Source organism: Mixophyes fleayi, chromosome 4 (assembly GCF_038048845.1).
Source record: "Mixophyes fleayi isolate aMixFle1 chromosome 4, aMixFle1.hap1, whole genome shotgun sequence".
NCBI classification, from domain to species: Eukaryota; Metazoa; Chordata; class Amphibia; order Anura; family Limnodynastidae; genus Mixophyes; species Mixophyes fleayi.
Window position 1 is genome coordinate 194,654,645 of NC_134405.1, and position 128,080 is coordinate 194,782,724.

Genomic DNA, 128,080 nt, shown 5'->3' on the forward strand with positions numbered 1-128,080 from the left:
TAAAATACTCAGTGCTGCTGTATTTTGATTATATGATTGGTTATAAGCTGTTCTGCTCCCACCCACTTCAAAACTGGTTATATGAAAGAGCACTTCTGCCTTACAGCATTGGGGTCATGAGTTCAATTCCCGACCATGGCCTTATCTGTAAGGAGCTTTGCGTGGGTTTCCTCCGGGTGCTCCGGTTTCTTCCCACACTCCAAAAACATACTGGTAGGTTAATTGGCTGCTAACAAATTGACCCTAGTCTGTCTGCCTGCCTGTCTGTCTCTGGCTGTGTGTGTGTGTTAGGAAATTTAAACTGTAAGCTCCAATGGGGCAGGGACTGATGTGAGTGAGCTCTCTGTACTGCGCTGCGGAATGAGTGGTGCTATATAAATAAATGGTGATGATGATGATGAGTAGAACTGAAGATTGAAAACAAAAAGGTGTTCATGCCCTAGCCAAATGCAACTATGTAAAATGTGCTTTAAGCTCCATAAAAAAAAGTCAGACAAAGTGTGGATGCTTTTTTTTAGTCTGTATCTGTAAAACAGGCGTTCACTGTATTAGCACAGATAGATAGATTTATGTTAGTGTTTAATTAACGATACCCTGCAGAACAATGCCAAGTACTCGCAATTGATTGTAATTAAGTAAAAACAAACACACATGGCTGGTTAAAATGTAATTGACCCTAGTAAGTTATAATTATTAATACATTTTCATTTTTGGGTTTAGTTCCAGACAGTGGGTATAACGTGCACCATGTTGAAGTATTCATGTATATAAATAACTTACCCCCTAATGTAAACTATAAGGATATTAGAAGTGACCAAGGAGTTGCGACTATGTAACAGTATGAAGCTGAGAGAGAGCCTACTTTGTTTCAGCATGGTAGGAAGCATCAAATATATATGCTAGTCTGGTCCCCAGGTTGTATTTTTATTCTACAGCCATGGCAATGGTATTTGTTGAGCCTTCGTTGAGGGGACCTTAGTAAAGCTCTGGAGTGTATATTGGCACTATGTAAATGTTAATAATAAATTGTGACAAGCTTATAGATTCTTTGCTATGATTGCATATATTGGTTATAAAAAAAAACCAAACATTTGTGTACAGTTCTGGTGGAGTCATTAAGCAAATATTAGAATGTACACCAGAAATAATAGGTACCAACAATACTTTTGAGGTGCTATAGCTGTATGTATCCTAGAATGAATCCAACGTGGGTATATAGGAATCTATCTTTATATTCATGACCACCGATGTTGTGCAAAGGCTGTTTTAAGATAGTGGTACTCTTTCAGGTCATTCTCATGCTTGATGTCAGTAATAGACTGATCATCTTTATGGGTACTGAATACTGGGGCAATTAGAGTGCACACAATGCTTTTAATAGTTCTTCCCAGCTGTCTCAAACAAGCACATTCATAGGGTACTTGGTTAAGAGCATGGATAGGACACAACTCTCTCCTGTTTGTATGTAGATTTCCTATTTTAGCTCACTTGTCATGTCTCTCCTAATGAGTGTTTCCACTTTTTTTCTATTTTTTCTATGTACTATAGCGTTTTGAGTACAATTTTTGACAGGGAAATTTGCTTTTGATCCGTAAAACCCAGACTGCTCCTAGCTCTCCCCAGGCAAGAGTGAGACTATTGGAGGAGGATGTGCTATAAACATGGCAGAGCTTCTGAAGATGATAATTGTTGGGCTCTGCTAGACAGTTCTACAATATTGAAGTGGGTGGCCGACTACTGCAAGTACAACTATATCTAAGTCTGTGGGATGATGGATGCAGAGGGGTAGATCCATATAGAGAAATCCATGTGGGAATGGATACCCACGATTACCCTAACCATGTGTGCATGTGCTTCACTGATAAGAAATGTAAGAAGCCCTTTTTTCTCATAGTAGTCATGTGTTGCCTCTCAGTGCTTGACTGACCCCTTTGTTACCCAAAAGGGTTAATTGGCATGTCATATACAGATAATGGGGTGGGGGTGGTTCATGATGAGAACAAAAGCTATCTGGTGGTCATTTAATGTAGATCATATTTATATATACCCACCCTCTTCTGACACTGATTGAAGGTTATATTATATAAAATACCCCTCAAAAATCTTAAGAGTAATTGTATGTAAAAAAAAATACAACAAAAAAACAAACAAACTCCTGTAAATGAACATATACAATCTCAACCTACTTGGCCCCAATATGGACATATGAATTTATGAGCATATAGGAAAGAGATAGGTAACGCAGAATTAAAAGTGAGCCGTTTGCCAATGATCTCGTCATTTAAAAAAAAAACATGCTGCTTGGTTACCATTGAATTGCAAACAACAGGTTACACTTCTTGATTAGCACAGAACTCATGCCATTTAATATGCAGACATTTCAGGGCCAAGGATCTCCATACATGGTCATGGGCTACACTGTACAAACACCAGAAAGCAGAGCTACAGATTGTAGACAAAAGGGTGTATACATATATGTAAACTAAGGTTTTAATCGTATGAGATCTTTGCCTGAATACAGTGCTGGACAAAGATGTCCCTATTAGAGACTCATTTCATATCTAGAATATTGAGTTATGCAAGCGTTATATGTATTGTTTGCGTTGTTTGTCCTAATTGCATATTAGATACCATGCAAGACTCATTTTAGTGATTTTTATTTGTTGTAACTGCAGGGTTGTTCATCCTTTGTCTTAAATAATCCTGAATACCTGTATTTGAGAATACATTACTGTTTGATGCAATTAAGCTATTCTGCTGTATATTCATACATAAGTATTGCATTTGAAGTGTGTTATTAGAGGAAGTAGGTAGTCTAGGTTTCAGCAGAAGTGACACGAGTATCCATCATACACTACCATTCTATACTTTCAGCATTAAGGGACTGTAAGTGCTAGTGGTGGATATGCAAGACATTAGTAAGAAATACAATAGAGACTAGAACAAAGGTACATTTATAACCCCCTTTGTCATTGATCACATTTCTTCTTACATTGTGGAATAAAAAATAATTTATTCTGGAATTCTTACCTATGATCAACTCAAAATACTCTGTATTGTCATATAATAAAATAAACTCAAGTTTTTTTCAGAATTATAAATAAGAGACCTACTAACTGATTACATAAGTATTCACCACTTTTCCCAAGATACACCCAAATAAACCCTGGTACATTCACTTATCTTCAGAGGTCAAATAGTGTGTAGAAATAGACCAGTCTCTGAAAAGTCACAGTTAGCAATAAACTAAGAGCATCATCCCGAGGAACATAGAACAATCATCATCATTTATTTATATAGCGCCACTGATCCTGCAGCGCTTTACAGAGAACTCATTCATATCAGTCCCTGCCCCATTATAGCTTACAGTCTAAATTCCCTAACATACACAGACAGAGAGACGATGGTCAATTTTGAAAGCAGCCAATTAACCTACTACTAGCGATTGAATTATGCCAAGATGGATTTATGGAAGATTGGGTTCAGAAGATGGCAGAATCAGAGCAAGAAACAGGGTATTTGGCTGGAATTGTTCAGGATGCCAGGGCCCCTTAATGAATGCATTAGGAAAGCTTAGGCAACATCCAATGACCGTCTAACCCTGAGTAAAAATGCAATTAAAAACATAGTCAGACGCATTTGAGTTTGACATGCAATTTCTTGCGCGTTTTGTATGATTAAACAGTTGCCATTGGGTAGAAATCCTAAATAGGTTTGTGTTTGAATGTCATGTAAATACTGCTATACTATTATTACAAATATATTAATATTTACACCTGCTTTAAGTAAACAGTAGGCAGTTGCATATTAAACAAATATGCTTTTTAATTATAAATATGTAAATATTCAAAAATCACATGTGATATTGATGCAGATTATATTACACCCACAGCCCAATTCTTCTGTTTCCTGGAAGTGACAGAAAGGAAGCATCATATTCATCTTAGACTGTTGGTCCCGTCAGAGCTTTCCAACAGTAAGTTTGATGGTATAGTGTGCGTGACATATTTGCATTTTTAAAGTGCCAATTTGGCTACACCACACAAGTTGAGTTATACAAGTCAATGTTAGAGAAACTCACAAACCAACATATCTGTAGATTCAAAGCAAATAAGTCATGTGGTAAAAGTCTTCTGCTCATAGCGGAGAAAGCCATTTTCAAGAGCGGCGTATTAAGCAAACACACTGTATCTGCACAATGAGCATTGAGATAACCTCTTGGTCTGGACAAAATGAGTGTATCGCTGTATATCTATATTCCAACATTAGTCACTAAACTCTTCCTCGTCACTGAAATATGCACTTTTCTTTATTCTAGGACGCCTCGAGTCACCTGATGTAGAGGCTTCTCCTGAAGCTTGTCTGAATTTGTTTTTTTCGTCTTCCATTCTTGCTTGCTACAATCAAGAGAAATAGAAAATCAGTATGCAAGTAATTATTTTCTGTGAACCTATAAATAAAATTATTAAACAATATATCTGAAATACGTGTCATACTTTTATTCAGTTGCCATATTTAAAATCCTTCTTCTCCACCTTACATCTCTCTGACATTGGAAAAGACTGAGCAATAGTCTTGCAATCTCCTAGGTAACATATGCTCCATACTGATTGAGTACTTCACACACACACAAAATATAAACAGTAATGTTTAACAAATAATTTACCATTTCTTTGCCCAATAGCAGCATCCTTGTAGCTAGTATCTAAAGATTTTGGAATTTGACTTGGTGGTTTGTGACAGGGTGAAAGAAAGAATTACCCAAAATGTTTATATTTTAGACAGACGCATTCAATAGCCACAGTAAGAAGGCATTTTTCTTTTGTGGTTCACAAATGTAAAGTTGAATGTGTGCATTGACTTGTCCTTTAACATTGACCCAGATCCACTATGACATGAAGTAGTGGAACACACTATCAAAACCAGAGTTTATAATTACATTAAACCCCTCAGGTGGAGCAGGTATAGATGTGTAGAAGGCTGTTTCCAAGCCTGATCCAGAGGGAGAGAGGTGGGCCATGCATGTATATTTTATTTCGCTATTGGACAACAATAAAGCAATTGTGATTTTATTTTTTATTTTTATTTTTTTAACAGCAGTACAGAGTCCATTTCTGTCTCTGGAATATAATGAGTTGGATCAGGCTCGGCAAAAGAGAAACATTTAATTTCTATCAGCAAGTGGGCAACAATAAGGCAATTGTCACATGCTCATCCACCTTTCATTTAAGCAGAGTAACTGGCTACTGCTATATCTCTCGGAACTAATGTTATTCTTATATTGGTTAATGCTATCCTGCCATTATCCCCCTGCCTAACAGTTTATCGTATCAAACTACATATGCCCTTCCACAGGGGCGGGCTGGCCCGGGGGGCAGGAGGGAAGCGCCCCCCCCCCCGGGCCGCTCAGTCAGACCGCTATTAGGGCCGGGGGTAGGCCGGCCGGCCGCCCCCCGGGTGCAATATAGCACATTTTCACCGGCGTCAGCGCACAGGCGGCCGCATCACATGACAGGAGATGCGGCCGCGTCATCAATGACGCGGCCGCATCCCATTTCATGCAATGCGGCCGCCTGTGTGCCCCCCGGGCTTTCCTCTCCCAGCCCGCTCCTGCCCTTCCAGGTTTTTCCTACCCCTTCACATTAGGCATTCAATAGAATCAGAGACTATCTTTTGATGAGTGGGAGGGCAGAGGTGTGTAATGAAGACTTGAACAGGACTCTTCCACCTCTTAAATTGATAATATAGTATTAATCAAGACTTTGAAGCAACGTTTCAATCTTTCAGTATTGGTAATTGCAGTTGAATCTGCAATCCACAAATGTAAATGCAGGTTCATTTTGCAGGTGCAGTTCCAACCATTGGGGTGTAATTAGATGCATCTGTGCAGATTTAAATGCTCTGCAATTTTGCACTCATAACTAGAGATGTTCACTGATCCCCGTGTTTTGGTTTTGGATCTGGATTAAGTTTGTTTTCTGGTTTTGGCAAAACCGCCCTTGTTTTGGTTCTGGATCAATTTTTTTTCAAAAGATTGCTAAAATCACTTAATTTTCTCTTTTTTTGTTCCTACAAGAATTATTAACCTAAATAGCACTAATTTCCAGGCATTTATAGTCCATTTTGACCACCTCACATGTCACAATATTATTTTCATACACTTTCAGACAAAAATTGCAGCAAGCTCTCTGGATGCTAAGCAACAGAGCAACGACACACACTCACGGCAGTTCATAGCACATCTAGAAAACACTGCCACACAGACAGCAGTGGCAGAAAAGAAAAGTGGTGCAGGATGGAATTGTCCTTGGGCCCTCCCACCCACTCCTAAAAAGGACATGCACACTTTAACAAACCAAGCACTTCAGCGATAAGGAGTGCCACCTTTGTGGCTGAAGTACTTGGTTTGTTTGGGCCCCACAAAACAAGATAACACTGCGCTTAAGGAAACTAAGCTAATAGTGCCGTTAATGAACTCTACTGTGGCAAGATGTTGTCGTCATCAACCTCACCCTCATCAGTGTGTACATCATCCTCACACATTCATTTAATTCATCCCGCTGGAATCAACCATTACAGAAGTCTCTACTGTGATGTAATTGGTAGTAAAGAACATCATCTTTTCCACATTTTTAGGAAGTAGCCTCCTAAGCTGATCGCCGACAAGGTTCCCGCTGTGCTGAAAACTCTTTCCGAGCACACACTGGAGGGTAGGCAACTTAGGTATTGCAAAGCGAGTTGGTAAATGGGTCTCCAAATTTACTCTTTTCCTCCCAGTATGTAAAGGGACTTTCTGACATGTCTATTTCTATGCTGTCATTAAAAATAATCCTCCACCATCCTTTGGATGTTGATAGTAGGATTAGGTGGAGGTACGGCAGAGCTGTCACAGTTTTAGGTTAGTTTGAGTCATCTGCATCATCCCCGAGTCTCTTGGGAAAGCCAAGTTTTTTCCTAGCAGTAGTTGACTGAGAAATTAAATGAGGAGATGCCATCCTGTCACATAACACTTGAGCTGTCATCTTGCTTACGAGGAGCTCATTGCATCTCTTGAGATCTGTGTCAGTTGGAAAGAAAGAAAAGACATAGCTCTTAAACCTAGGCTCCAGCACAGTCGCCAAAATGTAGTGATCCGATTTCAAGATTTTGATAACTCTTGGACATACTTAGTGTAATTGCTTTGTGTCTCCTCCCATTTCCTCAAGCTGCTTTTCCAAAAGTCCAAGCTAGTAGTGTCTGAACTCACTTCACAAGTGACTACTTCGAATGGTTTCAGTACCTTGCACAACACGGAAAGTATTCTCCACTGCGCTTGAGTAAGATACATTCCCCCTCCTTTCCCAATGCCATGACTTGTGGAGTAAGTGTGGATGGCTTTTCTCTGTTCCTCCATCCTCAGAAGCATATACAGGGTGGAATTCTACCTTGTTACCACCTCTTGCTTCAGTTGGTGGCAGGGAAAATTAAATTGTTCTTGTAGCTGCTGCAATCTCCTACATACTGTTGCTGAATGCCGGAAATGTCCAGATATTTTACAGGCCACAGACAGCATCTCCCTGACATTTTTCAAAAAGCTCTGCACCACCAAGTTTATTGTGTGAGCAAAACAGGGAATGTAATTGAATTCACCCAGCTGTAATGCTCTCACAATATTGGTGACGTTACCAGAAATGACATATCCTGAGGAGAGTTCAAGCTAGATAAGCCATGTTTCAATGACATCCCTTAGTTTTTGTAACAGATTGTCAGCTGTATGCCTCTTAGTGAAGCCGCTGATACAGAGTAGCCTGCCCCTGAAAAATGTGACGTAGTTGGGTACATGCTGCTGCTGTTTCTGCTGGTGAAGGCGAATCACCACCCCAGTGGGTAGCCACAGTAATATAATCTTTAGTTTGCCCAGTTCCGCTTGTCTACATATCTGTGGTTAAGTGTACAGTGGGTAGAATGGCATTTTGTAGCCCAATAATTACATTTCTAGGAACCTTCTTGTACAGGTGAGGAATAGCTTTTCTAGTAAAATGGTGTTGTGATGGAATCTGGTAACTGGGACACAAGACTTCAATTAACTGTCTAAAACCAGCTGCATTAATAGTGGATATTGGACTCAAATCTGATACTAGCATAGTCGCCATGGCATCTGTGATCCACTTTGCGACTGGGCGACAGCTTTCAAACTTGCTTCCTCTAGCAAAGGATTGTTTAACAGTCAATTGTCAATTGTTGTAAACTACTAGTAGTCTTCTTCTTGGTCTGCTTCTGGGATGAAGAGCCACCCCCAGCAGCAGCAGTGGGACTAATTCTTCTGAGGAATCCTGGATAGTGGAGGAGTCATCTAGCCTTAGCAATTTGGATGCAGGACGAACTCCGATCGGTACTGAGGATATTAATGAGGAAGGTGTTATGGGTGTAGATTGCAGGTGCCGGGATCTAGCTAAAAGAAAGGACCTAGCTGATGCTGGACTTTTTGTTGTTATTTTTTTAGCATAAGTTTCAGATTTTCCCAAGAGCTTGCCATGAACTTGCTTCAAATGGCGTAACATGGATGAGGTTTCTAGATGGTTAAGAAGGTCCCTACCTCTACTGACTGTGGCTTTACAAACGCTACAAATGGCTAGACTACTGCTATGTGTGGAATTATTTTTATCCAAATCCTAAGTGGTGGATTTTTTGGTCTTATGCCCAGGCATGAAAATGGCCTTCTTATCACATACAAGAACTGCTTCCACTGGTGCAGGATTTATACAAACAACGTCATCAGCACTATCCTCATTAGCGCCGTCGTCATCTACACACATATCCCCCTCATCCTGTTGCAATTCCAAAGTGTCATCCTCAATTTGTTTATCACCGACTTCACTTGGGCTGCTCATCCACACATCTGCAGAAATGCTGAAAGGAGGCTTTTTTTATGAGTATCAGAAAAGTCAGACTTGCACATAGCACTCGTGGATATACTCTCCCCAAGGATTTGTGTCATTTCCGAATATGAATATACAGTTTCTTCCAATGCCTTGTTTTCTTCGAGCTTGGATTTTAACGTAAAAGTATTTGGGCACCACTTTTTGAGTCAGAATGACTAGGTCTTGCATCGTTAAGACTGACCTTACAAGATGCCTCAGTGACAGTTACAGAACTAGCACTCAGAGAAAGGCATGTTGGCAATTTTATTTTTTCATGCAGTTAACTTTGCCTTGATTACAGGTGTTTTTTTCTTTACCAAGGTAAAAGGTGTTTTTTTACATTTTTCTTTCCCCGACTTAAAAACACTATGCACTTTTACATAGGCTTTAGCAGATGATGTAGAGGAATTACTATCATCAGGACTGGTGCCAGCAGCTGCTTGGTGCTCCTGGCCTTCTGTGGACTGATGTGAATCCATTTTGATGACACAGTACAATGTGACTGGAGGCTTTTAAGAACACTGCCAGCCCTATTACTTCTCTTTCAGCACTGAACACAGCCATCTCTCCTATTTCTGGGCAAGCTATGGCACAGTAGAATGTAACTGGAGACTTTGAAGAACACTGTCAACCCTTCTCTTTAAGTTACATTAATGAAGCTGCCCAACTGCACATGAGACTGACCAAAAACCCTGCTACCCCTTCTGTGTCTCTCTGTGAAATGGCATCAGATCTCCGTGGAAGTTAGTACTTATAGAATCCAAGATTCGCGAGATCCGATGACGCAACAATGACGTTTTGCCTCAGTTACGGTATCGAGGTTCGGGTGGGCTCGGTTTTCGGGAAACAGAGCCAGAGCATCTCTACTCATAGCTGCAAGTTTATTTACAGAGATTAGGCAGCCATGAGTGGTTCACGATGGAACCTTCTATTCTCTTCCACTGTCATCCTCAGCTATAAACAAATGTTAAAAGTGAAGTGGCTTAACCTACAATTGTAAAAAAAAAAAAAAAAAAACACAACATTGAGTATCGCCTTTAATAAAGTTCCAAGCTGACTGTAGGAAGTACTAGAGCCAAAAGGGAGTTTTAAAGGTGTCAAAACATACTAAGCTCTCTGTAAAAGGTAGTAAAGCATAGTAGAAAGTCTCTGACTTATGCCAGTTGATACCGCTGCAGAGAGCTCATGAAAAAGAGTACTGCGGTGGTGTTGTTAAAATTTCACAGCAGTGGTTTACTTATTTGGAAACACAGATCCAGATTAGTTGATAAAGATAGGGTTCACTCACTGAAGGCCTACCAGATGATTCTATCTAAACAGACTTGGTTCTCAATAAGAAGTAAAAGGTAGTGTAACTTCTGTACCAGGTCTGATCAGCTGATGGAAATATTATCATAAGTTCACTGTATGATTGTCTCCCCTCCCATTGTTAACTACGCAACAGAGAAACACACAGCAGAAATATTTTTATGCCACTTGGTAAGCACAGTATAGGTTAACAAATCTCCGGACAAGACTAGTCTTCTGGTCTACTTTTCCACCTCCCCCGACACCAAAACTAAAGGATTTCCATAATGCAGGGATGTATATCACCGGGCATTGCTCAATGGTGGCCACCAGGTCAGGCTGATCTACACGCCACCAGTGCCAAAGTGAAGGGAGAGGGGAGACACAGATGGGATACTGCATAGTTTGCGACTTCTGAAAAGGGCTAAACTGATCTCAGGAGCTATTTCAGGCAAGTGAGAAAGCAAAGAAATGCTTCCTTTTGGAAAAGCATATATGAACGGATATTAGGCAGGAGACACAAAGCCTATTCCAGGATATGTCAAGCCACCCCCAAGCGGAGTTGTACGATGGTATAATTTGGAGGCACAGAATTAGGCCGAAATATTTTCATTACAGAACATGTATCGCTTAGGTAAAAGTACAACTTGGCACTGTACACATCCTAGAGGGGGTATAACAAAAGAATGTTCTATTATAGCTTATACTATCTCAGTTTACTAATAAGCATTCATTGCAGCTGTGGTGAATTCAGAGAACACCATTTGGGAACTCTAATGAGGGATTTCAATTCTGCCGCGATTAATGCAGCGCCAAATCTATTACCATTAATACGGTAATTTTAATCCTGATTTTTGCCTGCGGCTCCCTGAGCTGCAAGCAAAAACTAGCATTAAGATTACCATATTAACGGTAATAATGCGCACTACTACTGTAATGTCGGTAACAATGCACAAGCGGTGTTACTTTTTACAGTAACGCGGCCAATTGAATTCCCCCCTAAATCTGTTTTCAAATTCTAAGCGAGGTTGGCTTGAATGGTGAAATTAAAGACACTTCTGGACACTTTCAGGGGTCACTAATGTGTCTATATTTAACTTGATCAAAAATCAAAGCTTGCAGCAGGTGAATCCATATAAAAGGGTTAAGCCAGTGATGTTTCAGAAAAAACACAAAGCATTTAGCACTCTAAAACCACAGCAGGCTGGCATTTTATGAAATTAGTTCTTTAGTAAAAAATGGGTTTATGTGCCAATAGGCACTTCACATGTATGTCACAGTGAGCATAACCAATGTGTCATGCTTTATTGAGCATTTAGTCCTTCATCAGTGCCATTCTGCAATGGGGGTGGTGTGGGGTATATAATTAAACATTACTTTTTCAGAAATCTACCATGGAAAGTGAGTGTGTGACTTAACAGCGCATTACATCGACACACACAGGGGATATTTCACATTTCCTCTAAATAGAACACCTTGTGTCTACTAGTTTAAACATTATAAAATAGCTTTCCTACCATAGTCACATTTTAGAATACCAAAGGCTTCACGACCTAAAAAGCAGCCCAGACAGCTGCAATGGGTCCACTGGTAAAAGTAGGCCAAGAATTCTGACACTCTGAAGACACTCTTCATTACAGTAGGGGAGCAAGATGCTTTCTGCATTAAAAGCAGTACAACCAAGTCACAAAGGTTCACTAACAGCAAAGCTGTGGAGTACAGTACAGGCTTGCTCTGATTCGTCTGCTGTTACTATGCTTTCCTCAGATACAGAGCAGAGCCCAGCAGAAGTATGAAATCAATACTAGAGGAGGATCAAAGTAGTTCTCCAGACTCCTAAGAACCAACAGGAGGAGAGCACCATTAATATGCTACAGCAGCAAAAGGACCAAAATATAGCTTTTTTTTCCTTCATAATTTACATTTATTCCATCTAGAACACTTCTCTGCTTCTTCTGAATTATTAATGTTACATAAAACTGTCTAATATATAGGTCTAAATGGACAAACTTCTTATTGGCTCTCAATGGTGTTTGTTTAAAACCTAAATGTATAATGTATTATGTGTTTTATGATGTGTGTAGCTGTGTATCCTAAGCTGAACTTGTGTTTGAAGTTCTGCTTTGATACATGCGCAAATTTACATTTGATTTCTGTAGTAGATCATAAAAACAAACTGCATAGTTTTTTTCTGTAAATTCTTATGTTATATATAATCCATATATAATTGATAATAAAATGATTTGCAAATTATTTTTACCTCTTCTGCTGCATTTTGGTAAATAATCAGCATATATTAAAATTTGTCCTAAAGCCTGGTTATGACCTAGAGAGTTCACCTGTCATGTATCAGTGTAAAAAAACTATAGTAGTAGGTAGAGGTCTGGTAACACCTACATACCCCATTTACTATAACTGAATTTGGCAGGCAGTGTTTTTTACATTAATGTTGTAGTTCTTTGCACTAAAAGATTATAGTTGTGCAGAGAAGTGGATACATTTCATAAACTTTTTTCAACAATAAGGCTTAGCACACGTTAATATTGACAGCAGATGTTCCCAAAAACGTTAACAATTGGGCCTGTAAACACACATACACAAATAATTGCTTCAATTTGCATCAATTTCATCCTTGCCTGCGTTACCTTCTTACATGATATGATGGAGTTTATGTTAGTGCTCAATAAATTTGCACACTATGCTTTTAAAAACACGGCTTGAATGTTCTATTAGAAGAGAAGAAATGCACTTATGTACCAAGTTGTTAACCGACCTTACCCTCATTTCTTTTTTTTTTACAGTATAACCAGAAAAGGAAAACCATAACATAATATCAGACATCGTAAAACGAATTACTAGTTAACAACATACACATAACCTAAAGAAATAAAGTAAACACCCTGGGATGCATTGTAATATCTTTTGCCGAAAACGTTCATCTTACAGTATGGACTTGAGAAATTGTCTCTGGTCATTAGTACTCTAACAGTGGAAAAAATATGGGGGATCAGAACACCCCAAATCGAATAAGACACAAAAAGACAGCAAAACAGCTTTTCACCCTCTGTATTTAATTACTGTTACCCTTGTTGTAGTTTAAAAATTCTCTAAAAAAAATTATGGAGTTTAAACAAAGAGAACAAGGTACAAGATTTTCCCTATGATTTCAACAGGCATTTGATGTCCATATGCACAAGCCCAAAAGCAGCACAAACATGAATAAAAGCGCTATCATTTGGAGGATATGAATTTAAAAAAAAAATTTGAGGTGAACTTCATTAAGCACCCATGTTAGGCTGCTTAAAAAGGTGGGAAGGTTTGTATTTAGTTTTCTTTTTTTCTTAAAAAACAAACACTGAAAACACCATCCACTGTTCACATTAAACAGTCTGTTTAAAGGGAAGGATTTAAAGCTTTAGTGACAGAGCTAAGGTTTGGTGGTGCCCTGTGAAACAATTTGCTACGGGGCCTAGCTTGTTCCGGTTACATCCCTTTATCATTACAGTAATTCAAAATGTGTACCTGAAAAGCTATAGCTTGGCTAAGGCTGTCAAGAGCAGGGTCTTCTCCTTCATCTTCACTCTGTTCCTCTTCAGGACTGAAAGACAGGACATCATCACCATTTATTTATATAGCATCACTAATTCTGCAGTGCTGTACAGAGAAGTCACCCACATCAATCCCTGCCCCACTGGAGCTTACAGTCTAAATTCCCTAACATACACACACACAGACACAGACTAGGGTCAATTTGATAGCAGCCAATTAACCTACCAGTATGTTTTGGAGTGTGGGAGGAAACCGGAGCACCCGGAGGAAACCCACGCAAACACGGGGAGAACATACAAACTCCACGCAGATAAGGTCATGTTTATATGAAAATATCCCACACTCTGACAAACAGTAAAAAAATAAAGAGACAAACAAAACAGAGGTTTTCAATACTTACACTTCTTCCAATTCAACCATTTTCTTCCTTTTCTTTTTTTCTTTCTTTTGTGGAGGTTCACGATCTCCCAGCATATTTTTGGGACAAGCATAACTCAAGTGACCCGTATCCTTGAGTGCAAAAAAAGAAAAGAAAACCAGAATGTCTGAATAATCATTTACAGCTAATTCACAACTACAAATACACTAACTCAATTAATCAATGAAACAATATAGTATGAATTTTTAGAAGTCTTCTATAAGAGTTACAATTCTAGTGCAACTTATCTGGTCAGTAATCACTGACTGACCAACTGTGTATTTCTCATCACATTTACCATTGTTAAGATCTAGGCTTTTTGTCTCCAATAGCCTTGCCACCCATGATATCGCTTTCACACTGAATTTAGATACTTAAATTAAAGTGTACAAATATAAAATATAAGGTAGCTGACTGTTTAGAGAAGATCAGTCACATATCTAATATATATATAAGCCTAGCAGCGTGTGTTAGTCTGTGTGTGGGAAAAAAACAAAACAAAGCTGCAGCGCCACCTGCTGGGCGGAGTTATACACTGACCTACTAAATTCTTAGCATTATCTATAATATAAATGTCTAGTGGCGTGTGTTAGTCTGTGTGTGTGTGTGTGTGTGTGTGTAAAAAATGAAACCAAGCTGCAGTGCCACCTGCTGGGCGGAGTTATACACTGACCTACTAAATTCTTAGGGCTAGATTTACTAAGCTGCGGGTTTGAAAAAGTGGGGATGTTGCTTATAGCAACCAATTAGATTCTAGCTGTCATTTTGTAGAAGGTACTAAATAAATGATAGCTAAAATCTGATTGGTTGCCATAGGCAACATCCCCACTTTTTCAAACCCGCAGCTTAGTAAATCTAGCCCTTAGTGTGTGTGGAAAAAAAAATTCGGAAAGGGCTGAAATTTGGTATACTAAGATGTTTTTAATTTGTTAATTTAATTTGTTAATTGTTAAAAGTGTTTATAAAGATTTAAAAAATATATATATATATTTCTTGAAGGAGAAGTGACAGTTGGCAGTGGTTGGTGGTTGCCGGGGGTGACAGTGGGGAGTGGTTGGTGGTTGAGGCCTGGGCTAGGCCCAAATGCATGACAAGAACCTTTTTAACACCTTAAGTAGCTTTATTTGACTAGAATGCATGAGTATCATGCACGGGTTAACTTGTATTTGAATAAACTGCTAATAATTGAGAAACAGCACAATACTACAGGGAGTGTTTTGTCTGTGATGCAACATGCAACAGTTAAGCGACAGAAGAGTATGAAATGGGTGCATCAAAGATCAAAACAGTTTAACACACTGCCCACCTTGAACATTACATCAAAATTGTAAAATGCACACGCAAACTAAAGTCTATATCTAGGTGGACTAATAAAAACAATTCATCAGTGTACTGGAGACAAAGTTACTACATGTCATATTAAAATTAAAGATTTGTTTCCAAAAGGAGTTTTTATATTACAATTTTGATATAAAAAACACCATAAACTACTACTTCTCAACTTAGTTCATTTTAGGGCTGGTCAAATACAGTTGCCTTGCTATGGCAAAAGACTTAATGGCTGGCATTTAACTTTCCAATCCCCAAACTCAAGTTGGCTGCTAGACCCTAAAATAAGACTTAAAAACCTGTTTCTGCTGAGCGATGATTGGCAATGACTGCTTGGCCATAGAAGATGAAAGATGACCAGAGCTGAGTGCAACTAACACAGATGAGCACTGATTGGCCATCATTTAATTTGACCTGGAAAGGCCTTGCATCCATTGGTAAATGACATGAATTTACTAGGTTTTTACGCCAGTACAACACATGTAAACGGCTATCAGAACGTAACCCACTGTTTCCAAAGGCCCCATAACCTCTCATTAATAGAATTTGGGTGCACAGCATTTATGTTTTTTCCAAACGCTGCTTGCAACATTCACTTGGAAAATCCTATGTGACATCCAATGACCCTCAAAATGTACATGCACAGAGCTGAATGTCTACTTTAACAAGAACATTATAATGAATTATTGTACATGTTTTTATTCGTTACTATTTAATTGGTAGAACAGGGATATGTTAACATCCGAGTGATGCTTTCTACATTTTATTTAGTAACTCAAAAATACATTTAGTAATTTGACTAGAGATCAGCACAGTGCTATAATTGTGCATTGAGGATATATTCATTCTTTTTTTGAGCCCATTAATTATTTTGGTAAAACAAAGTCATAGCATGCTTTATTTAAGATTTAAAAAGAATAAAAGTTAAAAGTAGACCGTTTACAAATACGAGCAGCCTTTGATTTAATTAATTTCTCCATTTTAGGAAAATGTTCAGTACAGGAATACATGATTACATTTTGTGTTTTTCCCCACATATGAAATATCAGTATACAGTTCTATATAGCACTGCATAACCAGTGTTTATTTCTTGTCAAGCTGAACGTGGAGCTAAACCCAAAAATTAAAAACTATTCTAAAATTCTGATTAAGAGTCATCCATTTAAATATGTGAAAGCGATATATGCCTCTTATAAGGATTACCATCAATTCTACAGTCTCATCTTATGCTCACTGGGCTGTCATGAAGCCTCTCAAAACGGGTGGTATTGTGCTTTATATATTCATGTAAAGAAAATTCTATGGCAAAACAGAACTGCAAGTAGTGTCTGATTATCATAAAGAGATAAGTAAAAAGGTCATTTAGTTTGAAATCTGTGACAACGGATGTAGGACATACTAGCACCAAAATGTTCATTACTAGATGCTGCAGCAAGACAAATAAATAATTGTACAACAAATCAAAGCATATTATCAGGCTTAGTTTCATATTTTTGATACAAATACCAATGATGTGTAACCAGATCGTGCTATCACATGTGAATACTGCTCTATGAACAGAACATAATTTTTGCTGGCTCCATGTGTAGCATTACATAATTTTGTTCTGTATTTTTATATAAACAAAAAACATGGGCACTCTCCAAACACAATTAATGCTAACCTAACTACTTTTCTATATTAAGAACAAGGAATGTTAGTTCCACGTATAGCAATATATGGTAAGCTGATCAACTCACACCAAAGTTGTTCCCTTCTGGTTAGTTTGAACATGGAGAGTGCAATGTAATATAATAAAATATATATATTTATTACACACACAGACATACAGCAGACAGGGATTAGTAAAAGCAAAGTAAAACTGTTGATGATTTGTTTAACTCACCCCACATTCAAAACATTTGGACTTGTCAGTGTAATTACGCCTCCGAATGAATTCTGCTGCTCTGCCATTGTCTACAGCAATACTCGCTTTTATTAATCTGCCAAATAGCTACAAGACAAGAATACATTTACATTGCAGTTCTCTTTTCAATTATTATAGCATTACAGGAAAGAGAAAGATGTTCTGCATGAAACATACTTGCTTGTTGTTTAATGCTCGAACACAATTCTGTGCAGGTTCCTTATCTAGGTATAACACAAATGCAACTCCTTTACTTCTACGCAACTCTTTGTCCTTTAAAATAGTAACTCTAAAAGAAAACAAAAGAAAAATTAATTTGTAACAGCCCAGACATTAATACAATATATTTTCATGCAAGTAGCTTTAACATATCATTTACTACTTCTCCAGATTGTTTTTTTTAGCCATTCTAGAGAAATTATTACATATGAAAAGTATTCATACCCCTTGTTCATTACTATCTTGTTACAATGACACCTGTCAAGGGGTAGTATTTAACAGGCAGCAAGTGAACAGTCAGTTCTTGAAGTTGATGTGTTGGAAGCCGGTCACATACTATGTGGTACATAGATGAAGAGAACGTCCTTCCTTTCTTTTTAGACATATGGGGCTTGACTGATTAAGGAACATAAAAGCAGATACCTGGCATACTGTGCGTTAAATTGCGCTGCGCATGCCCAGGAAAGGACTATACGCCAGTGAACGCAAGTACATCCAACTCATCCTTGAATGCAAAGGACACTACAGCCTACAATTTCATGGGGGGAAAATGGGAGGGAAGAGGCATGTACACCTAGTGAATGTACAGAAGGACGAGCCAAGGATGAGTGCACACAGCAGCATTGATTCCAGCTTTGGGCATCTCTCAGATCTGTGAATTTCGGCCGTATCATTGTGAACAGCAACAGGCTTGAGTAAAAGTAATGACTGTCACGTATGCATGCAAGAATTTCTGTTTGCAATTAAGAGCAACTATAAAAATGAATTTTATGTACATTAGACATTAATAATATTATATATGTATTTCATGGGGAGGGAATGCAACAAAAAAAATATTTTTTAAAGTGTTTATAAATAATAATGACTATACTTTTTATTTTCTCCTGTGTGATCTGCTGGAACTTTATACGCCACAGAAGTATTGTTCGTATCTTACAGTGTTTGTCTCCATACAGAAAGTGCCGTATATGCAGAGCGTACCTACACTCGTATTCAATAAAAGATATTTCTTCAGATCACCTTTGTAGTGTGCCTTAATGAATCAGGCCCATGCTGTGCGCAAAACATTGATGATCATGAAAATGTATTCAAAATTCAGATACTTACTTGACTACTTTTCCATATTTAGAAAAAATCTGAAATATTAAAACAAAAAAAAAAAAAGAGATAAGAAATTTGGCTTCAAACCATACATTGTGCTTCCTAGTGAGGTGAAGGCAATATACATACCCTGTGCAGATCATTGTTGGTCAGCGAGAATGGCAGGTTAGACACATACACAGTACTCTTACTTGGTGCAAGACCACCACTCATTGTCTCCATAAAGAAAAAAAATAGATTAAGAAAATAAAAAATGTAAGTAAGGGCCACATTATGTAATGTTCATTCCTAAAAGGTTTTAATCACACATCTCCACTGGCTTGTGAGCTCTTGCCACTCAAGGGCGAGCATAACAGATTTTTTTAGACGTAATTTAGAAACAAAAATACTAAAAAACATTTTAACCAAAAGTTATATCCACCCTAAAATTAGTATAATTTATTGGCCTGTATATGCCCACCTACAATTTATACTAAATAGACATTTATTTATTTTTTGCAGATACTTCCTTCAGTGCTTTTAGGTCAGTCATGGAGAACAGGAGGACCACTGAGCATTCACTTGCATTCAACTCCTTCCAGCTTTATTGTCAAACTTGTTTGTTATAGCTTGTAACACTTGTCTTAAATCCCTGCTGATATGTTATCATAGGGTCATTCCACATCACATCAACACAGGGTTTCAAACTGACCATTTGAGATTGTAATGAAATTTGGTATAATAAATGTCATGCGTGTAAAGAAAACCCCAAAATCATAGCCTGATATCTGAGCTGGTTTTGAATTTATACGACTTTAAATTTGCACTTAACGAAAAATTGTAACTTTTTTTTAAAAAATTGCATTTGGAGGTCACCTGATTGCGCTAGAGTATGTAGTATGCTTCAATAAAAATTAGAAGTTTTCAAAATCAAAATTTTTCTCAAAAAGCATTATTTTTACATTTTTGAAAAAAAATCTCAAAAATTGGTCATACTGTTAATAAATTCCCAAAGTTTTATTTTGGGATCATCTGTTACAGAAGCTTTCACTTTGGACTGTTTCTTAAAATAATGAAAATAAGAACTTTCTAGGCCTATTCATTACTTTTAACTTATCTCCTTAAACAATCCCTTTGATGTATATTATGTAAAATGACGCAGTGTGTTAATACTGAAATATTAAAAACATCTGTAATAATTTTCTGTCTTTCACATATTATATTATAAGAAAGGTTACTACAGAGCACTACCATTTGGTGCTGCAGCTCTGGATGGATGGTGCTACTTGATGGGTTGGAACTGGCTGAAAACTTCATTTGTTTTTAGCATATCCACCATTTTCAGAAAGGGTGTATATTCGAGCTGTTGGGAGTTAATGAATTCACCTTACAAAGAACATCTACCATAATAATCCATAACACCTCCGGCTTCCTTGGGTATGAAAAAGATGGTGATAGACCAGCTCGATGGAGGAATGTCAACTTTCACTTGATCAATGTTTTCATATTTCTACAGAAAAAATGCAAGTCACCATTTGTTGTCATATACAGCATTTAAATACCCTCTGATGTCAGCAAGTGGTAGCTGATACTACAATATCTTAAGGAACTGAACAATGACCCTCTTTTCGAAGTGTCCCAAGTTGTTTTCTACAGCTGGCAAAAGCTTTTGACATTTCAGAAAAAAAAATTACAAATCCATTCTGAAACAGTACTCAACCCCTTCTTATTAGAAGTATGATTATCCTTTTTAAATGGGTTGAAATAATAAGTTACAGTCACATTCCTCCATATTTATTCTTCTTTACTTCTCTAAACCAATTTAAACACCAACCACTGCTCTAAACACCACAGCAGGCTTGGACTGGGCTGTCAGTGATTCGGGGAAATAATTCCCATGAGAATCTGCTGAGGGGTGAGTGGAGCACGTGATGAGCTCTGATTGGAGGAGCCCACACATGCTCCTCTGACCCGTGGAGATCACCAGCAGCTGATGGGCTGTGCCTTGTCTTCTCTGCCTGGCCGGGTGACTGAGGCTTCTTCTTGAGAGTGCAGTGTTGATCCCAGTCTGCTGGGTCTCTCCATCCCAGCACCCCTTCTCCAAGTTGCTGTTCCTCTCAACACACATTCTCCCAATCTGATACTCCACTGTAATTAAACACTTTGCTTTTTCAAATGTGACATAAATGGTCCAGGGTCAGGTAAGGTTTGGGTGGGAGTAACTTAGTGACTAAGGGGCTTTCCTTCACTAATTAAAGCCCACCCAAACCTAACTTGTTCCTGTAAACGGTGGGCCTATTCAACACAATTGAAGTGTCTTTCCACATAGAGTATCTTTCCACTTAAGTTTGCATGCCTGCGCAGAAGTGGGAGCAGGCGCTGGCTGTAAAATATCCTCCCCAAACACACCCGAAGAGGAATTTGCATTGCGCTAATGAAGTGAACTGGAAAAAATACTGTTTTGTTGATTTTCTCAGATGTGTAGTGTCTCAATAAACACAGTTTTCACAAATCACTCAAAAATGAAAGCTCCTGTAGCAGATGATCCCAAAATAAAACTTTGGAAATTATTAACAACAGTATGACCAATTTTTTTTATATGTTTATCAAATAATTTAAAATATGACTATTTGAGAAAATCTAAATTTTGATTTTGAAAATGTTAGTTTTAATTTTTATTGAAGCAATGCTGTGTTATATGGCCCATAACAAGAGGTTTAAAATGAGACCTTGCCCAACTATCTAGCTCAACCAGATGAGCTACAAATGCAATTTTAAAAAATGGTAACAAGTTTTTTGTTCAAAAATTGCAGCTTTAGGTGTATAACTTCAAAACCAGTGCACATATCAGCCTAAGATTTGGGGGGTTTCTTTATGCCCATTGTAGCATTTTTTATACCAAATTTAATTAAAATTGGAGAATGTAAATTAGAATTTTATCAAAATTTGTGTTGATTTGACGTGGAATGAACTGATATGATTAAGTTAACTTGTTATTGAGATTAGGGTAAAGTGCAGCCCTTTTAAACTTTAGAGGGCTGGACTCTCACTGCTTTAGCTACTTATTTATATTATCTGGCAGAGGTGTATATTTCATTGAACCATCAGAATCTGGACAACACCATTCATTGATTTGTTAATAGAGTGCACACCTCTAATTAACCAGTAATCCAGACAACAAAAATGTAGATGTTCTTAAAAGCCATGCACACCTGTAGTGTATTAAAATGTAAGACTCATAGTCTGAGGGACTGAACTCCGGTTATCAAATCTGCATTTAAATTACCCTACAAACAATGTATACAATACTAAACTAAGATAATTTACAATTGTATTAAAAGAATGATCACTGTGTTACACTTATCTGTATACATGCAAAATAACTAGTTAATAAAAATAATGTATTTTTAACATAGAATTTGTTTTAGACTTAAATGGCTTTTCATTTAAAATACTAATTGCTTTCTATAAAATAACTACTAACAACATTCATAAACCTGTACATACATTTTTCAGAAGATTCCCAGAATTAATGTAAAGTTATTTTTGTGTGGCAAGGTTTGTTTCTTATACACAGCAGACTGCCTGTGTTTAAGACCACTGCAGGACACAGATAGCGCTTATGTACTATCATTACATATCACATATTTTCTACACTCCACATAATTACAAAAAATAAGTCTATTAGATATATGTACTCAGGCTGCAAGAATTCAAGCCACATTATCTACTGAAAAACAAAGAATCAAACATACAACACATCAAAATATAGCATTATCAAATCCCATACCATTCTGCAAGATGGGATGAGGAGGTGGGCTTAAATATGTCTACAAATTAACATATTTACTTGGGGTAATCTCTCTTAATCAGTAACAAACGACATACAGTGTGGTGGACCAAATTATGTATAACCACTCAGGTTATATCCATATTTTATTTATTCTCAATCACAGTGTTTTGCATTAGCCAGTGATTGAACAAGCTAATGGCTGTGCCCCCTCCCCTCCATCTTGCATATAAATTAAAACATTTTAACCTTGTGATAAGTCCTCTTTATTATCGATGTACTTGTTTTGTTTTGAAACATGTACTTAAATATGTGCTTTGTCAGGTAGTGCTACTTGTAAACACAGCCAAAAGTGTTATGAAAGTGCTAAAGAAACATCACAGGTTATTGTGATTATTTAAGGAGCCACAAACTAGACATACAGAGATTACATTTTCCTTTTATCATCATCATCATCATCATCATCAGCAGTTTATATAGCATCACTAATTCCGCACATTCGGATGTAATTACAGTAAGGTATAACAGCCTGCAAAGAGGACATAACAGTCATACTGGCAATAGTAAAACATGGACTAGTCAAACAACTAAAATGTACCATACCACACAAGCTATACGAGTATAAGGTGCAGTATTTAGAATACATGGACACAACGCTGCTGTATTATGGCTATGTGAGTGGGGGGGGGGAGGGTATAGTAAACTACATAGAGAACATTAATATACCGATCACTGGGCTGAGCTTCCAACCACCTCATACACGATCTTCGCTGCCCAGTGTAATGACTATAAGAGGAAAAGAGACCAGTAGCTGTCAGTTGATGCGATGCACACACAACATCCGGGGGAAGAATGGGGCAGACACACCAACACTCTCAGCCTCATCTCCAGTACACCGACAACTTCCGTGCAGCCTCGTACTGGTCACGCCGTACTATGACGTCATCACGCTACAGGAACACACACGGGTCATACTTCCTCCAAACTCACATTTTTCTTCATAGCATACTTCCAGCAAACCCACACTCTTTAATAAATATTTAGTTCATAATTAGTGCAACCCCACAAATATACAACTAACTTTATTCTGCAACTTCTTTAGTAATATAAATATATATGTGGGGTAATAATAAATAGCTTCCATGTGAGTGTTCTTGTAACTATTTTTCTTTTAACGTTGTGTTTATTTGTTAACAAGAGTGTGTGTTCAGAAAGTAGACGTAGATGTCAGTGACATCTTACAGCATGTAAATACATGGAGGCACTGTGGAAAATCTGTAGCGAGACCAGTAAGAACAAGAGGTTCTCCACCTTTTAGGATAAAGTGACTGAAGACATCACAGTTTCCACCTGAAACGGCAAAATTGCTCCACTCATATGGTACTCAGGAATTTAATAATGATTTCCATGCCTGTGTGATCAGAAAGGGATTGGGGTTCCAGTAACTAAATTGTGGTCATGGAAACCCTATGTCTGTTATTATATTGCTACACTGCTCTAGCAAAACAGTTCTGTAGCCTTACACGCTACATCATCATCCTACCTTTGGTTTAGAAACTGAAAAAGAATGTTGGCATTTCATATTCTATAGCAGAAAATGGAGATAATGGGGCACTTATGAAAATTGTGCACAGGTAAAAGTTACTGTACCCCATAACAATCAAGCAGATATTTGCTTTCATTCTCTGTTTCCCTTGACTCCCTATATATAGTTATGATTCTTGTGTGACAGTCCCATTTTTGTACCCAAAAAGGATGTGGCCTATCAGAATGGCCCATGGCTTACTGAAAACAGGATCAAGGCTGGGAGGTTCAGGGAGTGATTGGTTGAAAAATGGCTGTAACTTGGGGGCGTCAGTGATATGTTACTAAGGGTTATAGCACCTTTTTAAGGTCCGTTTCACTAAGGTCAAAAATACTTAAGTACTTTTTTTCATAATTCTTCTACTCCGACTTGTTCATGGTTTCAGATCATTAGAATGTTTACAGAAAAAGGATATATTATGTAGACTTTCAAATGTTTTTCGATTTTAGAATGTAGAACCCAGATCTCTAATGGCAACACAATGCAGAACACAGGTCTCTGTAGGCTCTACAGCAGTGGTGGGAAACCTGATATATTTCAAGGGTTACACATTGTCCTTAATTTCAGGAACGCCCACATCTCATTCCAAAATGTCTCAATGTGCCCCAAAATTCCAACACTTTCCACTCAGACACCCACAAGCTACCAGAGCTCACATGTACATCACAATTTCACACACTCCACTCATACCTCCCAACATGCCATTCAGATCTCCCCACATTCCCCTTATATGCCCATAAGACCTTTCCACATGCCTCTTCAGTGGCGGATCCAGGGGGGGGGGGCGATCGGGGCAATCGTTCCCCCTAGCAGGGGCTTGCTGCCGGCGGCTGCACACTATGTGCAGGTCCGCTCGGCAGTGACAATGTGCTGCCCAGTTGCTCTGATTGTGTTTTAAACACAATCAGAGCAGGCAGGCAGCACATTGTCACTGCCGAGCGGACCTGCACATACTGTGCAGCCGCCGGCAGCCTTAAAAGGCAGAAAGGGGGTGGGGCCTAAATCCCCCCCCCCTAAATCGCCCGGGGTAGAAAATCTTTCTAGATCCGCCCCTGTGACTCTTACATACCCATAAGATCTCGCCACATGCACCATCCATACCCATCAGACTGCCTCCACATGCCTCTAATACCTACTAAGGGGCAGGCTGGGCATCTGCCCTCCGGGCCAGTCCCATAGTGGGCTATTTTGGGCTGGGTCACCTGTATTGTTTTCCTAATAGGCTGCTGAGCCGAGTCTTGCCCCCGGCTAAAATTTGCCAGCCCTCCCCTGTACCTACTCCACTTACTTTTAAAGACGGAGCCTGTAGAGGAAGAAGGGAGAGCACAGTGCACCTCCTTTGGCGTGTTGCTTGACCTCCCTGCATTGTACAAAGGAGGCCACTTGTCAGAAAAGTCACTGCTCCGGTTTAGTCTCATTCTCTGCACCAAAGCAGAGAGGAAGTAAGAGTGCGAGCTAACAGCTGGGAACCCAGGTGAAGGCATAGCGGGCTGCCTGTTGCCCTCTGCTTTCCAGTGTAGATCCCAAGGTATTTAGCTACTTTCAATGCAGACCCTCAAGCTTCCAGCACTCTAGGTTGTGAGTTATAAAATGTTCTGTTCTCAAAGTTTCTACTTATTCTGTGCTGAATTTGTACTGTTAAGAATCCATTAATAAAGGATCCATTAATAAATGAATTCAATTAAGATTAGAGGGAAAAATTGTTGCTTCCAGCCTATGAGGAACATGACCATACAGACACTTTTCCCCACCATAATCGCCACCTCCTGACCATAAAGGCACAGTGACAGCAAGTTGGAAGTTTGGGAGCAGAGCATTTTGTACTGGATGTAAGGTGTAAGATTTGCAGTTCTAGAGCACTGGAATAAAATATAGTTGACTAAAAGAAAATATTACAGTTTCTAACTTTATTTTAAAAGGCCAAAACAATTTATGATGTGAGTTTTGAGGAAGTATGACCCGTGTGTGTTCCTGTAGCGTGATGACGTCATAGCGCGGCGTGACCAGTACGAGGCTGCACGGAAGTTGTCGGTGTAGTGGAGAAGAGGCTGTGAGTGTTGGTGTGTCTGCTTCATTCTTCCTCCGGATGCTGTGTGTGCACCGCATCAACTGACAGCTACTGGTCTCTTCACCTGTCATAGCCATTACACTGGGCAGCGGAGATCGTGTATGAGGTGGTGGGAAGCTCAGCCCAGTGATCGGTATATTAATGTTCTCTATATAGCTCACTGTACTCTCCAGATCTGCATATAGCGTCCCCTGATGGCTCACACACTGCAGTAACATGCATGCTCCATTTTGTTTTAGATAGTACATTGACAAATAACAAGCTCGCTGTGCCTGGTTGTCATCCTTCCCTGCCAATGTCCCTGGTTCCAATTACAGCGCGTCATGTTTGTAAACAGCAGTGTTACCTCACATAGCCTTAATACAGCAGCGTTGTGTCCATGCATTCTTCCAAATACTGCACCTTATACTCCTATAGCTTGTCTGGAATGGTACATTTTTGTTATTTGACTACTCTTTGTTTTACTATATTTACTATTTCTAGTATGACTGTTATGTTATCTTTGTAGCACCCTCATGACACTGTTGATATTGTTTCCCAAAAGTGTATGAGATTGACCTTTTGAATAAAGCGTGCACAACTAAAACTAAAATGCACTGTTAAATGCACAATTAGACACATTGGGTCTTGTGACCCCTCTCAATAAATTTATTGAGTACTGCCATCATTTTAATGTTACTACTTTGTACATATCTTTCATTTCCTACTTTACATAGTTATAACAATAAGTAAATAGCCGTAAAATATTTACATAGAAGTAAATGATTATTGAAAAACCAAACAATGGATTGCTGATGTTGAGTCGCTTGGGTTAAGAAATTCCTGATTGTAGCATTACCTGACAAAGTACACACTTAAGAACACTGATAATAAAGATGACTTGTAATGTGGTTGATATGTTTTTATTGAGGGGGGTGGGGGTCGCCATTGGCTTGTTTGTTTAATCACTGGCTGATACAAAACACTAGTTTTTGTGATCCATTCATTCAGCCCACTCCCCAGACTAATTTGCCATTTTCATATTTGGTAGAACTTGCCACAGATACAAGTGTTTGATGGGTATACCATCCGACTTTGATCATAATGTATGTGACTAGATTGTGTTCATCCCTGTAGATTATTTAGATGCTATGAGGATAATAAAACACTTAAAATGCAATTTTGTTGTAAATTATAGTTTCTGTGGCAGATTAATATTTAATTCATGTTTGCTTTTTTTTTTTTAGTAAGAAGTCGAGTTTGAATGCAGGTCATTTCTAGTGAATAACAACATATTGGAGGAATAAGAGTAAGTTTTAACATACTTAACTAAATGTCACTTTGTATGTGACTGACTTCTGAGCAGTAAAATAAATTATTACTGTTTTCAATGGTGCCTGTAATCAGCTTCTCGGTTTGAGAATTAACACACATTTTTTATTTATACTTAAGATGCTGTACCTCTCCACAATCTAGTTCCTTAAAATTGATAGCTTAGTATATTAAAGAGCATGTAAACCTACTAGGCTTACATGTAAATATGTATTTGTATATGTCTGTGGTACTATTTGAGAGATCTAGCAGAAGTTCTGATAATACTGTAATATGGTGTGTTGTGTGCTTCTTTCTTTCTTTTATTACTATTCATTGTGGGAGGTATTCCTGCATTCTGAATACATATATTTATAACATTTTTGTTTTCTGTTATTAAGTGGAGTACAGGAAAGATGAGATGTGGAGTGATGGTAGATATGAATATGAGAGACTTCCTAGACATCGCCTGCCACCACGTGAAATTCCTCCTGAGGTAACTAATTATATTTCCCTGCTATTCAGGTAACTCAAACATGTCCTATAATACTCTATCTATAATATATGTTGTACTGGAGTGTTATTTATGAACAAAGCTGTTCATATATGTTCACAATCTAGAGCCCTTAAAAAATAACTGTCATACAATATGTTCTTTTAAATCAGGGAAACTGAAGGAAACAAGAAATACTTTGAGGATCACATTTCACTCACAGGCCACCAATTTCCCAGGCTTCCAAAAGCCTTTAAACATATTCTGCATTAAATGGTAACTCTGAGCAATAAAACTGAACCTCGCAATGCAAAATTCAAAATTGTAGACTTACAGTTTATGACCATTCTCTTCACTAGCACCTGTAATCAAGAAATATTTATAAAGGAAGTACAGATAGGGCAAACCAGGTCCTTTCTCTCAACTTTTCTCAGACAACCCCAGCTATTGCTTCTTGTATTCCCAATTCTCCTTGAGATAATGGAGAGGGGAGCTCAGGGTTAAAAAATGACCCCAAATGCATGGAGTTGCTCATATTTTGTCATTAGCTGCTGAATTGCTTAAAAGAACATGTATAGTTATTAAACATATTTGGAGTGTTTCATGCCCCATTCGTGGGAATAAATGTAATTTAAAAATGGTATGAACAGCAGTAGTAGTATTTTAACTTATGTTTAGATATAATGCTCCTTGTGCTACATTTAGAAGTGCTTAATTTGACTGAAGTATTCTGACCATGTACTTATACAGTAGACCTATAGCTCCTGGAGTACATGCAAAAACAAGCTTTTTTTACCGTGTAGTATTGTTTATTTCTTATAGTTTTAGGAGGGAGATTGTGCTTTAAGCTAATTTTCCTTATATGTGTCAAGGGGGAATATCACAGAGTAGTAAATGTAATTAGAAGGCCGGAAGATGAAGGGTGTCATCGTTATGAGGATTACAGTGATCCAGATTTCAGAGACTATGAAGAAGCTCATGGCTATGAAAGACGAACTGGACCATGTAGAGCGGTATGTATTTAGAACGTAGCACAGGTTTTAGGTTTAAAGGATGTTACATTTAAAATGCAAACTGCTTTAAGTTGTGATTGTGGGGAAGGCTTTGTTTTTTTACACACAGCAGATTTACTATTTTTAAGTCCATTGTAGAACACAGCCTCCGAGTCTGAAATGGATGGTAACGAAGCTTGCACTAAGATGAATAGCAAATGTGTATATATAACAAACAAGATCTCAAGGTCTAGAAACTTTTACATATATTTGAATGTTGTCTGCAATTATCTTATATGTAGGTTTTCATAGCAAAGCTGGATTGCTCACATTCATTGGTTTGTGTTACAATTAACTGCTAAGGTCAGGAGGAAATCCTGGTGATCACATTTCAGTTTACTTCAAGAGAGAGGGGCGTTTTGTCTAGAAAAGCCCAGATTATATCTCCTACAACACCCATAGCATTAAAGCATGTGTTTGCATGATTCAACATAGTCTTAAACAATTTAAAACAATTGAAACATTACATAAAGCTAAAAAGTTAAGAAAAAGAACAAAAACAGATCAACAAACACTTACACATAAATTGTGTTATGGCACACATAAGCAGACAAAGGGGTAAATGTATCAATCTCCGGTTTCTTCAAGTCGCGGGAGTTCGGCGAGATGACAGCTAAAATTTAAAGCGGCGTTGCCTTGTAAAAGACAAGTTTCCCTTTACAAGGCAGCGCCGCTTTAAATTTTAGCTGTCATCTCGCCGAACTCCCGCGACTTGAAGAAACCGGACATTGATACATTTACCCCCAAACCGCCAATACAGTACAAATATCATTATATTTTTTTTGCAGTTTTGGTGAAGGGGAGACAGAACCTCATGGGTATCATTGATTCCTTTGAAAATGAATTAGCATTAATGTGTAAGAAAGAGAGTAGAACTTGCTCTACTTTTGTTCTAAATATTTAGGCTGATGCAGAGTTGTTGGCAAAATCGGCGCAAATTACTATTTAAAAAAACAAAAACGCCAAAAATAAAGTATTTCCACCCTTATACAGAGCTGTACGCATCTCTAGATGCATCCACATTGGTCATCGATATTTCCAATCATCAATGTGTATTTGCACCTGCACTATAGCAGGTGCAAAAGACATGCCTCCTATCAGGCGTATATATGCATTTTTCTGCAGGTCTGCATGAGACTCATTTGCATAAACACATTTATACTGTACTCGGTGTACGTTAGCATGCCCCTTCTCTTCCCTCTCCCGCCTCTCCCATCTGCCGGAGAGGATAAGTGCTAGAATCAAACAGGTCTGCATATGTGTGCGCCTACTTTCTGGGCATGTGCAGACAATTTTCACGCAATATACCCTATGCAAACTGGTGTACACCCCACTCTCCATCAGCCCTATTGTTTACATACAAATTTGGATTCCTGTGACGTTCCAGGGCTTTTCCGGTAGTTGTGCTCCAATATAATAGCTGTCACAACTTCTAAACATTGCATGAAAATTACATGAATGTAAGAAATAGAATATAGCGCACCAGAAAAAATAACCAAAAAAGATTAAGAAGGGAACAGCGTAACAGAATCTATCTAATAATTTGTTCTGGATCTTTCTGCTTTTTTTGGTCTGTATTACATACATAATTGGGTACATTTGTGAATGTGTGCACAGACAAACAGTGCCAAAAAAGAAGCTGCTAAAGCTAGTCAGCATTTATAAAAAGTGTGCTGTTGTTTATTTTAGTAACCTGCATCATGCTCCTGTTCTAAGCCAGGTCTTACTTGGCATAGGAGAATCACCAATTACTTTGTTTGTTCTTGCAATTGATACTTCCCTTTATATAAATATTGTCCCACTGATAACCCTCGCCTGAATATTTCTGTGCAGCCTGTGACGCTCTAGGGGTCAAAGGATTTTAAGCAATTAACAAGTAAAATGAACCTGTGCATTGCTTTATACTTCATTTTTGTCCACTTTACCATAGGAAGATCCAAGATATAGATGGCCAAGAGGTGAGCCCTACATGAGTCGTCCGCCTGATTTCGGGTAACTTTTTATTTTTATTATTTGTGCTTTTGTTACTTTTTTCTGTATTTTCTAATTGTATCAGTAAACTTATCTTGCAAGATGTATTCATTACTTGCTTAATAGAACTTGCATAGATTACCAGTACTTCAAGATGAACATCATTTCAAAAGAAATTCTTAAAGTGGTGCATAGTTTTATTTTTTACATAAAGGAAATAAGTATATTTTGAAAATGGTTAAAGAAGCACTTATCGAAAATATCACGCTGAACAGATTTAATAATGGTTGTTTATTATTATTATTATTATTATTATTATTATTATTAGTTGGTTTCCAATTTAAAAATCTTTATTAAACAGCTACTCTTATCAATAATGGTATTTTGGCAGTGGTCTCTCACCTTGGACCCCCATAATTATCACTATTTAGCATTGCTCCAACACTTCACAGAGCAGAGGATCTGTGCCAATCACCTTCAGTGGCTCTAAATGAAAGCCTTACAGCTGCTATGCAGATCTCTTCTGATATAATGAGATCCAGGCAGGATCAAAGGCAGATGTCCCTGTTATGAGAGTCAGAACCTGTCTAAGAACAGTGAATGATATTGGTTCCAGGGGAATTTCCTGTGCCAAAGTACTAGTATTGGTGAGGGAAGTTGTATAGTAAAATTGATTGTTAAATTGGAAAACTTGCAAAAAACGCTTTGTTATTAATATGTCTTAAAGGCTATAAATTAATGTGCTGAATAATATGTATGACATAACTGCTTATCAATATATAGCCAGCATACTCTTTCACTTATCAGCAGCAAGTTGCCATATTAGAATGGAGTGTTTCTTTAACACAGGACGCAGAGAATTGTTGACATCTTTGCAGACTTGCTTTGCAGAATTGTATTGTGTGGATTGGGTAACTAGTGCTAGGTACACATACTGGAGAATTTTCCGACCAATCTATTATCTACAACGATTGTACCTATGACTGAAGGTCCGATCAGTCGGGCGATGCATGTACACACTATTTACCTTCAGATCTGTGCTCTTCATCTAGTCCTCTAGTCGTTTAGCGAATGACAGCACAATAGTCACTCATTCATTCATTCAATCGTTCCCATCAGACTGATAAAACCACCTTGTTATAGCTATCCACATGTCCTTACGAATTTTGTTACTCTAAAACGAAATATTCAGTCTCAGAACGGACAAACACACTATTCCATCTACAGCACTCTCTACATTTAGTCACCAAGACATGTTCATTGCTGGCATCGGCTGAAAAGACCATGACTCTGTAAACTCTATGGAGCTTGTGAACATGAGTGCATATGTACTGCAGGATCAGAAGGTGATTGGAAGGAGATTATTAAACAGTATGACAAACCAAGTAAAACGACAATCGCCACTTTGGAACGATTATCGTTCATCGTGTGATTATACACACAAACGCAATATGTGGCCGAGCGGTCGTTTATCTTATGATTGGCTCTATAGTTATCTGAAAAACCTCCAATGTGGTACCTAGCCTTACGCTCAGTCGGGTCAATGATGTCAACCTTATCTTTTTACTGGCCTCGGATTCCATTCGGACATTGTCTTAAACATGTGATAAGAGATTCAGCTGTTGGTAATGGAGTGGGGAGAAAATAGTTAACTTTTTTTTTTTTTAACAGAACTGTAGTGGAAAGTCTGGTTAACCCTTATTAGCGTATAACTGTATTTTTGGTTTTTTTCCTTTCTAATTGTGGAAAATATAAAAGAGGATTTATGTTTAAAAATATTCTTGTTACATGATTATCTAGTTTCTAGGATAGTGCTAGGATGTCATCTTGTCATCATTTTTAAGGTGGGTATTTCTCTCAAAACACATTATTTTAGGAGCATCACCAAGTGACAAAGGGTTTGTGAGACATTATATACATACATTTCATTTTTTGAAAATTCACCTAATAATGTGTGATCAATGCTGATTGGGTGTCATGGGCTATACATGATTTAATAATTAGAAATATGACTATGCATTTCTGTTGTATGACCTTTTATTTCAGTTAATTCACCTTTCTTGTTGCATTCAGCTTAAGCTATCCAGATAGTGGGCCAAGGGTCCTTCACATTGTGTGTGTGTGTGTAATCTTGTCATTCCATGGATGTTGGCAGTATATATGGTTGGTTAGCATCGAGACCCTCCATTCGCATGCAGCTATCACTCCCTTAATCATTTTAGGGGCTGTGCCTGGTTTGTTCGCTGAGTTGACAAACCTTAGAGCAGTGTTGGCTAACCTGTGACACTCCAGGTGTTGTGAAATTACAACTCCCAGCATACCCTTCCAGCAATAAAGCTGCAATATATTGGCAAAGCATGCTGGGACTTGTAGTTTCACAACACCTGGAGTGTCACAGGTTAGCCAACACTGCCTTAGAGCGACATTTATCTGCATCTACATTTGCAGGGTTACACTACAATTAAACCCAAAAAAGTAAGTTATATTATGTGGTCCTCCTATCTAGGCAAGTTTTATTTTCTCTGCTTCACTTAATCATTCCACTATATAACTCTGTCCAAAATAGTGTGCTTTTATACACAATACATTGTTCTATAGAATCTATACAGCTCTATACGGTCAAATAAAACGCAAGTAGAAGATTTATAGTGAGCGTGACATATACAGTCATGGCCAAAAGTTTTGAGATTGACACATATTATTTTTCACAAAGTCAGCTGCCTCAGTTTTTATGATGGTAATTTGCATATATTCCAGACTGTCATGAAGAGTGATCAGATGAATTGCAATTAATTACAAAGTCCCTCTTTGCCATGACAATGAACTTTCTCCCAAAACCATTTCCACTGCATTTCAGCCCTGCCACAAAAAGGCCAGCAGACATCAGGTCAGGGATTTTCTCGTTAACACAGGTTGGCGTGTTGACAAGGACAAGGCTAGAGATCACTCTGTCGTGCTGATTGAGTTAGAATAACAGACTGGAAGCTTTAAAATGAGGGTGGTGCTAGAAATCATTGTTCTTCCTCTGTTAACCATGGTTAACTGCAAGGAAACACGTGCAGTCATCATTGCTTTGCACAAAAAGGGCTTCACAGGCAAGGGATATTGCTGCTAATAAGAATGCACCTAAATCAACCATTTATCGGATACTCAATAACTTCAAGGAGAGAGGTTCAATAGTTGTGAAGAAGGCTTCAGAACGCCCAAAAATGTCCAGCAAGCCCCAGGGCCGTCTCCGAAAGTTTATTCAACTGCGGGATCGTGGCACCAACATTGCAGAGCTTGCTCAGGAATGGCAGCAGGCAGGTGTGAGGACATCTGTACGCACAGTGAGGTCAAGACTTTAGGAGGATGCCCTGGTGTCAAGAAGGCTAGCAAAAAAGTCACTTCTCTCCAGGAAAAACATCAGGGACAGACTGATATTCTGTAAAATGTACAGGGATTGAACTGCTGAGGACTGGGGTAAAGTCATTTTCTCTGATGAATCCCCAAGATCCTCCAAGAACAACTTCTCCCAACCATTCAAGAACGGTTTGGTGACGAACAATGCCTTTTACGGGATGATGGAGCACCTTGCCATAAGGAAAAAGTGATGACTAAGTGGCTCTGGGTTCAAAACATTGAAATTTTAGTTCCATGGGCAGAAAACTTCCCAGACCTTAATCCCATTGAGAATTTGTGGTCAATCCTCAAGCGGCGGGTGGATAAACAAAAACCCACAAATTCTGACAAACTCCAAGCATTGATTAGGCAAAAATGGGCGGCAATCGGTCAGTATGTGGCCTAGAAATTGATTGACAGCATGCCTGGGTGAATTGCAGAGGTCTTCAAAAGTCAGCACTGCAAATATTGTATAAACTTAATGTAATTGTCAATAAAATCCTTTGACACTTATGAAATGCTTGTAATATTACTTCAGTATACCATAGCAACATCTGACAAAAAGGTCTAAAACACTGAAGCAGCAAACTTTGTGAAAACCAATACTTGTGTCATTCTTAAAGCTTTTGGTCATGACTGTATAGGAATTGATACACTTTTGTGTGTTTAGAATATGCCTGCTGGTAATGGAGGGTGACTTTATAAAGGAGGTGGGTATAAGAGGAAGCAGTATATTACATAGTAATATGCATTCCTGTATGTAATTCTGTGTGCCAGTCTAACTTGTAGGATTACCTAATACTAGGAGGATTCAAGGGAGTAACATAGACAATACAGGGATACATTGACTCAAATGGTATGAGGACCCTGCCTACCAGAGTTTACTAGTCTTGATAGGAAACATGGGAATGTTTTTGATAAGGTCCATGTACATATGAACATATAGTTGTCTAAATAAGGCTGAGTGGTTCAGCGACATGGTAGACCTTTGTCTAAGCCCTCTAGACTGAATTTTGGTATGAATTGTACAATAATTAACGGTTGCAGACTTGGCTTTTCAAACATCTTCCATAATGGAATGTATGCTCCCCCATCATCAAAATCTTGTGGTCGTATGATGTTTTGTGGGTTTTTTTTGTTGTTTTTTTTTCTTTTAAAACAATAGTTTACATGTAGCTTAGGTGATTACAAACCATTGTAGCAAACTTGTGCACTGTCCCAGACTGATCCAATATAGAGAAATGCCTTTCTCCATATAAACAAAACAATTCAGCTGACCCCTCCCCTGTCATAACCCCAATGTTTTATATATGTATTTTCACTCTTAGGCGCAGTACACAGGAGCTATTACAAAATTTTTCATGAGACCCACAAATGCCTGGTTATGTCCCTTTGTACACCTGTCAGTTATTTGAGTTGGCAAATGTATTAATTTCCTCCTTGGTAACATGGAAGCAGGAACCATATCTGCAGTTCCAACCATTTGTTTTACAATATCAGAATAGTAAAAAGCCTTAAAGCTGATTACAAACTTATTTATTGTTGAATTTTATTTGCAAAGTGAGTTGTACCTAAATAAAAAGTGTGATTTGGTTGTGTTGCTATAAAACACTGTGTCTTATTTGCACCAGTTTTCCCAAATTCCCTTGTTAATAATATGTAGGCTCAGAGATGGTCATGTAGTGAAATTTCTAGAAAATAAATTTCTTAAACTTTTGCATATATAACCTAGAAAAGACAAGCAAATGGGGGCGCTTCCATGGTGCATTATAAAAAATAAACCAAAATTGAAAAGATAGCATATAACATATCGCACGTCTGTTAAAAGATAGTCAGCAAGGGTTCAGACAAGGATCATCGCCTGTGAGTTTGGCTCAGACGAGAGAAGCGATCATAGCCTTATCTTTTAAATTTCGGTATGTGTGTCTATTTTTATATGAATAAATTTTGCTTTTTGTAATACACCATGGAAGCGCCCCGTTTGTCTTTTCTAGTACTTTGATTTGTCCCGTGGAGTTTGGGATTTTAAAGGGGGATACTACATGCACTCGAGTCTGCTGGTGCCTAAACTACTCTGTGAGAGCAGTTTGGAAGCAAGTACTCAGCTTAGGCTATTGGAATGTTTGGAACACTTGCACCTGATAGTTGGTGTTAGACCTTGGACCTCATACCTGTGCGCATTGTATAATCAATTATATTATATTTTGCATATATATATTTAGATTTTAGTAGCCATCTGTGTGTTTGTGTTTAGTAGTACTTTTAGTGTGTCATCAAAATTCTGTCCTAATAGCAGATCTTCACAGTGACTTGCTTTTGTCACTTTGTATTGCTGCATGGATACATTGCAAGACTTAAGCCATTTTGTAAAGTCTAAAGCACTGTAAGGGGATATTATTTAAAACAAATTATTTGTATGAAGTAAACTGCAAACTGATACAGACTTGGCCATCATGGAAAGGAAAGCCTTTCCCTGTTTTTATTGTTGATCACAAGTGAACATAGTGACCTGCTTTGTCTGGGTCTTATGTATGTGTGTATTTGTACTTGGGATATAGTCATCTATTGTAACGTGACAACCTAAATTTAAAATCATTACCTGTTTTATTTATAGATTCCCTATTTAGCGTTAGTCTTGTTTCAATAAATTGCTTTAAACAGGGCTTTGTTATACTTTTTAAATTTTGTTCAGTGTTCGAATGCTTTGTCCTAAATTTAAGGCAACATCATGAAGGTAGTCCCTACTGAATTAAATTCCAAATTATGCCCATTTACTGCTTAATCTTTTCACAATTGTCACCACTGTAGTTTTGGTAGGATGCTTTTGAAAATCAACTTCATTTCTCTAATGTACAGCTTAGATTATTGTTATCTAAAATATTGGGGACCTCTAGTGGACATTTAAGACAATGTTTTTCTGCTATTAGAAATCCAGCCACCTCTACAGTCTGCTCCCATTTTTTCGTGTGCAGCAACTATAATGTACGCAAGGGTAAGTGTTTAGAGGATATAGTAGTACAATCAACTGGACAAAGCCACTAATTGCCACAACAGAAGATATGTTGATCTATTATTGGATGCACTTAACATCTACTCTGCTTCATTGAATTTTGTTACATGACGAAAAAGTAGAGATATTAATCCTAATCAATGAGTATAAAGCTTATTTATATCGCATGAAAAAGTCATGTTACAAAGATAAAATCAGTTAAAGCCAAGGAGCTTTGCAGCATAAATATGAGTGAATCATCCATAACTATACTCTATGAAAGAGGTAAAAGTTGACACTCTTATCCAACAAATGTAAAATGTACCTGGGTATACAGTACATAAATATATGCATCTGATTTTATATTCTATAATAATGATAATCAGCAAGTTAAGTAAATAATGTACATATATAAAAAGATGTCATGAAAGATGAGTGTTAAATAAAAAAATGTTTATTACCTTGTGGATATGTTTTAAAATGGTAGTATCTATTACTCCATAGGTTCAGGCAATATAACAATGGATGCTTAATTGTTAAATGGTGTAGTAGTGAGAGAAATTCCAAAGCAATTTGAATAAAAATCCTAATAATTTTTTATTTTTTCTTATGTATTACTTACTTGCAAGACTACTTCATTCTAAATGGGTGTTTAAAACACTGGCAAATTTTTTATTTCCAAAGGGCATAGTGTAAAGGGACATCTCTTTATAGTTTTGTAGACAGATTTATAAAATATTGATGCTAGTTGTGTCCTGTTTAGTATGTATTTTTAATAATTCGCAAGATTTACTTTGGCTTATCATAGCTGTTCATCTGTAGAGATATTCAATTCTATTAAGAATGTTCAATACAATGTTGTAAGGGAGAAACGCGTTACTTAAAGCCATCACTGCTAAGGATGAGTAGGTCTGTCTTTTGAACACAGAGGGTTCAAGGAAATGTTCACGTGATCACCAGACAATAACACCCTACCCTACAGAAAACATTAAGGAGTCCAGAATTGGGGGGGGGGGGGGCAGGTTTTGTTACGCCCAGATCCTCCTCCTTGGCAACTAGAGAGTTGGGGTGGAGGGGGGGCACTCATTTGAAAGAGGGAAGTCTCTCTTCCTTCAAGCGAGGTGCCCCTTTACTTATTATTTGGTGATCACCAATTGCACAAAAGAAAGTTATTTCAATTAATAAACTTTTTGTCAATTTTTGGTATTTTTGTCTTATTGTGACGAGGACTAAGCACTCTAGTGGAATTTTCAGAAAATACAAAGTCATCTGAAAAAAACCAAGGTATAATTTGTATGGGTACATAAAGAGATTAGCAACATTGATGTTGATATGTAACAAGCAAAAATAGGCTGAGTGTAGAAGTAGTTAAACATTATTATGGTTCTTTTTTTTTTTTTTATCAAATTGCAGTTTTTCCCCAGCTACATCACTTGTTAGTCTGCTAGATCAGTGGAATTATTTTTTGCCCCCAAGCTTGGCCCGATCACTTCTGTCATCAGAATCCATTTCATTCTTCCTTTACCAACATTATTGGTAATGATTTTATCAGTTGTATCATTTTGAGAGGATCACCGTTGTGTGGACTGCAATAAAGTCCCTCGGTCAAAGCCTAAGTGAGCTGATAGTAAATGTGAACACTAGTTTTATCCACAGACCTGCTCTCATAATCAAAAACATGATTGCCTGTTTTCATATTTTAAAAACTTAAACTGTTCTAAGAGGGGAAAAAATGAGGATGGTAGGGTCATAAAATGACGTCTCTGTTAGGAGCCGCGGCGGCCCGCCGGCACTGCCACGACTCACTTCCGCCTCCTTTTGGCGTACCGACCATCTCCATGGCGACCGGGACGTCACTTCCGGAATTCGGGCCGACCGTTGCCAGGGCAACGTCTGGACGCTGAAGTTAGTGCTACCACGCCCGGCAATCTGGAACAGCCGGGTGCGCGTGTCATAGCCCACTAACAGCTAGGGGATTAATTAGTGGCTGCCTGGGGAGGTTTTCAGTGCAAGCCCTGATTGGCCAGTATCAGTACTGATGTCAGGAACGGCTTCGCCTCCCTGTCGGTTATAGCGTTCAGTTCCCAGCCTGCTCCTGTGCTGTGTTTGTGAAAGCCTTTTTGATTGACTACTGTGTATGACCCCTGCCTGTACCTTGGAACTTGCCTGTTTGCCTGTGACCCTGACCCTTTGGCCTGTACCTTGGACTCCGCTCTGTTGCCTGTAACCTTGACTTTTGACGTGTTATCTGACCATTCTGCTTGCTAGTGACCTTTGACCTTGGCTTACGTCTGACCATCCGCTGCCATCTACTGTCTCCTGGCCTGCCGCTATGGTTCTATTACAAACTTGCACTACGTCTGGAGTTAATCCTGGGGTCATCTGAGTGTCGGTGAGCGTATAAAGCTCTATGGGAAAGGCGGCTGCTAAAGGTGAAGACCTCCACCAACTAGTTCTGTAAGTTTGTGAATAGACCGTCAGCTTAACAGTCTCTCAGTTGTGCCAATTATATCCAACTTAGACTGCAAATGAAACAATTTTTCTGCCCACTCCAAATCCATTAAAAATGGGTTGAAACAGAATGGAGAGGATGTCAAACCATGTCAATTTCTGACGCTCATTGGCTCATCCATGGCATCGGGAACAAGGGCATGTTTTGTGGGCGTCGCATTTCCTGCCATGTGGCCTAGGGAATGAACCACTATGTGTTTCCCATGATTTGTGGCCAGACCAGGCAGTTTTGGGGCAACTTTTTCTTGCTATACATAGACTTTTTCCATAGATAATTCTGGATTAACAAAATGGCTTGTTCAAGTACTGCCCTCTTCCCCAATAACTTTCTTTGGTGTTAGTCATCTTACAATGTAATGAAGTAAAGGAAAACTATAGAGGCAGTCCTTTGTCTGTAGAAGGAAAACTTGATAAATGGTATTAAACTTGTATTGCTCTGTTGTGTTACAATTAAATAGCATAAATACAACCTTTACCTCAGTCTTCTGTTTTTGTTGTTGTTTGTTTTGCAAATGTACATAAGTGTGCTTGTGTATGACTTATAGCAAGATTCTTTGTGTATTACCATACAAATGCATATTGTGCATAGTGCATTGATTTGTCTATTGCTGCATCAAAGTTTTAGCATTGTTACTTTTATTAAAGGGTTTTTATCTGAGTGCAATTTGAAATCCTTTTTATTAATTTTTGCTCTCTGTTTTCAGAAATGAAAACTTAAGAAATCGTAAGCAAAAAATAAGAATCCAGCAGAGGGCAGGAGCATGCTAAAAATAAATATTGGCTTCTTTATGAGCAATTCAGTCATTTTATTTCAAAACAATTAATTTAACATGTGGTTGAAATACTATTACCCTGTTATAAAATCCTTGGTGCGACTTGCTAATAAACCAGATATTATCATTCTGAATCTTCAGTTTTTAATTTAATTTGTTTTTTTATTTCTGTTCATTTATTTAATTTCATTCAATTTTTTAAAAAATATATTTCAATGCATTGGTTCAAGCATAGTCCTGGCTACGGCACAGACCTGTTCGGATTCAGCCCGACAATGCCACATCAGTGGCATAAATCGATCATCGAGGAGGATTCAGAAGTTTCCTTGCCATGAAAGAGGCTGTCTGGATCATGAAATGGACGGAACAGCTGGTTCCAGCCATCTCGGTGCTCTTCCTACTGGGGGTGAGCAATTGGGAAGCTGACTATGAGTCTGCATGCAATTCACCCAGGAGAGTGGTCCCTACGCCCGGAAGTGTTCGCTCAGATTGTGCACAGGTGCGGTCAGCCGGAGGTCGACATGATGTCCACCTTGTGGTTCAGCCAAGAGGGCAAGTATTATGCCAGGACAAGGGATCCTCGGGTGTCTCTAGTGGACAGCATGATGGTTCCCTGAAAATACAGGTTGGTGTACATATTCTCTCCAATCCTGATGTTTCCCTGGGTGTTTGTAAGAGGCAAGGCAAAAAGAAGGTCCCAGTGATTCTTGTAGCTCTACAATATTTGAGAAGGTCATGGTATGCAGTTCTTCTCACCGTGACAGTAGATACACCTTAGAGACTTTGTCTCAGCTTTGATCCTCTAAGGCAAGGTCCAGTTTTTTCATCAGGACCTGACACGGCTGGCTTTGGTGGCCTGGCGGTTGAAGCCTTGATTCTTAGACAAAAAGGCCTCTCAGACAAGGTCATCCAGGCAATGATCAAAGGCAGATGTAGTAATTACTATCGTATCTGGAAGACCTACTTTGGTTGGTGTGAGACGCAAGGAGTACTCACTTCTTCCTTTCGTTTTGGCTAGTGTTTAGATGTTCCTCCAGGATGGTCTGGACAAGGGCTTGCAATTAATGTAACTTAAGGTTCAGGTTTCTGCATTGTCAATTTACTTCCAGAGACAGCTGGCTCTGATGCAAGAAGCCGACACAATTTTCTTTAGGGGGTTCTCCATGTTCAGCCACCTTTTTTGTTCCTACAGTGGCGCCAAACTTGGTTCTCACTGTATTGCAGAAGTTGCCCTTTGAACCATTGGAGTCTGTTTCATTGAAGCTTCTCACGTGGAAGGTTTCCTTTCTACTGGCAATTTCCTCAGCCAGGCATGTTTCGGAGCTGGCAGCTCTGTCTTATGGGTCACCTCTTGTCATTTTTCACTCTGAACAGAAAAGACGGCTTGGTCTGCAAAAATGCATGGCCAGAGTGGTCTCTAACTTTCATAAAAACCAGGATATTGTTATTCCTGCATTACCTCAGGATTTACAATCCAGCAGTCCTTATTCTCTTCTGCCCTTGGATGTGGTCAGAGCCTTGCGGAACTATGTTGATCGTACGGCTTCAGTACAAAAGAGAGGCAGAGGTTCGGAAACGTGGCTGGGCGGCTACTAAGCAAATGATAGCCAGATAGCTTACAGCGACTATTTGTAAGTCTTATATCTCCGCAAGTTCTCCTTTTCGTGGCGACCTTACCGCTCACTTCACCTGGTCGGTGAGCAGTTGAGTCAAACGGCTACCTGGTCTTTCATCCACACGTTTACCAGATTCTACCGTTTTAACGTCTCTGCTTACAAAGACACTAGTTTTGGTCGTAAAGTTATATGCGTGGCTCAGTCTAAGCGTACCCATCCATAGAGGCAGCTTTGGAACGTCCCCATGGTGAGAAGTGTCTCTCTGTTTCTCTTGGTTGGGGGACACTGTGCTCCCATCCCCTTTTTTTTTTTTTTTTTTTTTTTTTTTTTTTTTTTCTGACTGTTCTGTTGAATGTGGCTTCGCCCTCTTTTGAGGCTTTGTAAGTTAAATAACTGAGGCTTCCATCCAGGGGGGCATAGAGGGGAGCAGGCTAGAAAAGTCTTTTTAGTGCTTTACTCCCACACAGCACCTTCTATACTGCTGAGCAATGTCCCCCAAGAAAAACAGATTTTTATGGCAAGTACAAAAATTTCATTCTATCAAATGGTAAAAAAAAAAAAAAATTGACTGCAAGTGGTTGGTTTCTTTTCTTTAAGCATATTCTTTTACTGATTAGGTGGAGTTTGTGAGTTAAAGGGGTTTTCCAATTTTGTTTGGTCATTTTTTTTTTAATTTATTTTTAATTATTTTTTTTTTACATATCTTCCTGAAACTTTGCTTAAAAGTTGCTTCTTGCTCTGCTTTTTTACCAAAGCCTTAATGTCATTTTAGTCAGTGTGGTTTATTTCCAAGCACTTGGATACAGTACATAACGGCTGTGTGGATCCAGAGCCGAGCTGTGTCATATTCAAGACCTTTGAAAATAGGTAAAACGGGAGTAGACCTTATGGAAAAACCTAAGGACACCAGAAAGATAAGGCAATATATGGAGTAAAAGTGGTTGGAGGGAATGTTTAAACCAATAAATTTAAAGTCGTAAGATGGTGAGAACCCTGTGTGTGGCTATTTTAACATGTTTTGTTGGGCATCATTTAAAAGGGGCACATTTATTCTCTAGTTGTCCTTCCTGGGGTGGCAGCAAGTACGTTTACAGTCACATCAATCAAAACTTGTTACTCTGTCATAAATATATAACTAATACAATCAGCTTGCTAAATTCTGTATGATCCCAGGCCCAATCGGTTTTAAAGCTGTATTAGTGTGCTAATAAGTGTGCCACAAGGTTGCCTTTCTAAAGGTATAAACTATTATCTTGTACTAAAAACATCTTGCTACATAGAGGCAGGTGTTGCATAATGTAGTTCTCTAAAGCATAAACAATTATAGAAAATATAGTAGTGAGAAAACCCCCATTACGTTTGTCTTTGTTTGTTTAAAATATCCTTACAAATTCCTGTGGATTATGTTTCTTCATAATCAATTTTTTTTTCTCATAATTGGGACTGCGCTAACAGGTTGAAACATAGGCATTGTTTGACATATAGAATGATTTCTAAAGAGTTGCTTAATTAATTATTTTTACAGTTTGTCCCTTCGGCATCATACCCTACTGGCGATAAAGTTCTTAACACTAGTATAACACATGTGTTGAGTTTTTACTTGCATTCTAGTGCGTTGGATATGCGTCTTGCTCTAGCCATGTGCTTGGCTTATTGGGGAAACCTACAATGACCTGAAAGTACTAGTTAGGTCACTGGCTTTTTACCTGCGTTTTTCACAGTAGTAAAAATGCATAGCAAATACATTTGCTATGAATTTTTACTGTCCGTTTTAGATCTCGCTGTTGGTTTCCAGAAAAACGTATTTAAAAACTGCCAGTGGGTACGAGGCCTTAGACATGTGTTTGAGCTGTATCTTCCCTGTGTGAGACTGTGATATACATTCTCTTGGATTGGGAGTTTAGCATACATACTTTGCACTGCATTGTGTTTCCTCCCTTGAAAGCTATTACAATAGAAGCAGTGGTGGTATTCACAAAATTGGAGAGAATATGCCAACCTCTACAGAACGAACTATAACAATATTTGCCATATTCGCATGACATTTTCTGTGAGGAGGGGTTCAATGAAATGCATTGTGTTTCAGTGCTGAAATGTATATTTTGTTTGGATAATCGGCATGAAGAAACATATTTTGATAACCTGAGTTTGGCCTTGTGCTGCTTCTGGAATTTGCTTTCATCGCTATGTAAATTGATCTGACTTAGTGCAAGACCTTGACAATGAGAATTTTATAGATGGTGTTAAAAGCAATGACAGTAAGTCTGTGCTGTGCAGCAATTCCTCTGGTAATTTTCATAGGAGCCCAGGCATTATATGCTTTTAAAGACTATTCTTCTAAAGTTTGATGAAATGGCTTTTAGCCTTTAAAGGATCAGTAACTCCCAAAAGTCAAACATTGTATTTTGCTCACCGTTAAATAGGACTGCCACTATAAAAGTCTCGGGAATTGTTACTAATGGAGACTTCTTGTCTGATTCTGTAAAAATCTGAGCACAAGAAGGAAGGATCAGAAGCACTGACTAGCAATGTTAGCTGTTTTTGGTTGGATGGCCACATTCTTTCAGACACTAGCCAGCTGTCATTTCTAAGTAGTTGCATCCCTCCATCCTGTGGTCATAAGTGACCTGCAGCAGTCCACGGTGGTAGGCAGTACTAGAACGCTTCTCCCCATGGGAGGGATTACTACTAATGTTGGGTATTATTGTAATAACCTTCAGTGCATGGGTCGTTGGACAATAAGTGGGACACCATGCCATTTATACTGGGTGAGCATGATCATCTCTTTACAATCATATTGTGTGCTATAACTAACCATTTATTGTGTATTAATGTTTATTTTATGCAACTTCATAGTCAATATATTTTTAACAATAGTATAATTTGTAGTCTGTAGTAAAGGAATTTTAAACTCTTATATTAAAATTTCACCATGAGTAATGCAGCTAATGCACTTACATGATTTGGATGAAAGAGTCTGAGAAAAATGGAATACCCTAGAGGTAATGTACAGCACTGAAAGTGTTAATATAAGAGATTATTATGAAGTTGTGTGTGCCGCAATGTACACAGGTGTGACTAACTTTCTAGATGGTGGCTTTTTGCAGAAGAGAAGACTTGTTTACCAGCCAATAGGATTAGATGGGCAAAGAGTGGGCATACTGGCACTCCTAGTTTTTTGAAAATGACATTTCACTTTGTGGAGCAAGGTCATTGAAATTAGATTTTTGGGCTAAGAGGACTCGAATTCTGCACCAGGCCTGAACTGGCAGAGATTGGGTCTTGTCCTATACTTCTAATGGGAGAGATATTGCACCTTCCAGTTGTACTAAGGTGGAGTAAAGCATTTCTAAGAGCATTTGGAATAATGAATAAAAAAGAAATAACTTCAATCGTAAAGTGCCACAATCGATAAAGGCAGTCCTGATTTACCTGCAAACTAGTAATCAATTTAAGCAAATATTAGGGCTAAACCAGGTATTATTTTAGTGCGAAAAAAACAAAGGAGTGATTTTTAAATTGTTGGTTAAATGACTGAGAAAGGGATTACACTTTTGAAGATTTAGCTTTTGTATCAGTTCTTTCAATAAATACAGTTCTTTTGTAGCTATTGGTGCAGTTCCGATGTAGCGAGAGGGTGAAAAGTCTCTGTACCTTTCAGTACACTTACATGTGCCATGCGGAGGCTGTAGCTACTGTTGTCGCTCTTGATGCAGCAGACATTTCTCAGTGAAAATTCCTGACTTTCCTCCACAAGGGGAGGTTCCAGGCCGCGATATGGGATCTTCCACGTTTGATTCAGAAACACATGACACATGTAAGTGTACCAAAAGATACAGAGACTTTTTCACACTGTTAAAACATTATGCCACTCGCTACATCGGAACTGCACTAATAGATACAAAAGCACTGTATTTATTGAAAGAACTGATAGAAAAGCTAAATCTTCAAAGTGTAATGTTCCATATCAGCGCATAAAGAAAGGTGTTCAAAATATGTCTTTACAACAAGACGTCTATTCCTTTAACCAGCATAACTTTTCCCTTTTTTAATGTGCCCTGATACACATGAATTCATTTTATAGTATGAGTATGATTAGTAAAGCCTGTGTTATTTTGCACCATGTCGATTTATGTATAATTTCATGGAATTCAGATATCATCTTTTACATATTATCTTATGTTACAATTTTCTATCCACCTGACACATCCACACATGATCACACATCTTGTGGCTAGGGGGTAAAACAGTTTCTGGTAGTAGTTTGGACTTAATCTGATGTTTACAGTGCGCCTGGCAATAATTCTTTATTTTTTACCTCCCACAGTCCTAGGAGAACTTTTAGTTAGTGGAGGCACCCTTGAGAGTAGGATGCACCTTGTAATGTGCTGGGAAGAACATCTTTGCTTACTGGTACAAAGCCAAGGCATTGCGCAGTGTGATCTTTGATATCCGGTGTATTGAGATCATGGTGCGAAATTTGTGTTGTCCTCTTACTAAATCGATATAATGGCCAAATAACGGTAATAGATGTAATTTTTGAGAAGCCTGTCATTGTGGTAGATCATGCCATCTTTTTCAAAAGCAGTCAAAGTACATTTTTCCATAAATATATGCTGAAAGTGTCACTGACAAATCACTGGTTATTACATGTCATGAAGCCCTTTTGATTAATATGATTAAGACACTTGAAATTTAATGTTGTCCAGACACTGATGTTTAGATCTATAGTTCAGTATTGAAGCTCGTGAGAAATGGTTTCCAACTAATTTCCAGAGGAAAGAAAATCTATCTTCTTCAAAATTACAGTTTTAACATATTAAAGCTTATGACAAATGATTTCAGGGTCCTGATGATTGACCACATTCGACTTCTACTTTATAAGCAGTGAAAAGATATATTGTGTTCCATATCGCATGTTTTTAATTATTAATTTGCTCTGCCAAACTATTGCAAAACAATTTGATATATGAGCAACATTTTGAATGTTTTCAATGTGTGTCTCAGAAAATAATGATAAATTGTCATCACTGTCTGATTATTTTTTTATTTTTTATTTTTACTTTTATTTTTTTATTTGCAGGTTTATTGTATATAATCAGAATTGCATTTATTGGTGCCGGCAATTTAAGTAATTCCTTCTATTTAAAACACTTTTTTTGTTTTCCTGGTTTGCTTTATTTATTTACCCTAATATAGCAAGTTGAATTTTTATCTGCATAAACAGACTGTCCCATGGCCCTTTTGTTTTTTCAGTTTAAAAATAAAAGCTGTTCTCATATCTATATTGATACATCTATATTGATTATGTATGTATATAGACACACACACACACACACACACACACACACACACACACACACACACACACACACACACACACACACACACACACACACACTGCTTTGTCTGTTTTAATCAGTATTGTATATTATGGCTATGGAATTTGCAGGCGCTATATGTGATTTATAATATAAATATTTAATCTTTTATTTTTTCCTAAATGGTGCTATATCCAATGCTAAAGTAAACAGATACCATTATTTTATTTTTTAAAACCTCATGTGCATCTAGTAAGGCACAAGCTTACTGCTCTCCTATTAAATAGTACAGAACATTCTTCTCTTTTTGTGAATCATACCAAACTCAGACACTTCCATAGCTGTTAGCTCAGGTAATTGAGTAGGTTGATTGCTCATCAGCTTGTGCTGCTAATTTAGTTTTATAGCACAAATAAGCAGTATGGCGGAATTTCACAAGCCATGGTGAAATTCCAAACGTAGGGGTCAGTTAAGACTTGTAAAGTATTTGTGGTTCGTTTACGACACTGCTGTCTATGCCAATGTCCCTTGATTTTGTTCCAAAAGTTCATCACAACTTGATAAATAAAATTGGGAACTGGATTTCAATTAAGTATTGTGTATTGGTCAATCTGAGTTCTTGATCTTTTGCTGCATTGTACAGTAAATATTTGGCATTGTTGAAAGACCAGAGTGATCAGAAAACTTTAAGGCTCCATGTCTTGAACATATTCTTGTAACCTGCTTCCTAAGAACATTTACAGACTGTATATAGTATTAATGAATAACAGTATGGAACATCCCTAGGTACCTCTTCTGAATGTGGTCACTGTTGCTCTGTAGACAGGCATGCACAATTGTATATTCTGCAACATTGCTACATAGTATAATGTAAAATATCTGCTTGTATATTTTTTAAAGTATGCTGTTGCACTTTGGTTTATATTTTATAGAATTTAATGTATTTACTTAGTTGAAAGAGGTTACACCAAAACAGTACTTTTTAAAAATAAAGAAAATAAAAAAGTCATAATGGTGTGTTTTTTCTGTTACATAAAGCATGGGTGCAAAAAAACAGATTTAGTATCCCTTAGCTCTGACTGGCCTTGTATAGTCTGAAGTCCCTTTTGGTCATGCAGCATTGATCCTCCTGACATAAGGGATTATATGAATAGCTATCATGGGGACTCCCTTCATGCAGTAGTATTTTGCAGAAATAAAGTTTTGGATTACAGCTAGTGGAACATTGTCTCAGTAGAAGTTGTAATCGGTTGAGGGCCCAGCACAATGCTGGCTCCACATAGGGCAATTCTGTCCTGTAGCCCAAGTGATAGGATCACTGTCCATTTTGGGTGCACATGTAGGTGGACAAAACAGATCTGATATGTCTATTTGATTTGGTATATTCAGATGGATATCTTCCAGCATTGCTGCAGTTGATTGCACAGACAGATAGCTTTTGACTGGATTTATCGAAATGTCTAATTAATCAAATTTATTTTATATTGCATTGCATTCAGTATTGGGCCACTTGCCAGACGAATGCAATGTGTTATAGCCAATCAGTATGCAATGCTTGCTTTGACTTAGTTGTGTAATACAGGAAATCTTTATATTGCTTAGGGCAATAGTCATGCAGTAGCTGACAATCAGTCATACATAGATAATGGTAAAAGGTAGGTGCAGGTGGATGTCCCATTTTGGTACTGCGGAAATGTTCCTGGCTGGTCCATCATCTACACTCTTGGATAAAACGCTGTAGTGGAGTACACCTGAAATAAGAGGCAACCACTAGGTGGCATAGTTCTTATTTATGTGTTATACTCATGCCGTCAGTTCCTTTGGGAGTTTGAGCTCTACATTCAAACTAATATGTGCTTGGTTGAATCCTTTATCAGCAATTTGATATTGACCCAATATTCAAGGTAAATATTTAGTCTTGTGACGCAGCCAATGTTACAGTAATGTTGTAGAACGTGTGTAACCTAGTAAGACATTGAATAGCAAATTAAGCTAAAAAGCAGAAATCTGGAGTAGATACATCTTCTGAAACTGATGACCTGATTAGTTATGTCAACGCTGCATAGTTTTTAGTGCTGAGGACAATGCATCTTTGGCCATGGAAACTTAGCAGGGAACTAGGCACTGTCGATGCTGAGGGTGACCATATTAATTGGAAAAATCAGCAAATTTATGCTAACAATCTAGCATTGAGAACTTCTCCTCTAATGTCTCTAGTTTAGGCCATTGTTAATATGTAGTGCTTGTACATGGTCAGAAAATATTTCATTTACAAATCAAAATTGAGGAGGAAGCTTCACACAGTTTAATTGATGTACCAGGCTGCGTAGATCCAGGCAAGTTATTGTTTTGCCAAACTGTTATCACTCAAGACTTAAAGAAAAAGAATAGCCTTATGACACAGCTGCCAAAAGTGTTATTTTCATCATTAACCTTCAGAGGATTCCTTTCCATGGAGTACTATTGTGCAGTTTGGGACATTGAGACTGTTTACGTTCTTGTGTTTTTTCTTTGAACATTTTATTGGGTGTTCTTTTGCAACTTTTACTTTATGGTGTTGCATTTGTGAAGCAACGCTATTTGTTAGCAGAAAGCAGCAGATATCGGCTGTTAACCCAAAATAAATACTAAAATCTATGGTCTGCAGGCGCACTAGCAGTTTCCACCTTCCAGATTGAAAGAAAAAAAAACTGTCGAAATTCATGTCCATTGAAATAAATGAATGTCACACACAAGGTGAAAAAAGTTAGTGAAGTTCAAAGGCAGTGTTTCTCCTAGCCGATTAAAGAAATGCTTAGAAGTACTTATGCATATATGCTTATGCTCTTCTTAACCTTTGTAAACAGCATAAATACATTTCACTCCCTCAATATCATATTCATGTCCTCATTTTGAATTCTGTACAGAAAGATACATGTGTGTTTAAGTTTGTTTTATAATCCGTGTCAGGTAAAAACGTACAATGAATCCATACAACTAAGTCGGCTGTTAAAAATTATTTTACATTGAGTGTTTTCTTTGTGTAATTTAATCAATCTTTGATTGTAATATACATGTCCGCTAGAAAGATGACAATATACGATGAGGGCAGAGAAGGACCTCCTTTTATGCCTAGTTCTACCACTCTATATACCTTTTCTGTAGTTTGGCTGAGGTTCTTTGACAATTCATGGACCCTTTTGATCATACCATATTTGTAAAGTCACTAGTTTTAGCATTTAGTTTAGTGTGGCAGAATCTGCAGTTGTCTGCAACTCTGCTTATGATATGTCTATACATAACTTCAAACAATGATCTAGTACATGCAAACAATGATCTAGTACATGCATGCAATATGTTTACTCTTCCTGTACATTATAATACATATTTACCCAGGATGTCCCAGTAGCACCTCCAGAACTACATGTCTACACTAATTAAATGTTCTCTAGTGTAAAATTTAGAAAATTGGCCTATAGTCTGGAATACATGGGACATTAGGTTTTCTGGAGGGCTTTCCCCATTTTGGAGCACTGTGCCTAAAATTTATTAAAACCGAGATCTATGTCCTTCCCCACACTGCCTTTTAAGATTCCTTTCACATTTATTTTATAACAGAGCTCCTCATTGTAACTATTGGAAGAAATATTTGATGGTCATGCCTGTGTATAGGACAAAATCTCTTCTTTCCGTATTGCAGAACTTTATCGATAAATGGTTTTCTGAATCCTATATCTGTATATGTTTTCTATCCCCAGCATGAAATGCTTCATTTCAGTGCTATAAATGGTAAGGCCAAGGAAGTATTTTACAGTGGAACCTAGACCTATAGAGGAGGTTTTTATTCATTATTAAATCTCGTGATTTATCACTTACAAAAATATAGTGAGATTAAATATGATTTATGTTCCAAAATAAACATCATGTATTTTTATATGTAAAATGAGCATTTGCTGTCCTAACATCTCTTATATTCTTCTCTGAACGAGATTAAACTTCTGAAGCAAGGTGATTAAATTGTAACCAACATAGATCCAGGAGAGGCTTACATGCTGAAGTAGTAAGGCCTGATTTACACAGAAACCCAGTTCACATAGCTGTTTCTTACTTTGTATACACAACGTAATTAATGCATATGTATCTTCCTGTTATATGGGGACTGTCCCTGTGTATGTAACGGAGATTAGATGGAAGTCTTATCTTATTGTTTGTTCCTGCTGCTTGTGTCTGTTCAGGACAAAGTATATTGTATTAACCAGTATGGGGAGAGGATATGACATACCTACAATTAGTAATGGCAACCATACATTAAAAACTTTGTAATAACCATTAGAAAAGGACCATGGATTTCATCATCATATATTTATATTGCGCCACTAATTCCGCAGCGCTGTGCAGAGAACTCACTCACATCAGTCCCTGCCCCATTGGGGCTTACAGTCTAAATTCCCTAACACACACACAGACACACGTCAATTTGTTAGCAGCCAATTAACCTACCAGTATGTTTTTGGAGTGTGGGAGGAAACCAGAGCACCCAGAGGAAACCCACGCAAACACGGGGAGAACATACAAACTCCACACAGATAAGGTCATTGATGATTGTGACTCGGGGCTCTTTTATTGGCAATAATAAAAACTGATATTTAACAATGTAGTTTGCTCCCTTCAAATTGTCAAGGGATATAAAATATAAAATGGAATTGTCCATAATTTGTGTTATTTTATATAATACTTTTGTGCTTGTACTTTTTTTTTCTCCGTATATCTTTTACCCTGTCTTCTTACTCTATCATTCTGACTAATTATTTCAATTTCACAAAGTACAAGGCGCAAGCAAAAAGTAATGTCTCAACTTTTGACAGTATATACAAAATAATATGCTCTATATGGTAACCTCTCAGTTTGTCCCCGCTTGTGTATTAAGCAAATTTAAAATTACCTTGGGTTTCCTATCTGTTAACCATGGGAAGGAGTGACAAGGAGGCAGTAAATGTAGAGGGTGCCACTAATCTTACTGAAGCCTGCAAAGTATTTTGCAATTTGGATGAACAGTAGAAGAAACCTAAACACTGAATCAGCACTATACGAAACAAAAAAAAATATCAAAGCTAGCAGTTACCTTTCTTATCTGTGAAGACATCTAGCAAAGTCATGTAACTACTGATTACTTAAGTAATATTGAAGTCTCTAAGATGTGCCCTAGATAACAATTCAAAAAAGGTCATAGTAATTTAAAATTGTAATCTTAGTGTAGCAACACCTACTAGGAGATCTGTAATGGAAATTCGCCCATCCATGTAATGCCACCTCTGCCACCCTCCACAGATGCACAAACACCATGCTGATTGCATTTCAGATTTAAAGCTGAAAGCTATGGATAAGAACCCAATATAAACAAGTACTTGAAATGAGATTGCGAGGAATTGAAAGAAGTTGTGCTCAAGTGAAGTCCAAGCATTTTTGTGTCTCAGTGATGTCACTAGTATCTAGTGAAAGACAGTCTTCTTCTGAATATAGTGATAAAATGTCTGCTTCCACTATGTGGAGAACATGGGTGCAATTTTAGTGAATAATGCATATCCTTACTTTTTAAAAAAAACAATAAATCTGGCATATAATTAACTCTCTAGTGCTATAAATGACTACCTATATTTTTACCCATGTATGGCACTGTAATCTTTGCTTAAACATAATGTGTTTGCTGAAAAACTGTTTACACTAATGCAATTATCATGCACATGATAAACCACATTTGGTCAGATATTGCAAGAGTGTGTACGCTTCCACAATCATTTTATCGTACCAAAACGCATAATATCATTTGGTTTTCTAAGCTTCCTAAAAATCATGATCAACATTGGAATGATGTTGGGCAGATATGGAAGTGTGTATACACTCGCGAGCAATAGTGTAAGCCAGTGGATCCCAAACTTTCTTAGTTCGAGGCACCCTTTGGGTCTCCATAATTTTTTCAAGGCACCCCTAAGCCAAAATAATTACCAAGTTGTCACCCGCCTTTCTTACCACCAGCTCTGGCCACGGCACCCACTTTGGGAACCACTGGTGTAAGCATATATATGTAGTGTGTACAGTCACAATCTTTTCAGCATATGGTTGAGAGATGCAGATCTCAGATCGGACGGTAAATTGTGTAGTTGTGTACACGAGTCTGCATAATCATCGTGACTTTAGTCATTTGTAAATTCTTTACAGAAATCGCATCTGAAGTAAATCACATAGGTATGTACCCAGCTTTAGAGTGTCAACTAATAAGGCTGACTACAGCATCCCCAGTTTAAATACTATAAACATTCTCTTGGTAATAAAACTTTGTGAGGGCCAATTCACATATGAAGTCTGTCCTTTGTTTGCGAAGTGTTCAGAGTTCACCTAAGGGTCACCCTAGCCAGGTGCAATTTATGCCCCAACTCAATTATATTGCATGTTAATTAGTGTATTAATTATAATAGTCAAACTCAAGTTATTTTATTCATTCCAAATTCATTTTATCATGTTAAGTAAATGTTAATACTAAGAGTAGGGAAGGTGTGCAACTTTTTCCCACAAAAAGACAAATTTAGAAATATTTACACTTGATCATAGTTGCTGTCCAACTATTGAGCCTTGCACCGTTTTTAATACCTGAAACCCAATACATTGTGTTTGAATTAACAAATGATTCGCACTAGTTATTCTGGGAGATGCACATTTCCTCAAAATATATTATTTTGTAATTGCATACTATTATTGACTATTTATTAGTTCTAAAAAAAAAAATATCAATTTGAATGGTGCCAGCTTATGCCACACTGCTTTACAAGCACAGTAATAAAGAAGACTGGGGGTTTGAAAAAGTGGACATGTTGCCTATAGCAACCAATCAGATTCTAGTTGTTATTTTGTAGAATGTACTAAATAAATAACTGGTTGCTATAGGCAACATCCCCACTTTTTCAAACCCGCAGTTTAGTAAATATATCCCTGGCTGTTAACAGATGGACAAAGAGGTAAGAGGGCCCCGCTCACAAGCTGACGACCTATAGTTAAATAGGAGTTTAGTACATGAGATTCAATGCCACATAGTGCATATAAGTCCAGCAAAATTACAATGGGAAAATGTGCATAGTGGTGCTAAGGTATCCAGTCAGCCAGTAATATTGGTTTGAAGGTCAGAAGGTTGTTTTGAGTATAGAAAGAGAATGCATGTAAGTTTTTAGTGTAAAACTGTGTAGAGGCATGGTAATCTGGTAGAATAGTTTTGTATATTTTTATAAATCTTTATTTTAGTTGGTCAGATAAGCAAATACAGGGAATGACACTGTATTATTGTTGTACAGACGTATAAAAACAGGGTCAGTATAATAAAATCGACATGTTGTACATAGCTAATAATGAAAAGCGACTTTTTTTTACACTTATATGCGGTAGCAAAAAAAAATAAATATATATATATATATATATATATATATATATATATATATATATATATATATATATATTAATTAGAGAAAGATGGGGTAGACAGGAGAGAATTTGTGGAGGGTGAGCAGAGAGATGAAAGAGCTCAAAAGGTGGAGAGCATGTAGATGACTCAAGACGGTAAAAGATCAAAGCGTATAAGGGAGCCGTGTTCACCAGTCATGGGTCCTTGTCATAGGGCTAAGGGGGGGAGGGAAGCGAGTGTTATACAAATTGCCATGGGGCCCAAACCTGGTTGAAAAAATGACCTCTATCATGGAGGTAATAGGTGATCTGGTCCATAGCTGCAATGTGCCAGATTTGCTTTTTAAGCGCTGTTAGAGAAGGGGGGGGAGGGGTTCCAGTTTAGTGCCATAAGAGATTAGCATCTGTCCGTATATGTATAGCTAATTTTTGGGAAATTTTGTCGAGCTCCGGATGAGGATAACATAGAAACACCCACGGGTCCTTCGCAACGGGAGCCTCAAATAGAGAATTTAGAAGGCCACAAGCAGCATCCCAGAAGGAGATAATTGGGCAGGTCCACCATTTATGGAGCATAGTCTCCCTGTGACCACAGCCCCTCCAACAGTTAGGTGAAGAGGAAGGAAACATGCTATGAAGTCGAGTAGGAGTATAATACCAACTATAATAGATTTTATAGGAGGTTTCTTTAAGTTTGGTGGATATGGAGCTTTTGGCTATCCCCAGTCTCATGTCATCCCAGGCCTTGTCGTCCGGAGGGGGACCCAGATCCCTTTCCCAATCAACTTCATGGGACCTCGGAAAGGGAAAGACAGCGGCGACAAATATTCCATAGAGTTGGGATATCATACCTCTGAAGATCTTTGTAAAAATCACCCTAAGAACAAAGGGGTTAGGTTTCACAAGACATAGGTAGACGGAAGGGACCGTAGGAAATTACTAATTTGGAAAAACTCAAACAGACTGAGTATGCGGGATGGGGAGCGGCGTTGAAGTTCCGCAAGCGGTAGCCAGTGACCTAGTTTGGAGAAATCTATCGGATATTTGAAGCGAGCTTGAGTACAAAGATGAGCTCTCACGGCGGAGAGTCCAGGAGGGAATACAGGATTGTGCCAAATGGGGGATAGTGGTGTGGTAAGCTTCAGTTTAAAGGAGTGAGAATCCCAGAATTTTATATTCGAACTTAATAGTAGGGAGCATTTTGGATGCAAAAGGGCGATGTGTAGGGGATAGACCAGTAACATCGGGCAAGGTATTATAAGACGATTCTATATTGAGCCAGGAGGTGGAGCCTGAGGGGGCATATGAGGTAACAATGTGTGAAAAGTGGGAGACCAGGTAATATAGTTTAATATCGGGAAGGCATCTGCCGCCAGAAGGGATTGGTTTTTTGAGAATGCTGGCTGAGATCCGTGGGGGTCTATGATTCCAAATGAAACGGGTGAGGGATTTTTTAATGCTAGCAAGGAAGGAAGCAGGAACTGTGACCGGCAGTGTTTGAAAGAGGTATAGCCATTTAGGTATAATAGACATTTTGACTGCTATGATCTTGCCCAGCCAGGAGACAGAGGCGTTTCCAGGAGGTCAGGTCAGAGAGCGTATTCGCGAAAAGGGGAGGGAAGTTTTCAGGAAAGAGGAGGTCGTAGCGAGAGTTGAGGAAGGCTCCCAAATATTTGATATTTCTTTTATGCCAGTTAAAAATGAAGGTGGTCTGGAGGAGGTCCGTTTCCCCGAGGGGAGACATGAAGCAGGATGTCCTCCGATTTTGCATAGTTTATTTCATAACCAGAGATTGTCCCATAGGCTTGGAGTATATCATAGAGATTAGGAAGGGAGATCGCCGGTTGAGATAGAGAGAGGACGTCATCTGCAAAAAGAGAAATCTTTAGAGTTGATGCTACCCACCTGCACCCCCTGAATGTTGGGATTGGATCTAATCTGAGGTGCCAGGGGCTCGATCACCAGTGCAAATATAAGGGGCAATAGGGGGCAACCTTGCCCTGTACGGTTTTGGATGAAGATCGGGTCTGAAGGTGTACCATTGATCAAAACTTTGGCAAAAGGGGTAGTATACAATGCCAGGGCACCAGTGAGGAAACTGCCAGCGAATCCAAAGTCCTCAAGGGCAGCCCTCATAAAGCCCCAGGAGATCCTATCAAATGCTTTTTCAGCATCAAGAGAGAGCATAATAGTTGGGGCGGTCCTGGAGTTCACAATGTGGATAATGTCAATGGCTCTCTGGTATTATCTCTCGCCTGGCATCCTGGGATAAATCCCACTTGGTCATAGTGGATTAGGGAGGGGAGGATTTGGTTCAAACGATTCGCCAGAATTTTGTCATATTTTGAAATCAAGATTGAGGAGGGAGATTGGTCTGTAACTTGCACAGTGGAGCGGGTCTTTCCCTTCTTTGGGGATTACTACAATCCTGGTTTTCGAGCATTTCGGGGGGGAAGGAGTCTCCTTTGAAGAACATTGTTGTAAAGGGAGCGCAGGTAGGGAGCAAGCAAGTCTGAAAATTTCTTATATTAAGCGGCCGTGAAGCCATCGGGGCCCCGGGGCTTTGCCCTTTAATGGTTTGCTGGACTTCATCTATCGAGATCTCCTCATTGAGATGTTCAAGAGCTTGGTGGGTTAATTTGGGAAGTCTGGAGTTGGCTAGAAATTCTGAGATCAGAGTAGCATTGGGTTAGTGTGCTGGGGCGGTGGGGTAGGATGAGAAGTTATAGAGTTCTGTGTAATATTTTTGGAAGACTGTTCTGATGGCCGCAGGATCGTAAAGAAGCTGATTGTGAGAGTTACGGATCGAGACAATATTATTATTTGTCCTAGCGGAGCAGAAACATGATGCGAGAATTTTATCTGCTTTGTCCCCCTTCTCATAGAAGGTTTGGCGAAGCCATTTAAGTAGTTTTGGCAACTTGCTTAGGAGGAGGTCCAGTTCAGCTTTTGTTGTGGCAGGGTCAAGGGTAAAGGTATGTTGAGTTTCCAAAGTTTGCAGGTGGAATGAAAGTCTATTGATATTGGAAAGATTATCTCTTTTTTTTTTTTGGAGGCCATGCTGAGCAATTGTGCCCTCAAGACCGCTTTATGTGCCAACCAGAGTGTAGACTTTGAATTAAAAGACTCCCATGAGATTTCTAAGTCATTCTCTAGTTGTGATTTGAGCTGGGACTAGAGTTTCGTTAAGGCGCCATGTCATGGAGCAGGGACGAGGTGTGAGGCCGGAGAGGTCAATGGAAATGGGAGAGTGGTCAGACCAAATCAAAGGATGGATCTGAGCCTCCTGGAGGTTTAAAGCAAAGTCATGGCTGAGCAGGATCATATCTATGCGGGAATAAGAATGGTGATGTGGGGAATAAAACGTGTAATCTCGGCTGTTGGGTCCTTCACTCTCCAAGAATCAGAAAAGAAGCTGGGGCTTCATGAGACTAAGTGAGGAGGGATTTAGAGGAAAGTGAGTCTGAAATGGGTAGGGCTGCAGCCACAGGGGAAGAGCGGTCAAGAGAACTATTTAGAACGCTATGATGAGGTCTCCCTGGCGGAGTCGTGTCAACAAAGTATCCAATTTCGAGAAAAAACTATGTTGGTGTTGGTTGGGGGCATAGATGTTGACCAAGGTACAGAGCTTATTGTTAAGTTTACCTACTAGGATGAGGAAGCCGCCCTCTTTATCAGTGAGCGAGTTAATGGGTTCATAGGTAAGGTGACGCGAAATTATAATTGCCACTCCGCATTTTTTGGCTGAGGGGTCACATGCAAAGTGATTATTGGAGTACGGTTTGGAGAGTAGGAGAGTAAGTCGGGGTGGGAGATGTGTAGAAAGTGCGTTTCTTGTAAAAAAAATAAAAAATTGGATCGCCTGTGTGGAGTTTGAAAGTAACGAAGAGTTTACCGCGCTTCTGGGGAGTGTTAAGGCCCTTTAGATTAAAGGAGAGGACTCGAAGACCCATGTGAAGTGAGGAGGAGAAAGATAGAGTGAGAACCCAGTGTGGAGGGGGCTGAGGGGAGTCCTAAAGAGTGATGCGAGAGCGCTTGAGGGGTTGTGTGGTACACGGGGAGGGGGGTGGACGAGGAGGTTATTTCTGAATGTTTCACTAGGACGGGACCAGTGGTGCCGTTATCGGGAGAGGTTATGTACTGTGGGAGCACATAGGTCAGCAAAAGAGCGAACAGCTCCAGGGCAGCGCGGCGAGGCATCCAGTAGACGCATCGCGCAGATCCAGGAGGACGGATCAGGGGGGTGTCCCCTTGGGGTACCTGAGATAGAAGCTTTGGGGTGGGATTAAATGTGGGTATTGGGCGAAGCAACCTGGGAGGGGGGAGGTAGGGATAGTGAGATTGTCGAGTATTGTAAGCGATGGGAGTTGAGTTGATGTAGAGGGGGGAGGGTAGTGAGTATGGGGGAGAGAGGGCAAAGGTATAGAGAAAAATAGGAGTGTGGAACAGAACATAACAATGTAACCAAACATTTTAAAATTAAACAAGGTAAAGAAGTATCAAGTGGTATTGCAGTAAAACAAACATTAATAAGGAGGCAGGTGGTTTCGTGCAGCAACCCCACCTAAAACAGGTCAGGTAAGTGAATGATGTAGGAAGACTAGGCAGGTGACAACATGGGCAATTCGCTGGCACATGTGGTGAGGAGCTGCGACACGAGCACACAGCAGAGATGCTAAGAAACAGTACTACCGATGAACATAATGCAGTATAGTTTAAGGGACCCCAGGTCCAGCAGCCCCGTCCCCCACAGGAGAAAAAAGCAGAGAGAAGCCAAGGCCCCCCAAATAACAGCTTGTATATTTTAAGAGGGCAGTTTGGAAATTTGATAAGCTTGCCTGAAAGGGTACGTTTTCAGCAAACACGTAGAGGAATGTCTTGTACCGATCTTGTGCAGAATGGAGGGGTCAAGTTGGGAGACATATTGAAAAAATTGAAGGATATGATTGTTGATGCAGTTTTGTTTATAGAGACTATATTTTAGAAATATTTTACATTTGTTTTGGTAAAATACAGACGACCAATGTAGACACTGACAGAGCGAAACAGCAGTAAAAGAACGTTTTGCATGGGAAATCAGTCCAGCTGCTGCCTTCAAAAGAGATTTTAGGGGTGAAAGTCTGTTTATGGGAACAGAATTGGAATATTCACAGCCGGAGATATTGAGTGGAAGAATTAAAGTGTTGCAGTGTGTTTGCTAGATGTCTGTGGGTTCTGGAAATATTCCTTGGATATATGTAACAGGATTTGGATACAGATTGGATGTTGGGAATAAAGGATAGTTCAGAGTTGAGGATGACAGGCTGCGAGTTTGTGGATTATAGTTTATTGCAGTGTTGCCAACTGAAAGAGAGATGTCGGGTAAGTAGCTTCTGTTGGCTGCTGGGCATTTAGTTAGCTCAGATTTTGAAATTTTGAGTTTAAATTGGCGAGAGGACATCCAAGATGAAATGGCAGAAAGACATTTAGCAAGACAGGCCAACACAGATGTTGTGACATTCAGGGAGGATAGATACATTTTCGTTTAATGCATATAGAGCCCTTTTCCTAACTCCTTTGCCTTTGCTATTACCTCTACTCCCCCCAATCTGTGCTACCCTATATTCTTTCCTTCCTTTTAGGGGATATAATTTCTCACAAGCAGGGCCCCTCTTTCCGTGTATTCTCTATCTACTATTCCTTCACCATCTGTACCCCTAGGCCTGCTTCCGTAGCCCTGTTTTCTTGAGTCTAAGCCTACTTTACTTAGGACAGTGACATCACTCTAAATCACTTTCCTATAAATAACTTATAAATCTGCATTACTGAGTTGTGTCGAATTTGTAAATTAGTAGATGTCTGTTCTTTTGTATAATTTGTTTAATAATTATGTAATGTACTATGGATCGTTGCTGTCTGTGTATTGTATACTGCTGTAAATTTCATGTACAATGCTATAGAACATTTGTGGTGCCTTTAGAAATAAAATATGATAATGATGATGATCATAGAGCTTATACTCAGAAGCAACGGAGCATTTTACTTTCAGAGTAGGGTTATAGATAAAGAAGAAAAAAATGCTTGGCAGTGAGCCTTGTAGTACTCCATCTGATAATTAATCAGATTAGGATGCGAACCAGGATAGGACAGTGTTCTGCAGACCTAGGGATTATAGCGGTTGTATGAAAAGTGAATGGCCAACAGTGTCAAATGCAGCACAGAGGTCAAGGAGAATTAAAAGTTAGATTTAGCAGTGATCAAATCACTGACCGTTTATTATTATTATTATTATTATTATTATTATTATTATTATTGTTGTTGTGTGTATATCTTTTTATAGCTACTGTTATATTTAGTTGCATGCCATTTTGTTTCTATTAAAATCTTAAATATTTATTTGCATTAAAAATAAAGGTATCCATACACTGGTATGATATGTGGAGGATCAATGACCACTTTCTCATTTGACCACTCATGAGAATGACAATTGGATGAAATGTATCTCAATGTTGGTGCTTAGTTGGTGACAGCACAGACTGTCAAATAATCAGCTGACTGTCTTTTTATAGCTCCTGATTGAATAGGATTGCTGATCAGATAATAATCAATATTGGTGTTTGCTTGGACTCACAAGCAGCATTTGGTCTTCTGAATCGTTTAAATGGGACTGCAAGTCTTTTTGAATTGTGCTTTACTTTATAATGGTGGAGCAAGACTTTAGAAAATGGTTTACATATTTACTTATGTCTCTGAACCATGATGATAAATCTTATTGGCAATTTAGCATGCTTTGCAGCTATTTATTTAATGTATGGTGCAGGTAACTGTTAAACTCCTTGTTATTTGATATTGTTATTTATGTTATTCTATTTTGGGTACCTTTCCTCTTAAAATCAGCAAGACTTCTCATAATTTTCTATCCCTCCTAATTTATCTTGAAATACCAAGCTTCCTGAAAAGTATATGTAACATATAGATTCTAGTTGATTTTAGAAAATAATAGCAAACTTCTAGTTGCTGTGGATTGCAACATATTTTCCTCAGGTACCCATTTCCCAGTTTTTATAAATGTGCCTGATTCTATTGATCATGGCTATTTTTTGCTGAGTAAGCAATATCCCATAACAAGCTTTGCCCAGCAGTTACTGTCTGCAGTGCACCCACCATTCCTCAGTCTTGGATATTTCACTTTTATCTCTGCATGTGAGGCAGATCCCACTTGCATTAATCTCAATCTGCAAATGGCTAAAGCACTCTATGTTTTTACCAAACATTGTTAGAAGATTAAAATATTTTCCATTTTAAATGGAGGTTTTAGATCATGCTCAAGTAATTCTATATGAAAGTGCTTCTTATGTAAATATAAAACTATGTCAAGACTGTCTTGCGGTTAGATGTGCTCACAGCAGAGCGGGCATATGTGATCTGCTTTGGTTACAGGAATGCTTGGAGAGCATTGATTCCTATTGCTGGTGAAGGTCAGAACTTGTGTACCTGCAGGAAAATGCAGCACTGTGAATGTAGTTACTATAAAGAAAATGGATGAAAAAAGTAAAAAAAATAAAAATAACTGGGTTATAGCACATGCCTCAGGGAATCGCCAGTACAGTTTATTAATTTGATGTTATGTGCAATAGTTTTCATGTGGTGGTTTGCATAAAATGAGTGCACATACGTCATGGCAGTTTGCTGTGGAACATAAATTACCTCTATGGCATGATTTTTTTAAAATGTTCAGCATTAATACAATGAAAAGGGAAGTCCTAGTACAGAATGTTCGGAGGAATCCTAATAGTAAGAACATTGTAATGTATAACCTATATGACTGAATAAATATCGGTTAAGATCATACTTGCCAACTCTCGCGGAAAGTCCGGGAGACTCCCGAAGTTCGTGTCAGGCTCCCGCGAGAGCTGGCATTTATCCCGCATCTCGGAATCCCCTTGTTAAAATGACTCGATTCACCAAGAATCGCATCATTTTGGCCCTGCCCCAGCGACAAAACATCATTTTACTCATGGTGGCGGGGCCAAAATGATGCGATTCGAGGTGCCCCGCCCCCTCATGCCCATTAGTCACGCCCCTCTCCCGAACGTCGCCTACTGAAAGTAGGCAAGTATGGTTAAGATTCTAGATGAGATCACAAACTCTTGATATTCAACATGTTCTGTCTTTGTATTAAGAATATCACATGCTTTCTGATTATTATTATTTTTGGATTTTTTTTTTATTTTTTTTTGCATAATGAAGCATGCTGCTAGCTGTACTGGTACATTCTTACCTCGTATGACTATGCAGATGGGGAGCATGGAAAGTGGTCAAACACTGTGTTTCAGTCAATGTTACCTCACAGAAAGTTCTATAAGCGTTTTATGGATCCCTGAATAAAGTAATCTGCAGTAATTTACCTCTTTTCCTAGTGGTGTTTTTGTCATGCAACAATATAGGATAGCTAACAAAAAATCAGTTTTATAAAATCATATTGACTGTAGCTTAACAAACACTTTTGGAATGCAGGCAGACCTTCACGTACATGGTGACATTTATATGCAGTTTGTTCTTCTAAATCTTTCATTTTAAGTTCTTTTGGAGTAGTTTGAGCTAATCTCCTTATCCATCCAAATTGTGATATCTGGAAGTGTTTGAAGAGGAACTTTAAAAGTGGTGGTATGAAAAATATAATGGGAATATAAGTGAATGGAGTTTAATAGTTTTACAAGTGAAATAATAGGGAAAGTGGGGGTATGGCATACCACATAGTATACACCCCGACTTTGACCATTGATATCTGGACCTTTCCTTCAGGTTTGAAACCTTGGCAGGTGGTAGAAGTGCTAATAAGCTCCCGCCTGGTGACAGGAGTGTTGAGTCACCATTGCCTTGCGAGTCTTTCAAAATAGTTGCAGCAACTGCAGCAACAACCCACACTGCATGGACTACATTTTTGTAACCATATGCTATAAGAAGCAGGTTGCCAATTTACCAGACAATAGTTATTAATAACAGTCTTGTTGTAAAGCAGAAACAGTGACTACTTGTAAAAAAAAAAAAAGATCACATACTACTTCCTAATTACAATGGCATGCAGTCTTGATTTACATTTTATTTATGATAAAAGGGAAATTGTCATGGAGACATTAACAGGTGTGTAAAACTTGTTTGGGTAGACTGATGATAAAAGAAAGAAAATAGTTATTCTCATTTAAACAAACAGCAAAAAGTTAAATCTGTCTGGTCTTCAAGTATGCTCATCACAATCCATGACGCAGACCTTTAACATTAATAAATTGTGCAGTGTTGGTGGTGTTCTTCTGCTTGTGACACAATTGTGCTAATGAGTTCTCGCCAGTCTAAATAGGGGCCTACAAAGCACATACTTGTGAAAACACATTTTTATTACTGTCTCATTTTCCGTTAACTGATTTATTGAAGTGAGACTTTCAACTTCCTCTTAACGTTTTATACATATATTTTCAGCCCAGTATTGGAGTAAAATAAGCATTTTATAGATCGACTTATTTTCATTAGTCAAAGTAGAATTGACTGAGTTTAATATAAATGTTAGGGCAATAATCACTTTTTTAACCAATCTGTATGTACTATATTGTACATATTTATTGCTTGAATGAATTGCTTTGGGAAAAAAATATGTGCAGGAAGAACCAGACACCATCAGGTTAGTACTGTAATACTTTTTGACAGCTCTCTAAGCTTGCAGAATTATTTTTTAAGTCATGTTAGACTGCTCTGCAGCTTAACAACACTTAGATAAACATCCTGCCAGAATGTCACCGGCATATTATTACTATCATTTATCCAGTTAACTTACCACTATGTCTTTAGACTGTGGGAGGAAACCAGAGCATCCAGAGGAAACCCATGCAAAAATAATAGAGAACATACAAATTCCTCACGGATCGGGCCCTGATTGGGATCTAACTATTGACCCCAGGGCTGTGGGGCAGCAGTACTAACCACCGGGCAGCCCCACGTATGTTTATGTAACTACTTGTGATTTCAGCTCCAAGTGGTTTGGCCACCGAATCACTACTATGTAAAGCCTATTAGTAGTTGTTAGACCGTAGAAACAGCCAACCAATCATGAGATTGATCAATATACCACAAAGCATTGTCTGCAATACAGAGGGACTCGTAGGACTGATTGCAGTCCTTTACATATGTATGTAACAATTAAGCATATATTTGCAAAACCCATTCCCCAACGGTAGCCTGAGAATGATAAAGAATACATAAATTTTCATCGATACATTAAGCAAACATTTTAGGAGATTCTCAGAAATAAACCTATTATTTGAATTGGGATTTTGACCTTCGAGAAACGTTTTTGTTTTTGCAATGCACATCAAACTGTACGCCTTTTCTTATATGATTGGCTTGTACTTCTGCTCCAGTGTCCTAGGAAGACAAATACTTTTGCAAAGAAATGTTCTGGTGAACTGGTAAATTTCAGTTTGTCAGTCGTGCTACAGCAAACCGTCAGGGTTACAGCACATTCTGCCATGCACCATTTTTCATAATGGAATGTTCTGATTTGAGTTGCTTGGTCAGTTACCAGGGACATTTCCACACAAGGCTGAGTGAACCACCTGTCTTATGGTCAGAGGAGCGAGTTCACAATGTGTTCTTTTTCCTTTGTACTGGATATATTGCATGGTGCCATTAACAGGTGCGTTTATTTTTAGCATGCTGATATAGTTCAATATTAGCTGGGCAATTGTTTCACACTAAAAAGGTCACACATAGGATTTGAAATTATCTGCTCTCGACTTTATCTTAAGTGATGAGAGAATGGCAGTTTCTTTAACCATTTACATGCTTCATTCTTCATTGCTGGTTAGATGAACACTGAACTAAAATTCAACACAAAAGCGAGTTCTGTAGCTGCAAAATGCCACTTATTTTAGCTCATTCTAAGTCCTAGGAAGAATAAGTGTTGTGTTTATCTTTTCTAGTTATGTAGTCTGGTATATACTTTTATATTCTGTTTTTTCTAAGTTGCTTACTGTTTTCTATTTTCTTTGCATAAATAATGTGGTTTGGCTGGATATCTCCATTTTCACAGTCATACATATAAATTGTGTTTGTAGTAAATAAAAAAACAAAAATTGTACGAGTAAAGTGACAGAATTAGATGTCGGTTTTGCCAGGGAGATTCTCAGTGTTATTTAAAAAGTTGTTTCTGTCTTTTTTTTTTTAATCTCATCATAGAGACCACAGGGAAGGCTTCGGAAGAAAACCTTTATATCATCCTTATATGCGGGAACGCTCACCTCTCAGAAGAGAAACTTCATATTTCCGGGAATCTCCTGTTACCCGAAAAGATTCTCCCCACAGTAGATCTGGCTCCAGTGTCAGTAGCAGAAGCTATTCTCCAGACAGGGGCAAAACATTTCCCTCCCAACACAGAAGTATGTATGGTTTTGTTTTTCTAATCACTTTCTTTTCATTTTGTATTATGTGAAGCTGCTTCATAGTACTCATTAAGGTTTTAGTTTTATCTTTCTATTTTATGTATCAAATTACTTTTGAGTGTCCAGTAACAACATACAGCTTAGGCCTAAAAGCTTTCTTTAAATACATGATAGAAATGGTTTTGAAACTAAACAGTAGCTTACATTTTTTTTTTTTTTTGTCAGTTACAAGCGTACACCTGGCCTCCACTTTGCAAAACAAAAAGAGTGAAGCATTGTTAACATACTTACTCCTTATGTTTTTCATTTTGTTAATCCTTTTGTATACAGTATTAAGCACTACCATTTTAATAGGTGCATGGATGTTACATAGACAGAGGGACCTGTAGCACATGACAATGGAAAATGTTTGCATAATATTTATGGTGGTGAAATGATTATTCCAATAGTCCGGATGTCACTCAAAAACAAAATTGGATTTGTTTTAAAAAGGGCATGTGACAATACATAATTTGCACTGCAAGCCAGCAATTTTGGAGTTTCAGAAATTATCTTTACTACCCCTAATATTAATAAACTTTCAGCAGAGTGATATATGAGTGTGTTATTTCCTTGTCAAATCTGTATCCAGGTCTAGGAACAGAAAGATTGATACTAGTAATCTGGTGAAGGATATATTTTTTTTTATTGCTGTTCAGTGGTTATTCAACGTAGAAAGTTTTTGTCATTGAATAACCACTGTTCGATGTACTTGAGGGTAGCAGCAGGAAGCAGGGTATACCTCCCTGCAGTCAGGATTAAACCCTGCTAGCTCAGGACAGAGAAACAGATACATTGTTAATACAGTAAATGTATTTGAAGCCAAAATAGTAGCTTAGTGTTACAGAAAATGTCTGTAAAATATTGCCGTTTTGAGTGTTTGCTCTTTTTCTTCTTAGGCAAAGAAAGACCCGGGACACATCTTCTAAAGTCCTCAAAAGATGGCTCTCCATCAAGCTCTGCAGCGATTCCTCCAGCAAAGGTAGATATTGTAATTTCTTGTTTTGTGATTTTCCCATATATTAAAGAAGAGGTCCTCTGAAACGCAGATTTTGCCTGATACCACTGGTCAGCAGAACCGTGGGCTTTAGATCTGGAAAATCTGGACAAGTACTGGAGCTGGGGAGTAACTATTCTCAGCAGGTCCTATGTAGTAATTGTCATGACAAAGTTCAGGCAACATTTCACTGCAAGTAGACCTCTCCTTACAGCTTGCACAGGTTGGTGTATTGAATCGACATAAAGGATTGAATGAATGGTTAAAGAATAAGACCACCTCTTGTTTTGTACTTTTAAATTATTATTAATCGATCATAAAGATCTACCTTGTTATATAAGTCCCTGTCTAACCTGGTTTGTTAGTTATATATACTCTATCAAAGCATGTCTCTGAAGACTGCTGATGTTGGACACATTGCGTGGCAGTGAGTCATTGGTGTATGTAGACAGCTGCATATGACCCTCCTTCCATTGTACTTAACATACCAAAAGGGTCCTTTATGTAAATAAGTACCATTTAGAAAGAAAAAGTCCACAAAGGTTGACTTATACTCTAGTAATTATTGTTAGTCATGCAGGCTAATGTCATATCTGTATACACATTTCTTAACATACCATTCAATGTATACATTACCTTTTGGCATAAAATGGTGAGCTGCTCATTCTCCTGATGAATGCTAGTGAAAAGAAGCTGCTTTCCAGGCCAAGAAAACTCAGTCTGATTCATAATGTATATTTATTGGCATTAATGCTAAGAATTGGGAAAGCTTGTTGGCCCTTTAGATTACTGGTTGTATAAGTTTTGTGCTTGCGGACATGTCAGTTTTTCTGCACTTGACATAATGAGGTTGCCATTACTTATCAGCTGCATATATGTTTGCCAAGTGATATCCCTCCTATACCCCTCCAGGACCTAGGTAATGCATACAAATATTCCATCGCTCAGCATATAAGTTGTTTGTTTGCAAATAAGTATAAAGTATTTGGTTTGCTCTTTACAGACTGTAGAACATGATAAAGTGAATCGCCTGTCGGACAGTGCTTTTGTGGAAGCTGCTTGCAAATGGGTATCTGACAAAATGGAGAAGGTTTCTGAAAGCAACTTACCAGAAGTAACAGAGGAATTTGTAAAAGTACATTTGATTTTAAATGGAATTATTTTCTAGTATTTCTTTTTTAGAATTGTACATGTACCACGTAACTTAAAGTTACAATACTATGAAAAAATATATGGTTTTTATTTTTTTACTATAAATTACTCTGGTTACCTGTAAAAAAAAAAAAAAAAATACATTGTTTTGTTCTATTGCTGCTATTATTTACTTTTGTGAACTGTCATGTAATTACCATGGCAACTACACCACAGTAAAAGTTAATAAATGCAAGGGTCATGGAGTTAAATTCATAATGGTGTTGTAATGCCATCCACCTTGGCACCATATAGAGCAGTAGTCGCTTGCATACCATGTATGTCTGAATATAGAACGATTCAGTAATGAGCAACAAATTAGTTACTCTCCACTAATTCTAAAATACAAATTTACATAAGCTGAAAAATACTGTTGTACCAGTCAGAAATGTATTTAGTTTCCCATTTTTGATGTTTTTTAAAAATGTTTTACTTATTACATTGTTGAATGCAAGTTAGTGCCTCCTGTTTTCAGCCATTTCTGTCTCTGAGTAACTCCCAGCAGTGGTAAATATGCTTAGCAACTTATATACGTGTTTGTATAGAGAAGAAATTCTTCCCTACTTATTTCAGATCATTTCAATCTTAATCACAATTTTTGAAATCGTAACATATACATTTTATAATAGATGTTTTAAATAAAACAATTTGCATGGTCCTTTCTAGACTAGCAAGTAAATAAACTTGCTATTCATTCCAGTGCTGTTGCGATTGGAGGTGTTGCCGTATTACATGTGGATATGTAATTTAGTTTGATCCAATCATTAGTAGATCATGCATATTACCATACATTGCAGAATCTGTTAGTTAGGCAGAAATGACCGATTAGGCAACATGTACAACATACTGCAATTCTCTATTTTACGCCTTTTGCTGTCATTGCTCAACTGACTACCATTGAAAATATAAGCATTGGCTTCTAGCCAGTTTTCCTTTTTGAGCTGAGAGAACTGGAAATAAGAGTTAAAAGCAGAATTTTAGCAGAAATCCAAACTGGGATTAATCTGTTCAGTACATATTTAGAATAATTTAATTTAACTCTTCTTCTCCCAGACCTCTCAACTTCAAAAAACTTTGGCTATAGGAAGAATAATATGTGAAATGCATTTGAAATCCTTTTGGCACAATATGTGATACAGTAGTTATGTTTTCTCACCTAGCTATCTGAATTTCTTTCAAAAGGCTGGTTCGTCATCTGCATTGTTTGGGGATCAGGCAGCAGACGGTGAAGCCAATGTAGCTGTGAACGCTGAACTTTTTGACTCCACTCCGCTTAGCAATCGCTCAAAAGCAGTTGCAGCAAAGACAAAAGAAATTGAAGAGGTAAGTGATGAGTAAAATATTTGTGCCAAGCAAAAAGTAATTGTTTGTTAACAAATGACCGCCTTGTTGTACATATGCACTGGTGGTTAGTGGTGGTAAATCTTTGCATTGGCTTTGCTCTGTGTGCCAGCAGGTATGTAGCAAGTGGTTGGTCAGATCTTTGGAGCTGAAGGAGCCATTTGAAACTTTTTTCTTCCCCCAGTATCTCCACCTGTTCAGCTTGCAGTGAGCATTGCAGAGTTTTCTACAAGTAATGGAATTGTATTGACTATTTGGTGATCAATAAATGAAACCATAAGGCTGGTGTCACATGGGCATATAACCTAACTCTCTCCCTGCTAGTAAAGTGCAGCATCATTCTGAAGGGGAAACGCTGTATCTCCTGAACAGACCACAGAGACACATCACGATGGAGTTTTTACTAAAATCTCCGCTCATTCTCTCTTGCGTCCTGTAGAGGTGTGACCAACATTGTTGTGTGACAGGATCATTTAGCCTATAAGTCTCTTTTAACTTTGCAGTCTGGCTGGGCCAAAATGCAAAATGTAGACTTAACCTCATGGGTCAACTCACATTGTCCAATAGATTGTAAGCTTGCGAGCAGGGTCTTCTCACCTCTTTGTCTGTTTTACCCAGTTTGTTTATTAGTTTATTATGTCTGTCCCCAATTGTAAAGCGCTACAGAATATGTTGGCGCTATATAAATAAATGATGATGATGATCGTAAATGAATGTAGATTTCTGTACCATTTTAGTTGGCAATCGAAGTGATGTGTGGGGGGCACTTTGTGGCCAATTGAATTATTTTTTTTATGCGTTTTGCCTCTATGGTCTCATTCTTTTTTTGATTCCAAGCTTTAGCCGGCAAATCACTTATACAGAGGTAGGCAGGGGAACCTGTTATTCACTAAATGGTTTCACAACTTGGAAAAATGATAGTACTTTGGTCTGTGCTATCACTTTACTTTAGCAAATATTGTGTTAGTACTGTAAGAAGACAGTGTGCTACATCACCGTGAGCTGCTTTCTAGCTTACTAACTTGCCATAAATTAGTACAGGACCTAGTGTAAAACCACTAGTAGCTTTTTTGTTTTATTTAAAGTGCAAAACTCTGACAATCATTTTGACATTACAATTTCTGTGGTGCTGTTGATTTGCTAATCAATAATATTGTGGAGGGTTTCTTGGGCAGTTGTTTAGTTTTAGGTAATGTCTGAAAGAGTAAATTAACTATACAGTTTTTAGGTTCATAGCGAATTTTATTATAATATGAAAGTTGTCACATTTTTTATTTAATACCTTATTCTTTTGGATTAAATGTTCCCTAACTAACATTTTCCATGGAGACCTTGTGAGTCAAGTTACAGATTGAAAGCCAGCAAATGTGTTTGTTTTAAATTTAGATTTAAAATAAACATTGTAAAATATTTCTTCTGCTTGCTTTCCATCCTTCCTCAGCAGTGCATTAACAAGACTTGTATTTCTGTCCATGAGAATTTAGGACAGGGACTGCAAATTCCCCTTTCTCCCCCTTTCTTTAAAGCCTTCACTGCTTCAGGAGTGGTAAGCCCCCATGTCATCCAGAACTGTTACTCACCCCTGACACAGCCATGTAGAAAATATTGTCCTGATTGCAGAACAATGCATTTTACCACTTTTATACAGAACATGGAATTTGGGGTGTTCTCAAATATGGGTATGATTTTCTGCAGATATGTTATTCCTTATGGTACAAAAGTTGCCTTTACTGAAGTGATAAACGTAGAAATGTTTATAGTCTAATTATTAATTACAGTGTATGATTGCATTCTAAGGTCACAATTTTTTTTTACCCCTCATGCGTTTTATATTCACACTGCATAGTACATTGAAACATATGTAATCTACAATAGGTGATGCATTATCCAATTTATAGGTTGCATAATGTAAATTTGTGATATATAATATTATTGGTTTGGTTTTAGAAATATATTCCAGGTATTGATATCTTTCTGCTATGCCTAATGATTTCTTGTCATTTGAAAAGTGTGGTTGAGATGGCATCTGCTCTGCAAGCGTACCCTTGGATCAGAGTTGCAGTGCAGTGTGACATTTTGGGTGCCTGGTAAACGGGTATATGATACAATCGGAGGGTCATTTTTACACCCTATCCATATTTCTGCACACACAATTGCATCCAGCATCCAACTACAACACCATAGTCTCAGCACAGTAGATGCAGTTAATGGCTTTTACTATTAGAGGATAAGAATTTCAATTTGACTTGCATGATCTGTGAGCTACTATGGCTAAGGAAAGAAACGGTCTTATTTTATTTCATTGTAACCTTAATGTGTTGACTAGACATTCTCTAAGTGAAGTGACTTCCATGCTTCCCATGCTGCTCAAATACAGGGAAAACTCTTTAGCATTTAAAACTCAGGAAATGTTGACTCAAATAAAGATTATTTTATTGCTCAAAATACATTTCTAGTAATGCCCCCAATATACAGTATTTTGTTTACAGTTTGCGATCTATGTTTTGAGTCAGTGTTTCTAAATCTCTGGTTCTTTTTTCTGTTGAAATGTGTGATATAAATGTCTGTATAAACCCAGGCATTAAGTAAATATGTGGAAGGTAAGCTTTCAATCCCTTGGCCCAATGACTGGTTAACTGTTTATTTTGGTTGAGGTCCACACTGTAAATTTTTTGCTCCACTGATTTCACCATCAAACTTAAAGCATATCTTTGTCATTGCAGACTAAATTATAGCCATTCAACAGAATGATCCTTGTTTTAGCTTGAAACTAAAATGTACTTCAGAATCTATAAAGCATACTAATGGTATTTTGATGACTATCTTTTAGTAAACATGTGAAAGGGAAATACTTTGCTAATTCCATTTATTAGGGACATGAGCTGGATTTGCTGTAGTGTTATTGTTATGATGGTGTACGTGTGCTCATTTACTTTGTGCACATTATTTCCCAGACTCTTTGAGAAAAGGGAAACTAATTTTGTTTTATACTTGATCAGTTATCTGGACCTAATATCCCTGAAATCCTAAAAGGCTTTAATTACATAGGCGTCTGTGTACAGTCCATCACATTGGTGTACAATTGTTTTACTTACCAATTGTGTGGCCAAATTAGCAACAAATCTTATAATTCATGAGTCAAGCCAAATAAACAGATTTCCATAGGAGTCCAAGTTTGTTTTTAAAATCATTTTTGTAAAAACGGATTTTTATCTCAAATGTGTATTACTAAATTACCAATGTTATTACATTTTGAATGGTTTATTATAATGAAAGAAAACATACTTTTACCATTTTAACCTTCGACAAATGTTTACAACAGGTTATTGTGAATTTACTAGGTAAAAGTTTGGAATTATCATTGTTTTCTTGAATTTTTTTTATAATACTTTTTAGTGTTTTCATATTTGTGGATGTTGTATGTTGTGGAGGCAGTAAAATGAATAGTGTCTTGTGCACTAGTTTGGTACCTCGTGTGTGGTGTATGGGCACAAAGGTATAAATAAGTGGTGAGGGCTGACAGGCTTTTGTCCCGGCCTCTCTCTCCTTTCCTGTTGCCTCACTGGATCTGTATGAATATCGGTCACAGTAGAGAGACAAGGATCTCCCAAGAAATATACAGACAAATGAATGCCCACAAAAAGAGCAACTTGGCTCAATAAAGGCAAATGTATTGGCTCGTAGCTGTCAATATGGTGATGAAATTCACCCTTTTTATAGACAAAAACTGTGACGTCAACTACAGCTAGCATACATTTGCAGACATAACATAGGCTAAAGCAGGGGTGTCCTTTTAGCTTCCCTGGGCCACATTGGAAGACGACGAGTTGGTTTGGGCCGCACATAAGATACACTAACAATAACGATAGCTGATCATCCAAAAAACCATAGAAAACATAGTTAACATATATATATATGAGAAAAAAAGTTATATATATATATATATATATATATATATAAAATCTTTTTTTCAAATCTCCCTATACTTACCTTTCAATCGCCCTGTTCAAAAAATCCTCTATAGTTATTATACTATAATCACTTTTTGTATTGTTTCGAAGCAATATCAATAAAGTGCATTTAAGCCAGGCATTGTATATCAGGGTGCCCTGACCAGGCCTGCGGTACCTGACATATACACCACTGTGACCCCAAATTGTGACCTGTTTTGCTAATTGCACTACTATGTTAGTTACGGGATAAAAACTTATAATGGGCCAAAGAGAATAATATATAATGCCCCATTAGTAATACAAGTAGAAGTATGTAGCAGGGAGATAAGGTCCATGATGCTCCAGGACCAGGTGACTTTTATTCACTGGTCAGCGTCTCTTGAAATAATAAAAAAAATTCCCCTTAACTTACCTTTTAATCGGCTTGTTCTCCTGTCCTCTTCTCTTCTTTTCTCCAATTCTGTGCTGCTGATTGTTCTTCTCACGTGGGTGACTCCTCTGTGCTGCGCTCCGCAATGGATGTTGGGTGTGATGACATCACGCCCGACATTCACTGCGAGCACCGCAACAGAGGAGGAGACAAGGGAGGGAGCCGGAGTACCAGCTGACGTAGTAAGTATTTTATTTTATTTTCTTTGCAGGATTTTTCTTTTTTCCATTAACAGCGCTGCCCCCTTGCCATAACCAAAACTGCTGCTGGGCCACATTTACAGGCGTGCTGGGCTGCATGCGGGCCGCGGGTTGGACAACCCTGGGCTAAAAGCTATATATTACACAAGGTCATATACTTAATTTTATGTATTACATGGTTCCTTAATTCAACATCTAGCCAATCTATTTCGTAATAAAACATTTACTATTGGTCCTCTCTTTCGCTTTTATCCACTCAAAATATTAAATAAACTTCCTACTGACCATCTATCCTGTGGGGTTCTTCAATCTCACTTAACCCTAGCCGACTAGATTTCAGTGGAAAATATTGCGAGACAAATGTGATTGTTATATCTTGGATTATTTTCATGTCTGAATTGAGAAATTGCTACTGAGGGTACTGAGTACCATTAATATTATGTGGCATAGAGCGCTTGGGGAGAAAGGAGCTTAAAATCTGGGTAGTGCTAAAACATGACCATTGAATGTTTTTCACTGATTGTAGTAGGGGTATGGTGTATTGCTTGAGGTAGGTAGGTTTGATATGTAGGTTTATGTATAACCTTGTTTTGGGCTGTGGAAATGAGGGAGCTGTAGTGTAATGTGCCTGTCTGATATAACTTTTATATTTATCCATGTTCATATACCTGGAATATAACAAGTTAGACATTGTGGAATACGAAGAAAATGTAGATTGAACAAAAGACAGACCTATGCTGTCAAAGGTACAATTGTAAAACACTAGTACAGGTGAAATGCCTCCATTATTTAGCTAGGTAGCTGTTCTGCCAAGAAATAAGTTCCTGCCTGAGAAGTAATTGCTCCCTCCCTGTGAAACACACATGCAGAGATGCACACAGTCTCTGCATTAACATAGAAATTTAGAGATTGCCTAAAACAACAACACATAACAGATAACACTATACCCCTTCCCCAGCAGGTTCCAAGCAAAGCGTGCCATCTTGTAGGAACTGTGCCAGGTCCCTCACATTAGAAGACTGCTGCTGGAACTTCCGCCCCCTCTTGGGTGCAAAAGCAAGTTCTATTTTTTTTTTTTTAGTGGCTGGATACTTCTGCACACACAACTAAACCGACACATTACACAGTGTCCTTTTTGCAGTCTACTTTCCAACTAGAGGTGATGGAATTGATGGGTACAAAGTTAGGTTTCTTAAATTTGCCAATTCGCAAATTTATTCATTGTAACCAATGTTCCTAGGGGAAGATGAGCAGTCCCTGACAAGCAAACAAAAAGGTGCTAATTACAGTGCATTAAAAGTCACCATCATTTGACCGTAGCCTTGTAAAAGTTGCATGTAGTCAGCTTCCCATTGACCTGTTTGTACGGAAGGAGACACATCTTGTCTGTGGTGAATCTTGTCTCCAACACATCTCTACCTATAACGTTTCACTGCTTGATACTTTGTTATCAGACCTGACAGATAGATCTGTGAATTGTAAAATTTACACAATGTACATCTATTGTAGTACCATACCTATCCTTAACAGATATATTGTAGTGACTAGCTTCGAAGTAGAACATTTTTAGAGTGACAGATTTCTCGAACATTCAAACATCTTATATCCTATTACTCAAATGGCACGGTAGGCATAGTTCGAATGCTTAGAATATAGCTTGTACCAACAGCGCAAAATTGTGTTATAAATACCTCCCTTTTTATTTAATTTTTTTATTTAAGTGTTCTAGAAATGATTTGGCTATAGGCTATATGCTCGGTATATTTAAAAAAAAAAAGAGTAAGTCATTTTTTTTTTGCATAATATAATTTTTTTTTCTTCTTTTAATTAAGTTCATCTTAAACAGATATTTTGAAGAACCCATTTATACACAACTAATGGATTCAAATCAAACCTCTTTTGTAATGTGAGACCTGTAAAGGAGTTATGGATTCAGCTGTAATACATTAACCAGCATTTACACTTTATAACTACATGAATCAGATGCAACGTATTTGTTTATCTTTTGCAATTTCTTTTTTTTTTTTCATGTTCGTTTCCTTCAGCAACGTTTTTATCAAATCATTTTGTGCATGTGTATTTGTCCTGATTTTGTGAAAATTAAGAAAGGGCTCCGTTATGAATTTTCTTAACTTACAAACCATCCATCTACACTTACAGTTTAGTCCCTCTTCATGCACAGACATCCTTATTGAGAACGCTTCAAATATCCTTCAGTTACAGTTACAGCGAACTTCCCCTGGCTGTCTCAGTACCATAATTAAAACAAGATTTACAGGAGATTGTTGCCAATTCCACATTTTTAGACCAGCCTGATAATTCTACAGCTCTTTGTGCACTTCTGTATAAGAGCAGAAGTTCAAACTAACCAACAAAATTTAGTGAGCCAAATTATCTGTGACATGTCATCAATTTTTTTAACTAAACTAATGCAGCATACGTACCCTGCTGTGTTGTGCAAAAAATGTTTTATGTGCATTTTTATGCTTCAGCAATTAGAATTGTGCTTCAGTTCGGAGGTACAAAATACCATTTCTTAATTGCACAGTTTGTCTTTAGTGGGATAGCATGATGATGATGAAGAGGTGTAGTTTTCCTACCAAAATACTGGCCACCCATCTTTGAAACTCTACTGTAACTATAAAACTTAGTGGATCCTATAAACCACCCTGGACTGATGTACAGGTACTTGGGGCACAATTGTGTCCTCTTACTAGGAAGTAATGTATGCCGATATCACACATTGCATGTAGGATGTTACTAAACAGTGATGTGTTTTTTTTAGGGGGGGGGGGGGGGGTTTTGGGTGTTTTTTCTTTTTAAAAAAAAGATTCTTGACATTAAACCCTGCAGTGTAGTGGGATGAGTGGCATTATTATTATTACCATTTATTTATAGCTAAGGCATAAAAGGATTTTCATGTGCGCAAGTATATTTCACTTTACCATTATTACCTTTTTAACGTCTGCGTCTCAATTAAGTATCGACTGGTTGCATTTACTCTACTCTTTCTCTACTCGAGTATATCTAACTAAGAGTAACTATTTTGCTTATACGTCCTTGTACTAAGAGTTTATTCTAGTCCATTATACTAAAGCTAATTTGAACTATAATTTGCGATCCAAATTAAGCGCATATGGCCTGAATAATAAAATCGTATCTAACTTTAACTGCTGGGAGTAATCCAGAATTTGGACTGAAATTTTTTATTTATTTATGAACATGAATTTATGTAGTGCCAGCAGCTCTTTACAATTGCGAACAAACAGTAATAAAACATGACTGGGTATTAACAAGGAAAGAGGTAAGAGGGCCCTGCTTACAAGCTTATATTTTATAGGAAAATAGGAGTTTGATGTATGAGGTTAGGTGCCATATATTTGTCCACTGAGGTTGCAGTGGGAAAAAGTACTTAGTGGGGCTATGTTATTCAATCGTACAGCAATATTTTGGGGGTCAGATGGTTGTTTGAGTATCGGATCGTAATTAAAAAAAAAAAATACTACTTCAAGTGCAAACTAAATCCTGGATTCAGGGTCTCCCTAGTGATAAAATCATAGTGGTGATATTGAGATGTATAGGAAAAAAAATATCTTCTTTGGCATTCAGTCTGCAGCTCCCAACCATGGCTTGCTAAACCTTGTTCTATTACAGTGCTTGCCCATTCGAAATCCTGGCATAACAGGAGTTGGATCCACAAGTGTAATGAAACTCTCAGAAAAATTATTTGACGCATAAACATTTATAGAATGATTAAGCTCTCTTCACACATCAAGCTTCTAGACAAATGTTTATTTCTACATTTGACAACTACTTTGCATAGGGAACAAGCTGCCTGGCATCCAGGTATAAAAACAGCAGACATGATTTGCCCTATACTAAAAACAGAAGGCCCTGGGACTCTCTCTTAATGTTGGTTTTGTATCCAAATACAAAATGGGATGTTAGAATATTTTACCACTACAAAAATAAAAATAGTTTCCTTCCCATCTGAACATTTTACGAGATACACTTGATAACATTTTATTTAATTTCTTTATTTCAATTTATTTAATGAATGAGTGTGTGAAGTTTTCGGCATGTCTTAATTGGTTATTTTAGGAGTTAAGATGCACAAGTTTTGCTAAACATTAAATAGTAAAAGCTGCAGTTTAACATTAATGCGTAATCTCCGAATGCATGGTAGACAAATACAGCGAGGGATTTGAGAACAATAAGTTGAAAGGTAGGTATACGGTGTTAGCAAAATTAGTTACATATTTGTTTCTGTCAAACAATTACAAAATAATCAAGGAAAATAGTTGAAGGATGTTTGCTAATCAAATTACTTTATTGTAAAAGTTTTCTCTCTGTCAAAATCTTAAAACTAGGAAGAAGTTATAAGGGGTAGTACTGAGCAGATAGCGTCTTGTTACCGTATAGAACATCTGATCGACTAATTCCTTGCATTAAGGCAGCCTACACCCACCAGTGTTCTCCATAGCACCTATTTCCAGAGTGCTCTACCTGGCTGTTTTTACCTGCCACCCAGCACATGGAGCACAACAGAGTCTTATTATAATAGAATAAACCATTGTGTCTCCTATTAGAACAAGCACTATGTGAGCACTACAGCCAGCAGTGTGTATGAGACCTCTGACCCACAGACTGACCAGTCCTGGCAGGTGTGGGCAATAACCTCCAAAATCTTTCAATATTATCGCAAAGTATTAAAACTGCCCCCAACAGGATACTCCTTAATGCCTCACGGCTGGCAAATTTTTCTGGGGAGAACACTGTACACACACACAGGCCAGTACAGATACTGGATCAATGTCCATTCTGGCCACACACAGACCAATTCCAATAGGATAATTGTTCAATTTAGCCACGTACCAATGCAACTTGGACTTGTTTGTGCAGTAAGTAGATGACTGTACATACTTATCTTTCATCTGAATTTACCAGCACGCTCTATTAATGCTCTTATCGATTTTCCAGTGCCTTCTCTTATCCTTATTTAAAGTAGTTTACACCTCTCTTCCACTCTCAAATCTGTGCAGCACCATTTTCCTCCCTCCCTCCCTCTCTTTATATTTGCTGCCATCTTTCATTCTCTTGCTTTCTCCATGAATTTGCTTAAATATCAGTTCCCCTTCTTATCACAGTTCTTCACTTTTCCTTGCTAGCTAATGGACAGCAGCATTAGGCACCCTATGTTCCCAACCTGAGCTCTTTGACTGGCATCCAGCAATAGCCAACATGCAATACAAGGGCCTTCGTGTCTATTATTTCATTGTTTGTTACTTTAACATATTTTCAACATGTTCAATCTCATAGTACAGCTCTGCACAATTTTTAATGCTATATATGTAAAGAAAAATAAGGGAAGAAAGTGGAGTGTAGATACTCATTTTGTTTTAAGTTTGATGAAGGGTCTGGCCAATGTTTGTTTACATATATACTGTCCAAGATCCACTTTTTCACGCCTTCCTTTACTCTGGGCCTTCAGGTCACTTAGTCCAAAAATAGCTTCTTGAAACAGATGCTTTTCAATTTGCCATGTGGGTAAACTACTTTGTAGGAGGCAGAGGCCAACCTTTCTGATGGGAGAGGTTACTCTGTTTCCCCGTTGTCTGTTAAGGGAGATAATAAATCATCTCCCACGTCATTAAAGTTTTTTGTTTTGTTTTTTTTTACCCCATGGCGGTTTATCAAACTACATGACCATTTGTTGCTCCCTTCCCTGCTACACATTAATGCTGCCTCATACATTTTACTTCTATGTAGCTCGTGACAGAGGCATGCTGCTTTACTGTCACAGGGCTCCTACCGGACTTGCCTTGTGCTATAGTTGACTGGATAGTAAATGGCCAGATTGAAGGAGCCCAAGCAGAAAGCTCTTTTGGTGAGTCCTCCTTGCTCGTGCTGGGTGAGGCTAAATTCCATTTCTGTACCAGGACAATGAATGTGTATCCTGTTAGTTTTATGTTCATATTTTAAATATTTACACTTTACTGGAGAGTCTTAAACAGGCCAAACACACGGCACTCTGTTTGGTCACATTGATCGGTGGTTACACTAAGTCCTTGTAGACCAAGATGGAACAACCGTTTTGTTTTGTTTTTTCCATGGTTGAAGTGAATCAATATATTGCAAGACACCCTTTTGGTATTTGCAAGCCTGTGGCACACACAGTATATTGCTTTATCCTAAATTGTAAATCTGTCGGATCAGATTTTTTTTTTAAGCCAGTCATTTTACATGCCTCACACAAACAGTTTAGTCAAAACAATGAAGTTGTCTGAACAGTTTTGTTTTGTGGTTAGCTTTTGCAAGTAGCCTCTTAATATTGTTTTCCAACAATATTAAAAAAGGTACATTCACAGTATGAGTGCTGAAATTGATTATTTTTTTTTGTCATTGTAAAGCCCATTTGCTGTTCATATTCTTAAAAGTAAAATAATTTATGTCCTTCTTTTGCTCCTATCCTTTTGGTTAATGTTCTGATTTTGTCATCTTTTATGTTCTCTGTTGTTCATGAGTCATGCAGTTTCCTGGCTCTACAGACAATAAAAAGGAGACAAGCTGCTTGTGATATTGCTTAATGTATGACTATTTTGCTGTCTTTGGCTGCAGATGTACTAAACTTGGAAGGTTGCGCAGGAGATTATCATCTACCATGTGCTAGTATTATGCACACGTTCATTTTGTTTTTCTGGAGCCAGTGAGCAAAGTTTTATGCCAAAAAAAAAAACTTCAGTATAGATATCTACTAACTTTTTGTTCCCTCTTTAGTAGATCTACATTGAGATGACTTGATATAAAAGAAAATCTGCTTCATGGTTTTTAAATATTTGAGAGTTACACATCAGTTTTCATATTTTGTTGCAATTCCTCTATTTTTATGAAGCCCAGGGAGTAAATGTATCAAGCTGAGAGTTTTCCGGCAGGTTTGAAAAACCAATTCTATTCTAGCTATCATTTATTTAGTACATTCTGCAAAATGACTGCTAGAATCTGATTTGTTGCTATATGCAACATCTCCACTTTTCAAACTCGCCAGAAAACTCTTGATACATTTACCCCCATGATGGCTCCTTAGTGGTTTTCTAATCATTTTATTTTAAGTCTTAAATTTCAGTAGTTTAATTAGACTACTATAACTACTGCCAGTTATAGATCTGGAGAAGCAGCATTTCTGAATCTTTAATGTGATCCCAATGAAAAAGAAAATGGGTTGCCAAAAGGTCACCCAACTGTACCACTTGAATGGCTCAACTCCTATCCACTGCTTCATGTGTTTTTAACTAGCATCTGCAACTTTGTGACACGATTTTTCCAGAATTTCATGTGAATTGTTTAATTAGGCTTGCACTTAATGCTTCATTGCAGTGTGTTTCAATTGCCAGGTAATATGATCAGAACATTCTTAGATCTTAGTTTTTGTTTTGTTTTGGGGGCGTTTTCAGTGATAGAGACATTGCATTGGTAGTCCATGGTAATAAGTTTGCTCATTAGTATATTGCAGTCAAAACTCTGTCTGCGGGGTGTATTGTCTTTTCTTTACATTTTACAATAGGAACATGTGATTTTACAAGTTTAATTGCCCTCACTATTCTGCTAGCATTGAGCTGCTAATTTGAAGTCTGCCATGACTTTCAATGCTCAAGAGTATATGCAATGATTTGGCTACTGAATAGAATTTGTGATGTTTCATATGTAAATTGGAACCTGATGTTTTCAAGCAGTTTTTCTTTGAACACGATGCAGAACACTTTGATATTATGTTTGAGACTGAAGAATCCATGTCCCTAGCTTGGTTTTCATAAAGCATCATTGCATTCAAAAAGTAAAATGTACCAGACTCGACATCACCTCTACAGTTATTGGGCTTGGGTTATGGGTGCTTGAACCAAAACGCCAAACATAAATGGGAAAATAGGATATCAAAGAAACACTGCAGTGAACTCAGAGACCACACTTGTAGAATGAGTAAGTCAATGCGAATAATTTGCAGTTTTACCGCTGCCATGTATAACTGTGTGTGTGTGTGTGTGTGTGTATTAGAGAGAGACATTGATATATGTCCATATCCACACCATTTGAAATTATTATCTGCTCAGCTGAGTCCCTGTTAGCAGGGTTGTCCCAGTGTGCGACCAGCATTCTGTTTGGGGCAAATAGGATTTCTTTGTTTACACAATTACATTTTGCAACAAACACAAATTTCTAGAATTATTATATTTTATAATGGAGCATCATTGTTCACCCTTTCTCCTACTGGGCAACTTTGACACTAGAGAAGTTTTGAAACTTTATACACTGAAGAAATGAGGAGACATTCCTATAGAGGGCTTGACGATGAGCCCGGGAACCATAAATTCATAAATGGTTATGGACCTGTTTACCAAGTGATTTCTTTGACTTTTATTTAAAAAAAAAAAAAACCATTGTGAGCTAGGTATTGGAAGGTAGTCTACTTCTGTTTTAAACAAATGAACTTCAGACCCCAATTGGCAGTTGTAAAGTATGTGGCTTGCCCATCATAGGGTTTACTTTATACTAAGGTCCTGCTACTCTCAGTTGCTTGTAAATGGTGGGAACATTTAGTCCTCCAGGGCATGGTTAATAAAACCTGGGCTGTTTCTTTTCTTTTCTTTCCATGCAAATGTACTTTATGGGGCAGTTTTTTTATTGCTGATGTAATTTATCTTTGCTCTGTTTAGACTCTCACACTTCTCACCATGTGACTGTGCTTCCTTTGGTCTCCTACCTGGGGCAATGTTGCTAAGGCATTTTATTGATGAGAAGGTAATGCATGACTGATTCCACAGGAGAAGTTTTACATGTTGCACAGAAATTCTATCTGAAAGCTCAGGATTTCCTTATATTTATTCTTTGCCATAATAAATATTATTTTTCCCAAAATGTTTTTTCATTTTATTTTTGTGAGACCTACAGATCTAAAACTTTATTTCTCCATGTATGTACATTATGAGTGGACCATATTATGACCTATTTTAGCTTAAGAACTGGTAATTAACTTTGAGAAAATCATGTTGAATATGGGAGAACCCTAATCAATAAATCAGGCCCTGTTTGTATAGTCAAGTTTCAACGGAGATTGTACTGACAGTTGTTTCTACGTGAATGCTACGTCCACAGTTACAACAGTTGTTTTAGTAATCGACAGATCACTAATCTGATAAGTGATTGTGTTTTATACCTGAAGATGAATTCAGTGCTTTGTAATGGGAGGATGTAAGACCAGCATTAAGTTGATCATCTGCTTAGGAACATCCACATTATTATATTGGTATAGGTGGTGTTCTCCCAGAAGTCGATACACGCTCAAAACAGCAAATTTCTGTTTGGTATGTAGAGCCACCCAGAAAAGTTAATGCAGCAGAAGCCTAGCTATGAAGATCACCAATATTAACAAAAACGTAAATACTTTATTCTGTGTTCCACTTTATAGTGGAGAATTCCTTGATTTCTGGAACTCTAAACAGGCCACATATGTACACATCTGATAATTTTCCTGTGCCAATAGTGACTGGTTTTCCACTGTATTAGCTACCAAACTGGACACACATTGCCAACTAATTCTCAGGAATTTTGGGCCAGACTGATCATTTGTGATCACTTTGGGGGCAAAATGTCAAACTGGCAAACAAGACTAAGGCAGTTATTTTCCTATGGATTTTGCAAGTTTCTGCAGTATTAGCGATTTGTAGTTTAAAATAGGTCCTTTTAAAAACACACATTGAGCCCACAGAAATTTGGATATCTTTACAAGCATATAAATTGTGTTAAATTGTTACTGCTCTTTTAGTGCCCACACTAAGGCTGGGTACACCCTACAGTGTTTCTGGCTCAGTATTGGATCAATAAATGACCGTTCGGCCCGATTATTGCGTTAGTGTGTCCGCTCCAGTGACGAAAGAGGATTGTCATTCCAAAGTGGAGATCGTTTGATTTGATTGCTCAGCAGAACTATGAATCTCGTTCAGCTATGGAATGACATCCCTCCAATCCTGCTGTCTGTATGCACTGATGATCTGGGTCTCCATAGAGTTTACAGAGTCGCTATCTTTTCACACGACTGTTATAACAGTTAGAGCACAGATCTGAGGGTAAATCTTTTAAAACATGTATAGTGTGTGCTCATGAATCTGCATGCTGATAGTGACTTTATTTTTTTTTTGCATCCGTCGGTACAATCATTCTAGAAAACACATTGGTCGGAAAATTCTGTAGTGTGTACAGAGCCTGAATTACAGCTGGCATATCGAACATAAAGATCAATCTAGATTATTTGATCTGTGCTTGTGTGGCTAGTTGGTACGGTGACATAGGAGGCAGTAATGCTAATCATTGTAACACTTGGGCCCTGGTGCTATCTGCACAAAGTTTTGTATTTTGTCACCTTGTTTACATGGGTTTCCTCTCAGAGTACAAACACATACTTTGTAGGTTAATGGTATGCATGTCTGTGGTAGGGAATTAGACATAAGCTTAATTGGTGCAGCACTGGAGAGACTGAATGCACATTGTGGGTGTTCTATAAATAAAGGATGAGAACTAGTTACACTTTTCACCATTTGATCAGACATGATTTGAAGGAGAGATGTCAAACACATGGCTGCATGTCTGGTATGGGTTCATTTTTTCCTTCTTGAGCTTTTTTTCCCATTTTTGACTCCTGATATGAAAAAAAAAAAACAAGGATAAATAGAAATCACAAGTAACCTGCCAAAACACAAAAAAAAATCCTAAAATGTATGATGAAAAGGCTTCTCTTTCAAAGAATAATCCTTTACACTGAGCGAGAAGAGAAACTGACACTCATTTTTGTTTTTTCTTTCCACTAAAATATGAATATTTCCATTTAAATTGAATTTTCTCTAGTACAGCTCAGGAGATTGAATCTTTGCATAATATTGTTCCTTGCTGATCCTGGGTTGGAAACCTGTCAACTTTCCTGAACACCGTTTAGCCACATAAAGGCTAAGTACCGAGATGGGCTCTCTAACTTTATATTGATCCATCTTTCCGTTCATCGAATCTCACTCCCTGTTACGTAGACTGAAGGTGTGTCATATTCTGTAAAATATGTGACTGCCAACAATGGAGGTTATTTACAAACAAAAAAAGCCCAAATATGCCTTAACCACAGTAGCCAATGAGCAGTTCACTTTGATTAAAGCAGTGATGAGGAACAGGCAGCCCTTCAAGCATTCACCAGCGACCCTCAGCTCCTTCCTGTTGTATTGTCAGAATTGTTTATTATAGCTTGTAAAATGTGTTTAAAATGCTTGCTGATATGTTATTACAGATAAGTTTTCCTTTCTTTGATTAAATGTATTGTATTGTTTTTTTCTTATTACTGAAATTAAGGGTAATGTGTGGCCCTTTTGAAGGTTAGAGGGCTGCCCATGTAGCCTCTGAAGTGTATCAGGTTGATCGCTAGACTAGATATAGTGACAGTTAATGAAGCAACCAAATGTCTTGTTATGGATTTAGCAAATTTGCACTTTTTAGTAAATAACATGCAGTATGCTTAAATGTGTTCAGACCATAATGTTGACCTGTAGAATGTTAGAGACTTGCATCTCTAGCACATCAACAAGTTACATCCTTGACATCCTTTTTAATATTCACTTGTCTACCTTATCAGAGCTATGGAGAACTTCACAGTTTATACAATGGGCAAAAATATGCAAATAATGCTCTCCAAAGAGAAAAGGGACTTCTGGGTAAAATGTTCTTTACATGACAATTGAGCCACTGCCTCAGCTACTGGGTAATTAGAGCAGGACAGAGACTTGTGATGAGAGAGAACATCCACTTCCAAATAGATCTGTTTCAGCCTAGTTTGGCCTCCTCAGTACACAGCAGTTTTTTTCTGTTTGTCAGCATATGATGAACGGTACAAGCAGCCTCATTGTTTTAATAAAGCTAGGTCTATAGTGTTTCACACGTGGCCTAAACAATGTTCCCTGCACTGACCATGCCAAAACATTGCTTGTCTGCTTCCTCTTTTGGAGAAGATTATTTCTTTATTGAACAAAGTCATTTTAGACTTTTTATATTGGTTATTTCAACCTGGTTCTTCCTTTATACAACTGTGAACCCCTGTCTCTTAGTAAGTTTACTGTTCAAGCACTATGAACGTATTTTAATCTAAAAAAAAAACAAAAAACACCCAAAGCCTATATTATTGCCACGTAATGCGGTCTTCCTCACTTGAAGGATATACATTTTGTTTCAAGATCAATCATATTTGTTTGAGAATAATAGGAGTTAGTAACAAAGTATTGTATCTTCTTTGTTCAAAACGTGACGTCTGGCTCATAATCACAAAGATGGTGAGCAAAAGCCACTGATATGTACAATATGAGAAAGTGAAAAATGGCTTTTGAATGCTCAGGAGTTTGCAAACGGGTGTGGAAAACAGTCCACTGTGGAGTACTGAGGCTGTGGTAGTATTGGGCCATTTCCTGCTGCTGTTAAACTCTCTCAGAGAATTGAAATGCTGTGGGTCATCCAGAGTCTCCAGATAAAGTGCCTGAGAAAATCTGTGCTGATAAAACTAGACCAGTATGTCTGTAGTTGTGCAAATAAGTAAATATTCCTGCTAGGAGTCTGTATCCATATATAAGCATGTAGAGCCTCAACATTACACACTCTTGTATATTTTCTTTCTGCCCATTATACTCTGTGCGTTCTTATATTATATTGCTCAGTTCTGCACACCTACAAAGAATATACATTGCAATTTGAAGTACTTGGTAAAAGTGTGTAAGGCATCTATGTCCCAGATTTTGGGTTTTTTTGTGGTTTTCTTCCTTTTGTCATTTTAAAACAAAATCACATTTTATGGAGGAGGACAGGGTTATACATAAGATTATAACGGCGCAAACCATAAATATGTTTTAAAGCATAATGGAAAATATAATCTAATTTTCCTTTAAAACAAAGTATGCCTCAATAGGCTGTCCGTGCTATTAAGTTACATCTAGGTATAATGGTGCGTTCCTGAACACACTTAATCCAGCCATAGAACAAATAAGCGCATTCTTATCCACTCCATGGAGCCTTGGATGCTAGTTTGTGTGTGGCCTAAATCTCCCAAGTATCTTCTCAGCAGATGTAATGGATGAAGGTAGAGTTACTTCATCCACTGACCTATCTATTTTCTCTAATCCTAGGGTTTGTGCTACCTTTTTCCTTACCATGTTATGGAGAAATGGAGAAGCGGATAAACGGTTGCAGCTAAACCATTAGTACGAACACACCAAAAATACAGGCCTGGCATTATTCCTTTATACAACAATCTTCCCTAACTATTTACAGTTTTTTGCTGCTTTAGACATTTTGCTGGTTGATATAAAAGAAATTACGTATTTTATTAAAAGCTTGCTTCCTTCTCCTATATCATATTGCTATGTTAATTTTAGAATCTGGATAATTGCAGTGTGACTGTTTTAACAGAGCCCACATGTAAAGCCATCACTTGACAGACTATCGTTGCTGGGGCAGTCTCTAAATTGCAGTGCATATGGATGTAGTAATCACTGCCATACTTATTTGTAAGGATGATCACACTCAGTAAGTATGATTCTGTAAGTGTTTATGTATTAACAAATTGATACATGAGCATCGGTTAGAGGGTATTATGATTAGGTGGCCATGGATATGCATGGTCTTTAGGATTACAGCATTCCAATATGGGAACGTGCTTTCATTATGTGGTAACCTCTTTTATGCAGTCATTTTTTTTCCTAAATGTTTTAAGATCTCATATTTAAAACATGTAATAGGTTAACTGAAAGCTTTCTTTTTATTTTTTGTATTTACTTTTTTTTTTTCTTTAGCATTGTTTTCATTAAAATCCCATAGGCAGGGCCTCCTCACCTCTTTGTCTGTTTTACCCAGTTTGTTTATTAGTTTACTGTGTTTGTCCCCAATTGTAAAGCGCTATGGAATATGTTGGCGCTATATAAATAAATGATGAGGATTAAAATGAGCACAAACCCTCAAGTGCTAACGTGAAGAAAATAATTACTGGTCTCTTGACATCCCTCCTCCTCAGGGAGGATGAGCTTCCTTCATGCCTAGAAAATTTTTATTTCTATTCACATAAAAATTCACCTGTCATCAGTGCACAGTGGAGGTAGACATTTTGTGATCTGAACAAATATTAAAATAATTTTTTCTTGTGGGCGTGTTTATATATTTTTTTTTCTCCCCTATTCATTTAAACATTTTGGTAAGGTGTGCTCTAAAACAAAAATCTTCTTTCCACCATTTCATTCATGGGACTGGGGGACGGCGCATATTGTAATGCATCCACTACTTATTGAATGCTGGGAGGGTTGACGGGGAGGAAAGAGCTCCACCACTTTGCTAGATCCAGTCTCCCTCCTCTTTCATCCCATGCCTCTCACGGAGAGAGGAATTTTTATTTATTTTTTTCAAAAGCACACTCCTTATTACAGCATACTCCTTATTACAGCATAATCTTTTTGATAAGTAAAGATAAATAAAATAAAATGTTCCCTTACAAGTGCCTCTGGTCACTAGACCATAATGAATTGATACACTGCAGTCTCATGCATATAATGACCGCTTCCAGTGTGTATAGCTCACAGGTACACTTTTTAACTTGCAATAAGGAACCAAACAGCATTGGTCCAAGCACTGGATCTGCAGGATGGAGATTGGAAGTGGGTAAAAACAATGCACAATTATGTTTGCAACAGTTAATTTCTTTACTGCACGTGTCCTATGTTGTTACTGTGGTTAAAGAGAATAGATCCATGATCCTACAGGGAAAAGGAGGATGCGTTTACACAGTTTAAACCATTTTGTTTATGTTCAGTGTACTTGCCTTAGAGCCATCTGTTAATAATTATTAAACATTCCTTTGGCGTTGATGTTGATCTTTGTGGGCTTCTTTTGAGAAAAAAAAGTTTCTATTTAAGAGGTTTAAAATATGAAAGGAGTTTGTGGGCGAAGGCCGCAATCTGTTATTTGCTGCTAAAGAGCAGATTTTCCTGAAATGAAAAATTAGTGTACCCTGACTCAGACAAGCATGAAAATAGCATGACTCATATTCCTTTGTAAATATAGCAACTAATTGTGGAGAAATATGGCAGAACAATTATGCCTTTATGACATGGACCTCAGCTGCCCCCAAAATATGTGTAAAAGCAATCTGGTGCCTTTCTATTGCAGGTCATTATCAAGAAGATAAAATTAAGTGTGCTAGAGACCATTTCCTTTACGCACATACGTGTCACTTGGTCTTTTGTAATTAATGAGGGTAACAAGTGCTCTAAATCTAGCTTCAGGGCCACAAAAATGTAATGGAGTGTTGAAATGTTAATTATCAGGTGGTTTCACCTGCTCCAGACAACTTGCCTACAGCAGCTTTTTGGAGTGGTTAGAGATGGGGCTGATAAGAGTAAAATGTCTTTGGGCTAATAAAAAGTGAGACTTTCTCAGTAGTTCATTTCCTTTGCCTAAAGCTGTATTTTATAGATGCCTGTTGGGATAGAGCCTACATAGTTCTCATCTGCCAGTTCTTTTATTTTGTTCCAGAATATTCATTGAGACTTTTTACTGTGCTTAATGTACATGGGTATTTCAGTTTTCTACTCGTATATTGTCAGTGTATATTTTTATACTTAGCTGTTTTATTACTGTAGTATTAGTAACCTCAATGTTTCATTGTCCCTATGAATAGTTCTACTAAACTGCTACTACTGTTTGAATACATTGGCTTTTTATCTACTCCATTACTAAGGCTACATACAAAACTATCACCTCATGGACATTTGGTGTCATTGTTTAAAAACAAACTTGTGATTCTCAGTACCCCACAGGGCTTTGTTGACTGGTTGTTATATTAAACACAATCACCTCTGTGTACATTACAAAGTTTCAATACATACCATGTAAGTGTCACATACAGTACACAGAGGAGTGCAGCTATCTAAAACTCTAAGCAGGACAATTATTATATCTAAAAAGCAATGATGAATATTTTTATAAAGGGCTATAAAGACCCCATAAAAGCTTTAACTCTGTCATAAACAGGTGTATGTTTGCAGATTAAACAAAATTATATAATGCAGGAGTCCATGCAAGGGGGCCTAGGTAAATTGGGAGATTGGATTGGGCAGCAATATAGCAGATGAAGTTCAATGTGGATAATGTTTGATTATGCATACAGCTTACACCCTGGTTCAAACACTATTAATTGCATAGGATGGATAAAGAGCTAACTATTTTTATTGTAAATCATAGACTTAACAATAGCATATACAGCAACTGGATGAAAAGCCATTATTATGTCATTTACACTGACTGTGAATTTACTTGTAAGACTGGTCTGGTGCAATGGGGGAATTGATGAGAAAGTACTATGCAGCATCAGACTGTCCTTACTGTAATTGTAAATCACTAGAAATCTAAGTGTAAATGTCATCTTGTACTGTGAATTAGGAAGCTGGAACTTTGTATCATGTGAGTGTTTATCATACTCTTGCAAAAAAAGCAATTAACATTTCTTAGGCAGCACGGTGGCCTAGTGGTTAGCACTTCTGCCTCACAGCACTGGGGTCATGAGTTTGATTCCCAACCATGGCCTTATCTGTGTGGAGTTTGTATGTTCTCCCCGTGTTTGCGTGGGTTTCCTCCGGGTGCTCTGCTTTCCTCCCAAAGCATACTGGTAGGTTAATTGGCTGCTATTAAATTGCCCTTACTCTCTCTCGACTCGGTCTCTGTGTGTGTATGTTAGGGGATTTAGATTGTAAGCTCCAATGGGGCAGGGACTGATGTGAATGAGTTCTCTGTACAGCGCTGCGGAATTAGTGGCGCTATATAAATAGATGATGATGATTTATTTCTGGTAATTTGAACTCTGGAAATTAGGTATCATGATATAATCCTATATCTATATCACATTTCTTAATGTGTAATCATAATAGGATGCTAAACATTGTTCATATATATCAAAATGTATTGTAGCCTTTTGGAAAATGTAGGCACACACATACGTTCTGCTTAACATCAAAAGAAAACCATGTTAAATTTTGTTTTGCCCTCTTGCAACCTAATCCATAATTAAGAATTTAATTTGAAATTTGATCCAAACCTTTGGGACAACAGTTTTAAATTATTTTTGATGACCTTATTAAACGTTAAATGGGTACTTCTGGTTTGTCTTGAAAAACTAATGTTCTGTTATGCTACTTTACATTATATTTATGTTGAATCCTGCATTTGTATACATTTTGTGTAAAAGTATCTGTTTCATTGTAAAACTGTTGAGATGAAATGATGCGTTAATGTTTTGCATGTGGTTGTTTGCATATAGGCTCCAAATATTTCTTCCTTTTTTTTTTTTTTTTAAGTACGTTATCAGGTATTTCAAAGCCAATAAATGCAAAATAAATTTATTACCCACATCATACGAGCGTACTTGGAAGGAAGCTTGCAGCTACACTTAACTCTGTGCGTAATCCAGTGCTGACCACGTCTAATGTTAATAGGTATATGTAGGTGTTACTGCCGCATTTTATATGTGGGTTATAGAATATTTGAGACCCCCAGAATCTGTTAAACCATCAAAGTGGTTACTTAACGCTGAAAGATTTTGTGCACTTGTTTTGTCAATATGTAACTTTATTTTTGTTCTTCTTTGTACAGGTCTACAGGCAGGATTGTGAGACTTTTGGTATGGTCGTGAAGATGCTTATAGACAAGGACCCTTCCCTTGAAAAGCAGGTCCAATTTGCATTACGGCAGAATTTAAGTGAGATCGGAGAGAGGTGTATTGAAGAACTGAAACTGTACATTGCTGAGTATGACGCAGCACATCAAGACCTAGCATAGCATGTACAAAGTTACTGTGGATTTTGCATTTTCTTTTGGACTCTATCTTTATAACTTATAACATATAGAGTTGTCCAATGTTAAGATGACATTTGATGTGTTTCATAGGTATTACAAATCCTTTTTGCTATATATTTTTTTTGTTTTTGTTTTTTTGTCATTTTGCAAAGCCGAACTGGTTACGTGTAGATAATGAGTAGGATCAGCTGCAGGTGTGTATTTTATTCAATGTTCTTTTACTTGTTTTTACTGCAGTGTTTGTAAAGTTGGTCACATTTATTATTTGTTTTCAATAAGGTGTATTGGCAGATCTGTCAAGTGTAAACTGCATAGGGATTACAATATTTTGGGAGTTTTTTTATTTCATCACTTTCTCTGGGAACTATTACTTCCTTCTGTACAACATATTTGTTATTTTACATGAAAAAAAAAATTGTTTTAAAGTAATGAGATGCCATATATTGTAAATACATGTAGTCCATATAGTAAGTGCCTACAAATCTTGAGAAGGAAACTGATCATAATAAAATAGGCACAAAGAAATACAATAAATATCATATGGACCAACCTGTGTTATTCATAATTATTGTGACAAGTATCTTGAATCAACATTAAACTCTTTCATACAGTAAAGTAAGCTTAAAGAATATAGGAGGACGGAAGGACGTTGTGTTAAATTGTTGTGCCATTAGAACATTGTGGCTGAATTAAGTACAAATTAAAACACTTTGGGTAGTATTTATAAAATAAATTGTGCATATGTAACTGTGCAAAAAAAGTAGACTATTTTAATTTACTAAAATGTACAAGAAAAATTACATAGATTTTGAATTATGTAGAAAAGTTTGAACTCTCTCTAAACATGTGAGTCTGCTGCTTCAAATATAAACATAATTTAACAAAGTTTATGGATTATGTCTGTACTTTGCAATTGTCTTATTTTTTCTTGCATTTCATTTCCATGACACTCACACATTGGCAATGTTTAGTGGTGATATGAATAAATCACATAGCAGTACCGGATTACAGGATCAATTAAAACCATTACGTAAAGGTCTAAAGTACTCCCCAATTTCCACTCAGAATAAATTAGATACATACATTGACCTTCATAAATTAATGAGAGATTCTGGTTAATATATATATTTTGTAAAGTATCCAAACTCCAACTAAGAAAAAAAACAAAAAAACTGTTGCTTTGATATAAATTTGTTTTGGAGTTTTCATTTTGTATGTACAGTTTTATAAAAGGACCCTTCTTGGAAACTTCCCAAAGGCTGGTGGAAAAAGATGTCAACAGCATCTTGTTAAATCTAATTTTTTCTTTATCCATCAGAAATGAAAACAAAAATAATAATTACACAACAGTGTGTCATTAAGAGTGTGGGCTTGGTCACTACAGAGAGAGATATTTGAAAGAGACTGAGGGGTATGTTTACTAAACTGTGGTTTTGAAAAAGTGGAAATGTTGCCTATAGCAACCAATCAGATTCTAGTTATCATTTATTTAGTACATTCTACAACATGACAGCTAGAATCTGATTGTTTGCTATAGGCAACATCTCTACTTTTTTAAACCTTCAGATTAGTAAATATATCCCTGAGTGTCTCCTAGCAGATTATATATATATATATACCTTCAAAGCAATCAAAAGCTATATACAGCGCCACTAAGTCCGCAGCGCTGTACAGAGAAAGCGATCCCACTGAAGTATTTTTCTGAACTTGATTGGAAGGCCTCCTATTGGAGATATCAGCCAATCAAGAACGTGATTAAATTTTTTTTTTTATTAAACACACAATTTTAAAAATGCGCTTTTTTTTTTATTATTATTTATTTATTTTTTATAATATTAGGCATTGGAAAACTTTTAATGAATTACTAATACAATTTAGGTTTTAATATCTCGGGCAGCGGTTCCCAAAGTGTGCGCCACGGCTCCCAGGGGTGCCGCGGCCATGAAGACTAAAAAAAAAAACTTGCCAATCCGGTGACGCCCGGGACCCGACATCCTCCTCCTTTTCTCGCTTCTCACTGAATGTCTGGCGTGACGTCATCTCGTCCAACATATTCAGTGAGGAGCAGCAGGAGAGAGGAGGATGCTGGGTCCCTGGCACCGCCGGATTGGTAAAAAGACACAAGAGAAGACAGAAGGCCAGGTATGACAAGTAAAAAAAGGGGAGGGGAAATGGTGATAGGAAACAGCAATGGAGGAGCATAAGAATGAAGGAGGGTACAGTGTGATGATTTTTGTACATGTTGTTTTGTTTGATCTTATTCCTCTTCATATTAGCTGTAAATTATTCTTTGACAGAAATATAATTGAAAAAAATATATAAAAATATTATTTCTCTTTCATCCAGTCTGGGGGACACTGCTTACCATGGGGTTGTGGAGGGGAGCTTGAGGAGTTGGCACCTAACTAGTTAACTTTTAGTGCTGCCGACAGACCCCTCCCCTCTACAATCCCCCTGCCTCTTCCTCTTCCTGTCAGTTTTTTTCAGGTGCCCTGGAGTTGGGCAGTGTTTTTTATAGCTAGTATAAATGTAAAAATTTAAAAAATTTTATTTTTTTATTCACTACTATTGGTGGCAGTGCTGGAGTGTGTTCTATGATAGAGAACACACTCACAGCCAGCAGCGCAGGCATTCTCCTGTCAGATGGGAGCCATAGGCTCTCACTGACAGGGAAACTTTCAGAAGGGTGCCTAAACTGAGGAGTGACAAGCGGTCTCATGGACCGCTGCACTCCTCCAGCCTCCCCGATAACCGGCGCTGCCATTACAGGCAAAGAGTGCCGGTTATCGGATTAGCAAGTAGCGGCGGCCATCTTGGATTTTCGGGCCAGCAGCGCTACGGAGAGAGGAGGAAGGGGGCTATACCACGGTTCCCCTCTCATGCATAGGAGGAGGGTGCCGGGTATGTCGCTGCGGAGACCTCTTTATTAGAGGTCTCCACTATCTGCCACGCACCATTTTTTATTTTTTTCTATTTTTAAAACTGTTTTGGAGCTATTGAAGGGAGGGGAGCTAATGCATAGAGTTCCCCCTCCTTCCACAGAGAGATGGTATATCCCAGTCTTCTGGCGCCAAAAGAAGCCCGGGAAGAGAGACCAGAGCTGAGGGAGAAATCACAGGACAGACTGCCGTGGACTTCTCTCCTTTGTGGCCCCTGGCTAAGTATCAGCTTATTAAACACACATTTTGGATCTTTTTCTGTGTAAAATAGTAGGCTAGTAAGGTTTTACATATAGTCTCCTACTTGCCTACATATATATTGCTGTTTAACTTACAAGTACAACTTTTATTATATAGATTAGTTGTTTCTTGTTATGCAATCTGTTTTTTCCTGCATACATATCTCTCTATATTCTCTCTGTTTACACAGCTAGATTAACCCTTTAATCTGTGTGTTTGGTGTGCCTTCCTTTATAATAATGACAGATAAGGGAAAGGGCCCTATTACAAAATATTTCACTTGTTCAAAGTGTCAAGTTAAATTACCGTGTGGGCAGGGGGACCCTTTGGCGCTCTGTTCTGCATGTGATGCAGGGGCTTCCACTGTGCAGACTCATCAGTCCACAGCCCCACTGACGGAGGAGCCGGCCTGGGTGGCGTCCCTGACACAGTCTGTTTCCTCCTTAGCTCAGATGGTATTACAATCTAACCAATTGCTATCTAATATGGCTACTTCGGTGGCTTCTAATAGCACTCAGCTGGGCCTCCCTGTTACCACAGGCTCCATTGGAATGTCTTTACCAGGACCTTCCTCTTCCTTTTCTGACCTAACCCCTATTCCCACAGAAGCGGCATGGTCTACAGCTTTCCTTAAAGGTTTAAATAAGCTTAACTTGTTGCTTGAGTCCCCAAACATCCCGTCCGCTAGAAGAAAGAGACCTAGATCAGATAATCCTATCACGGTCCTTTCAGATTCGGAGGAATCTTCTGAGGATGAGGGGGTTGTTTATTCCGATTCTGACCAAGTTCAGTCTTCGGAACAGGAGGATAGTTCTAAAAGCCAATTTTTTAATGATTTGGTCTTTGCGGTTAGACAGGCGTTGGACCTCCCAGAACCGGAGGATCCTACGCCTAGAGACAGAATTCTGTTTAAAAAGGCCAAAAGAAAGGCTTCCCGTTTTCCCCCTTCTAGGGAACTCGTAGACATTGCAGAAGGAGCATGGAAACAACCTCAGAAGAGGTTCTCAGTTCACAGAAGATTCTCCTCCTTGTATCCCTTACAGGAGGAGGAGGAGGTAATTCGTTGGGAAAGTATTCCTAAAGTAGATGTTCCTATCGCCCGTTTGGCTAAACACACCTAACTTCCAGCTCCTGGTTCAGCGTCCCTTCCGGATGCCAATGACCGGAAGGTTGAACCCCAACTGAAATCTATTTTCGCGGCTGCAGGTTCGTCCTTTAGACCCACATTTGCTTCAGCTTGGGTTGCCAGAGCCATGGAAGTATGGGCAGACCAGCTGGCAGAGGCCTTACAGGGCTCTGATTTACTCCCCCTGGCCTTACATTTGAAGGAGGCATCGGGGTACATTTATGAGGCGGCCCAAAATTCAGCAGCTGTCTCCTCCTCTATACAGGCTGCATCCATTTCAGCCAGAAGAACTCTATGGCTGAAATCCTGGGAAGGAGATGCGGAATCAAAAAAGTCTGTTGAAATCATTCCTTTTTCAGCAGCAGGTTTGTTTGGTCCCAGGCAACTGGGGGCAAGAGTCTTTGTTTCTTCAACAGTGAACAGCGTCCTCCCAAGACTCTTGGATTCGGGGCATTATATCAAGGGGATACAGGATAGACCTGCTGGGCCCCAGGCCCCATCGTTTCTTCGTAACCCCTCTACCCCAAGATCCATTCAGAAGACAGGCAATACAGGATTGTGTCGCCTCTCTTCTCTCTCAGATAGTTATCTGCAGGGTTCCAGAATTCCAAAAGGGACGGGGGTTTTATTCAAACCTGTTCCTTGTGAAGAAGCCGGACGGCTCCTTCCGACCCATTTTAAATCTAAAGAGCCTCAATGTGCACCTAAAAGTCGACACATTTCGGATGGAATCTCTGAGGTCGGTCATAAACGGTTTGGAGAAAGGTCAATTTATGGCTTCCATAGACATAAAAGATGCATACCTCCACATTCCCATTTGGAAGGGCCATCAGTCCCTCCTCAGATTCACTGTAAGACCCTTCCATTATCAGTTTCGGGCCCTCCCATTCGGCCTCTCCACGGCGCCGAGGGTTTTCACAAAAGTCATGTCGGTTATGGCAGCTCGTCTTCACCTTCTGGGCATCCAGGTCGTGCCTTATCTGGATGACCTGCTCTTCAAATCCTCCTCAGAGTGTTGTTTGCGTTATCACTTGTCCCTTGCCTTGGCGGTTCTCAGGGGCCACGGATGGCTCATCAACTTGAAGAAGTCTCAGATGGTTCCGTGTCAACGCATGGTTTTCCTGGGCCTCATCATGGACACCAGCCAGCAAAAGGTGTTCCTGCCTGTCGAAAAGGCTACTTCAATTCAGGAAATAACATCCCAGGTCTTGTCCTCTCCCAGCCCCTCAATCCACTTGTGCATGCGGCTGCTGGGAAAGATGGTGGCCTCTTTCGAGACCATTCCATTTGGTCGAGCCCACTCTCGCTGTTTTCAGTGGGATCTGTTGAAGAAGTGGTCAGGATCCCACCTACGCCTGGATCTCCAGAAGATCTCTCTATCCCCGAGGTCCAGAGAATATCTCCAGTGGTGGCTGATTCAGGATCACATGACAGTGGGCAGATCCTTCTCTCCGTGGGTGTGGGTCATAGCCACGACAGACGCCAGCCTGAAAGGTTGGGGGGCGGTTATCCTACACCTCCGGCTTCATGGCATTGGGTCGGTTCAGAATCATCCCTACCCATAAATGTGTTGGAGCTGAAGGCTATTCTTTTGGCCCTCAAAGGGGGACAATCCCTCCAGGGCCACCCTGTCAGGATTCAGTCCGACAATGCCACGGCTGTGGCATATGTCAACAGACAGGGAGGAACCAAGAGTGCAGCGGCAATGAAGATTGCAGCCCAGATTTTGTCTTGGGCAGAACTTCATGTTCCGGAAATATCGGCAGTATTCATCCCAGGAATACACAATTGGGAAGCCGACTATCTCAGTCGCAACCAAATGATGCCGGGGGAGTGGTCTCTCCATCCGGAAGTCTTTCAGTCCCTAGTACAGAGATGGGGTCTTCCGGACACAGATCTTATGGGCTCCAGACACAACAGGAAGGTCTTCAGGTTTTGCGCAAGGTCAAGAGACCCCTTAGCGGTGGCAGTGGACGTCATGACCATGCCATGGGAGTTCAGGATAGGATACCTATTTCCTCCCATCCCCATGCTTCCTCGCGTTCTCAGACGGGTAAGGCAGGGAAGTCGGCCAGTAATTTTAGTAGCTCCCTCATGGCTGCGCCGAGTCTGGTACGCAGACATAATCTCCATGGCAGAAGGACCCGGGGTTCGTCTCCCATCTCGAGACGACCTTCTCCTTCAGGGTCCAATCCGTCACCTGAATTTACCTCAGCTCAGTTTAACGGCATGGCTGTTGAAGCCAGCCTCTGGAGGGCTAGAGGTTGTAATCCTCCAGTGTGGTGAACACTATAATGCGAGCCAGAAAGCCAGTCTCAGCTCGCATTTATCACCGGATTTGGAAAACCTATATCAGATGGTGTGAAAATAGGACATGTCACATCCTCTTTTCATCTCCCTAGTTTATTGGCTTTTCTTCAGAAGGCCTGGAAGCAGGGCTTCGTTTAGGTTCCCTAGAAGTTCAGGTATCGGCACTTTCAGTCTTTTTTTCACCTGAAATTAGCGGTTTTGCCAGATATTAGGACTTCCTCCAGGGAGTCTTGCATATTCAGCCTCCCTAGGTTCCGCCTACAGCACCGTGGGATCTCTATCTGGTGCTGGATATGCTTAAAGGGCCTCCCTTTGAGCCTTTTCTTGTGGCAGATTGAAATGGTTGACCTGGAAGGTCCTATTTCTTTTGGCTATTGCATCTGCACATAGGCTTTCAAAAATAGAAGCTCTGTCCTGTTGGGAACCATATATTGGTTTTCCACGAGGACAGAGCAGTGTTGAGAACCCTCTCTTCTTTCGTTCCTAAAGTAGTTTCGGTTTTCCATCTGAATCAAGAAATTGTAGTTCCGGTCTTCTCATCTACTTTCCATTCGGATCAACAGTCTATGGAAAAGTTAGATGTGGTTAGGGCTCTCCGCATTTATGTCAAAAGAACTTCTCAGATTAGACGTACTGATTCTCTGTTTGTTCTTTATGATGCTAATAAGAGAGGCTGGCCAGCCTCAGAACAGTCCATTGCAAGATGGATTACGGATACTATTAGGCAAGCTTACATAAGGCTAGCCGTCCGGTGCCAGAGAGACCTGGTCCTCTGTCTACACCTTTACAAAAATTTTACCAGTATAATGTATTTGCATCCGCGGATGCAAATTTCGCCCGTAATGCTTTGCGAGCGGGATTTTCAGAGTAGTCCCACCCTTAGGGGGCTGCTTTAGAACGTCCCCATGGTAAGCAGTGTCCCCCAGACTGGATGAAAGAGAAAAGAGGATTTATGTACTTACGTTAGATCCGTTTCTCTGATTCCGTCTGGGGGACACTGCGATCCCTCCCTTCTGCTTTTCCTCTGTGTGCTCTTGTTTGACTGCCCTTTTTTCTCCTTGGGCTTTTTAATTAACTGACAGGAAGAGGAAGAGGCAGGGGGATTGTAGAGGGGAGGGGTCTGTCGGCAGCACTAAAAGTTAACTAGTTAGGTGCCAACTCCTCAAGCTCCCCTCCACAACCCTATGGTAAGCAGTGTCTCCCAGACGGAATCAGAGAAACGGATTTAACGTAAGTACATAAATCCTCTTTTTCCATTGGATTTATATGTATTATTTTTGCAAATAACTTACTAAGTATTTCTGTCCTGACCTAAATACTTATTACGTTATTTTGACCCAACCACTTATAAAATGGGACTGCTTGGTAATTAGTTTGGAGAGGTGCCTTGAAAAAAATTATGGACACTCTCTAAGGGTGCCACTAACTGAAAAAGTTTGGGAACCACTGATCTAGGGGACACATCATTTCTCATTCAAAGTTGAAGTCAAGTACATGTTATCAACTGTTTGTGCAGCACGTACACTACCTCTTGCTTTTTCTGTTCATTCAACTGATACTAATTAAGTAGTAGCATCGTCTCACAAATCAGAATGTCATACACTAAGGGGGGGGAATTCAATTGCCGGCGATGTGGTGCGCAGACATTGTGCCATTATAACACATTATTTCTGGCAGCCCTAAATTCAGGCTTTGATTTAGATTAATTTTTTACTAAATGAACATCATATTTACATTTTTTTACATCCCTCTTAACACCAAATATATTTTTTTCATCTGTTTTTTAATGTATGAAACTTTATTTCTTTGTCATAAAGTTTATATTTTTTCATAAATGATCTATTTGTATATACAGAATAATTGAAATTGGATAGCCTTGATAGTGAGTATGCATATAAAGTAATCTCTTATTTCTGAAGTTCAGTGTGCTGCCACACAATAACATTGTTTTCAAGTGCTACCTGATCAAAATATTCAAGCTTGAATGACCAATGTTTCTGAAAGATCTTTTTAATTGAGATATTTTGTGTGCCACAAGTGTATCAATATGTATCTCATTGCAGCGACTATGATCAGATTGTGGGAAGAATTGTGTATTCTTCTCTGTTCTTAACAATTGATTGATTAAAATTATATCACTAGGAATTACAAATGATAAATAAAGATGCCATATGTGGATGTTTGGCTGATAATAAACATTTCTAATTCATTGGGCAGAATATCATGAAAAGATAATAAATGGAGATAACAAATTAAAATAAACTTTACAGTGTCATATAAAGAAAAATCATAAGACATGCATAAAGTTATGTTGACCGACTACTTTTGAGAAACATTACCATATGACTAACTGATGAGTCTTTTGTGTGGTTTAGCTTGCATTGGAGTAAGTTGATGAGGAAATGTTTGTATTGATTTCAGATGATGAGTTCTCTGCCATTATCATGGACAGGAAATAGACTGCAGATGAATGGACTTGCTCCTGGATTTAGGAATAGCATGTGCAATTCCAAATATGTTAAGATCTGTGAAAGCTTTGAAACATTTTCAAATATTACTCTGAATAGAACACATGAAATGTATTTGTTGTAACAGAGATCCTGGCAGTGCCTAATGATCAGTGTTATATTCCAGAGACTTTTGCTTGCTGGTTTTTCAATCTTTAGCAAATCCCTGGTCTTCCTGCCTTTGACAGGTTTTTTTTTTTTAATACGTTAGTATATTCCCCATCACCGACAAAGGATTAAAAATAAATAAATAAAAAGAACAAGTGCTGTATTAGAGAGCCTGTTACATTATTCTACTCTGATCTGATAAAACGGACGTATTGGTGATATCTGTACTGCTTTGGAACAAACCATGCCTCCTGCAGTGTTATACCTTATTATTTACTTGACTAATTAAAGTGATTCTCTTTTACAGGTATGAAATATATTCTCGTTTTTAATTGCTTGGGTCTATTTCCAGACAGTGGTTTAATTTCCGTTATTTGGAGTACCATGTCTAAAATCAGGGGCAGAGCTATCATGGCATGGCCATTACGTGCAGGGGTGCAGACAGTGGAGGGGGAAGCAGGTGCCATGTGTACTGGAAAAGAGACACTAACCTTGTGTGGTCACGTCCCATTTGGTAGCTATGGAAGGGGCCCCAAGAACTTCTGTATCGGGGCCTGTCCTTTTGGAGGACCTGGCTACTGGACCCAGTGGAAAGTGAGGTCTGGCAATGTTGGTGCCATCCGCAGTGAGACCTAGTCATTCATCTATTAGGTCAGGCTGTCAGCGAATCAAAATGATTAAGCTTCACTTTGCCTTGCTGTCAGATTGTGAGAGACTAAGTACTCCTCTGGAGAACAATTGAGTCATGTGCAGGGGATTGGGAGAGAGAGGAAATACATTACTAATTGTGGGGGGGGGGGGGGGGTTTCGTCATGGGAGGTTAGAGGAGATGTATTATTAGAGAGCTGATGGGGTAGAATATGTTACAGGGGGAAGGAGTGGAAAGTACGCATTACTACAGGGTGGACGGGGAAATGTGTTACTACAAGGGTGATGAAGTGGAACATGTTACTATAGAGGTGATGGAGATGTTACTACAGACATGAGTGCTATGGGACCAGATATCCAACACACAAACGCACACAGGTTCTACACCCCTGGTCTACAGTCATGGCCAAAAGTTTTGAGAATGACACAAGTACTGTTTTTTACAAGGTTTGCTGCTTCAGTGTTTAGACCTTTTTGTCAGATGTTGCTATGGTATAGTGCAGGGTTTCCCAAACCCAGTCATCAGGGCTCCCCAACAGTGCAGGTTTTCCGGATCACATGTGACATAATTAGGTTGACCTGTGGATCTGTTACAATGTGTCAGTCAGTAATGAATACACCTGTGCTCCAGCAGGGAGATATGGAAAACCTGCACTGTTAGGGAGCCCTGAGGACTGGGTTTGGAAACCCTGGTATAGTGAATTAAAATTATAAGCATTTCATAAGTGTCAAAGGCTTTTATTGACAATTACATCAAGTTTATGCAAAGAGTCAATGACCCTTATTTTTGAAGACCTCAGCAATTCGCCCTGGCATGCTGTCACTCAACTTCTGGGCCATATACTGACTGATGGCCACCCATTCTTGCCAACATGCTTAGAGTTTGTCATAATTTGTGGGTTTTTGTTTGTCCACTAGCCTCTTGAGGATTGACCACAAGGTCACAATGGGATTAAGGTCTGGGGAGTTTCCTGTCCATGGAACCAAAATTTCGATGTTCTGATCCCCAAGTCACTTAGTTATCACTTTTGCCTTATAGCAAGGTGTTCCATCATGCTGGAAAAGGCATTGTTCATCACCAACCTGTTCTTGAATGGTTGGGAGAAGTTGCTTTTGGAGGATGTTTCAGTACCAATCTTTATTCATCGCTATGTTCTTAGGCAAAATTGTGAGTGAGCCCACTCCCTTGGCTGAGAAGCAACCCCACACATGAATGGTCTCAGGATGCTTTACTGTTGGCATGATACAGGACTGAAGGTAGCACTTGCCTTTCCATCTCCGGACAAGCGTCTTTCCAGATGCTCCAAACAATCTGAAAAGTGGATTCATCAGAGAAAATGACTTTACTCCAGCTATCAGCAGTTCAATCTCTGTACCTTTTGCAGAATATCAGTCTGTCACTGATGTTTTTCCAGGAGAGAAGTGGCTTCTTTACTGGCCCTCGACACTAGGCCATCCTCCAAAAGTATTTGCCTCACAGTGCGTGCAGATGCACTCACACCTGTCTGCTGCAATTCCTGAGCAAGCTCTGCACTGGTGGTGCCCCGATCCCGCAGCTGAATCAACTTTAGGAGACTGTCCTGGTGCTTGCTGGACATTCTTGGGCGCCCTGAAGCCTTCATCACAAGTATTCAACCTCTCTCTTTGAAGTTCTTGATGATCCGATAAATGGTTGATTTAGGTGCAATCTTTCTAGCAGCAATATCCTTGCCTGTGAAGCCCTTTTTGTGCAAAGCAATGATGACTGCACGTGGTTTCTTGCAGATAACAATGGTTAACAGAGGAAGTACAATGAGTTCAAGCACCACCCTCCTTTTAAAGCTTCCAGTCTGTTATCCTAACTCAATTAGCAATGCAGAGTGATCTCTAGCCTTGTCTTCGTCAACACTCTCACCTGTGTTAACGAGATAATCACTGACCTGATGTCAGCTGTTCCTTTTGTGGCATGGCTGAAATGCAGTGGAAATGTTGTTTTTGGGATAAAGTTCATTGTCATAGCAAAGAGGGACTTAGAAATGAATTACAATTCATCTGATCACACTGACATTCTGGAGTATATGCAAATTCCCATCTTAAAACCTGAAGCAGCAGACTATGTGCAAAATAATATTTGTGTCATTCTCAAAACCTTTGGACCATGACTGTACAGTGAGAGCAGAGCCGACAGACTGCACCCCTGTTGCCAGTTTGGAGCAGAGTTCTAAACTAGTAAGCGCGCGCACACACACACACAAAGCTTGTGTGAGGATTGCAATACACCCGAAAGTAGGTAAACCATTCACATTTTAATGCATTCCTGACAACCATTTGTGTTTTATGTTTATTTTTCCAGGTCTTTTTGTTGAGAGGCTCCTCAGTCTCTTCATCATAAGGACATGGGATGTGGGAAGTTAAGGATGTGTGGTGGCACAAACATCCTCTGATGTACGAGCACAGGAAGGTGGGGGTCTGTCTAGTTTGAGTGTACCCCACTCCCAATGTCTGTTTATCAAATCACTGTGGTAATTGTGGAAACAGGAGTTCTGTACAGTCCACAGTAATTCTTTATTCAGTATATATAAACAAACTGCACTGTAACTAAACTTCCCAGCATGCCAAGTCAGTGATTGTTGTGGCATGCTATTTGTGATACAAAATGGGTCGTTCTGAAGAGCTCAGTGACTTCAAGCATGGTAATGTGATAGGATGACACCTTTGCAATAAGATGGTTCGTGAAATTTCATCCCTGCTGGATATTCCACGGTCAACTGTGACATTATTAGAAAGTGGAAGCGTTTAGGAACAACAGCAACTCAGCCACGAATCGAAAGACCACATAAAATCACAGAGCAGGGTCAACGACTGCTAAGGCACATGGTGCGTAAAAGTCACCAACGCTCTGCTGATTCCATAGCTGAAGAGTTCCGAACTTCCACTGACATTAATGTAAGCTCAAAAACTGTGCAGAGAGAGATTAATAGAATTGGTTTCCATGGCTGAGCAGCTGCATGCAAACCTCACATCACCAAGACAAATGCCGAGCATTGTATGGAGTGGTGTAAAGCACACCGACACTGGACTGTGGAGCAGTGGAAACGTGTTCTGGGGAGTGATGTTTCATGCTTCTCTGTTTGACAGGCAGATGGGAGAGTGTGGGTTTGGCGGATCCCGGGAAAACATTACCTGACTGACTGCATTATGCCAACTGTGAAGTTTGGTGGAGGAGGGATAATAGTATGAGGTTGTTTTTCAGGGTTTGGGCTAGGCCCCTTATCTCCAGTGAAGGGCAATCCTAATGCTTCACCATACCAAGTCATTTTGGACAATACTATGCTTACAACTTTGTGAAACAGTTTGGGGAAGGCCATTTTCTATTCCAACATGTATGTGTCCTAGTGCACAAAGCAAGGACTACAAAGACATGGTTTGATGAGTTTGGTCTGGAAGAAATTGACTGGCCTGCAGAGAGCCCTGACCTCAACCCCATCGAACACCTTTGGGATGAACTGGAACCGAGATTGCAAGCCAGGCCTTCACATCCAACATCAGTGCCTGACCTCATAAATGCTCTACAGAATGAATGGGCACAGACTCCCACAGAAACACTACAACATCTTCCAAGAAGAGGTATCGGCTTCATTTTAAAGTATATGTATTTAAATACAATGTCATTACAGTCCCTGTTGGTGTAATGGTCAAGCGTCTGAGAATACTTTTGTCCATATAGTGTATATATACATACAGGATATAGAATTACTGTGGTGGAACTATGAAAAACTATAAAAAAAAATAAAAAAATCTTTAGCCACTTTATGTATCTGTATGTCTGTGATGTATGTGTAATGCCACTTAAGTGAGGTTATTCCACAACCACTTAACAGACTCTCCATGCACCATTCAGCACTAAACTATGTGGGCCCTTACCTTCGTTTTTTCCAAAGGTTTCTGGTTAGGTGCGGCAGGAGAAGAAAGGCCAGAATAATTTGAAGTCATAAGTATCACTATAACATCTAATACTACAATTTAACTACAAAATTTGGTGACAATCTAATAGACACAATTCCAGAATATTGAATTAAAAATGTATTTTATTCTGAACCATGTGACTACTTTAAAATAGCAATATTTCCTTTTGTTATGTGCGTGTCTTCCTCCCCCTCGATCACCTGTTTTTTTGCCATCACACATAATGCATTCAGGTTACAACGCAGCCATAATCCTTTGCCACAGAATCTGCAAATCATTAAGTGCTCAACTAACACTGTTTAAAAAATAAATTAAAAAAAAGTGTCATTTTTTTTTTTGTCTCCTTTACAACATGTGACAACTGAATATAACTTAAAGAAGTTGTTTTAATCAACAGGATCATAGGGTAAATGGCAGCTTGATGCTTTAAGCTATATTGAGTTACCCTCTTGGATGAAGATCTTTCCCAGCTGCTGTCTGCTGTGATCACAGTAAGAAGTCTCATCACCTTCTGACCTCTGTCTGCTCTTACAACTTCTTATTCATTCCATACCTATCCCTAACCATCATTAACAGTTTATCCTTGTAGTTTTCTGATAGTTGATTAGAACATAAACTATTTTCTAGTTAAAACATTTAGTAGACACCGGAGTTTTTATCTTTTTAAATAGGAAAAGAGACCACATTAGAAAGGTGAGTGGAAAAGGGGAAGGGGTCATAGCGGCCTCTCACATGTTCTAATATGGAGAGTGTGTCCGAGTTATGTCATCGGTTACTTATATTGCATTTTCTCTTGGAACAGGTAAAATAGACCTCTAAGCTACTAAGATCACTGGTAACTGCATGTTCCTCTTTTTGCCCAAAGTCTTCAACTGTGCGGAGTTGTCGTTTCCATAAAGCGGAGGTAACTGCTATTGCAGCATACAGCAGATGGATGTAAAATATATATTTAGTAAGCCCCAACTTAAAAAGGTGTGATGAATGAATAAAAAGACAGGATACAGAGATTTTAGGGCAGTTACAAATACCATGGAGCCCAGCATCACTGTGTACCCATAAATCTTTGAGAATTGCGGCTTTGCGAAGACACATCTTTTATCCCCAAATCAATATAATCAATAACTTATTACATGCACCTAAGCCTTGTCTGTTTTCCCTTGTAGATTGAAGGCTCTAACGAGCTGGTTTTAATGTCTTTTGTCTCAGGTTTTTATCGTAGTCAATGTATGTTTGCAAGGTGGAATATGTGGTCAATGTATAGATAATTGTGAACGAAATATGATCTGTGTTATGGCTAACTTGCCATTCAGACTTAACATGTGAACGTTTTTGGATGCCAATGTCACTGTCCAGTTTTGACATTGGGACTGTATTGAGTAGAAATTTTTATGGCCTAGATGAATTGTGTAATATGGTATTGCAACTGTGTAAAGAATGGGAAGGGAATAAAGTAGAGTAGCTGATTTACTATGTGTATTTGAACAATGAAACACCTTCCAAAGCACAAAAAAGTTGGGGGTTCTCCAGAGATGTGGTAAGGAGAGGAGGATGTAGGCTGCACAGTTTAAAGCAGTCAGAAAAGATAAATAATGTTCTCATGAAACCCATCCAAAAGATGTGGGTTGTGGCTGGTTTTCATTAATGGAGGGATGATCTCAGTCCCACATTATTTTTAACAGACTGCAGTGAAAAATCAAAGTAATATTGAACAGTGCATTTTACCTTCATGCTTCATATGTATGGAAGTTTCAGTTTTGTTGTTTAGTTGTCCTAATAGCTTTGTGTTTTTTGTTGTTGCTTTTGTTTATCGTTTTTTTTTTTACCACTGTTGCATGTTTTTACTGAAGGGAATGTTTACTCATTTTGACAAATTAACTTCATATATACTTATCAAATTAAACCAACACGAATTTATTAGTGAGTATGATAAATTAGTGACATAATGAAATAATTATATAATGGAACAATTTGTCAATAGAAAAATTAGCTACCTGAAGTTTTTTTGTGCAGTTAGCATGCATACATAATAGGCAAAATAGCCGGTCAACATACCTCCCAACTGTCCCTCTTGTGGTGGGACATCCCGATTTGCAGGCCACAAAAGGAGATTAGCTTAACAAAAAATGTGGGTGCAGTTTTACAATCAATCTGCCCATTTGTTGGCAAAGTTTGTACTAAACTGGGGAAGGGCAATGCAGCAGGAGAGACGGAGCGAGAGCGCTCCTATATACCAACACACCCCCCCCCCCTCGCTTAGTAACGTCTCCTGTCACAAAGAAAAACAATTTAACTTTATCAAACATCACATTTTTCAATAAAGTCTCTTTTTTTCCTGTAACAAGAAATCAAGGGTTAATAAACAATACAAGTCATCAATTCTTGGAATTCTTTTGGTTTTAGTCCAATGTCTTTTCTCAAGATTGATTGTAGATTGATTCACATCATATGTGATGTCTGGTTGAGTCTCAATACTTGCAAACATTAAGCTTCCAACAGCATTTCTGTAAGGGATTAGACTCATTTTCTCTATCTCTTTACTGCTTATTGGTGACATTGCATTTGTCATTCTTAAGCTTTTATCCACAGGTGTATTAGCTGGTTTTGCGTGAAACATCCCATACTTGGTAAGTATCTTTTGGATGTATGCCTGTTGATCAATTGTAACAGTTCCATCATTCAAATTTTGCACAATCCTCATGCCTAACAGCAGTACAAACTGCCTAACTAGCAGTACAGCATCAAGCTTAATGTACCAACAGCAACCACTTTGTTTAAGACCATAAAGTGACTTCTTTAGGAGGCAGACTTTACCTTCCTGGTAGACACCCTCATTGTAGTGTTTATGTGGCTCCATGTAAATCTCCTCTAACAATTCTCCATTCAAGAATCCAGAGTCAAAGTCAAGCTGATACAACAACAAATCATGGATAGAGGAGATGGCAATCACTAACCTCAGGGTGCTGCATCTGGCAATAGGCAAGAAGATCTCTCCGTAATCGATCCCGGACTTTGGTGTGTAGCCCTTGGCAACAAGGCTGGCTTTATAGCGGGCAATGGTACTGTCCGCATTCACTTTCTTACAAAAGACCCACTTGTTTCTGATTGTTTTGCAGTTACTCAGCCTGTCAACTACAGTCCATGTGTGATTGTCATCCAGAGCTTTTACCTCTGTATCAATAGCCGCTTTTCATTGTTCAGTCGCTGCTTGATTTTGTCTCTTCAATGTTTTGCGGTTCACAAAAGGCTAGATTAGGGAACTCCTCGCTATATCTCCTAGGGGGAATACCTTTGCTTCTAATCGTAAAACTTCTGTTTTGCGGTTGCGTATCCTCAATTAAATTTTCTGTCTCTGACACACTTTCTGCTGTCTGAACATCCAGTGTCACAAACTTTCTTGTGGTTGCTGTTCTAAAACTCCACTGGACAATGGTAATAAGTATTGCTTTTGTTGTTGGTATATAGGAGCGCTTTCGCTCCGTCTCCACTGCTGCGTTGCTATGGCAACCGCAGCACCATCACTGGTGGTCTAGTGAGGAAAGGACTCTAACATCGGTGATGCGCTACTGCGCATGCACGGACCGCCAGACTCGAAGTGCACACTTCCAGCCAGACCAATATATAGAACGGACGCAGCATCAGTAGCTGCGCAACATATATATATAGTAAAAGTTCCCCATTGTGCCCTCATACAGTGACAGGAGATACCCTACACCAGTGGTTCCCAAACTTTTGCAGTTCGCGGCATACTTAGAGTCTCCAAATTTTTTCAAGGCACCCCTCCAAAATAATTATTGAGCAGTCCTGTTTTAGAAGTAGTTGGGTCAAAAAATTGTAATAAGTATTTAGGTCAGGACAGGAATACTTATTTAATTGTATGCAAAAATGCCCCCTCTGCATCCAGACACTCTGCCCTCAGGCACTCTGCCCCCTCTGCATCCAGACACACTGCCCCCTCTGCATCCAGACACACTGCCCCCTCTGCATCCAGACACACTGCCCTCTCTCACACTGCCCCCTCTGTCACTCTGTCCCCTCTCCTCTGCTCTGTCACGCTGTCCCCCCCCCCTCTGCCCTCTCTCACGCTGTGTCCCCCTCCACTGCCTCTCTCACGCTGTGTCCCCCTCCACTGCCCCTCTCACGCTGTGTCCCCCTCCACTGCCCCTCTCACGCTGTGTCCCCCTCCACTGCCCCTCTCACGCTGTGTCCCCCTCCACTGCCCCTCTCACGCTGTGTCCCCCTCCACTGCCCCTCTCACGCTGTGTCCCCCTCCACTGCCCCTCTCACGCTGTGTCCCTCCTCTGCTCTCTGTCCCCATCCTCTGCTCTCTGTCCCCCTTCTCTGCCCCTCTGTCCCCCTTCTCTGCCCCTCTGTCCCCCTTCTCTGCCCCTCTGTCCTCCTTCTCTGCTCTCGGTCCCCCTCCTCTGCTCTCTGTCCCCCTCCTCTGCCCCTCTGTCCCCCTCCTCTGCCCCTCTGTCCCCCTCCTCTGCTCTCTGCTCTCATCCTGGATATGCAGGCAGGACTTGTTGTGGTGCAGGCTCTCCTATTGTGTAGGGCGGCGGTTCCCAAACTGTGCGCCGCGGCTCCCAGGGGTGCCGTGTCGCTGGGGTGCCGCGGGCCAGCCATAAAAAAAAAAGAACACAGAAACGTACCAATCCGTCGGTAACCGGGACCCAGCAGCCTCCTCTCTCCCGCAGCTTGTTACGGACGTCGATATTCAGTGACAGCTGCGGGAGAGAGGAGGCTGCTGGGTCACGGTGCCCGACGGATTGGTACGTTTCTGTGTTCTTTTTTTTTTTATGGCTGGCCCGCGGCACCCCAGCGACAGCGCCGCGGCACCCCTGGCAGCCGCGACGCACAGTTTGGGAACCGCCGCCCTACACAATAGGAGAACCTGCACCACAACAAGTCCTGCCTGCATATCCATGCATAAGAGAATATCTATACAAGTATACTGCTGTATAAACTGTATTGTTTGTTGGTTCTGTTGAACACTGCTGTACTACCAAGTTACCAACTATTGTGAGTAGCTGCATTCTGTTGTTATCATCTTTAACAAAGTTTAAGTTAAAAAGCGTAATGGCTTAATTCCATCAAAGGTATTGCCAACAGGTTATGGGCCCAGGCACTGTGTGTTAAGGTAAACGGTTAAACATAAAGAAAGATACAAAAGTAGGAGAGAATAAAAGGAAACTGATATATTACAGAATGGTCCTTTATTCAGTACACAAAGAAAAATGCACAGAACAGGCACAAGTATGAACTTTGTTAAATTAAAAGGTTCTGAGAATAATGCAACATGGAAATTTGCAATGCAAATGCAGTTAATGCGGGAAAAGTTGTGGAAAGTCACAGTAGATCCAGACGCCAGTCCAAATGCTGATGAGGTGAATTGTCTAAGCTGTAGAACAGCATGTGTGTTCTATCATTAATGATAAAGATTAAGCAAGTGAGATGTGGAGTGCTCTGAAAAATGCATATGAGGACAAAGGTCTGATGAGAAGAATAAACTTGAGGCGTACGCTGTACAGGATTAAATTGAGTGCTTGTGAGAGTATGGATGAGTACATAGACAAAATGCTGTGGATATCCCAGCAATTGGCATCTGTGGGAGCACAGGTGGACGACTAGGAAGTCGCAATGGCGATGCTGCAGAATCTCACAGCAGAGTATGATTTCCTAGTAATAGCTTTGGAGTCTAACGATACCAAGTTAAAGACAGAAATTGTTAGAACTAAGCTGCTGCAATTCAAACAGAGAATTCATGTTGAGGCAAATGCTGAGAGTACCACTCTACTCACAAAAAGTACCAAGTCCAAGAAACCTAAGTTTAAATGCTTTATATGTCATAAGATGGGGCACAAGGCATCTGAATGCAGACTAAAAGTTAGAAGTGGTGAGCAACAGAAAAAGCGTGAAAAACTTAATGAGTCAGCATTGAGTGTAGCAGATAGTTATAAGAAAGACTACTGGTATATGGACTCAGGGGCCACAAGACATTTAGCTGCAATCGGGAATGGTTCAGTTTGTTGAAACCATGTGATCCAGTTACAGTAAAAGGAATCAGTGAAAAGGTTCTTACTGCAACAAAAGTCGGACCAAAGTAGTGTCTTGCTGTAGGGATCTCAGAGCTTGTCTTTCACATTTTGTGAGATTTTGTTTCCCCAAATCCCTATATGTATTTTTGCCGCAAATATTTTGAAAATCCTTCAGAGTACTCTTATAAAACAAACAGATGGACGCACTTTAGTAGAGGTTACCCCGAGAGTCTTATTAAAGAAGCCATACAGTTTGCACTTCAGCAAGATAGGGGCAACCTGTTAGTCCCGAAGATACGCAATGTTGACAACAATTTTGACCACAAATGTTTGCCAGTTTTTATTTCAAAGTATAACAACCAATCGCAACAAATTAAAAAAATGGTATGTAGAAATTATAACGCGCTACAATATGATCCAGTTCTGGGGAACATTTTGGACAAAAGACCAACAGTGATTTTTTTAAAAAAAGCAGTAGTTTAAAGAGTTAAAAAGTAAAGTCTGGATTTTTTAATGACGCTGAAGTCACGCTCGCCCATATTTTGTGTATGAAGTCGTTGTCGGTGTTATCTGCGCCGTTAATATCGTTACCACCGCCCCTTACAACCATTGCTTAGTTGAAACTTTTATGTAGTTTAAGTTTTGTATGGTTAGTGCAGTACTTTATGTATAGTGTAGAATGTCATATCTTGTACCTTATGTCTTGTATTGTACTAAAAAGTATGAATGATTGTTTCACAGTGTAATGTGCTTGCAACTGAGCTGCGACACAGTACAATGTATCGTATGTTTTTTGTTTGTTTTTTTACCTTTTATAAAAAATAAAGATACTTTTTAAATAAAAAGAAAGTGTACTAGCTTACAACCTGTACCCAGTGGAAGTGCACAGCTGTAGTGGTTAATACTGCATAGCAGCAATAATGTAAAAAACATTTTGTCTTTCTAACTTTTAATTTACTAGTAAGCGGCAATAATTAAACTGGATAATACCTGTAAAGAGACTGTATAAGTGCAAGAAAACTCCTTTGTAAATGTCTGGATGACTAGATTTTCTCCTTTTTTTTGTATAGTTTGTTCCATATGCCTCATCCATATGATTTTGCTTTTTTTGTTTGTTTTAAAGCAAATGTACAAATCTCAACAACTTCATATGAAACTGTCCATACACTTTCAGATTTGGATTCCAATCATATTAGACTGATACCATTGTATATATGATCAGCTGGAAGACTGTGGTGTCTAAATAAAATGTGATCCAATCAGACATAAATAGGGAAAAGAGGACAAACATTGACATATGTGTGGTGTCATCAACCAATGCAAACAGGTTTCTACAAATATGGCCGCTTGTAGGGCTTGTCCAGGCAAGTCATATCTGTCATTGCTCACCAAACAGAGCGCACAATAGAAGTACCAGCCAGCGATGTAGGGCATGCTAAAGATCTAGGTCAGATTGCTTGCTCAATAACAACAGACAGCAGTCTTGTGTTTGTCAGCACCGCCGCCACTTATTGAATTGCTTGCTTTTCTAGTTTTTCCTTTTTCATAAATGGTTTTGACTAGTTGCAGTTCATTTGAAAGCAATCGAGGAAAGTGCTTGTCTGGACAAGCCCTTCCTCATTTCTTTGCTTTGCATATTGACAGTAGGACAGTTAAAAGATAAAATGGTTCTCCACATAAAGAGGAAACAGGAAGGTAGATAAGGAGGGAATATAAGATAAAGAGCCTCCTTGAAAAAGCCACTGAAGTGTGGAGAAATGTCAGAGAGACAGTCTGACCCTCAAAGTCCACTCTGAGTATCCCGTTTACATTACTAAAAAGCGCATATGGGTTCTATGTAATCATTTGCTGAAACACAGATGGAGGGGGCTGCTCTATCTGCACTCTCCCCTTTTCCATACTGCCCTCTCTCAATCAGCTTGGAACATAATTTGTGCTATACATCATAAACTATGTCCAGGCTTATTTTTCACATACCTTTCCTCTTAAACAAGAGAGGATTTCATGTTATGACTGATTGTAAAAACTACATAGGCTGTATTGGGGCTGATATCTGATATTGCACAGTAATAATTTCCTCAAAAAGTGCATATTTTTATTACAGCATTAGATATATTATTATATATATATTATTTTCAGTATTGATGTTCCATTGATAGTGACTCTTACATTTATTTTAATATTGTGTGCAATAAAAGTTCCATATTTTTCACTGCAGTTTCAGTCAAGTCCATTTTTCTTATATTTGTTTCTAAATCCACAAGATATATCTCATTATGCAAAATCTAGATTATACTTCTATTCTAAATGCAGCCGCAAGACTCATCTACCTCTCACGCGGCTCCTCCTCTGCCTCCCCTCTCTGCCTTGCCCTACACTGGCTCCCCTTCCCCTACAGAATTCTTTTCAAACTCCTCACCACCACTTACAAGGCTCTCTCACATTCTACTGCCCCTTATATCTCTAACCTCCTCTCCATTCACACTCCCGCCCGCTCCCTGCGCTCGGCCAATGACCGCCGCCTCTCCTCCACTCTGATCACCTCTTCCCGTTCCAGAATCCAGGACTTTTCCCGTGCAGCCCCCCTTCACTGGAATGACCTCCCTCGCTCCATCCGCCTCTCTCCTACTCTGTGCTCCTTCAAACGTGCACTCAAAACTCACCTCTTTCTCAAAGCCTACCACCCGTCCACTTAACCCTCATCTCCTCCGCTCATTCTCCCCTCTCTTCCATTCCCTCAACTGGATCCTCTTGTGCCTGGTCTGTTTAACCCTCCCTTAGGATGTAAGCTCGTATGAGCAGGGCCCTCTTCCCTCCTGTCTCCTCACCCGTTCTTCTGCTCCGTGTCTATTGCATCTGCCTGCCTGGAGTTTCTGAAGTATTGGTACTTTTGTTTATTGTTCTGTACTGTTATACCCTGTATAGTCTACTGTTTGTACTATGTGCGGCGCTGCGGATACCTTGTGGTGCCTAACAAATAAATGATAATAATAATAATTCCCACAATAAAAGAACAAGTAAAATAGAGGTATGGCCTAGCTCTCATTTAGGCAAACTTGCAGTGTGGGAGCACCTCAACAGCATTATCCTCACTATAAATCATACTTGCCTACTTTTGAAGACAGCTGTTCGGGAGGGGGGTCCGTCGAGGGGGGCGTGGCCACGCCTGGTGCGCAGTTAGGCTCTGCCCCCTGTCAATCTTAGGCAATTTTAGCCAATCGCAGTAGGGGCGGGCCACAATGGTACATTTAGCCCCGCCCCCCACCATCTTTAACAACGGCGACAGCTGGATCCGGGATTTTTGCCTGCTCTCTCCAGAGTCCAGGAGAACTTCCAAAAATTCGGGAGTCTCCCGGACATTCCGGGAGAGTAGGCAACTATGCTATAAATCCTGTGCCAAAAACTTGCACTATTACACACTACAATAATGTTTGACTTACACCAAATGGGAAATGCATACCTTGATAAAACTAGGAAAGTTTTAGTGCAGAGGCCAAGATCATGTTACTCACAAGGAGCCTTCAGGCCAAGACCAAGAAGAGCAGTGTCAGACTGGGGCATAAAGGGCCCACCGGGGAAATATAATGATAGGGGCCCATGCAGTAGTGTGTGCTTCAGGACGCCGCTGAAGAAGCAAGACGAGCCACTATAGGGGACATGGTAAGGTCATTGAGTAAAGTTTACTTTTTTCATTTGGTACTTGTTAATTATAAAGATACTACGGAAGCTCCTCCGCACTGTGCCACTTCTTCCATTTAAAGCGCCTTTTCACATCCCCCACTTCCGGCCTCAAGTCAGCAAAAGTCTTTACAGCAACCAGACAGTGGAGCATTTGAAAACTGCAGCACAATCCTGGCAAACTACAGTTGCATCCATAGAATTAACAAGTACCCAAAGAAAAAGTAAAATTATATATGTCCCACTTTCCTACCTGTATACAGGGAAGGGGGCATATAGTCTGTGCTTGAGTACCAAGGCATTGGCATAGCATATTTACTGGTGGTTGGTCCCTCATCCTGGGAACCAGTGACTACCCCGACAAGACTCACCCGACGTGACTTTTCCGAAGGAGCTGGTTCCCAACCCTGCCCAATGACTCTTCACCCTGACAGCAGCCAATGAGGATGAAGCAAGAAGGCGGCTGCAGCAGATGACGTCATTGAGCATGCCGATGGCATTATCGCTGTTGTTAAGTGGGTGAGGTAAGTATGCATCCATGTACAATGTATTTTAGAAAGGATTATACAGTAATGCTCGCAGCATTGCCCTTCTATTTGAAGGGGATATAGAGCAGCCTATCACTGTGTAAATCTATTGCCACGTCCTTTGCAATGCTTTCATTCTTACTCTGGTGTGTCGTGTAAACCCCACTCTAGAAATCCTGCGTTTGCTCCTGCCGGGGTTCCATATACAACTGTCCTAAAAACCTGAAAACATAAACCAAAAAAAACCTGCTCTAATTTGTTATATATTCAGGGCAACAGCCAACCATAGCTGTGCAGTGGGTGTGGGTTAGTAAGTAAATTTAAAGGGAAAATACACAATTTTCCCATAGTGTTTTATTGATCCCAGCTTGCCCTGTCTGCCTTAAAGTGAAAAGTGTTGAAGTTTAATAATTTAGATAAAGGTGGTAATTAATAATTACTGTACACTACAATCAGTTGCGATGCGATTAATACGCAATGTAATTATGACTGTAGCAACATTTAAATAAGTTTAACATGTTTCTATCATTTAACATAAAATATAAAGTGGTGAAGAGGCTAATTAATGTTTCCAACATATAAATTACATAGTTTGGTATCATTCTATTTGCAATTGTATGAGAACATTTCTGATATTCTTTATGTAGTATTTGCACATTACAAATGCTAGTTATAAATAATATCACTTTTCATACACCAAATAGCAGGTCTATAGGTGGGAGCCTGAAAAAGGAAACCTGGCCATCTCCAGGAACAATGACCAGAGTAATCAACCAATGGCACGTTGCGTTCTTGGGAGGTTATGACCAATGAATGTGGACCTTACTACTGTAACTGTATCTTTGTGATGTCACTGCTTTTTACAGCTGTACAGTGTATAAATTGTTTACCCCTGGCTTTGGAAATCGGAGTGTTCTGATAGAGGTTTGTGTCGGTACCAACTGCGCCAACATATGCACGCAATAATTTACATGTAATCTATTTTGTGAATAAAACCTTTGTACTTTGCAACCACAGCAATCACATTAGAGAATCTTTATTGTATGTTGTACATATGGATGTATCAAAGGGTATGCTGGTGCTTGTAGTAGTACTTGTAGAACTACAAATGCCAGCAAGCCCTGACTTCCAGGGTCCTCTGGGGCCTGTAGTACACCTTGACAAAATGGTTAAAAAAAAAACACACATACACCGTGAAAAAAATATTTTATTTCAAATAAAGCCACCACCACACTTCCCTCTTTAGCCAATTTATGCGTGTATATGGCTAGCGGTGCATGTTCAGAAGATGCTCCCACATGTTCAGAGCAGTACTCGGGGCCCGGAGCGGCTGAAGCTGGGCTGCTATCCAAATTTTGCTATAAGGCCCGAGCAAAGCACATTTTTGCCCCTGCTAAGTTGTATATTTTTAGATTTAGTAGTTTTTTTTAAAGAGTAAAGAGTGATTCAGAGCTTATAAAAACGCTAATAAATGGTCTATGCTGTTAAATAAAGGCCTAAAACTGCTGCCTCATATGTGAGCATTTCCTAAATAAACATTAGCCCTAGAAATATCGGATATCAGGATTTCTCAACTTCAAAAGCAATTCCTGGCTTATATTTTGTAGATTTCGTTAAAATGAGCAACAGTAAAATAATCAAATGACTATGTCCATTATCACACCTGTGTGCTCTGAGACAAACAAGTTAATAATCACTATCCTATAAAAGAGCTACTCGTAACTCTGGTTCCCAGATTAAAGGGTCTATTTAGTTGCCATCACTATGTACCACTGCAAATCGCAGCAATACATAAGGAAGTACTGCTGCAATTTACTATGCTGGGACTGCTCTGGGAGCCCCAGCCTTGCATCACAGTGAAGTGAGGAGTCTGGTTTGGGAAGCGGAAGAAAGATATGTTACAAGCTCTGTCAGATGTTGAGTGATGTGTCAAGATAAGCCAAGAACCAGATAGCATGCAAATGAGATACACAAGGAGAGAGCGAGAGACACACACATATAGAGAGAGTCACACATCATCATCAGTTATTTATATAGCACCATTAATTCCGCAGCGCTGTACAGAGAACTCACTCACATCAGTTCCTGCCTATTGGAGCTTACAGTCTAAATTCCCCAATATACACACACACACAGAGATTAGGGTCAGTTCGATAGCAGCCAATTAACCTACCAGTATGTTTTTGGAGTGTGGGAGGAAACCGGAGCAAACTTACGCAAACACAGGGAGAACATACAAACTCCACACAGATAAGGCCATGGTCAGACACACAGAGAGACAGTGATGTGTCACCAGACATTACTGTTATGTCTGGCTTCTTGATTTCTCAGGACTACGATATTCAGCATTGCAGATTTTCCTGCGCACATCTATGGTGTACAAGGAAAAAACTGCAGTGTTGCAGAGCAGCGGCGTCCCTTTGCAACCATTCTGGAGGGACTCCATGGCACAATGCTTTTAACTGAAGCAGCCTAAATGTATGCTAAAGCAAGTATCCAAGTGAGGCAGATACAGATTACATTCCATAGTTACATTTGTGCATGAGGTTCAAAGGGCATGAGATTGCTCTAATGTGAATAGGAAGTGTCAACACATAGGAAAACCCATACAGTCTTAATCTGGGTACACACTACAGAAATTTCAACCAACTTTTTATGCCGAGCGATTTTACATGCGATCGATGGTCCGATCGCTCGGTCCATGGACTGCATACACACTAGTCTTGTTTAGGACGTTAAAGGGAAGAGCGGACGTCCCTTGAGCAAATTTTTACAGCCATGTTGTCGTGAGCAATGACTGTAATTTTGTACTCACTGTTGTGGATCGGTCGAAAGTTTATACACACTACACAGTGGAAACGAGATTGGAACGAAAATATTAAACGGTAGGACCAACCAAATGAGGCAACAATCGTCCATTTAGGCAGACTTTCGACCATCGTTTCACTGCACACACTGACCCGACTTTTGAACGAGCGGTCGTATGTCGGCTGTTTGAGCCGATTATTGGACGAAAACAGTGTAGTGTGTACCCAGCTTTAGGCTAGATACACTGTAGAGAATTTTCTGTTATCTACAAATATTGTACCTATGACAGAAGGTCGGACTGGTCAGGCGATTCATGCATACGCACTACATACGATTTACCTTCAGATCTGTGATCTTCATCTGGTCTTATAGCCATTTAGAGAATGACAGCACAATATGCATTCATTCATTCCCGTCACCAGGGGCAGGCTGGGCAGGGACACATACACTATTTTGGGCCAGTCCCTGCACAGCCTTTATCAAAATGCAAAATGTCTCTATTACTTTGTCACCAGCCCTCCCCTCGACCAGCCACCTTCAATCATTGGCCACGGATCCTTAAGATCCGCCCCCCCCCACACTCTCCCCACCCCATGTATGGCCTATCCTTGAGTCCCGGTGTCACAAGGGATGCGCACCACGTGACAAGTGCCACCGTCCCATGTGTGAACAGCAGCTCTCGGCGCGTGCGGATGGAAGGTAAGTTGAGGGGGGTAAAGAATTTTAATATAATTGTGTGAGAGAAGCGGGGATAGTATAATAATATAATGTATGTGTGTGTAAGGGGAGGGGGGTGAGTATGTTGATATAATTGTGTGTGAGGGGGGCTATGTTAATATAGTGTGTATGAGAGAGGGGGGAGTAGGTTAATATAATGTGTGTATGGGGGGGGTTCTTAATATTGTGTGGGAGGTAGGCTATTTAATGGTGGAGTGCAGATGGGGCTAATTATTTAATGGGTGCTAGTGTATTGTGGGGTGATGCGTGGGGAAAATTAATTTATTGGTGGGGCTATTTAATCTAATAGTGGGGCCTATTAATTTGAGACGACGTGACCTTTCATTTAATGCTGGAGTGGTTGGGGCTGTTAATTAAATGTGGGGCTGAGTTGGGGAGGAGGACTATTTAGTAAATGTAAATATGAATAATTTAATGCCGAGGATGGCTGTGGGAAATGGTTATATTAAACATAAATCAGTATGATCATTTATATAACGCCAGCATTCTGTAGCGCTTTACAACAGACAATACTGGGTAATACAGACAGACAGAGAGGCCAACTGCCCTGCTCGCGAGCTCACAATCTACGGGTAAATGGGACTAGGGCATATGAGGTTAAGTCTACATACTGCATTTCTGTCCATCCGGTTTACAAAGGTAAAAAGTCATTAGTATGATATATGTTCCAGTCACACAGTAATGTTGGTCAGGGGGTCAGAATGATGTTATCCCGTATGAATTGTGTAAAGGGTGGTAATAGGGTAACCTAAAGAGGTTAAGCATGTGGTTGAGGAATATTATAAGCTTGCCTGAAGAGGTAGGTTTTCAGAGAACGCTTGAAGGTTTGTAGACCAGAAGAAAGTCTTGATGTGCGAGGGAGGGAATTCCACAGAGTGGGTGCAGCTCGAAAAGAGTCCTGTAATCGGGAATAGGAAGATGTGATGAGAGACGCAGATCTTGTGCAGAACGGAGTTGTCGAGTGTGGAGATATTTTGAAACAAGTGAGATGTATGTTGGTGCAGTTTTGTTGATGGGGTGACTCAGCAGAGGAAAAACGATTTGCAAGGAAAAGTAATCTAGCCGCTGCATGCAAAATAGATCGTAGGGCCTCAAGTCTGACCAGTAAGGAGGGAATTGCAAGTCAATGAAGGAGATGATAAGCGCAGGAATTAGAGTTTTTGCAGTGTCTTGTGTAAGATATTTGCGTATCCTGGAAATATTTTTCAGATGTACGTAACATGATTTAGATATAGCGTCTGTGTGGGAAAAAAAGGTTAGTTCTGAGTCAAGGATCACACTAAGGCAGCGAGCCTGCGGGTTGGGAATTTATGGTCAAGTTGTCAACAGAAATAGAAAGGTTATGTAGGTAACTTCTGTTGGTGAGTGGGTATATTATTAACTCTATTTTTGAAAGATTGTGCATTAAATGCCATTTAATTTATTACTGTAGCAATATGTTTATATGTTAAATGGGGAATACTATTAATTAATGTTGGGGCTAGTTGGAGGGAAATAGGTATTTTTGTTAAATGTGAATGTTATTATGGAGGGTGGCTTAATTTTAAAATGTGGGTGCTGTTAGGGCCCACAACCACCACAATCAGCTTTAAGAACAATTAGGGTAGAGATCTTCACCTATAGCAGCCGCCTCTCCCATAGAGCTTTATGTGCTCACAGGTACTCAGATTCCCCCAGGTCTTAAGCTCAGAGTAGTAAAAGCTCATCAAAGATGGCCATAGCGCAGATGGAATCGGGAGCACTAGCCCAAAGTGGAGTTGGTGGTCACTGGCAGGCCGAGATCTGGGGTCTGAAGCAAACAGATAGATCAATATCCAAGCAGAGGTCAGAGTTACAGGCGAAACAGCAAAGTCCAGAATACAAGCCAAAAGGTCAGGGAAACAGGCAAGGTCCACGGTACAGGCTAGGGTCACAACAGTAGATCAGGCACACAGGAATCCAACAGCAGATCACCACAGCACAAGACTAGAAACGCTATAACTGGCAGGGAGGCTAAGACCTTCCTGCATTAAATAAAGAAGGCAGCTAATAAGGACCCTGTCCTACAAGTATACCCAGGGGCTGCATTAGAAATGAATTACAATATTAATTAGCCCGCAGGCTGTTAAGCAGTATGCGCGCACACCCGGCTGTCAGCGTTGCCGGGACGTGGCGCTGCTTTAGAAAGCGTCCCACCCGATTTCATGAAGACGGTCGGGAAACCGGAAGTAACGTCCTGGCTGTTGCCATGACAGCTGGCACGCTGATGGAGGAGACGAAACGCGGATCACCACGGCTCGTTACAGGTGCTACTGATTTAACACCGAGGGTGGTTGGAGTTTTCTGAATTTCATGTACTCATTTTTTTTTTCCCCAAAATAGGGCATCCAACATTCCAGGATACAGACAAGCAGCAACTGATCTAAAGACACCTACAGCCACAGGTGCTGAAAGTGACAAGAACAGGTGGGAGAGGGCAGGAAAGTCTACCAACTGTCCTGAATCTGGTGGGGCAGTCCCGAATTTAGGTGGCTCGCTTAGTCTATGGTTCGGCTGGAAGGACAGATGGGAGATATGTCTTGCTTCACAGTGTACTACTCATGAAGAACCTTGTGCATCTAACAGTAATGCACACAGTATTGCCTGTGTATTTGTCTAAAATGATAATTATGTTACATCATAGGGGCCCCCCTTCCTACAGTGCCCCAGATCCCACAGAACCTTAATCCAGCTCTGGACCAGGGTGTCAGATTGACTTCTAGTGTTTTTCTCCTCCTCCCAGTACCACAGCTCCTATTATTTGTTTTAGGTTAACCCTGTAGTGCAGTCAGAGCCGGATTTAGACCTCATGGGGCCCTAGGCAAGATACTGGTTTGGGGCCCCCTCCCTGAAAAAATCCATAGCACTAGTTTTTTTAGCATAACATATACCCCTGGCTGGCAGACTTTAGCTCGGGAGGGGGAGGGGGGGGGGGGAAGCATTTAGCACTGACCCATAAGTAGCAGCCCATTTTTAAAGGGTGGTCCCACCGCCGGCCCTGGGAAGGCCCTCTAGGGACCGCTGGGCCCTAGGCAATTGCCTATGTTGTGTAGTGGTAAATCCGGCCCTGAGTGCAGTAGCGAGAGGGAACATATAAACTGCAATATAAATTGAGGTGTTTTTTTTTTGTTGTATTATTTACTTTCATTATTTAAGATTCACCATTTATAATAATAAAGTTTTACTGAATTTAGCAACACTAAAATAGCCTCTTTTTATTACAGGTGTTCATTGACCCCTGTGTTTTGGATCTGTATTAACTTCGTGTTTTGGTTTTTGCACAACCTCCCTCGCGTGTTTTGGTTTTGGATCTGTATTTTTCTTAAAAATTGCTAAAATCACATAGTTTTGCTCTTTTTTTGTCCCTAAATTATTATTAACATCAATAACAGTAATTTTCAGTCATTTCCAGTCAATTTTGACCACCTCACAGGTCACAATATAATTTTCATACAGTTTTATCCAAAGACTGCAGCGAGCTGGCTGGATGCTAAGTGACAGAGCAACAACACAAACCCACGGCAGTTTATATCACATCTAGGAAACATTGCCACACAGCAGTGCCAGGAAAGAAGAAAAGTGGTGCAAGATGGAATTGTTGGTGGGAGTTCCCAAGAACCCATATGTTAAAAAGGTTTAACAAACTCACACAGAAACAGGAGGGGTAGCAGGTAAAATTTAACAAAGCAAGCACTCCAGCTACAAGGAGTGCCACTTTTGTGTCTGAAGTGCTTGGTTTGTTTAGGACACAAAAAAAACAAGCTAACAACGGGCTAAAGGCAGCTAAGATATGTGCTGTCAAGGAACTGTAAGACTGTGCCGTTGCTCTAACCAGTCTCTTGCTGCAAACACAGCAGTTTATATTACATGTAGGAAACACTGCCAGTGCCACACAGCAGTGTCAGGAAAGAAAAGTGGTGCAAGATGGAATTGTACTCGGGCCCTTAGACCCACCCTCTTATGTTGAATCTTAAAAAGGACATGCACAGTTTAACAAACCAAGCACTTCAACCACAAAACGGATACTCCTTGTTGCTGGTTTGTTTGGCCCCCCACAAAACAAGCTGCCTATTGCTTAGCTGCCTTAAGCCTAACAGTGCTGTCAAAGAACTCTACAGTGGCAAGTCATGCACCAGTGGAAGCAGTTCTTGCCAGTGATAAGAAGAAGGCCATTGTCATATCTGGGTATAAGACCAAAAAATCCACCTCTTATGTGTGCAACTATTTTACCTAAATCCTGATAAGTTGTCTAGCCTTTTGTAGCGTTTGTAAACCCACAGTCAGTAGAGGTAGGCACCTTAACCATCTTGGAACCTCATCCATTTGAAGCGTGTTCATGACAAGCTCTTGGGAAATTGTTAAACTTATGGTTAAAAAAAACAAAAATAACAAACAGTCCAGCATCAGCTAGCTCCCTTCTCTCAGCTAGATCCCAGCACCTGCAATTTACACCCCCAACACCTTCATCATCAATATCGTCACTAGTGATCGGAGCAAGTCCAGCATTCAAAGTGCTAAGGCTAGATGACTCCTCCCCACCCCAGGATACCGCAGAAGAATCCTTGAGCGTTAGGCCTGCTGCTGCTGGGGGTGGATCTTCAACCCAGAAGCAGACCAATAAAAAGACTACTCGTAATTTACAACAACAATTGACTATTAAACATTTCTTTGCTAGAGGAATCAAGTATGACAGCTGTCACCCAGTCGCACAGCGGATCACAGGCGCCATGGTGACTATGCTAGTATCAGATCTGTGTCCAATATCCACCCTTAATCCAAGTTTTAGACAGTTAATTGAGGTCCTGTTACCAAATTCCATCTCAAACACCATTTTACAAGACAAGCAATTCTTCACCTGTACCAGGGGGTTAAAAGAGAATGATTGGGCGACAAAATGCCATTCTACCCACTGTACACATAACCAGGGCTGGACTGGCCATCTGGCACTTCTGGCAAATGCCCCATATATACAATAGGATTAAGTGTTAAGACTTCACAGTTGATCTCCGATTGGCCAAAGCTATTTTATATACTGCAAGCTCTATGGGTATGCATAAAACAGTCCTAAGATGAAGCAAACCTACTGGGGGTCCTATATATTTAATGGGTGTATACTATTTTACCCTAAAACATCTCATGTGCTTAATAATTATACCACAGTGGTTATAACATTTCAAGGATTGCTTGGAAATTAAACACACTCAATTGATTACATTCCTGAACAGCATTAAGGAGAATTAAATTTATATCCCCAATAAAAGTTCTCAAAAATTTACTTTCAAGAGTTACTTACAAGGGAACAGGGATAAGTGCGATAGACCCTTTTTTTTTTCTACATTTCTGGAAGAAGGCACCCTATTGTTTATTTTCACACAATGTCTTATATTTCACATGGCAAGATTATAATCCAATTCCACTATTATATCACACTTTTTAATGATAAATGACATTTTCATATTCTTGGATAGCATAAAATGGAAAGGGGGTTACTGTACAGCTTCATGAGTGTTTTCTTTGAGAATGCAAACGGATTTTATTCAGGAAATTAATACATTCTAGTTAGCACCCTGCCGATACAACGAACATTTATACCATCTTTATAGAGACGCTCACTGACCCCCGTGAACCGGTTTTAGTTGTGGATCTGGATTAGCTTCGTGTTTTGGCAAAACCACCCTCGTGTGTTTTGATTTGGGATTTTTTTAAAAAAAATCCTAAAATGTGCTAAAAAAAAAAAATCCAAAAAAAACCAAACACATAATTTTGCTCTTTTTATGTTCCTACATTATTAGCCTCAATAACACTAATTTCAAGTCATTTGCAGTTAAATTTTGACCATCTCACAGGTCACAATATTATTTTCATGCACTATGAAATATTGCAGTGACCTGGCTGGATGATAAGCAACAGACCAATGACACAAACACACGGCAGTTCCTAGCACATCTAGTACACATTGGCACACAGCAGTGGCGGAAAAGAAAAATGATGCAAGATGGAATGGTCCTTGGGCCCTTCCAGTCATGTTGGTTCTTAAAAAGGAATCCAAAAATCGTGAGATCCGATGACGTAATGATGACATTTTGCCTCGTTTTCAATGCCGAAAAGGCGCGAATGTACAGAGCCGACTCGGTACTTGGATCCCCTAAGTTCGGTTCTCGAGGAACCGAGCCTGAGCATCTCTACATATTTAGCACAATGAGCTCCTATGGCGACCATTAAAATTGCAGACTTTGACCTTTTGTATGTATCTATATTCCTGTGCATATTGCATTATCTGTATTTATAATGGGCTGGTTACTACAGATGTAATCTGCACTTCAGTAACTGAACAAACATTATGAGGCCTTGTGATGAAAGGTTTGAAGGCCAGAAATATTCTACAGTCATGGCCAAAAGTTTTGAGAATGACATATTTTTCAAAGTCTGCTATAACCATAGTAACAGTTGATGATGAGATTGAAAATAAGACACCAGTTCAACCTATTTTAGATTTTTTGCGATCCCTTGATATTTGAAATTGGCAGTTGCTTAATTTGGATCAATCTGTTTCAATTGGGAAAAATTCCTCCAGACCCAATATTGCAGTCCTATTTTTTCCCTATATCCACTACTATCTGTGTTTGTGTGGGTTTCCTCCGGGTGCTCCCATTTCCTTCCACACTCCAAACACTTACTGGTAGGTTAATTGGCTGCTATTAAAATGCCCTTAGTCTCTCTCGGTGTGTCTGTGTATGTTAGGATATTTAGATTGTAAGCGTCAATGGGGCAGAGACTGATGTGAATGAGTTCTCTGTACAGCGCTGCAGAATTAGTGGTGCTATATAAATAGATGATGATGATGATACTTAATTTTAATTAACGGTCATATCCCTTTTCCACTAAAAGTTTGTTTAACCCTTAAACATATCTATTGAATCTGCCATCACAACCTTCCCTGACAGTGAATTCCATATATTGACTGTCCTTACTGTAAGGAACCCCTTCCTTTGTTGGTTGTGTGTTCTGTGTATGGTCCTTGGGATAAAAAGTTTCCAGAAAAATTCCCTGTATTGACCCTTAATGTATTTATACATAGTTATCATATGTACATGCTGCCTCAGGTTATATGATGGCAATTTGCATATATTCCTAGAAAGTCTTGAAGACGGATCAGATGAATTGCAATTAATTTCAGGGTATGTGTGGTGGGTCCCTCTTTGCCATGACAATGAACTTTATCCCAAAAACATTTCGACTGCATTTCAGCCCTGCCACAAAAGGACCAGCTGACATCAGGTCAGTGATTCTCTAGTTAACACAAGTGAGTGTTGATGAGGACAAGGCTGGAGATCACTCTGTCATGCTGATTGAGTTAGAACAGCAGACTGGAAGCTTTAACAGAGGAAGAACAATAATTTCTAGCACCACCCTACTTTTAATCATGGTTATCTGCAAGGAAACACGTGCAGTCATCATTGCTTTGCTCAAAAAGAGCTTCACAGGCAAGGATATTGCTGCTACTAAGATTGCACCTAAATCAACCATTTATCATATCATCAAGAACTTCAAGAAGAGAGGTTAAATAGTTGTAAAAAAAGGCTTCAGGTGCACGTCCAGCAGGCGCCAGGACCTAAAAAGTTGATTCAGCTGCAGGTCAGCACCAGTGCAGAACTTGCTCAGGAATGGCAGCAGACTGGTGTGAGTGCATCTGCATGCACAGTGAGGCGAAGACTTTTGGAGGATGGCCTGGTGTAAAGAAGGCCAGCAAAGAAGCCACTTCTCTCCAGGCAAAAACATCAGGGACAGACTGAAATTCTACAGCAATACAGCATGAATAAAGAATGGTACAGAAATATCCTCCAAGAACAACTTCGTCCCAACCATCCAAGAACAGTTTGGTAATGAACGATGCCTTTTTCAGCATGATGGGGCACCTTGCTTTAAGGCAAAAGTGATAACTAGGTGGCTCGGGGATCAAAATATTAACATTTTGGGTCCATGGCCAGGAAACTCCCCAGACCTTAATCCCATCGAGAACTTGTGATCAAT

At 39.1% G+C, this 128,080-nt stretch overlaps 2 protein-coding genes and 1 long non-coding RNA gene across 5 annotated transcripts; 2 read left to right on the top strand and 1 right to left on the bottom strand.

Moving 5' to 3' along the window:
• Nucleotides 1-3,800: 3,800 nt before the first annotated feature.
• Nucleotides 3,801-23,382, bottom strand: ZCRB1 (zinc finger CCHC-type and RNA binding motif containing 1). Its single transcript, XM_075209062.1, has 8 exons — nucleotides 23,205-23,382; nucleotides 18,839-18,925; nucleotides 18,716-18,744; nucleotides 17,567-17,678; nucleotides 17,369-17,476; nucleotides 14,137-14,246; nucleotides 13,710-13,785; nucleotides 3,801-4,397 (listed from the first exon to the last, which is right to left on the bottom strand). The coding sequence occupies exons 2-8, from the start codon at nucleotides 18,920-18,922 to the stop codon at nucleotides 4,266-4,268; spliced, it is 651 nt and encodes a 216-aa protein (XP_075065163.1). The 5' UTR covers nucleotides 18,923-18,925; nucleotides 23,205-23,382; the 3' UTR covers nucleotides 3,801-4,265.
• LOC142152419 (uncharacterized) lies at nucleotides 3,893-4,475 on the top strand. The gene is made up of 2 exons (XR_012691335.1): nucleotides 3,893-3,976; nucleotides 4,319-4,475. It is a non-coding gene; the product is annotated as an uncharacterized LOC142152419 (long non-coding RNA).
• A 2,622-nt stretch (nucleotides 23,383-26,004) lies between the features above and the next one.
• PPHLN1 (periphilin 1) lies at nucleotides 26,005-92,971 on the top strand. 3 transcript variants are annotated; one of them, XM_075209066.1, is made up of 10 exons: nucleotides 26,005-26,264; nucleotides 27,358-27,419; nucleotides 27,823-27,917; nucleotides 28,787-28,927; nucleotides 30,897-30,958; nucleotides 66,162-66,361; nucleotides 67,303-67,385; nucleotides 68,404-68,514; nucleotides 69,774-69,914; nucleotides 92,219-92,971. In XM_075209066.1, coding segments are annotated over exons 2-10 (1,020 nt in total). In that variant the 5' UTR covers nucleotides 26,005-26,264; nucleotides 27,358-27,418; the 3' UTR covers nucleotides 92,405-92,971. The 3 variants fall into 3 exon arrangements, with proteins under 3 accessions (XP_075065167.1, XP_075065168.1, XP_075065166.1); XM_075209065.1 differs by having other exon boundaries at nucleotides 26,033-26,264; nucleotides 68,404-68,535; XM_075209067.1 differs by lacking the exon at nucleotides 28,787-28,927 and having other exon boundaries at nucleotides 26,028-26,264; nucleotides 68,404-68,535.
• Nucleotides 92,972-128,080: the final 35,109 nt, after the last annotated feature.

What these genes read in the sequence shown, in the direction of transcription:
- ZCRB1 (XM_075209062.1), bottom strand. Translation starts at nt 18,922, where the DNA reads ATGAGTGGTGGTCTTGCACCAAGTAAGAGTACTGTGTATGTGTCTAAC. An exon ending in AAATATGGAAAAGTAGTCAA is followed by an intron (nt 17,679 to 18,715) that starts GTAAGTATCTGA and finishes GTTTTCTTTTAG; the next exon opens with AGTTACTATTTTAAAGGACA. An exon ending in GAGCATTAAACAACAAGCAA is followed by an intron (nt 17,477 to 17,566) that starts GTATGTTTCATG and finishes CTTGTCTTGTAG; the next exon opens with CTATTTGGCAGATTAATAAA.
- PPHLN1 (XM_075209065.1), top strand. An exon ending in GAACTGGACCATGTAGAGCG is followed by an intron (nt 28,928 to 30,896) that starts GTATGTATTTAG and finishes ACTTTACCATAG; the next exon opens with GAAGATCCAAGATATAGATG. An exon ending in AGTCGTCCGCCTGATTTCGG is followed by an intron (nt 30,959 to 66,161) that starts GTAACTTTTTAT and finishes ATCTCATCATAG; the next exon opens with AGACCACAGGGAAGGCTTCG.